At 39.9% G+C, this 144,179-nt stretch overlaps 3 protein-coding genes across 17 annotated transcripts in view; 2 read left to right on the forward strand and 1 right to left on the reverse strand.

Annotated features, from left to right (window-relative positions):
• Positions 1–1,779, forward strand: part of eomesa (eomesodermin homolog a) — a 5,063-nt gene extending 3,284 nt beyond the window's left edge. For 3 of the 4 annotated variants that reach the window (XM_034704789.1, XM_034704786.1, XM_034704788.1), the window contains 3 exons: positions 88–246; positions 428–489; positions 612–1,779. In XM_034704789.1, coding sequence (XP_034560680.1) covers positions 88–246; positions 428–489; positions 612–1,365 — 975 coding nt within the window. In that variant the 3' untranslated portion in view covers positions 1,366–1,779. The remainder of the gene's footprint in view (positions 1–87; positions 247–427; positions 490–611) is intronic. The other variant, XM_034704787.1, reaches the window with a different exon arrangement.
• A 7,900-nt stretch (positions 1,780–9,679) lies between these two features.
• On the forward strand, positions 9,680–63,124 carry LOC117827716 (sodium bicarbonate cotransporter 3-like). Of its 11 annotated transcripts, none has more exons than XM_034704404.1 (25): positions 9,696–9,867; positions 32,457–32,538; positions 34,734–34,883; positions 36,830–36,968; positions 38,280–38,440; positions 38,629–38,817; positions 45,596–45,675; positions 46,477–46,634; positions 46,977–47,064; positions 47,302–47,448; positions 47,839–47,945; positions 49,095–49,269; positions 50,006–50,139; positions 50,289–50,534; positions 51,621–51,726; positions 52,650–52,811; positions 53,205–53,318; positions 53,449–53,610; positions 55,634–55,885; positions 56,111–56,179; positions 56,442–56,615; positions 56,843–56,986; positions 58,193–58,290; positions 59,132–59,236; positions 60,618–63,124. In XM_034704404.1, exons 1-25 carry the CDS (start codon positions 9,826–9,828, stop codon positions 60,700–60,702), a joined length of 3,369 nt encoding a protein of 1,122 aa, XP_034560295.1. In that variant the 5' UTR covers positions 9,696–9,825; the 3' UTR covers positions 60,703–63,124. The 11 variants fall into 11 exon arrangements, with proteins under 11 accessions (XP_034560306.1, XP_034560304.1, XP_034560295.1 ...); XM_034704405.1 differs by having other exon boundaries at positions 60,621–63,124; XM_034704407.1 differs by having other exon boundaries at positions 45,596–45,669.
• A 3,549-nt stretch (positions 63,125–66,673) lies between these two features.
• LOC117827994 (homocysteine-responsive endoplasmic reticulum-resident ubiquitin-like domain member 2 protein) lies at positions 66,674–77,331 on the reverse strand. Of its 2 annotated transcripts, none has more exons than XM_034704927.1 (9): positions 77,209–77,331; positions 76,447–76,770; positions 72,722–72,799; positions 70,161–70,271; positions 69,840–69,970; positions 69,292–69,405; positions 68,910–69,200; positions 68,694–68,802; positions 66,674–67,196 (listed from the first exon to the last, which is right to left on the reverse strand). In XM_034704927.1, exons 2-9 carry the CDS (start codon positions 76,591–76,593, stop codon positions 67,029–67,031), a joined length of 1,149 nt encoding a protein of 382 aa, XP_034560818.1. In that variant the 5' UTR covers positions 76,594–76,770; positions 77,209–77,331; the 3' UTR covers positions 66,674–67,028. The 2 variants fall into 2 exon arrangements, with proteins under 2 accessions (XP_034560818.1, XP_034560816.1); XM_034704925.1 differs by having other exon boundaries at positions 70,161–70,274.
• Between the last annotated feature and the right edge of the window lie 66,848 nt (positions 77,332–144,179).

The raw sequence follows: 144,179 nt of genomic DNA on the forward strand, positions 1-144,179 counted from the left end.
ATGTTTTTTTTAACTTGAACAATAAAACATTTCTGCGGTCTGTTTGTGAATCAGTGTTGCACATCTCACACATTTTCTCCTCTGCAGATGATCGTCCTGCAGTCGCTGCACAAATATCAACCACGACTGCACATTGTGGAGGTGACAGAAGACGGCGTGGAGGACATGAGCAACGAGGCCAGAACCCAGACCTTCACCTTCCCTGAGAACCAGTTTATAGCCGTCACTGCTTACCAGAACACAGATGTAAGCATTTCATAATTTTTTTTAGTTTGATTGAAGAATTTGTTGAGCAGCAGCAAAATGAAATGAGCCAGTTTTAAACTGCATGCAGTCGGACTGTCTGGTTTTCTAATAGCTCTTTGGTCACGCAGTGTTTGCCTCCAGATGATTGTCATTTATGCAGCATTTCCTTTTTTCATTTCAGATCACGCAGCTGAAGATAGATCACAACCCTTTTGCAAAAGGCTTCCGGGACAACTATGACTCGTAAGTGTCTTGCACTCAAAGCACTGTGGTTGATCTGTTGTTCCTGTGGTGCTATATTTGATGCATATCTCCAACACTGAATGTTTTCTCATATGTATGTCCCTCTGTTATTTGTTGTACAGGATGTACACAGCCCCAGAAAGCGACAGGCTGACTCCGTCCCCGACAGACTCGCCTCGATCCACCCAAATCGTCCCTGGGGCCCGCTACGCCATGCAGCCATTCTTTCAGGACCAGTTCGTCAACAACCTGCCTCAGAACCGCTTCTACACCAGCGAGCGTGCCGTCCCCCAAACCAACAGCCTTCTCTCCCCACAGAGTGAGGAAGCCAGCGCAGCCGCCGCCTCAGCCCAGCGCTGGTTCGTCCCCCCAGTCCAGCAGGGATCCAACAAGCTGGACTTGTCATACGACAACGACTACTCCACCAGCAGCCTGCTCTCCTACGGCATCAAACCACTCTCCCTGCAGACATCTCATGCCCTCAGCTACTACCCAGACTCTGCTTTTGCCTCCATGGCTGCAGGATGGGGCACCAGAAGCTCCTATCAGCGCAAGATGACCACCGGTCTGCCGTGGTCCCCTCGTCCAAGCCCCCCAGCCTTCCCTGAGGATCAGCTGGGGGTTACAAAAGACAAGCTGCCCGAGGAGAGCGCTCCACCTGCCTCCACCTGGATCGAGACATCCCACTCCTTGAAATCGGTGGACTCTTCCGATTCTGGTGTGTACTCGGTGGTGTGCAAGAGACGCAGGATGTCCCCTGGGGGCTCAAGCACAGAAAACTCCCCGACTATCAAGTGTGAGGACTTGACCACAGAAGAGTACAACAAGGACAACCCAAAAGGCATGGGTTATTATGCATTCTACACAAGCCCCTAAGACTGTATTTATTAAAAAGTCAAATCTAATTCTTTGGTTTTGTTGAGTGCTCTCCATTCCTTGTTAATGTCTTTTTTCTCTTTTCTCTAAAGGTGCCAAAGCTTAGTGTCCCCCCCCCAAGCAAGCTGCACAAGGTTATTTTCCCAGGCCAGCCCCTCTCACATACCTGAGCAGAAACATGCATAGTGATTGTTGTTTTTCAAAAAGCATGTCCCCCTTTTTTATCAATTTATTTTAACAAGTTTTTATTTTATTTTACAAATGTGATATTTTTTATTTGCCCCCTCCTTCCCCCTGCGTATTTAAGTCAATTTCGTTGTACAGTATTCGTGCACTTTAGAATGTGATGTATCTTGTACAAATTGTCTTCATGGAGGTGTTATTAAATGGATAATAAAAACAGCTTTTCACAAAGCAGTCTCCTCGTGTCTTTCTCTGTATGCCCCTCAGTTAAAATCAGACCAAGACTGATGAATGGAATAAAATATGATACGTTCACTGAAGAATCTAAAGTCCTGTTTTATGGGGTGAATAAGCATGCATCACAGGGATGTGAGGCCCTATTGTGTTACATGGCTTTTAAAGGTGACATGAATTTGAGCCTTTTAAACACCGGCCCTGATTAGTCGCTGTCAACAAGATGTCAATGCAACAAGTAGCAGAAAAATAACATTTACCCTGCATCATAGCTGAACCAAATTTGACAGTGAGCAACAAAATTTTCTCTTCTTTTTAAACACAAATATTTTTAAGCGTTATAGATCAACATTTCGCTGATAAGTGTGAGAATAACTGAAATAATAGACGGAAAAATGTAGTTGTTTTCAAGCTGTTGGTCTATAAATCTCTCACAATAAGTCATATTTTGTGACAGTTTGTGACATTCACCAACAATGTGTGTCAAAGTGTCTGTTATATTATTAATCATAACACAATAAAAGGCAAGCATAAAGCCATGAGATCACATATAGAGAAAGCCTGTTTCTGTTTCAAGGCCGCAATCAATCCTAAGACGGTTTTACCCTTTTGATCCTTTAAGTGCTGTATAAAATAGAAGTTTTGTATGAAATTGTACTGTGTCAAAAAAAGCTATACGTTCATGCTCCCTTATACCAAAATAAAATCATTTGAGTCAATCATTTATGAATTAACTGAGATTATGCTTGTGTTTATGAGTCCGTGTGTGTTGTTTTGTTTCGTTTCATTGTCCTATGATGTAAATTTTATTGGGAAGTCCTAATAAAATCATTAAAAATAGAGACACATCTCTTTTTTGTTTTACTCCTCTGTAAATATAAACTTCTTAGAACCTGTAGATGCACAGAAAAGCTGAGCAATCCTCTTTAAGCCACGAAGAAGTGTAACAAGGTAACACCACAGCTCACAATCGAAGCGCGCAAAGTGTGATTTAAATAAGAGATTTACATGTCTTACATGACACGACTCACAACACAGACCCAATTAGGTGAAAAGCACACGAAAGCACAAAGTCCTACTATCCCTTCTGTTGTTGCCATGGCGTTTTCACACATTTTATCATTTACCCAAGTAATGCAATTGCATACACGGCCTGTCTACTTTGAAAATATATTTTTTTAAACTAAATGAAAATTGGTCCATCAACCATCCAACTCAGGGCAATGTACAGTTTAACACCTCTATTTATACTGTATATCTATGGCCTATCCAAAAGTGGATTAGAGGAGATAAAATCCATGAAAAGAGAAGTCATAATATTCACACACACATATACTTGGCTCCTGTTCTCAGCACCTGTTTTTTTCCTCACTGAAAATACTTGAAACCCCCCCCCCCCCCCCCCCCCATAAGAACCCCAATTTGAATTGATTTGCATACTTGAATTCTAATTAATTCTGTTGTCAGACTCCTTGACAAAGTGAGGAGTCTGACTAACTCCAATTAACACCTCCTAACAAGGTAGAGAGCTTGATTGCCCCGGCCTCTCAGGAAAGCTGTAAGAAAAAGGCTCTTGGGGGGGTTTCGAGTCTGGAGAATAAAAATGTTTGCACTTGCGCGTGTCAGCAAATTATATTTCTGAGCATCTGATGATGTTTTTCCTTCTCCTTTTCATGTTGTCTTGACCTCGGCTCATCAGTGGTTGAGGTGGGGAACGGCTGTCAAGATTATGGGCTGGAGAACTGTAGCAAGAAAGGGAAGAGGAAAACACAACTGCAGAGATGTGTTAGCAATTCATACACTAAAAATATAAGAAAGAAACTTTCACATGCTTACAAAATGTTACTCATAACTTCCCAGTAAATTAGAGTAGATAGAAGCCCTGAGTGTTGTAAGAAAATATGCAATGTGCGATTACATTGTTCAGTATAGTGATTACAACATGAAGTGCGATAAATAACCAATTTTGCAGAGTGCACAGTTGCTTTAACTCAGTTTTTATCTGCTTTTATATTTTACACAGCCCCTGAGTGTGCAACATTTTTCTCCTGAATCCAAAACTAATCCAAATATCTGTTTTTTTTCATCACTAAATTGGCACAGATGAATCTGAGGGTAGCTTACATCAAGGTTGAGCTTCATCTGACTGCATCAAAATGTTGTAAAAGCATGACTGTTATACTCAGGCCTCCATCCAAATGTTAGAATGTACACATACTGTGTGCAAAAACATTGCAATAAAAAGCATTTTCTTGTTTGTTGTGATGGATTCAGTCCTTTGCATTGTGTTAATTGAGAATTCTCACATTGCATTAACAATTAAATGTATTTATTATGCAGCCCTTGTTGCAACCACTTTCAGTCAAAGAACCGAAAATGATTTTTGGGGGTTACTTTAGGTAAAAAACATCTTGTTTTTTCTGGGTGCATTTGTTTCACACTTATGGAAAATACCTCAGTTTAACTTTAATTACTTACAATCCCTTGTGCAACACTATCCATGTAGAATTTCAGCACACACACAAACAAACTCAGGCACATACGCAAGCTGCAAGCATCCAACCACATTCACCAGTCAGTGGTACATCATCATGTCTTACATGCCTTACCAAAGGCATGTTGGCATTACTAACAGGCACTGAAAATACAATCTCTGCCATCCTCCCACTGCAATAAATCTCCTGTCAATAAAGAACACGGATGTCTATCTTGTGTATAAATGACAAAAATCCTCCTCAGTCTCCTCTTGCAGCTCTGCAAAACATCCCCTCATCTCTTCTTTGATGGATATTACACAATGAAATGTGATTTATGGGAGCTCCTGACTGCTCGAAAAACCCAGCAACAAGTCGATAGATTCTTTCTCAACCATTCATGCAAGAGGTGGAGTAATCAATAGACACCTCTGCAACATGCTTCCACAAATTCAGACCGTGTTGACTTAAAAGAGATATGCGCATTGGGATGAGACCTGAAGAATTGACTGTTGGGTTGTTAACATTGCCTGGTACAATCTCAGTTGTAGACTGAGTTTTCTCATGTTTTATATCCGAGTCCTAGCGGGACAAAGTTGTGGTTTTGGTTTAGATTTAGTCAAACTTTTGTTATTTTTCTATGTATGTTAGAGCAGCTGCATGCCTGTGCCCTTCCCTCGGGCTGCCCATTGGTCACCTGGTTGTGAGTTCATGTAAGAAAAGGCCATGCAGGCTGCTGAGACGTTGTAGCCGAGGAGGGCTGACATGTAAACCCAGATGAAGGCCTGAGGCTGTTTCCTCACCTTCAGTCACACACTATTACTGCTCTCACTGACTAAATGCAGCCACAGGCATGCGTGTGTGTCTGGGTCAATATTTTTTAAGACGTCCCCTTTTTTTAAAAGTAACCTATAGACTAGCTAGACTGATTGTTTCCTCTTCACACTACATTCCCCGTTTTGATGTGTTGATAAATGTCACCTCTGTTACATGATTAAGAAGCCAGTTAGAATTACAGAAGATTTTTTCCTCAGGGCTGCTTGGACTCTTGTTTTGTAACTCGTGTTTTCAGTGGTGATTTAATTAATGGCCTTTATTGTGCACTGGTTTCTGATGCGGCTTGAGTTTAATGTCATTTGCCAATATAAGTTAGATCTATTTTAAATAATTACAGTGGAAATGTTGGACACAGTTCTTATCAGGCCTGCGCTAAAGCCAGATCCAGGGTAATGTATTATGGTTCACCACCCTGGGGAGTGACTATATTATAAGCATATGTTCTTTGTTTCATTCAGTGGAGGTCATTGGCATGAACACTCCTAATCATGCTGACAAATGCTCTCCTTTTAGCTCTCACCAGGTGTCAATGTATACAACACAAAGCTTTATTTAGCCTTCTTTTGGACATGGTTAATCAGCGGTAAAAGGAGGGGTGGGCTGACTACAGTAATGCTCACAGGTTTGTTAGAGTGAGACCCTGGTGTGAGATGAGTCTCAAGTTAGCAGGGCCACAACTGTTTGGGGAAGGGCGTTGAGTGTTGGCAGAGAGTGTGGAGGTGAGAGGAACCAGCAGCCTCATGTCGGTGCCCTCAGACGGTGTGTGTATGGTGCAGGAAAAGGCCCTGACTCACTGGTGCATGGATAACATCGGGGAGAGTATCCCGCAGCTAAGCTGCACTTAACAGGACATTGATTTCAAACCCCCGTGTTCCCTCTAGAGGGCAGGGGGGTGCACCTCAACAGGCCCGACCCCCCCTCCTTTTTTCCCCACCTCCTCAGTCTACCCCTACAATCCCTGAGTCGATTGGTTACACCATGCCGGTCACTGGCCTCTAACCCCCCCTTCCCTTCACAGACTGTCTCAACAGATTTGAAAAGGATTCGGGGGGCACTATGTCTCCCACAAGACCCTGTTGATGTTGTGGGGTAGCGCATGCAGAGGCAGCCATGTGGAACAGATCTGTTGTCAAAATCAATGCATTGGCACTTTGATGGAGCGCTCCAACAGTTGTGGGAATTTCATATCACTCCTCTTTCCCTCCTGGCACCGTCAGAAGGCCTCACCACTGGAGGAAAACAACAGACCCCAAATCTTTGGGGAGAGAGGGACTCTTAATTTCTGGAGCTGGTACAAACATGACAGTCGATAATCATTTGGTGGCTACAACCTTTTATGAACAGTTTGTTGGTTTTTATCAAACTATAATTGAAGGGGTGTCAGCTGATACTTAAGTCTGGGTATCGGAAACAGTATCTGAGAGAACACTGCCTTTTAACGTCTTTTATTTTTCATTTAGCTTTAGGTAGCAAGAGGCAACATATTGGAGAGTGAAGACTGATATCAGAGGTGTCATTATCGGTATGATCATCTAACAATAGTATCTGTCTAATTTTGCAACATTCTGCTGCTAATAACCATCAAAACTGGATGTTACATTTACATTACTGGACAAGGGTTGCAAGATCTACCACTGCAAGAAGTTGCGCACAACTTTTTCCCTTTCTCGTTGTTTTCTTCTCCTCTTTGGAAACTCAAAACTTTCTTTCTCATCATCACCACACCTCTGCGTGTCTTTACTTGAGTCTCAGCACAGGTGGATGCCAGTGTGGTGCTTCTTCCACTTCTTGTCTAACTTCTGACTCATCTCCCAGCTGCATTATGCGGATGCATGTTTCAGGAACAGTACACAGCACTCTTCTTTGTGCGCTAATGGGCTCTCAGCATCTTTAAGACTCAGGGTACAATTAAGAGGTGATAGTTTGATCTCCCACCTCGCAGTTCTATTTCTGAGCTGCCGCGTGATTCTGCCGGAGGTTGATGGGTGGGTGAGGAGCAGGCTCTATTTAAAGGAAGACACCCATGAACTCCTCTGAAGGAACCGACTACTTTCGGTGTTAGCAGCTGTCTAACTGTTATTTTTTTTTACTGTATTGCAATTCACTTGGTTCAAGTTTATCTCAGGATTTTCTCATAATGCAGGTGAGCAAAGGTTGCAGTGGCAGAAAGTAACTTTACATTTTTGTGGTAAATCTCACAGATCTGACAATAAGTCTCATGGGATTATCCATCATGTATCCAAAAACATGTCTTGCCATATTTCAAAACAAGGCCCAAAATGACTCCATCTGTCTAAAACTTTATCTCTGATCCTTCAAGCATCTGTAACTGTCAAACAAAAAAGTGTCCAGATAACTACAATTGTTTCCCTTTCAATATTTGTGTGGTATAGATGGTCAGCGATGAAAGAGAACAAAAAGTATTACATTAAAAAAATGAAGTCAATATTTTTATCTGGGCTATGGCACCAAACTACTTCCTCACATTACTAGAGAAAATGGTTGATACAGCATTGCCATCTGCTGGTGAAACATATTCATTACAACGACGCTGTAATAGCTGTACAAGATAAACAAATGTGGTTTATTTGATAATAAATAGGCTAAATGTCCAGAGGCTGTAAGGTGATGAGAGGATTTACCACTAACCTAATGCAACACCTTGTTTTTAATACAGACCCGAGCTTCTGAACAAATATAACACAAACTAATAAAAAGCAATGCGGTGGTTGTTGATCTGCAACTTTAATATAAATATTTAGCTCTCAGTCAACTTGAGGACATCTGTTATAACCAAAACTTATACTAATATACTGCAAAATAAAAATTAAAGCCAGTATAGGATTCATCTTAATTTTATCATTGCAATAAGACTGTATAAATAATCTTTCCATTCAATGGTTGAAATAAATACATCTCTAATAAATCCCAAATGTTTCAGTAGGCCGATTTTTGTTTTAAAATTGTAGTCTATAAATGCCAAGTCATTCTACGTCTATTTCAACATTATGAGCTCCTCAATATCATGACAAAATTTGATTCAACTGTGTTAGAAATTAATTTTAGCCCTAAATTTAAGAATCGATTTGGAAACCTAGCGATATCAACCTAAGATTTTGTGTTTTTCTTTCATTTTTTTGTACCTCAGGAAGATACCTCAAGGCCTCAGAAATTGGATCACATATCTTCTGAAGATTTTCATGGCTGCAAGTAAGAAAGCAATAACAAGAGGCTGGCTTCAGAAGAACCCTCCCACCCTTAAACTACTTAAAAACATTATTAACTCTGTTCGCGGTATGGAAAAAATGACTTTGGTCTTCAGAAGGAGAAGGGGGATACACTCTGGGAAAAATGGGATTGCTACAACCACAAAGACTCTTAACTTTTTCTGTTTGTCTGAATGCCTTTGTTGTGTACTGTACCTAGAACAGAATAGAATAGAATAGAATATATTTGTATAGTCATTGTACCTTGTACAACGAAATTAAGGTGCAACCCCTTTCAGTACAAAAGATGCATAAAAGAACAGTAATAAAAGAAAATAAAAAATCATAAAAACCATGAACAGTGGACAAACATAAATAAATAAAAATAAATAAAAACACGAGACACATCCAGTATTCAACAGGCAGGCATTCAGTGAACAGGAAGATTGCACAGTCCCATTTTATATTGCATTACTTGGCATTTAGTGCACTTATTGCTCTGGGATAAAAACTGTTTTTCAGCCTGTTTGTCCTTGTCTTAAATGTCCTGTATCTCCTACCCGAGGGCAGAAGTGAAGGTGATCATTATATAAAAAAAAATATTTAATTATTTGTATTATTATTTTAACCATTATAATTTGAATCATTGCTTTAACATATATTTATCTTATTTAATTATTTATTTATCTATGTATTTCTTGTATTCACCTGATCTTGTTAATGCTACCTTATTTTTAACTTTTCTATCCACTATTACTTATTTTATTAATTTTACTGTATTGATTTTATTTTATTTTTAAGTATTTTATTTATAAGCCTGCCTTTTATAATTTTACCATTGCTGTTGTTTTCTGTCTCTCTGTTATTCTGCGAAGCTCTTTGTGCTGCATGTTTTTATGTATGAAAGGTGCTATATGAATAAAGTTGAGCTGAGTTGAGTTGAGTTGAGGTTATGACCAGGTTGTGTTTGGTCTCTGGGGATGTTTCTCGCTTTCTTGAGGCACCGTGCGCTAAAAAAGTTCATCCAGGGATGGGACCTGTCTATAATACTAAAGTTTCAATTTGATTTTACTGATTGTATTGTAATGTCCTAGTCCTCACTTGTTCAATGTTATATGTTCATATAAAACAAAAATATAAATGAAAGTTTAAAAAAAAAAAAGATGTGTTTTTTCTGAGTTTACATGTCAAACTTACAGTTTGAATAATCGGATGCTTCAGTCGGCCCAGCAGGGTTAAAAAAACAACAACAAAAAAAAAGCCCGCTTGGGACTTTGAGCCGACACGAAAACAGAGCCCGCCCCCTTAATGCGTTCTACAATTTTATTGGCTGAGAACGCAGGGGATTCAACACCAATTGGCCATCAATCACTGTCAATCATTCTAAGGGGCGTGTCCTCGGAGCGTCGTATACCACGAGCACAACCAGCTACCAGTTCACAGAAGTGTCACCCGGCTCATTCGCCTCATCATATTAACCGGCGAAAAAATACTGAACCTTTGTATTAAGGCTTCCGGGAGTAAATATGGACGAACCATTGGAACAAATGAACCCTCTCTTGAGAACAGTGAGTAACCGCCCATGACAGTTTAACCGTTGGGCCACCATTATGTTTAGGGCTCTTTGTCCGTGTTTGCCCCTTGTTTGCCAAGCAGCCGGGGAAGTACGAGGGATGCTTGGGAGTCAGCTTCACTGAGGCACCTAACGGCTGCTATTGTTAGCCGGCTTTCTACTTTCTGACACGTGGCATGGATACAAGTTGTGTTCGGGTCTCTTTCTATAGTTAGCGAACGAGTTGGTCGAAATATAAACTTTGAGGAAATTGTGTTTCCTGAACATTTTTGGGGGGGGCGAGTTTAGTCCCCCAAGGATTGTTTTCAAGTAGTATCTTCCTGCGTAAATGAATAAGCAGGGCGCGAGCCGAGTCAGGCCGGTTCAGTGACGTTATTAATAAGAGTAATCACATTAAAAGATCTCCGTTAGCTTGCAAGTCTTGACATGAAAGGTTTCTTTGAATGCTTGAATTACCTAAAGCACGCGGATAACTACATTTGAAACATTACGTTTGACTGGAGTAGGTCAAGGATCTGTTTAATACGGTGGCCCTGAAGGACCAATTAAATTTACAAAAGATGAAACACTTTTACAAAGTTGGAGACAAATTTACATTTTGGAAAACATTTTTACATTTTAAAAAACAATATTACATCAGAAAAACACTTTTAACCAAGGACAAATTTACATTTAAGAAAACAAATTTACAAAAGATGAAACACTTTTACAAAGTTGGAGACAATTTTACAAACGATGGAACACTTTTATCATTTCTGAACCAAATTAACATTTCATTTTTACAGAAAGGGAATGTACCAACAACCGGAAGTAGGGCTGAAGGATTTTGGAAAATAATCTAAATGCGATTATTTTCCTTCATATTGCGATTGCGATTTAATATGCGATTTTTTTTTCAAGGTCCTCTTCTCATGTATTTTTCAACAAACACAAGCAATAAATCAATCTGTATTATAATAAACAATATCACATTTATTATACACAAACTGTTCTTTCTCATAGGCTGGACTTATGTTAAGATAAAGGCAAATGAAGCATGAATTAATATGAAACATGTTTTATTTATCAACTTCAATTACAGTTGTAAACTTACTAAATACTTTGACTTGCAGTCTTGTAAGCGTTCACCACAACTACTTAACAAAATTCTGCCAAACAAGTGTTTTCAGTTTGAAGCATGTTTAAATATGAATCAGCTGACTGCACACAGCGGAGATGCTCAGCTGGGGGCTGCGGCTGAGTGACAGGTCTCTTTTTTTTCTCCACTGCTGGACTGATTATGACCAGGTTGCGCTCCTGGCTGACACCTGACCACGGAAACATGCTATTTTTTCTCAATAAGAACCAGTAGACAGAAAACTGGACACTGTGAGTCTAAAATATGATTCTGTTCAGTTGTCCTGTTGCAGTAAATCCACAAGCTGTCTGGGTCTTCACTGACTCTGCGTCTGCGGAGATTATTTATAAGCCTGCTCCACATGTTGATATTCAGCATGTTGATTATTTTGTACACCGCAATATGATCGGTTCTTCTGCTGAGGCCATTTTTAAAGATGTCAACAACAAAACAACAAATCAAAACTTAGGGTGGCCGAAGTTGTTTTCTTCTTCCCCCTCTGTCTCGTTCTTCGGAGATTTTTGTCCGTTGGCAAACCAACTGAAAGGTGCATTAGCGAGGGGTCAATTAGTTTGTTTTGATGGAGAGAAACCAAACAGAGATGGACTTGGTTTACATATTAGGACATCCTCAGGTCTTAGAGAGAGGTGTCAGACCTCAGATGAAAAAGTATCATATTCTCCGGAAAAGCTCCGTCATATCTCCGCAAAACCTTCATCATGTGTCAGAATCCAGATGAAACGGCCTCAGACCACATCGCCTCAGGCTAAACCGAGTCAGACTAAAAGGAGTCAGACTTAATGGTAAAAGTGTTCCATCGTTTATAAAATTGTCTCCAACTTTGTAAAAGTGTTTCATCTTTTGTAAATCTGTTTCCTTAAATGTAAATTTGTTTTGGCCTTGATAAAAGTGTTTTGCTGATGTAATTTTGTTTTATAAAATGTACAAATGGTTTCCAAAATGTAATTATACATTTAAATGTAAAGTGTTTAATCTTTTTGTAAATTTGTTTTGTCCTTCAGGCCCACCGTAGTTTAGTGCCTGTAATTAATAAACGTCATAGCTATGTCAGTGTGGCTTTCCCCTCGCGTGCAACAGGTCCACTCGTCCCTTTCTCTTGAATGTGTTGTGTTGATAAGATCTGGCGGTGCACTTACAGAAATGAAGGGACTCATTTGCATATCAAATGCGCTCAAAATAGACCGTCTTTCGTGTGTGACATTTCCAAGTCAGGAAGTGCTTCTAATTTTACTGTGAAAGCTTGTGCAGCTGGAGAGGGAGGAGGGTGGGAGGGGGATAGACGTGGAACTGGAGGAGAAATCATTTGCACTAAAGGCAGGCTACATCTTCCTAACTCCTCTATGTGATGTTTTAATAGAGTTAAACAGAGCTGTGGCTGATGGTTTAAAGACCCACATCCTGTCTGCTGGGTGTAACTTTAGTGTCACAGATGAGCATCAAACACACAGGAGCATGCACAGGTCCAAAAAAGAAACTGGTTGCAGTGCTAAGTTTAAAATGCATGCTGACTGTCAGACGCCAATGATGGTGTAGGGTTGTTCACTACTGTGTTTGTGCGTGGGAGCCCAGTTGTGTGTGCATGCAAGGACATGTGCATGCAACTAAAGACACTTGACCCCTTGCTGCCCAGTGAAAAGCTGAAGTACTTCTCCCTTAAGCATAGTGCATTCATTGTGACACAGGACAGTTTCTACTGAAGTTCAACAGCTTGTTGCCTAATAATGTGCAAATTATCCATTAACCCATGAAAATGCACATCGAGACGAACAAGCTGTTGTGAACTTTGAGTTGGACATGCAGCTTGTGTGCATGTTCAAAAAAACATGAACCCAGTTTCAACAAGATGGTCTTTGTTTTTTTTCAGGCTTCCTTGTTGACTAGTGCTGTTGTTGGGGGTCTTTCAAGAGTCACTTTGAAAGTGAAATATTACTGTTATTGACCTGAAAATGTGTGTTAGAGTCATTACAGGATGGAACAATAGAATCTGAAATAATGGACGTAATATCTGTGACGTCACCCATAGGGGTGGAAATTGAAAAGATTTTGTCAATGTCAATGCCATTGTCGATTCTGCTTATCAATCCAATTTCTTATCAATTCTCTTAACGATTCCTGAGTATTTTTTTGAGGGGAAAAAAGTAGTTCTATACAGTGTTCCGCACCAAAAGGAACCATTTTATATTTTCCAAAATTATGTCTGCACAAGACTGAACATTAACATATTCAACTTGAACATACTGAACAACAGGTTGACCTCATTCTCAGCCATGTGAGTCCGGACGTGGACCCTCGAGCCTGGAGGAAAATACTTTGAATTTGGAGAGGAAAAACGCTTTTCCTCTGGGGGTCATCGCAGAGGTATTTTACCCGCTCTTGTAGCCTCATTTCGGCCGTGTGAGTCCGGACGTGGACCCTCGAGCCTGGAGGAAAAACACTTTTCCTCTCCATGTTTCTTCGTAGTTAAAGGAGTTCTGCATCGCAGGTTGTGTGACGTAATGCAACGTACCACGACGCAACGTGACGTGACATCATGCTGGGAAATTAATCAATAACATATGAGGTGTACAATTTCCATGGAATTGATCAATTGGAACCGGTTCTAAGTCGGATCCGGTTTTCGATTCCCACCCCTAGTCACTCACTTGTTTCTGAAGCTCTGTTTTGAAGCCCCATGTTGGCGGGAGCCATATTGGAAATGCTGAACTCAACCTAACTTCTGTCGAGCTAGTGTAAGGTAAAGAGGCGGGCTTTGAGCCTCCTCACCAACAGCTGCAGTGTTCCCGCCTGTCAATCAAGTCAGTCATATCCTAAATGGGCAAAACACGTAATCCTATTATCTTCCGAACTGTCGAGTTGTAAAAAAAATTCGACCTCGTACAGTTTGCTGATAGAGAAATTAGCTCTTCAGACTGAAGCCTTTTTGTCAACAAGGCTGTAAACATGTTTATTAATGCTGCAAAGATCGTCTTTTTTGAATTGGTGTGAATGTGGTTTGGTGTTTCTGCAGCCAGCCTAAAGTGGATGCTTGATGAACTGCAGTTTATAACACTTCCGCATGGGCTTCATGTTTTGAGACCGGAGTTTTGGCGTTCGGATAGAACACACATCATGCAATATCCTCAGGTTGTAGTTATGCTGCTTTCATGCCAACTTCTGATGCATGATGAAATTCCGCTACGAATGTCTGGTGGCCACATCATTTGCTCCACAGTGCAACTCTGACTTATGCTCTACTTTCAAACACAATACTGGTCAGTACTGATTGGTACAAAACCTCCCACAGGACAATTGCTTTTCACCCAGAAACACAAAACACAAGGTTAGCATCATGCCAAGTAAAATCAGCACTTTGTTAGTGTTTTATTGATCCATTCGGTCAGCTTTAACGCAGAGAGTTTAAAAAGAAACATTAGTACCACAAGGTGTTGAGTTCGCCTCCCTTTCTATGTGACAATAAACACACACATCTGTCACTGACACTCAGAAAACAGTTTCTGTACTGTACTCACATTGCACCACAGTGTGTGCTTTGATTGATTTTACCTCAGGTGTTTGCCTACTTGCCAGGAGATCAGGGATTTGTGCGTCCCGCTGTTTCATTAGTTAGAGGAGGTTTAAGTCTAGCCAATGTAGGTTCTATGACCTGGACTATTATTGACTCAGCACTTACTGCCTGAGCTAGTGAGATTTTTTATGAAGCTTGCTCGCTGTAGGGCCCTGCTTTGAATAGGTAATTACACTGAATGAGCCTCTTTGCCTGTCAGGTAGAGCTCTCTGCTTTACAGCTGTAATGTTATGATTATACAATATAAGATAATTAATTCTTCCAGTGCTCAGCAATAGCCTCATTTGTGCACACAACAGAGCGCCTGTTTGTAAGTATTATACCTAATCTACTTTCAGTAGTAATTAAATGTACTTTTATAAAGCAGAGATTACACTGTTTTCAGGCCACATTATTTAAGATACCTTTGGGAAGAAGTCTGCCAGAAGTACCATAATTTAACCGTAATGTACCATGTTTGTCATTTTAACTCTAAAAGGTTTTGTTGAATTTAAAATTACTTTATCTTTTGGCTTCATATTCACAAATGATCAATTAAGGATGTCCTGATCAGCTTTTTTTTTTGTAAACTTATATTTTATTTGCTTGTGTTGATGAGGTTACATCAAAATAAACACATTATAAAAACTTTGGTGTCGGTTAACAAACGTCAGTTTAGCATCTAAAATAGTCCATTCTCTTCAGACTTTTTGATGGGTTATAAAGTCAGTCCACTTTTTCCATTTTCCTTGGCAGGCAGATTGTTGAAGTCTTAAATTGTGTGTAAAGTTCTCCATATCGTATAGGTTTTCTACAATGTCCAGCCAGTTTCTCTGACTGAGTGGGGGGATCCTCCTTACACCACTTTCTTGTTATAGCTTTCTTTGATGCCAGCAATAGTATTCCAACCAGGTACATGTCTGTGCTTTGTATATTTTCCTGTGTTAAATTTCCCAGATACAGCACTTCACACGTCTTAGGACGTTCATAACCTAAAATCTGATCCGCTTTTTTGATATTGAATATTTGCCGATACAGAGTCCCGATCGGATACTTGTGTTTGCCTGGATAATAGCTGATGCACAAGAGGTCAGAGAGATGACCTGCACACTGTTTTGTTTTTCCTTTAACAAACAATAAGTTATTAAAAAAATAACTAAAATATGTCTTATGTTTATTGCATTCAACTTAATCCAGCTAGCATTGTTGTAAAACTTCTAATCTGTTTTACAAGCTCTGCTGTATGAGAGTCACGAAACTGGTGTGCATGCATTACAGCATGCTTAAATCAGAGGCTGCTCTGAATGCAACAAGACGGTGTGTGATTCACTATGTTAGCATCCTGCTGCAAGATGGAGAACGTAAATATTGGGAGTGACAGCGATATCGAAACATGCCCGGTTGCATGCCACTAGCTACGGAGCGACATGCCAGTATAATGAATGAAAAGAATCGGATGAGATTATCGGCTCAAATGCCGATCACCTATCAATAAAAACAATGTCCAGATTGGCTCCGATCCGATAGTTGAGATCGAGACCCTATTATCAATGTATTTAGTCTTTGAAGCTTTCGTGTAAGGATACACCCTCCATTGGATTTATTTTGTCACTCATCGACTGTGAATGTAGGCAAAGTATTATTCCATTTCTGAAGCCACCCACATTTTCTTAACTAGTCTGGACATTCAAAGCAGCAACATTCAATCATATGCCTGCTTTTCTAGTCTCAAGATCACTGCTTGAAGATCTTTGAGCTGACTATAACATGTCTTGATATTTGAATGTGTCCAGAGCAATGGCCTAAAGGGTATTGTTATTTTGTAAAGACAGAGAAAATCAAAGGACATGCAAATTGGATTATGCCCTTGTTGCTATATGTACAGAGAGGACTTTAAAGGTCATCCAATAATAAGAAAACTTATAAAACTCACCAACCCCACTTTGCTGCTTAGTGTGGTCTGAGTCCTAATAGTTGCATGTAATTGAAGCTTGCTTTCCTGTTAAGTGCTGCTGGTATAAACTAAGATGGATAATGGATACGAGACTTTGTTCCCTAAGCTTCTCTCTTTACAGACGTCTATGTTCATAATGATGCCAGCCTGGTTATCATCAGGTTTGGGAATGATGGGGATTTTTGTTTACTAGTCAAGTTCCTTCCAAACTTGATATAAAATCATCTGTAAACTAATGGACACAGAGGAGCCCTTTGAGATTTGTTTATCACATGTTTGTGCTGCAGTGACAAAGACAAGTCCATTTACTGTGTAGCACTTATACAGACCCCCCTTGGGCAAGCTGGAAAACATGAAGCTGATAATATTGTCACGCAGCCAATCTATCTATTCCTCTTTTTTTCCTATTCAGTCCAGAAGGTGCCGTTAATGTACCTTTCATTTAAAAATGATAGTCCTGCTGCATAGCACAAGTAGGACAACATTTCTGGACACTTTTGAGTATGGCCGGGTGATAATTTGATAACGATAATTATCGTGATATAATTTTTCTCAATGTAAATATAACAAAAGTTCGATACAAATTTGATGAATTTAAACCCGCAAATCTGCCTTAAACACTAATTGCCACCCAACATTAGACAGAAGAAGAGGACGGCATTGAACAGCCAATCATGTCGCAGGGTGTGAGGTAGGCGGGGCTTAAAGACGTTCAGAGCGGAATGTAAACACAGCTGAAACGAGCGACAGTGACACTGAAGAAAACTCAAAACATACCAGCTCAAAGCGGAATCATTAGTTTTACACTGCTGACTCTGCGTTAACTATTAACTTCATACTCTTCATTAAATGTACTTTCAGGATGTGGGTAAAGGAAAAGCACAAAGACGACTTCTACTGTACATTAGTGCTGGGCGATAATTGATAGCGATAATTATCGTGGTTAGGGCTGAACGATTTTGCAAAATAATCTAATTGCGATTATTTTCCTTAATATTGCGATTGCGATTTAATATGCAATTGTTTTTTCAAGGTCCTCTTCTCATGTATTTTACAACAAACACAAGCAATAAATCAATCTTTATTATAATAAACAATATTATAATATATAATATATAGCGGGGGGCGCTAATGAGCCTTAAATGCTCAGTTACCATCCAACATTTGACAGAAGAAGAGGACAGCATTGAACAGCCAATGATGGCGCAGGCTGAGAGGTAGGCAGGGCTTAAAGACGTTCGGAGTGGAATGTAGGTTTACACAGGTGAAACGAGCGACAGTGACAATGAGAAAAACTCAAAACCTACCAGCTCAAAGCAGAGTTGTTAGTCTGACACTGTGCTGACTCTGCGTCAAATATTAACTTAATACACTATTAAATGCAATTCCATGATGTGGGTAAAGGAAGAGCATGAAGACAACTTCTACTGTACATTTCTAACATGTTTATTTCCACCTCGATGGTAGGACAACTTAACACTGAATCAGCGTGATGCATTCACTGCACTGTGTGAAACAATATCACTCTGCCTGTAACCCTTAGTAATCTTAAAGGGGAGAGCACAACTCAAAACAAAACTCTACTAAACTGATACACAGTATACACTTTGATCTAGGGGTGAGTATTGCCATATTCTACACAGTAAACTAAGACAAAATCGGGATGGTGTTTATGTAAATCACACAATATTACTCAAAATTTAAAGGACAAATTAAGTCAAACTATTTGATTGAAACCAACTTTTCCACTTGATTGTTTTTGAAATACTGAAGTTGTATTTTAGTTCCAACTCAGCTAAAATGTGAATTTTTAATATTACAAAAATATTGATATTAAGAGTTGAAATATCAATATCATATTGGAGGTCAAAGTATCGAGATATATTGCTGTATTGATATTTTTTTCACCCCTCTAATTTGATCTTTGTTGTAAATTTAAATCAAATCATGCAAATTATCTTGACCTGAGAAAAACAAGAATCTACAAACAAAAAAATTATAGATTTTAACTTCCTGTTAGCACCGTCAAAAATGAGGGATCAAAAGTTTATCAGAAAATTTAATTTCAGACACAAGCTAACAGACTGTCTGGTTTCTTCAACTTTTACTTAGGTCCAAAAAATGAAATTACGATTTGATATTTATCATGATTGTTATCATTATTGACTGATATGAAAAATATTATCTTGATTACATCGTTTTCAGTATCACCCAGCTCTAGTCTTGACTTTGCCCTAACTCAAAGCTACAGAACTCTAGTTAGGTTTTCCTGTTGCATAGGCTCTGCCTTTAGATGTCACTCTTTCTATTTAAAATCATTCACTCCCTTTGCATCAAGTGTCTCAATTTTAAATTTGGTTTCACCTTCACCTTTATGGTTTTATGGTCAGCCTGCTCGGAGCTGACTTGTTATGAGTATGATGTCAACAGAGTATATCTGGACTGTACCAAGATATCCAGCGTTCCCTTGTATTCATTTTATTTACTGCTTCGGTCGTAGGGACATGTTCTTTTTGCCCTCCTCATGTAACAGTTCTTTTTATGGACAGGAAACAAACGACCCACAGTTCCCAGTAAAATTACAGGTTGTTGAAAGACATGTCTGACCTTGATTCAGTGATCAGGACAGTGAATGTCAAAGTCAAAGGCACACAGTGTGCATTGGGGTCTCGTAATGAACACAGCTATCTGTGCTTTTTCAATTCATTGCACCCTCTGAGGAATGCCAAGCCTACACGTGTGCTTGTTTCTATTTATCTGTGTTGGGGGGTGGGTCTTCATTTGTGACCTGAATACCTCAGCGGGTGAGCTTTTGAATGTCCTCCAAATGCATGTGTATTTCCTTCACTGGGTAGTGTGTGTATGTGTGCGTGTGTGTGTGTTTTTAGGCACTTGGCTGGTCGGATGAAATATTCATGGTGGCATGGTGGGATTGGCTGCCGAGCAAAGAGCGGGCTGACAGGGTAAAGCAGAGCAGTGTGCGTTTTGAAGCAGCTCTCTCTCTCTCTCTCTCTCTCTCTCTCTCTCTCTCTCTCTCCTTTTCTCAGTATAAAGAGATGAGCAGAGGATGAGGGAACATACAAGTGCGACAGTGTCTCTGTTATTGCTTAGCTCACACACCATCTACAGCAGCAACGACAAGAAGGAACTGGCTTACGTCGCTGCTGCTTTGCTTTGATGTTTTAGTCTAAATGGAGGAACACAGCGAAGGGGAGCATGTGCTTACGGTACGTCTGGTCCTGCCTGTGTGTGGTTTTATGTTTGTCGGACTGTCGTGTCTGCACCCCGTCAGGATCAAGTGTCTCTGTTTGTGCAGTGTTGTTTCTGTGTGTCAGATTAATAGTGGTCTGTCCCCCTTTGTTCTCCTATGGTACAGTGGAGTGATGATCTGTGCTAATGAATGGGGCAGGTGGTCAGTACATTTGACCAGAAGGAAAAAGGCTTGGATGTGTGGCGCGGGAGGTAATGTGAGAGACGGGGGGTGAGAAGCTGTTACCTCATCCCAACATGCCTCTTGAAATGGAAACGTTTCCTTTCCACTCTTTGATCGCCTCAAGGAGCGGGAAAGGAGAGGAAAGAGGCAGACAGTTATGGCTGATTGTAGGAGCGGGACAAGGGGAACAGGAAGGAAGAAGAGAGGCAAGGAGTGTCGGGGATAGGAGGGGGGTTATTGGTCTGTCAAGGTAGCTGAATCCAAACAAGGTGCATGCTGTCAACAGTGATGATAATCACTGACTGATGGGGAAGATGAAATAAAATGTGTTTTCAATCAGTGAAGCTTAAAGCACACCGTACAAAATAACCATACCCAATTGGGAACACTGGTAATGTTAAAACCTGGTGCTCAGACAATTGGGACAATATTTGCAGGGCAGAGGGGGTGATGGCTTCCATGTTTGTGTTTGTCTGCAAAGTTTTTGCTGTTTAGGAGTAGGGCTGGGTGATAATTCGATAATGATATTTATCGATATCGACTGATATGACATATTTTACTGTGAAAACATCCTTTTCAATATCGCCCAGCTATATTTAGGAGTATCTGTGATTGTTTTTTAACATTCTTAGCATACGTGTATACTATAAGATTAGATGACGCAAGCTTCTCACAGCCGTCCAAGTTAAACCCTGTTCTGATGTGCCAGACAAGTAAATATTTGAATGATATATTGCTTTCCAATCATATATATTTATAAATATGTTTTGAGGTAGGGATGCACGATATTGGATTTTTTGCCGATATCCGATATGCCGATATTTTACAACTCATTTAGCCGATTACCGATACTTTTTTCCGCACACCTCATAGCAGAGATCATCAATTCTCTTCTGTATTGGAATTAGCGTACAGTATTATGGTGATACTCTTATCACATTTGTTATGAAATATCCATTTCTTGTGCAAAATAAGAAAAATACTTCATACTTAAAACTGCATATTTATTTATGACAATTGCTTTCAAACAAAATTCATTCAAAAAGATACATCCTACTTAAAACTTGAATGATGCTCTCCCTGAGACAATCATAACAATACCCACAACTAGGGATGGGTACCGAATTCGGTACTTTGATAGGTACTGACCGAATTCCGTCGGTACTACCGAGTACCGACTCACGTAAAATCAAACGGTACCATGTTTCGGTACCTGAACGCATCCTTGTGTCTGTGAGGGAGTGGAAAAGGAGGTGATTTTCCATACTTTCGCCCTGTAATAAAGTCAGAGACTGACCGGGTGGACGTCTCTGCTCTCTGCTCTCTGCTCTCTGCATCTGCGCGGGAGCGCGCCAAACGGAGCATGCAGCTGACGGGCGCGCACACTCACCGCGAGTCAAAACTTCATGAGGATTAAGTTTATTTTCTACAGTCTATGGTTTAGACTGACCCTCTCGCTCCGACTACCAAACCCCGTTTATAACCGTTCCTGTGTGCGTGAATGCCCAACAAGTAAGTTGTATGTCCTGTTATTATAAAGAGACGGATAACTGACTTTTTCCCATCCGCAGGCATTCATATGCGTTACTTGATAAACTCCTGAAAGAGCAATTAGACGCCACGAGCACGATCACCTATATAATCCTGTTTCTGTTCATTTCATATTAAATTGAATAAATATGTTAAATTAAACAAATTTGAGATTTTTTTTTTTTTTAAATAATATTTATTACTACATAAAAACACAAAAGTACCGAAAATTGGTACCGTTGAGTACCGGTACCGATTCCCAGGTACCGGGTATTGGTACCGTATCGGTTCAAATGTGAAAGGTACCCATCCCTACCCACAACCAGGTCAAATTTGACCAATTTCACATTTGACATAGTAAGTAAACCTAACCTCTGTTCACGGGGAACATGTGAAAAGTGCAACTGTACAGCAATTAAACCCAAATTAAATAAAATGGTTTACTCTTTGACAGTAAATGTGCCTAAATTAGTCAGCTACATATACCTTACAGACTGCTGCTTAAATTCAAATTTAACTTAAAACATGAGCCCAACATGTGTGCAGCAGCCCATTATTTTATCGGTTAATTACATCGGCGGATATCGGATAGTTCATTTTTAAGCCAATATCGTCCGAAACCGTCAATGTGCCGATTATATCGTGCATCCTTATTTTGAGGTTTAAATTGCAGCTTCTGGTAAGCATCATTGGATGTTTTCGCCTTCCCGAAAAGCGCAATATACATAGAAATGTAAACACTTTTTCATGCAATGATCATTATTTGGTTAGCAGCCCCCTGTAATCTCTCAGATGTCCATCTCTATCATTCTGTTTTCAGACAAAATAAATTGGTAACATAATTTAACAGTAATTGGCAGTAAATAGATGTCAATATTCTCATCCTTAGTATTTAATTGTGCATTGGCAGTGAGAAATATTCAGTAATCTCAAGGGACAGGTCTCTCTCACCATGTAACACATTTCTTACGTCAGTCTTTATTGATTGGACCAGGTCCCAGTAAAGCAAGGCTGGCAAAGGACCGGGATTAGAGGGAACCAGGCCTGTTGGCTAGTCGGATCGCCCGTTGTTTCATTCACTGTCTTTTTGGCTGAAGAGGTGTTTGGCTGCTGTTGGGTTAAATCATCCCACACAAACAGAACAGAAGTGAGGTAAACGTGACTGTTATTGTGGTAAAGGGCTCGTTGTCTTGTTGAGTAATAACTGAGCATTAGTCACGATGATGGTTATATCGAGCAGTGGGATTAGAAAAAATCCTAGTAGCAATAAGTACTTACTTTTTTGTATATTGGAACAATTACAGAGCTTGACACTGAAAATAGTCCAGTTACCTGGGGCCACTTTGACTCTCTGCGCCCCTATATTCCCATATATATGGCCCTTTTTGGCTTCCAATAAATCATTTGAATGCATCAAGCGGCAACCTCCAGTCTCAAAATATGAAGCCCATGTGGAAGTGTTATAAACTGCAGTTCATCGAGCATCCGCTTGAGGCTTGCTGAAGAAACACCATAAACCACATTCACACCAATTCAAAAAAGACTATTTTTACAGCATAAATAAACATGTTTACAGCCTGGTTCAAAAAAACGGCTTCAGGTTGAAGTAGCTCATTTCTTTATCTGCACACACTGTACGGGGGTGAATTTTTTTATAACACAACTTTCAGATATAAGATTATGAATTTTGCCTATTTAAGAACATGACTGACTTGCCTGATAAGTGGGAACCAAGCGGCCTCAAAGCAAAAGTGCTCCTATAGCGTCCATTGTAAGTGTATTAGGGGTGTAACGATTCATCTACTACATCAATGTATCGTTTAATATTGCTATGATCCCACTACATTGATCTGTGCTCGGCAATTTGTTTTTTTTTGCACTCTTAATGATAAAGATGTTAAACGTTACTCAATTCAGGTCGTGTGACGTCATCGCCACGCGCCAGCAGACAACAAAACATAGCATGGCGGATGGCAGAGGAGAAGCCGGCGAGCGAGAAATTATCAAGCCACCATTGCGGTCCAGTGTGTGGAAACACTTTGGCTTTTGCGAAGACAGAGATGATCTAAATAAGTCGCTCCTTGTTTGTAGGTTATGTAAAGGTCAAGTAAAGTAACGCAGCAACACAACAAATCTATCCAACCACCTACTAAGGCGCCATGGGATTTCACACAACGTTTATATCCATGATTAATTTATACCGGATTCCCTTACAAGAAACAACAGGAATCTAGGACTGTCCAGTATCAAGGTATTTTTTTCACAGTCACACTGGTTGAATTTTTGGCTGAAAAGTTACTGAATCGATTTCAAGCCACTGAATCGTTTTGGATTGTATCGTTCTAAATGAACCAATATCATCCTTTAATCGTAACCACGAATCATGATACGAATCAAATCGTTACACCCCTACAGTGTATGTTCTCCAACAGCCATAACGGCTGTAAAACCTAGTAATGCACACCCCCACTGCCCTTGTTATTTGTTGTCTCTCTCTGAACCAGTGAAGTTTGTACGATGGAAGGCAACACCATTGCGCTGTTGCTTTTTGGATCATGGTCATACCTCCTCGGCTATCCTGCTACCAGACATTGATATCGCTGGTTTATGGCGCCACAGATGTGAAGCCATAGTGGAAGTGTTTCCATTTGAGTAGGCGACAAAGCAATGTTTGCAGACAGTCATTTTTTTTGTTTACCATTCACCACACCACACATTTGAAAGACTGTGGTGCTTCCTCGTATTCCTACCTCTCCTACATCTTGCCACGTTAAAGTAGTGCGGGAAATCTGACACCACCGTCAGCTCTCCCAACTTTAGCGCATGGTGATCTCATATTTTCTCATGGGGGGGGGAAAGTTTCCTCATCCCTGAATGTGGACTCACAGGCACACACCAGCCAGTGTGGGTATATAATGCATGAAAGCAAACTAGATACAAAACCAAAAATACTGCTAATCACAAGCGCGTATTAGACCAATATTATGTTGACACATGATGCATCCCTACTGTAATCATGAACAGAGAATCCAAACAAGACTATCTTGAACCTGAACATGACTTTTTTTATATGGATCATAGCCCAACCTGTATGTTATACTTCGGAAATCCTTGTGCACACATGGTAAGCCTCATGTTTACTCTTAATGGTTCATGTGAACCATAAATCCCCACTCCTGCATTCAACCCCTCACTTTGTGCTTAACAATCTAAGCTGTTATGAAGGGAGGGGGAAATCCTTGTATGTAGACACACACCGACAGTACTTGTTTACCAGCCTGTTATTCCTAAAGGATACAGCTTTAGAAAGTGTAGTAGATGGAAGAACACTTTGATTTTTTAAATTTGGGTGTCCATAATGTGTTCCTTTTCATATAAAGTTTGCCTTCAATAGCAGCTTTATAAATTATCCTGAAAGCCTTTTCCCCAATGAACACCCTTAAAAGCCTTTTTTAACAGTACAAGCCAGATGCATGAAACATAATGCATCTACTCTCCTTCAGACTCTGCCTCACCTCAATAACAAAAATGAACAAATAAGACATGGTTTGTTTTCATCACCTAACCACCACAGTTTTCACATTTTGGAATGAATGTTTGCTTTAGAACAAATGCATTAAAAGTAGGGATGTCCCGATCCCGATCTCAACTATCGGATAAAAGCCGATCTGGACTTTTTTTAATTGATCAGTGATCGGCATTTGAGCCGATCATCTCATCCGATAATTCTCTGTCACTGAACACAAATTGCAGCTGAAGGCATGTGAGTGTGATTGAGCGTTCTGAGTTTGCTTAACTGTGTGTCATACATAATGAGGAAATAATAAATGTGACATTAATGTAGAACTCAAGCCATGATTTAAATTGTATTGTAGAACTCACATGTGCACCGCCAGACATGGCACAATAAAAAGCATTTGCTCTACGCACCCTACGGTAACTCTCAAGGGACATATGGTTAAAAAAGGCGAAAACATAAACCAAACACACAACAGCCTGTCACATTAGTGTTAGTATTCGCAACCTCTTGGCTAGTGGCATCTACCGTTCTCTATACCGGCATGCCACTCCGTAGCTGGTGGCATACAGCCAGGCGTGTTTCAATCTCACTCCCAATACTTGTTTTCTCCACCTCGCAGCCGGATGCTTAAAATTTGAATCCTGCACCGTCTTGTGAGAGTTGCGTTCAGAGCAGCCTCAGATTTAAGCACGCTGTAATGAAGCACACCAGATTCGTGGGTCTCATACAGCAGAGCTTGTAAAACTGATTTTGAGTTTAACACATAGACTGTATAAAATATGGACGTAGTATCTGTGACGTCACCCATCTGTTTCTGAAGCGCTTTTTTGAGGTCAATCGGCGGCAGCCATATTGCTGCTGTTGAGCGATTGTGACGTAAAGAGGCGGGCTTTGAGTCTCCTAGCCAACAACTACAGTGTTCCCGTCTGTCAATCAAGTCAGCTGTGCCTCTCATTGGAAGACTTGTAATCTTAATATCTTCGAAATTGACGCGTTAGAAAAAAATTCACCCCCCCTACAGTGTGTTGATCGAGAAATGAGCTATCCAGACTACACTCGTCTTTTGTACCAGGCTGTAAACATGTTCATTTCTGCTGTAAAAATCGGCTTTTTTGAATTGGTGTGTATGTGGGTTCTGGTACTTCTGGAGCCAACCTCAAGTGGATCCTTGATGAACTGCAGTTTTTAGCACTTCCACATTGGACACATATTTTCAGACTGGAGGTTGTCGCTTGGTTTTACAACAATGCTAGCTGTATTAAGTTGAATGGAATAAACATAAGATATATTTTAGTTATTTTTTTAATTACTTATTTATGTTAAAGGGAAAGAAATAGTGTGCAGCTCAACCCTCTGACCTCTTGTGCAGCTATTATCAAGGCAAACACAGGTATCGGATTGGGACTCGGTATCGGCAAATATTCAATATTGAAAAAGCTGATGGGGATTGGGGCCAAAAAAGCTGATCGGCATCCTTAATTAAAAGTGTATATGTTGGCAGTAATGGGAAAGGGGAACTTAATGCAGGAGTGAAATTTGACCACAGCTCTGACTTTATGTGCAGAAGGAAATCATTAGCTTACACAGCAATTTATAAGTCCAGGTGGTAGGTATTTCATACTTACTCTTTAGCCACATCTAGAGGCAACCAGGGTCATATATGGTCCACTAAATGCTATTAATCTTTTCAAAAACAATAGACCTGTCTGTTAACTGACCTGTTAGGGAGCAATCAGTGTAATTTTAGTAAACGGTTAAAAATTAACAGAGAAAAAAGCAGTTTAGACAAGTTAATCTGTCATCTGGGAACAGCATTTCCACAAGACAACCACATGAGAAGAAGAGGATTAGGGTTCAGCTTAGAGAACATAAAAATGAGGAATGGTTAGGACAAGAGTGACACTTTTTATGGTGTGATTCTGCTTGCACTTTGCATGGTTCCTTCCTCCCTTTGATTGTTATTTGGAGCCCACTCTCTGCTTTTGTCCTCCACGAAGTGTACTAAGAAAAGCCCAGCAGGGCTTATCCTGTAACGTATTCCACGCATGCTTTCAGCTCTTCTCACAAGAGGTGGTGTTATGTTCCCATGTGACATCAAGGGGGTTCTGATGTCAGTTCCCCACCATGATGGACATAGGTTTTCTCAGTAGCAGGGGAAGCCACATGTTTTGAATCCCATTAGTAATGTTTCTGTCATGTGGCTGCACACACGTTTCAGTGGGCACTGACTGGGTGTTGACTTACACGACTGATGTATGTTTAGTGTAGAATTAAATCAGATAGAATTAGGGCTGGCCGATAATTTGATAATGATAATTATTGTAATATGATTTTTCTCATTATAGATATAATGAATGTTCCATAAAAATGTGATATAAATAAACCTGTAATTACTCCCCCAACCACTGGACATAGAGGGGGCACTGATGAGCCTTAAATGCTAGTTGTCACCCAACATTAGACAGAAGAAGAAGACGGCATTGAACAGCCACACCGAAAAAAACTGAAAACCTTCCAGCTCAAAGCAGAGTTGTTAGTCTGGCAATGTGTCGACTCTGCGGTAATTTTGAACTTCATACACTTCATTGAATATACTTTCAGGATGTGGGTAAAGGAAGAGCAAGGAGACAACTTCTACTGTGCATTTGTAACAGGTTAAATGTCCACTGCGACCGTATTACAACTGAACACTGAATGACCCCGATGCATTCACTGCACTGTGAGAAGCAACATTACTTTGCCTGTAACCCTTAGTAATATTAAAGGGGGCACAACTCAAAACAATACTCTACTAAACTGATACACAGTACACAATTTGGTATATCTTTGTTGTAAATTTAAATCAAGTCATGCAAATACCTCAATCTGAGAAAATGAGAATCTACAAACTAAAACTTCACAAAAATCTCAACTTACACAAAAGACCTGCTTCCTGTTAGCACTGTCAGAAATGATGGATTCAAGAAGCTTACAAACTGTCTGGTTTCTTCAACTTTCACTCAGGACCAAAAAATCTGACTTTAAATTCAAATGAAGTAATGATTTGATATTTATCATGACAATTATCGATATCGACTGATATGAAATATTTCATCCTGATAACATCATTTTAAATATCGCCCAGCTCTAGTTAGAAAAGAATCATCATTGTGTCCATAACATGAAAATCTTCCTGGATCCACATAGAAAAGAGAACACTGCAAGACCCATATACTGTATGCCATCCTGGCTCTCTTTACTGTGTAAATGCAGCAAGCCAGAGACACATCTGCCTTCTATCAACAGTCATCTATTGGTGTCACTAACTGTTAGCTTTTCAGATGACATTTTGCTCCTTCTGAGCCCTTCTGCTCCTGCAGCCCAACCACAGCTGTGCTTTGTGGGCATAATGGCCCAGTTACCTCCCCGGGCCTGTGGACTGCTGGTGTGATAGTGTACTGGTTTATTTTGGACTAAGCTATGTGACAAATTGCATCATGTGTTCTTAATTTGACCCAGGCAATTTGAGGTTGAGGGCACAGCAGGCTTCAACACGTGTGTGTGTGTGTGCTTCACCGTGCAGGAATGATGACGGAATGCACGGAATACATGTTAATTGATGTTTGCACACAAACAAGGGTTTATATTGTATATATATCAGATTTGTAGATGTGGTATTTTAAGATGATTAGGAATAAGTCGATACCCATTTAAAGCTAGCTTTGTGTGCTGTGCTTGTAAGCATAGGTTCATGTATTTCCTGCAGAATGGGGAATTAGAACCAGAGCTCTTGTTCAAAACTTCCTGTTTCAGTTTGATTATTTTCTGTTCCAGTCCTGTTGCATTACAAGGAAATTCTTACCCATTTGAAGGTATCATTTAAAATCCATGTGAATTAAAAGTAATCAAACTAAACTGCAATTAAAGATATATTTATATGTAAATGCTCTGTCTTAGGTTGATTGCAGCTGAACATGTTTTAGATCTGAAACTCCTCAGTGAACAACAACAAGAAAACAGTCCAGTTTTGGTCACCCTTGGTGTGCTGTAACTCCAGTTACTAGACAGATTAATCTCTCTCTGCTTTTTTCCCTCACTGCAGCTGAATTATTACTGCTCCTCATCAAGGAGCTGTCAGCGAGCAACATGGCTCATTATCATGCAAATCCACAGGCAACTGAGACTCATACAAACACACACCGGCTAACAACTGCACACACAAACACAAGCATCTTTCATTGTAGGTGGGGCTCTCATAAGAGACTGGTTATGGTAATATCTGTATGGAAATCTGAAAGTAGTAAAGCATTGATGAACAGGAAGCGCAGGGAATGGATGTGGAGTGTGTGCTTTACATCAGAATGAAACGCCAATGAGGTCAGGTGAGAAGACTGACTGGTATGTTACAAGGCTCCTGATATCATCAATGTAGAATGTAATATTTTAGCATGTACTCTCCTCCCCTCTCAATGATTGGTCCAGGCACATGAATGCGCTCACCAATTGGGGATGTTGTTGCATCAAAGTGTTTGCATACAAGGCAGTAACAGCATAGTGGTAGGTGTTGCAAGGAAGGGTTTTGATAACAGTGAGTGTACCGTCTATATAAGAGACTATATAATACTACTACTACTACTACTACTAATAATAATAATAAAGTTTATTTATAAAGCGGTGCAGAGCAGACAGACTTTCTACACAACAATCTAACTATCTTTAAATAATTCATATAGTCGATCAGATATCAACATTTCACTCTTTTAACACTTTTGCTTTTGTAATATCCTAAGTTAAATAATCTAGCATGCAAAAAAGTCAAAAGAAAACTTTCTTCATGTGACCACTATATCTGATTCTCTTGATTCAAATAAAAATGCCATGAACGCAAAATACAGGTCTGCATTGCACTTTTACGACGGTCCCTGAATGCACCTGCAGTAACAGTCAGCTCAAGGCACTCTTTAATGCCAAGGAGTTGATCCAAACTTACTAAATGTGTCTGATGTTTCACCAAACTGGATGAAATCAAGCTCTAGAGGCGGAGCTTTTTACGGTGAGAGCGGCAAAAACGGCAAACATCAAATATTAAACAAACGTCCCCCTGTTGTGTCTTTGTCCCTAACGCAGACTGGGGGTAAAAATCCTCAATGAAGAGGAGACTGGTTCACTCAGCACACCTGCTGCAGGTAGAGACCAAGCTAACACTGCGCCCCTTAGATAATAACTCAGCCTGACCTTGTTGGTGCTCGGGCCCTAAAAATGAGTGAATAAAAGAAAACCATGAATAAAAGTAGATAATAAAATAAAGATAATTGTAATATCGTGGATAAAACAATATTACAGGAAAGCCTTTTGATAAAAATGTGTTTTCAGCTGTGATTTAAGGAAAGATACTGATGCAGCTTGCCTGAGATCCTCAGGCAGGTCGTTCGCTCAATCACCCTTAGATTTCAACTTTGTGACGGGAACTTTAAGATTCCTGCCCGAGGATCTGAGGCTGTGCCCGGGCGCGTAGGGTGACAGCAAATCGCAGATATATTCAGGGGCCAGGCTATGAAGTGCTATAAAAGTGATAAGTAAAACCTTAAAATCTATTCTAAAAGCAATTGGCAGCCAGTGTAGGGTCATTAAAACAGGATCAATGTGCTCTCTCTCCTTGGTTAAAAGTCTGGACATATGTTGGACAAGTTCCATGAAGTGTATATCTTTGATATATTGAGACCCCCGACCTATTATGATGACCTGTCAAAGAAATCAGACTGCAATACACATTGGGATTGTATCCAGTCTATCATCTATAACTTTAAGGAAATTGCATCTATGTATTTTTAGTTCTGCCATCAGTTATGTAGTTAGAGGCAGCATTAGCTTGCTGCCAGCTTGTGATATTTATACACCCATATATCACTGTGTGTCTAAATTAAGCTCCTTCCGTTTCAATATGCCTAATATTAACACAAATATTGGCCAGCAGTGTATCAAGGGTGAATTGGTGGAAGTGATTTAACATGCAAACTTATTTTATTGTATGTTTGTTGTTGAGGGGGCTGGTTGTATTGTATTGTATTGTATTTAATTTAGGGGGGGTGTAATGACAGAAAAAGAAGCCAAGCCATTCTGGTTCTATCATTATCTTTCTGCTATCTGCCAGGCACAGCATCAGTGTCAGTTGCAGTTTCCTTGTTGTAGACCCGCAGTGACTTCCCTCAGCACATTTAGTTCTGTTTTTGGCCACCATGCTGCTGTAATTGGAGACGCCGTCTCTGTGGCTGCCTTAAAAGTTGTGGCACATAAAGGCAGGAGTCAGGGGACCGCTAATAACATGGTTGGTAATTGAACGAAGAAAGATGTTGGTTAAAGAGGTTCATGGTTTTGGTTTGGGTTCGTAACTTGTGTGTTTAATCTCCTCTGTTGTCTTTTCAAGATTCAAACTAAAAATTTTTGATTGTTGGAAAATAAATTAGTAAAAATGAGATCCACAAGTATTTTTTTTCCACTTTGAAGATGGAAAAATACAAATAATTTTACAAATTTTGGTAAAATATAACAACCCTTTACTGCTGATGGTTCAGGCTAAGGCTTGGAGTTGTGGAATGGATGTCCTCACAAGAATAGCTATAGTATCTGACTGTGTTTGAGATCTTTGATTACTTCTTAAAGGCATTAATTTGACAAAGAATTTTATTAATTAGATGAGTGTATCCTGACAGCTTTATATCTCCTCTACTTCCATCCTTCGCTCTTTCCATGACAATGATATCAGGTTCAGGTCATACTATCTTTGTAATGAGAGCAGCTAGCCACCATGGATAGTTGTAGTTGTAGCCGCTGGAGTCTGGCACGTCCACAGAAGCAGGCTGTCTACGGCAGCGGCTTAAAGGAACCTACGAGACAAGGGAGCTTAGGGACTTCAGAAAAGCCAATGGTTAGTAACTTTAATGGGTCAGGGAGAGTTAAAGTGTGTGACAGGCAGACTAAGGAGAGAGAGGAGAGAGAGGGGAAAGACATACAAGTCAGCAACCAATTTTAAGTGTAAGTGGAAATGTTTGAGTCTCAGAGCTGTCTTCCCACCAGTGATTATGTCGTACTAATCACAACCCTAACAAGCTTTATACGACTTTGTGGTTACATTACTGGAAAGCTTTAGTTTGAAAGATTCAGCACCTTTTCTCTGCCCTGTTAGTTCCTCACATTCTTCCTTCACATACAGCCCCAAGTTATTTCAAATCCCCCCAAACAGCAGTTTTTAGTGCAGAGTCAGCTGTTTAGAGAAGTCTCCTAAAAATATCCCCAGTCTAGGTAGGACATGGTTTTTTAGTACAGCAAATCCAATACTGGTTTTGTAACACCTGGAATATGGCAGCGACAAGCCAGTCAAAGTCTGATACTCGCTGGAATAACATGCTGTGTACGATCCTCATGCATATTTGTGTTTCTTCTTCCCACCTGCTTTCTCTCTTTCTACTCCTCTCTACTGTCATTTTAGGGTCTAGATGAGGAGGCATTAGTTGACCATGGACAAACTCGCTTCACCACTCACACAAACTACGAAACGGAAGATTTGGAAAGTAAGCGTTAAACAACTCATACTGAATTATTTGTCTTGAGACTATTTCCTTGTTCAGGCTCACATGAACTGGGAGCACTTGCATGATAACAAGATCTGTTTTCCTTTTCTATTTCTTGTCTAAATACTATATTTCAAGCAAAGTCTGTGACAGAAGGCGAGGTAAACTTGAGACGCTTGAGCCCAAATTATAAGATTTTGTGTTTTTTAAGCGGTTTTGTCAGAGGGCTTGAGAATAACGGCCAAATTCCACCAGATCTGTGTCCAATCCGTCTATGCTCCGTCACAGCACCGGTTCTTCTGATAGGTTTCTTTTCTAGTCAATGTGTTAACTTCCACTGGCTCCACTCCATTGCATTCCGGCTGCGTCTCTGATCCGGCATGCCTGATACGTGACTTCCAACAGATCCGTGTCCGGTCCGTCTCCGATGCACGGAGGTCCGGCTCCGTGCTCTCTCGTCTGTCAACACCCGCCGGTTGCGTTTTCGGAATGCAGCACAGAACCGGACCGCCGGACAGCTGGAGTCATTTGACTGAGGTTTCCCCCACGGCAATCACTGAATCAAGGATTGTTCTCCTCCTCTCCTAATCCACGTTGTTTATCAATCTCTGAAAACCTCTGACTTGATGACTCCAGGCCTGCCTCCACCCTAAATGACATTTTGTTGTCATAGTTAAGTTAAAAACGATCTAACGATAACACAGTGTTTTATTCTGAAAATTAACTTGATGTTTTAATATTGTTTTGGTGCTTGACTTCCTGTCCTGCTCCATCTGCTCTGTGCTGAATTGATGCGTCATGCTCCGGGATCTGGCAAAAATAGAAGTCTTGCGTATCTGATCCGTTGCGTTCCGACCTGCCGGATCAGCGACGCAGCCAGAACGCAACGAAGCGGATCCAGTGGGGGTTAACACATTGACTAGAATAGAAACCTATCAGATCCGGTGCCGTGATGGAGCAGAGACGGACTGGAGACAGATCTGGTGGAATTTGGCCTTGATACGCAAAACTTTTGCCGGATGCTGGAAACACAATGCATCAATCTCAACAGAGCAGATCGAGCAGGACAGGAAGTCAGGCACCAAAACAAAATTAAAACATCCGGTTAATTTTCAGAATAAAACACTCTGTGCTATAGCTAGATCTATTTTACTTAACTACACCAACAAACCTTCATGATGAGTGGAGCCAGGACTAGAGTCATTAGGTCCGAGGTTTTTAGAGGCCAATAAAGACAACGTTGATGAGGAGAGGAGGAGGATAATCTTTGATCATTGAGAAAACCTCAGTCTTGTGAGTCCAGCTGTCCGGCAGAGCACGGAGCCAGATCGGACACGTATCTGGAAGAAGTCGGGTGTAATTCAATGTTATTGTCCACTGAGTTTACAGACACGCAGTAGATGAAGCTGATGAAACAAATCACAGTAATTGATAAGAGATGTCAAGTAATAAGCAGCATCAACAACATTATCACCCAACATTAACTCACTGAAGTGTTAGCTATTTGTCCCTCCATCCTCCCCCTCCAGCTCAATTCTCATCCTTTATGTGGACCCACTTCTCTTCATATCCTCCAAGAAAATCTCATTCTCCCCTCCTATCACACCCCTTTAGCCTGCTGCTTTCTGACGGTCTAAGCTGTCTGTTTTTTTTTTCTTCCTCTTCCATGCTCTTTCATCTCGTCTGTTTTCTCTCTCTCTTCCTCTTCCTCCATCTCAGTTTCTCTCCATCTGTTTGGCTCATGCGGATGTCGCGTATGCCTTCCTCTGAGTGCTGCATCTCGGTTTCACTCCTGGGTTCCCTCCCAAATCAAAGAGCGATGACTCATCTGTGAAAAATGACTAATGTAGGGCGAAAGTGGGGCGTTTACATCTCAGAACACAGTTCCTGTGTGGCAGTAACAATAATGAGAGAAAGTAGATAAAACATTGAAGGGGTAATGGAAGTGTGAGAACAGTTCAATGTTTTCCTGTAGTTTTCTTCAAGTAGGGTATCTGGAGCACCCAAATGAAATGGAAAGAGATCCTTTGTCTTCTATCTCGGATGTAATCTGGTTCAGCTTCTAAATGAGCCGGGCTATGATACCTTTAACTTCTTAGAAAAATAGCACTCATGTTAATCTTTTATTTTTCCAAATAAAAAGAAGCTGTACAGGAAAGGTGTCTGATTTGATGCTGTTCTCTTTGTTTCCCCAGGCCACAGAGCAGTGTATGTAGGTGTCCATGTTCCTCTTGGAAGGGAGAGCAGACACAGGCATCGTCACCGAGGACACAAACACCACAGAAAGAAGAAAGAAAAAGACTGCGAGGAAGGGAAGGACGATGGAACCGAGTCCTCTTATGATTGTAAATTATTTTTTAAAATGCCTTGGTTTACTGCCAAAGCAACGTTTTTTTACTTTGTTTCCTCCTTTAAATCCACATATCTACCGATTTTCCTTCTCCCAGTTTATATGTACCTTCAAAAAGTCTTCCACTGTGTTTATTCACACTTCCACAGCACTCACCACGGACGATAAACAGACACCGTTTGCAATCCACTCGAGACAGATCTGGCTTAAATTTGGTCTGCCTTTCAGTGTCTTCTTATTTGGTGGGATTTGTGTCTGCATGTGCATTTAAACTGAAACATTCTTTCCTCATGTATTTTGGAATACATAAAAAGCTAGAGTCCATAAATATTGATTGTCACTTTAAGTCTTGTTGACAAAGCAGTACCAGGAAAGTAGAGTGAGACAAGTGTACATGTGGAATTACATCCCCCTGTAACAATGCACAAATTGCCAGGTAAGAGCACCACCCCGCTGAAGCCCTTTGGTTGTGTTGGTTCTGAATAAAACATTCAGCTCTAAAAGTCATTAAAGGCCACTGGGTACCTGCTTCTGACACTGATTGAAGGCTATGACATTTCACACAATGCGAGCGCATTCACATTTGTGTGTAAAGTTGCTGAATCACAACAGCTGCAAGACTCACATACAGCCAGACAATGCTGTAAGAGCATTGAGCTTTTAAGACAACACTATTGAGCAATGTTTCCAATTGATTAAGGTTTCAGAGTGTCGCAGTTTATAGGACACATACTCTGAAGCAGCACTTTTCTAGTCCACACAGTTAGGCTTGGTAACTTTATTTCATATCTCATGGAGAAACGCCCACATTTTCCATTCTGTCTGTGGATTTTGGTGTGAAAAAAGACAGCTGAGACTTGTACAGAAATGTTTCTCTTTGTACTTCCCTGTTGTGTGTTTACTGTATGATCAGTGTGAAGAAAGTAGATGAGTTTACACAACGATGAAAAGCAGTGAGTGTGATTACTCGTCCAACTAGCTGACATGCAAAAAGTATAAGCTTACTTTGAAAGCTAACTTATAGATGTCAGCGTTTTTCATTCAGCCCTAATGTGACCAAAGTGACTTACAGTTGCATTATCTCCAAGCGCACTCCAAAACTGCAATGACATCAAAGCTAGCTGTAATGATTTTAAATTTTTCAGTTGATGAAAAGCAATTTTTATGTATTTGTAGTTTGACTTTTTTCATATCAAAGCTGTACTTTCTATCAGCCTTTATTTCCTTAATACTTTTTACTTGAGGTGAATAAAGGCAGGTAGAAAAATACATGCTGAGCTCACATTTGCATATACACACCTAACCTCCACAAAGTGTACCCATTTGTTAATAGAAAATAACACTCTCTCGCCCACCTGTTGCATTCAGTCTTCTAATCTGCCATATCTTTCTCCAGTCGCTCCCTGATTTCAGATACTGTCAAACCTGCACTTAAAAGAAAATGGCAGGGAAGCACTCAAGTTTTCTAATTCCTTCCTGCACGTTTCTGCTCAAAATTTGCCAGCATCAAGCATGCAGGGCGCAATCAAATCAGTACATCACAATATTCTTTTGAGTTTCAGAAGGCATTAGTGAAGTTATACCAGCCAGACACACTCACTTTCTCATACAGAGCCCAAATGATTATGTTTCATCCCTCTAAAGTCTCTTCTTATCATGCTCAGATTTAATCTCTGCCTCTGTGAAACAGTTTCATCCTTCATAACTGAATTCACAAAGAAGTCTCTCAGAAAAAGATGTGTGAGATCATTTGGAATATCCTTTGCCTGCAAATTTCTGTTCCTCAGCCTTTTTCTCCCCCTGATGGACCATTACTATTAAACTGTTGGCCGGACTGCATATAGTGTCACCTTTGATCCTGTTTGACACTCAAGAGCATACCGTGGTTAGTAATAAAACATTGCAAAAAAATGACCTTTGGCTTTTGCCCACTTTGTGCAGACACACCATCCCAGCGGGTCCAGTTCATCCTGGGTACAGTTGACGATGACCTGGAGCACGTCCCTCATGATCTCTTTACTGAGCTGGATGAGCTTTCCTTCAGAGACGGCAGCACCACTGAATGGAGGGAGACTGCCAGGTCAGAACTTGAGGATCAACTTTGTATTGATATGCTTTGTATTGAGATTTGTTTCTTTTTGCACTAATATTTACCTTTTTAGGAGTTTTAATTTAAGTGAATGATAGCTCTGTAGCAAAAGTGAACTGAAAACCCTGATTAGGTCAAGCCAAACTTGCACTTTTCTAAATAATTCAGTGGAATTCCCAAATTCCCAAAGTAGAGCTATTTGTGCCTTGAATTTCTGCAACTGTGACCTTTTTAAAAAATGAAATCCTTCCCTTTTTTACGGAAGCTTGTTGCATTCACATGAGAAAAAAAACTGGTCTGTTTTTCTTAATTAACTAAATACTGCTACTGTAAAATCCCAACAGCACCTTAAGGCAACACAAGGATGTAAACATGCCCTGTTTGTTCAGTTTAATCCAGTTTTATTTTGGTTTGGGTTTAAGACATTGGGAGTTACTAGTGTCTTTAAGTAACATGGATGGTATTGTTATTAGTCTGTCAACTTTGCGCAGGCACCTGAGGACATTGTAGTTGCAGGATGTAAGGCTCGTGCTGATCTGCTGGACATTACAGCATCTCTCCAGGATCAACTGAGAAAATATGGCATGATGCATTGATATACAAAGATGCATCTGAAATGCATTCAATTTGGCTACTTGGTGACTCAAGAGACAATCAGACAATTGCTGAAAATATTGGTCACCACGGAGTGCAACTGAGGCACCAGGTTTTTTTTTAATTCAGAAAACAGAATAATTTTATTTTTATTCAGACAAACTTTTTTTAGTAATTCCAAGATAATTATCTTGTTAATTCAGAAAACAAAGCAGATTTATTTTTACACACGTGAATGCAATTTGCTTCCATATTTTTTAGTTGAATTCTTAGTGGGGAATAATTATCTAAATCACAGTGAGGTTCAGTTTTGTAGATCTGTTTACTCTGGCCCCCAAAAAGTGTCATATCATTCTTCCTATCTCTCAAATCAGCCTTCCATTCTGATCTGGAAACCCACAGGCACGTGCTCAGCCTCAAGTCATGAAACTTCAACAGGGTTATTTTACTTAGAATTGGGAGTTCAAAGTTGTTACTTTGACCAAAATTGGCATGTGTTTCAGAGCTTATGGTCAGTGAACGAACAAGATTTAAAGAGATACTGCTTTCAGTTTGCTTTCTGAGAACTGGTTCATGAAAATTTCAAAGAAGTCTTGGCCTAGATTCAGAAACTTCTCCTTGAACTGTAATGCAACTTGCAAGCTGATTAGTGGATTCAAGTAAACCATATGGGTCTGAGTGTGTGTGTGTGTTGATGTTTGTGTGCAGGTGGTTGAAGTTTGAAGAGGATGTAGAAGATGGAGGGGAGAGGTGGAGTAAACCCTACGTTGCTACGCTGTCACTACACAGCTTATTTGAGCTGCGGAGCTTCATACTCAATGGCACAGTCATGCTGGATATGAGGGCCAACAGTATTGAGGAAATTGCAGGTAAAATGAGCTGTAATTACATTGTGTTTTCATACTGTATATTTGCATTTCTTATGCAGCCCTTGTGGTGAACAGCATGGGAAAAAACAAGGAAAAACATATTCACTAACTCAGGATTCTAGTTGTCAGCTCTCAATACATAACTTGTTTTTCCTTCCTGTGCTCACCTCTCTGCTCCTCCCGCTCAGACATGGTGATAGACAGCATGGTGGCATCAGGCCAGCTGAAGGAGGAGTTGCGCTACAAGGTACGGGAAGCCATGCTGAAGAAACACCACCACCAGAACGAGAGAAAGCTCAGCAATCGCATCCCTCTGGTGCGCTCCATCGCTGACATAGGCAAGAAACACTCTGACCCACTCTTGCTTGAAAGAAACGGTGAGATCCTACAACGCGCTCGAATTTCTTTTTCCTCCATATTTTCCACCACTGGGGAGCTGTTCCTAAAAAAAAAACACTGTTCAAATCCCTCAATGCCAGCGTAGAAGGTGGATGGTAAAAGTGAGTAAAATCTAGAGAATGATCTACATTGAAGCAGTCGTCCCCTTAGTGAAAGAGAAATCTGGGTGCTAATGACTGCTAACCTGTATGGCTGGCCTGGCTTGGGGTTTGAAATAATGATTGTTTTTACTCCATAGGGTGACACTCAAGAAATATTGCTTTACCTGCAACCAGAGTCAGCATTGTTTGCTCTTTTGACTGGGCATGCCCGCAGTGGTGTTAACGTATGGTGTGCATTTATGATCCTAGAGTCATAAGAATGAAAACAATGTCAAATTCTCTACTCCTCTGCTTGTATTTCTGCCAGGCTTGCATTTTCATATCATTAAACGTGAAACACAGGTGTGAACGGTCACACATATATATATATTGTGTTGATGGTGGGTGATGGTAATAGTTGCAGAGTGAAAGATGTATGTCTGTACAGGATTTATGACTGGTCTGTTGTTGTAGAGCACATGTTTGCACTGACATCGTGCTAACTCATCCTCTCCTGCATGCAGGCCTCTCTGATCTCTTGAGATTTGCTTTAACTCAGTCTTGTTGTGCGATTGGTTTGTTTGGAGTTGAATGAGACAAGTTATCTGGCTCTTTGTGGACCCTCCTACATGCCTCACTGAATCATTCTCTGTGTCTTCTGCACACAGCCATGCTTTCGCTCACGTTTATGCAAGCACGAATCTCTCTAACTACACCTCCGCCACGCTCTTGCTGCCCACCCCTTCCGGCTGTGTCCCCCTCCAGATACCATCTCTGTGATGTACTCCTACTTCATGTGTTTTTCTTCTCTGCTCCATCCCTTATTCCTTTCCCCTCCTTTTATCTCTCCCTTTTCTTCTCCTCTTTGTGCATTTGTTTCCCCTGTTAGGAGAGGGCCTGTCCTCTTCACGTCTCTCTCTCCACAAGTCTGGGGTGGCCTCCTCTGTCTCCAACCTCTACCAGAGACAAGAGTCCAAGGTCTCCGTTCTGCTCAACCATCTCCTGCCCTCTTCTTCCTCCAACACTGGGCCTTCCCTAGGCTCATCCACCCCCACCACCCCTCAAAGTACCCCCACTCCCTCCCGTTCCCACGGCGCAGGCCCTGGCCCTCAAGGTATTCCTGAGGTGGTGGTATCTCCCCCTGAGGATGACGACCCTCCAAACACGGCAGAGGACGATGCAGCGTCACCACAGCCCGTTCGGAGAGCATCCTCGGCATCCCAGGGTCTCGAGCTGCTGCCCTTAGAAGGCAAATATCAGTGTAGCCTGCCAGTGTGAGTCACGGCTTGAACAGAGAACACTAGCACTAGCATGAAAGCTATTCCTCCTGTTAACTTCCAACCCTCCCCACCTGCAGCCATTTCATTAATAACTCACAGCAAGGCTTTCAAGCTAAGACGCTCCTCCTTCTGTTTTTTATCCACAAGTTTTTAAAACTTATCCTTCTCCATCTCATGATTCCTGCTTTTCTTCTTACTCAACTCGTTCTGCTCGCCCCTTTCTTTCCTACTAACATCTTCCTGCATTTTAAACTCTATACTTCTTTCTACCATTTGACCTTTCTAATTCTTACACGTTTTCAAGACAATTCTTAGCGTCTGTGCCTTGCTTGGCACTGTCTTCTTCACACCTAATTCACTGTTGTTGCATGGCTGACTTCCTAGAGGTTTTGGTTTCCCACAGAATGCATTGTGTGTCCTACAGTGTTTTATTTCCACTTACAAACCCATCTTACTTGTCTTAGTTTATGGATTACAGACCTGTTGGAAAGGATGTCCCGATTGTGATTATTTCAGTCATCGCCTGGTGTGAAAGTCTGAGCCGATTAGTCTTGGATGTCTGCTCATGTTATTGAATATATGCGTTAGCCGAAAATATGCAGTTACACAGTATAAGGGTCCTTGAGCAAAATGTGTAAAGCCGATACAGATTTAAAGCATCTCTAAAAAGATATTGCATACGTCACGTCTTAGTTTTGTAGAACTATTTGATATCGATTTTTATTGTTTTTATACAGTGTTGGGGGATAAATGTTAGTAGGTATTTATTTTGACAAGACTGTCGATAGAATTTACATGACATTAGCTTGATATAAATTATGAACACAATATGAACATTACAGAGAAGCATCTATCATTTCCAGTGCTGAAGCCTCACCAACTCATGTGGGCACAGAGAAGCCTGCTTCAATTTACATTAATGCTGTTTTGGCTACCCTTGATTCTGTTCCTCCAGTCAAAATTAAGCCCATAGCCTAACCATGTTTAATAACAGTGATATCAGATAATTTAGGAGACATTACAGAAAGGCAGAGCGGAGGTGGAAGCAGGATAAATTGCAGATATTTTCATTTCTGAAGGATCTTCTGAATAAGTATCAGCTGGCAGTGAAAAATTCTAAGGCTCAATACTATTCCAATCGTATTGCTAAAAATGGTCATAATACCAGGGTACTTTTTTCCTGACTTGGGTAACTGATCCATTATTTTACTCCTAAATCAAACTGCAGCCTTTGATACGGTAGATCATTGTTTTATAATAATAATAATAATAATAATAATAATAATAATAATAATAATATTATTATTATTATTATTATTATTATTATTATTATTATTATTATTATTATTATTATTATTATTATTATTATTATTATTATTATTACTTATTAACAGGTTACAACAACGAGCAGGGTCTGTGGTTCTGCTTTGAACAAGTTTTCTTCCTATCTTTCTAAACAAATCCTTCCGTGACTTTATTAGCAACTCAACTTGTTCTCTCTGCACCTGTTCCCTATGGTGTCCCACAAGGTTCCATACTCGTTCCTCCCCTCTTCTCCATTATTTGCTTCCGCTGGGCCACATAACTCAAAAACACAACATTTCTTTTCACTTTTACTGAGAAGATATGCAAGTCTACTTCCCTTTAGAACATTACAACTACTTATGATTGCAACTCTTTGTACTTTGGTATCACCCAGTCTTGTTTACATCATCTTTAGATTGTCCAAAATACAGCAGCTACAATTCTGTCAAGGTCAAACAAAGAGGGATTGCAACACTCCAATTTTTGCTCCCCACACCTGCTGCCTGTCAGCTACAGAATCAATTTTAAAATATTGTTATTTGTCCGCAAGGCACTACATGGTTTGGCCCCCTCACAGAGCTCCTGTCCCCATGTTACATTGTCAGAGAAGATCATCTCACCGAAACTCTCTGTCTGTCCAGAGATCAAGGTCAAAGAGTTATGAAGACGGGGCCTTTTCCATCTGGGCCCCAAAACTATGGAATTCCCTTCCCCCCACCATCTGTTGAGATTTTTAAAAATCATCTCCTTAGCCCTTGTATGATCATGATGGTGGTAATGGCAACAATGGTGATTGCAATTAATGATAGAGGTAGTGGTAGTAATGATGGCGATAGTGGTGATGGTAATGAGGTTGATAATGCTTATCGGGATGATGATAGTAATGGTGAGAATGATAATGATAGTAAAAATGATGTAGTAATAGTTGTTGTTGTTGTTGTTTATATTCATAAATAGTTGGAGTACTTCGATCTTGGTCAGTGCAGTGTCGCTTGTCATTGTTGCTATGAATTTTATCCATTGCTTTTTTACCACTCTGATTATTTTTTCCCCTTCTCTTCCTTTATTTGTGTTTTTTTCTTTCATTTGCTTTTTGTTTTCCTCCATTTGTTTGCTTTAGAGCACTTTGGATCAACTATGTTGTATGTGAAGTGCTATATACATAAAGTTGATTTGATTTGAAGTGATTCAAGTTCACTTTGAGGTACAACACAGAGCTTCTGTATGAATCGGTCATGTTTTACTCTCTTTCCTCTCTTTTTGCCCTCAAAGCTGCTTTTGTATTACTGAACATGCACTGCTTTGGTGTGGATCTTGTTAGTTGCATCATACTCATTAGTTTTCGTGGCCCTCTGCTGCTCACTCTTCACAGAGATAGGTTTCTTCTCTTTCTTTTGCCATTGAGAGCATAACCAATGCTAATATAAGGGACTGAAAGTTTTGGAACTCTTAACCTCTGAATTCTACCAAGGTTTTAAAAAATCTCAGACACTGTCGCAGATACTGTAGATGACATCCCTAACTTTGATTTCCTTATGTTTTTGCATTGCATTACGATGTAAAAACTCTGCTGCTTAACTGTTGTATCCCCATGTGACCTCCCTACTTTAAGTATAAATTGACAACTTGTGATTCCCATCCCATCATTTGGCACCCATGCTCTTCCTCCTCATCAATTACTAAGTATAAACATTCTTTTACCCAATTGAGTGAGGTAGTACGGGCAGCTTGTGCCAGCAGTGTGGCTAAATATAAGCCAGCATACATGGTGGCTGTATCATTCTGGCAACTACAGTGACTTTTCCTCCATCTCAAACCAACCCCTGTCAGCTTATTATTAGACCTTGTGTGCGTGTGAATGTGTGATTATGTGTTTGTTTCACTGTAGGGATTGTTCTGTTTCTGGTATGGACCTTTTAGTACCAGCAATCACTTGGTGGGAGCTGAAACTGAAATGTTGGGGTGGTCTGATTATAGCTGTCAAGCTTCTGTAATTGTACTCCTGTCAAGGAAAATACACAAAATTTCCCAGGATGCATGTGCCCTGCCATCAGAGTGTGGGTTATTACTCAGAGAGGGGTTTAAGCATTGATTATTACAATTTAATAACAGTGCAGGTTGTGACATCTGCACTCTGAGTGGTTGTCAGGATGCCAGTGATAGACTTGCTTTCAGGTTTGATTAAGTTAATCAATGCTTTATATATGTACCTGCAGTGTTTTAGACATGCACTCTATAGTGATTGATGAAACACCTGTGCTCAAGGCATGCAGGGAATCCCTGGTACATTCACTTCCTGTTAATCCCCCAGTTTAAGAGCTTCACATCATTAATATTTCTTTCCCATTTAACTTGAACTTGATCCTCTGTTTGTAATTTTTTAGTGCACTATATGATAGGAAAACTGTTGCATCAAACTCATGGTAACATTATGTCATAATATAATCCCTGCATCTATAAAACTGCTACTTTTTATAAAACAAAATTTTAGTACATCATTTTCTTTGTAGCAGAAATAACCCAAAGCCTTCAACCCCACACAAGACTCAGATGAACTGTGTAAATTCAGTTATTTATGTTAGCATTTGCATATGAATACGTCAGCCCTGTGATTCCACTGTTTAAATGGCGAGTACAGGGGAGCATTCCAGGGCTTAGCCTTCCTGAATGAAGTGTGTTGGCGGACGCAACCTAAGCTAATCCCCCCTTATTCCAAGAGGCTTTATCAGGTATGTGAGCAATCATGCTCCTGTTCAGCAGTCACAGCTATCCAGCATTCACTGGGGTTACTTCAGAGTACAGTTCAAGGGTACGGATCACTGGCTCAAACTTTTGCAAGTATAAATTGCGTGCTTTCATTTTGATTTGATTAAACATGAACTGGTGGTGTATTTGTGAAATCCCTTTTTTTCCACTGTGGAGGTTGGCTTGATTATTTCCTGGTGGTGAGATGAGAAATGTGTCAATGTGAAAAATAAGAGAGGGAAAACCTGGTAAAAGAAGTGTTACTCTGAATTTCAGAGGATAGTATGCAATATGCTATCCTTGGATTCAAATGCACCACTCCCTCATTTCATCTCCCACTCTCATGTCACCTCAAGTGCTAGCGTTTCCTGGATCTGGTATGGCTCAAATCAAATAAGCAAATGTTGAAGTGTGCAGCCAATTACGCACAGAAATAAGGTGCTGAAGTGCTGAAATCTAAGGAAGGTGAACTGTCAAGCATATCAAATGCATCCCCTCACCTTAAACTCAAAGCTGACAATGTTCAGGCTTGGCAGAGCTGACTAAAAGTGCCAAAATAATGAGCTCAACAGACGAGGAGCAAACCAGCATTTGTCAAATGTCTCCTGCTCCCTGTGGAGAGACGACAGTGTTCTAGCAGCTCTGTACCAAATCAACAAATCTAACAAGAATTGGTATGCTGGTAGAAATCTTTTCACGTTCAGCCAGTTTGTGAAAAAACTAGCAACAATTCTTGTGTTGACATTTTGAAGCTACTGCTTGTTTAATACGTTTCTTGGCTCATCTGTTGAAAGGCAGACATACTTTGATCATTGTAGAACAATGCATCAAAGCAGCTGTGTCTGTTACCTAAAAGCACTACGCTTTTTTCCCCACACATTAACATTAAATAAAATGTATTAATTGGATTCAGAATCAACTACTGAACAAAGGAGGGTAAGTCATGGCAAACTTTGAAGCATTAGTTTAGTTTTCTGTTGAAAGAACCAAATTAAAAACAAAGAAAAGTCATACGCCAACCTGTGTGGGCAGAGGCATGACTCAGGGATTCTCATGCAAGGTTTGTTTGCCAAGAGCTTGATCGAAAACATAGAACATCAGAGAATTTGGTTGTTGTTTGATGAGCCCGCTCCACACAGAACAGATGTAAAATTACTGTCTTTTCCGTTCTCCAAAATGAAAACCAAACTATAGAGAAGGATGAAAGATAGAGCATTTAATCATAACAAACGGCTTATCATAGTGAACCACTGCTTTTCTAGATCAGTCTTTGCTTCCTGAGTACTTACACAGTGTCCATCACTGCTTTGTCTCCTCTGCCTTTCCTCTCTTCGTGCACCTCTCAGGACAAATGGCGTCGCCGAACTCTGTCCCCAACAACCTGGGCGGCAACAAGCCAGTGGAGAGGAGGCCGTCCAAAGTAGGGGTCAGTAGAGAAAGCAGCAGTGTCGACTTCAGCAAGGTAACCTGAGCACAGTACTGAGCACAGAAACCAGTCCCTCATGGTTGAGGGGCCCATGAGTTCATCAGCGTCTTCCGCAGACACTTCAGTGGTCTGTGTTGAAAACTGCCCGTATGACAGTAACCATGACATACCCATCAGCCCCTTTTTTCTTTTGGGCTCAGTGAAAGGCATCTTCAGACATCGCTCCACCTGTGATGGAAAAATAATTGATCATCAAAGTAAAAGTCTCCCAGTTATGTAACTGTGTTTGGATTTAGAAGATTCCACCCTCGCATGGCCCCCCCATTCATCCTACCATTTTAAAGCTCTTCATCCATTAAAGAAATGGCCGGCTGCCATAAGTAGTTACCATTATAAAACCATTACGACTGCCAAAAAACAAGGTTCAGTGTTTATATGAGTCAGAGGATCTGAAGGAGGGATGAACGCACAGTCTTTCTACACAAGGATAAAGAAGTTGTCATGCTCAGATCTGTTTTTAGAAGAGAACATAACAGATATTTATTCAGGAATGTAAGACATGCTGCATGGCAGTGGACAATCTTTGCTCAGTACTTTGTTATTTACATAGAGTTCAACTCTCAAAGCATCCAAGCGACCTGCTGCCATCCTATACATACATTGAATTATCATCCATGTTTACATTTGCTTCTTTGAACACTTTGTTTCCAGTCTTTTCTCTCTCTTTCTAACAATTCAGTACATTTGCATATATATATGATTCTTAAATTACATTGGTGTTATTCTGTTCCTTGGTTTTAGGTGGACATGAATTTCATGAAAAAGATCCCTCCTGGGGCTGAAGCTTCCAATGTGCTGGTGGGAGAAGTGGACTTCCTGAAGAAGCCCATAATTGCCTTTGTAAGGCTGTCCCCTGCAGTCCTTATCACAGGCCTCACAGAGGTCCCTGTGCCCACGAGGTACAATAATAAGAAAATGAATTATGTTAAGATAAGCCTTCTATTAAAAAAAGATGTGGTGCTTCATTAAAGACTCAAACTCTGGCAAGTTATCACACCCTGGTAGCAATTTCAAGCATACTGACGTAGTCATTTGCAAAAGCCTGGTTCAGACGGGAATAATTAAGTGCAAGGATTTACTGTAACTCCTGAAGCTGTGGGTCTGTGTCCAGCGAACATACGGAGTCTTCAAAAATGGAGAGAATTCCTTAGTTAGAAGAAATTGTCCCAGGATACGTTTAATGTAAGGCTGTAGGATCAGTCTTCTACTTGATATTACATGAAAATTTGTCTCCTCCATAGGTTTCTTTTCCTGCTTTTGGGTCCTCATGGCAAACGGTCACAGTACCATGAGATTGGGAGATCGATTGCAACATTATTGACAGATGAGGTGAGAGAATGGCAAATAGATCCTTTTGATGACCGGTTATTTCAGCTGTACATGTCCTGAAACACGAAAAGATAAAGACGTCTTCGTTTGGATTTATTTCATGAATGAGGCTGACTCAGTTTGCTCATCTTTACTTTAATTTGCTGCCCTCTCTTTGAACATACTGTGCTTCTTTTTGTGCCTCACTGGAACTAATTAAGAGTGTTTTAAGAACTGCTTCTAAATGTCATTATGCAGATTTTCCAGGATGTGGCGTACAAAGCCAAAGATCGAACAGATCTCCTCTCGGGGATCGATGAATTCCTCGATCAAGTGACTGTCCTTCCTCCTGGAGAATGGGACCCCACAATCCGCATTGAGCCTCCAAAGAATGTCCCGTCTCAGGTTAGTGAGTCCCTCTGTCACTCAATCTTACGTCTTCTACTCCAGAAAGAACACATACATGCCATTGTTTTATAAACCAGTATTGTGTTTACAGTCATATGGAAACCTGATGAATTCCAACACATGCATAGATTTGCCTGGATGGTATTGTTGCAGAGATTAACTCCTAGTTGCATACTAGCAGTACGCTCTAGCTAGACCTCTTCCATAAGTCTTGTGTCAGATACCCAAGAGGCTTTTGTTGACTTCCGTGAGACTACCCTGTAAGCACTTCACCTAAAACCACCATTATCATACTGAGAGTGCCCCCTTATGGACTCAAAACAACATGACTGCAAAGGAATTTAGATGGATGTAAATCCATTATATTTACTTTCCTTTGACCTGCAGCTAAAGAGGAAGAGACCGTCCCAGCCCAATGGCACTGCGTCTCCAGCAGGGGAGCTGGAACAAGAGGAGGACCATAATGCAGGGCCTGAGCTGCAGAGGACCGGGAGGTGTGTTTGAGTAATCATCGAGACTTAATATATGTCACTGATTATTATTTATAGCACTTCTGTAAGTCATGATGTTGACCAGCTGACTAACTGAGCTGCTGTAGGAAAGAAATACTGTACAGAGGATTTCTTTCTGCTTGGGATCTAAAATGAGGTCACGATGAATGACATCATCGGAAAAACATTGTCAAAGTAACTGGTTCTATCGAATGCATTTGTTAGATGGTGATTAGTTAGTTTTACACACATATTAGACTTGTGGTGGCACATTTTATAAGCTGAACACTGCTGTGTGTTTCAGTAGACACCTGCATACTGTACTCTATGAACCTCAGCTGCTGACATTTATGATAACTCCTGCTGAATCTCTGGAGCCCAGGCCACACAGCAAGGAAAATGTGTTCATTTGAAACCTCAGCCAGACACAAACACACACACGCTCACGCTCACACTCACACTCACACTCACACTCACACTCACACACACACTCACACTGACACACACACACACACACACACACACACACACACACACACACACTCACACTCACACTCACACTCACACTCACACTCACACACACACATACACATACACATACACATTCTCTGGATGAATACACATCAGTTGGGAGGCACTGTATTATTTACACATTCACTCTCCTTTCAAAATGCTACTATAAAAGGTTCATGCTACAAGAGAGCGACTGAGGGACAGAGAGGTGCAAGGAAGTGCAAGAGCTACATATAGATACAGGGGCTGTAAAGAAAAGACAGCAGGCTGGCTATAGAGGTTATTCCTGAGGCAATATATAATGGAGTAAAGACTTACAGCAGAGCAGTTTGACAGGTGTCAGAGAGAGATGAGGAATTACTAGGTGAGAAATTGAATCCCTCAAAGGCAGAGTACAAAAAAGCAGAAATAGAAAGGAGTGTGTGGGCAGAGAGTTCTTCTGTACAGTACATGCAAAAAAGACTAAGTCTGCCTTTGTTAGAGGATGTTTTTCCCTCAACTTGACATCCACATTTTTGGGGTTTGATTTTCTAAACATTCATCAATAAAAGAACAACAGGAATAGTTGCCTCGCAACACTTAAATAAAGGCACTGACTTGAAAATTCAAACATTTAAATAAGCCTCCCGTCTCTCCCAGCATATTTGGAGGTCTGATCCTGGACATCAAGCGGAAGCTGCCGTTCTACTGGAGCGACATCAGGGACTCGTTCAGCCTGCAGTGTCTCGCCTCCGTTCTGTTCCTCTACTGCGCCTGCATGTCCCCCGTCATCACATTTGGAGGTCTGCTCGGAGAAGCAACAAAGAACAACATAGTGAGTCCGATCATTGGATTTATGGAATGAAACCCCCAACTCTGTTTGTCTGAGTGCTGTGCAAATGTTTTGTGTTGCAGCAAGAACGCTCTCTTAATCCCCGATGTCAAACATACAGCCTTGTTTACATACATGCCTAAAGTACGCATAAATATGCATGAAGTATTTTGAAGTGAAACACTGTGTGTAAACAAAAGTCCCTAATCTTTCACCATCTTATCTGTGCTATTAAACACACATTTGGGTGACTGTCTTTCCATGTGAGGTCTCTGTTTACTGTCCTCAATGGGATATGATTTCCCAGCCTCCGGTACACTAATCTGTTATCACCCTGAAAGCTATTCTATAAAGTGTCTCTGTCTTCTTATCACCTAACTCTCACTCTCTCTCTGGCTTCATCTCTTCTGATGTCTTTACCAGGACAGGGACTGTTGGCATAGGCACAATCTGTGTGCTGGTGTGTGTGTGTGTGATGCGTCTTAGTAAACTTAGCAGACGTGGGCTGATCAGAGATATGACTTTGGACAAGTCGGCAGGGTGGAAACAATCAACCATCTTGCCTCTCAGACACAGCCGAGGATGTTGATTTAATCAAACCTGGTCGGGGTCGGGTCTCCTCTTCACCTGTCTCTTTTCTCCTTCAGACTTTCCCTCTCTCTCCTCCTTGGTGTGTTTTGACCTCCTCAAACAGTCCTCCCTCATTCCCTCACTCCTTCCCTTTTCTCTGTGTCTGCAGAGTGCAATAGAGTCTCTGTTTGGGGCCTCAATGACAGGAGTGGCGTACTCCGTCTTTGCAGGCCAGCCTCTCACAATTCTTGGCAGCACAGGTCCTGTGTTAGTGTTCGAGAAGATCCTTTTCAAGTTCTGCAGGTATGTTCATGCAAGTCAATATTAGTCACATAATTGATCAAACTAAATCATCAACATTTTATCTCAGGTTTAAAATATTTTTCTTTTGATTTTAAAAACCAAATGATTGTTTGTGCGTAATGATCCTCATCCTTGTCTGTCTTCTCCAGTGACTACGGCCTGGCTTACCTGCCGCTGCGTACCAGCATCGGTCTGTGGACGGCCTTTCTATGTGTGATCTTGGTGGCCACAGATGCCAGCTCCCTGGTCTGCTACATCACCCGGTTCACAGAGGAGGCCTTCGCTGCACTCATCTGCATCATCTTCATCTACGAGGCTCTGGAGAAGCTCTTTCACCTCGGGGAACACTTCCCTGTCAACATGCACAACGACTTGGACAACCTTACGCTATATTCGTGAGTTTTCGAATGTATCTTTTAGATAAGCATGGTCACATTTTTGTTCCTACAATTTTAAAGATATCTAGTGTCACTTGTATTAAAGTGTGCAGTCTCTTTTTCACATATGTACTCCTGAAAAAATGGTTGTGAGACTCAGGAGGCAGAACATGACATCAAAAGCATGCTGTGGCAACCACAGTGTAATGTTAAAGCTAGGGTTGATAGTCACTGACAACTAGCATGGATTTGAATTTAGCATTTCCTCGGGGCTGCTGTTCTTGTATTGGAATTGCTCCTCCTTCTTCAAACTTGTGTGTTTACATTCATCATGTTACATGTCGCTCTTACTGGCTTGCAGTCACATGATACAAACATCACCCTCCCCTCTTGCTAGCTGTGCATTTTTCTGAATGCTCACATGAATTTTACTAGGAGTCCAAAAGGGAAAATCCTTGGGAAAGTTGTGGTGAAAATTATGTCTGATTGCGTCCCCACGTGCTGCCTACAAAAGTTTCAGGAAGGTTTTAGCAGATCATGCATGTGTGAATACACTTATGTGATCTCTTATTTCCAGTGAGTGGAAGCTCTTATTTTGAAAGGTAAAAACACTTTGCTGCTGTTGCACATGAAGATTACACCCACCATTAAGTCCTGCTCTGATGTTACGATATGTTATAAGAGCATAGATATCCCAAAATGTTGAATCCATGCACACACCGTTCAACTAGATTGATGCTTTAAATGCATCCAAACACGTTCCCTCTTCTACACTCTCTCCAGGTTAGGGTGTCATTCTGAGTGCCAAAGCATTCCATGAAATAGTATATTATGCACTTTATATAATATCCCATTAAAACACACTGCTCATATTGCTGAAAACTGTTGTTGTGAAGCTTTGAGTAGTCCCAGTACGTCCTCCTCAGAGCTGGAAAGAAAATAGCCTTTGGAAAATAACAAATTTAGAAACAAGTGATGCGAGGAGAATTACTTCAGCCTGTGTTTTCCATTAACCTTACAATGAACCCACCTTGTTTGCTTACTTTCTTCTTCTTTTTTAAGTATTCATGCTTTATTTATTATTATTTGTTCCCCTGTCCACAGGTGTCATTGCTCTCCACCAGTCAATGCCTCAGAAGAGCTGGTACAGGTGTGGAACAAGACAGGATATACCCCTGACTCAGTTCCATGGAGCAGCCTCAATGTTTCAGTAAGACTAACACATAATGATACAGGAAAACAAACATCAGACATTCTTACACTCACATGTAATTAGGGATGGGTACCGAATTCGGTACTTTTATAGGTACCGACCGAATTCCGTCGGTACTACCGAGGACCGATTCACGTAAAATCAAACGGTACCATGTTTCGGTACCTGAACGCATCATTGTGACTGTGAGGGAGTTGAAGAATAGGTGATTTTTCCAGACTTTCACCCTGTAATAAAGTCAGAGACTGATCGGGTGGACGACTCTGCTCTCTGCTCTCTGCATCTGTGTGAGAGCGCGCCAAACGGAGCATGCAGCTGACGGGCGCGCGCACACAGCGCGAGGCAGAGCTGAGGGAAGATTACGTTTATTTTATACAGTCTATGGTTGAGACGGACCCTCTGGCTCCGACTACCAGCCCTGTTTATAACCGTTCCTGTGTGCGTGAATGCCCAACAAGTAAGTTGTGTGTCCTGTTATTATAAAGAGACGGAGAACTGACTTTTCCCCGTCCGCGGGCATTCACGTGTGTTAATTGATAAACTCCCGAAAGAGCAATTAGACGCCACGAGCACGTGTCAGCTTATATATCTAATCACCTATATAATCCTGTTTCTGTTCATTTCATGTTAAATTAAATAAATAGGTTAAATTAAACAAATTTGAGATGTTATTTTCTTAAAATTAAGATTTATTACCACATAAACACACACAAAAGTACCGAAAATTAGTACCGTTGAGTACCGGTACCGATTCCCAGGTACCGGGTATCGGTTCAAATGTGAAAGGTACCCATCCGTACATGTAATCCCTTTGTCATGCAAGGTTTAACACAGGCTGCAAAATACACACTAGTATTATAACATAAACTACTATAAAATCCTATCACAATCTGAATGACCGTATACGTCTTTGCCTCTAGATGTGCAATATGCTGAAAGGCGACTTTATGGGTGAGGCATGCGGCCATCATGGGCCCTACATCCCGGATGTCCTCTTCTGGTCCATCATCCTCTTCTTCACCACCTTCTTCCTGTCCTCTTTCCTTAAGCAGTTCAAGACGGAGAGATATTTCCCCACCAAGGTGAGATGCTACAAACAGAAATGCTTTACATCAGCATTTATATCTCATTGCACTATGCAAATGTTTACATTGTGTCCGTCATTAGTATGCAGCAGCAGTCTCATGTACAGAAGAACAAATCTTCTTTCAACCTCCCACACAGTACCAGCTTGTCTGTTTTCACTTGGTGTTCTGTGTAGGCAGGTGCTGGTATTGCCTGTATTATTATCATTGTGTTACTGTTGACTCAAATGTAATAATTTCTGCTGTGTATCTCAACAGGGACCTGAAATAAAATGACTGTGTACTTGAGTGAATCTAGAAATAGCAACGATGCTAATCTACAGTTCTTGAATAAACCGATACATATAACAGTAATGCTTTTGTGTGTGCGTGTGCGTGTGTGTTTTGTAGGTGAGATCCACCATCAGTGACTTTGCTGTGTTCATAACCATCATGATTATGGTGGGAGTGGATTATCTAATGGGGATCCCCTCTCCTAAACTTGATGTCCCCGACCGCTTTGAGGTAGGTGTCCATTCAGCTGCTTGTGCCTTTCAGTTCAGATGTCAAAGATGATCATCTGTTTGTCCACACCTTCTTCGCTGATTTGATGCCATACATTGTAAACGTAGCCCATCTCTGCCTTTTCCTTCAGCCAACCTCAAAGAACCGCGGCTGGCTGATAGGTCCATTAGGAAGCAACCCCTGGTGGACGCTGCTGGTGGCAGCACTTCCTGCTCTGCTATGCACCATCCTCATCTTTATGGACCAGCAGATCACTGCAGTCATCATCAACCGCAAGGAGCACAAGCTGAAGGTCAGCACAGACTTTTGGTGATGCAGTATGGAGCTACTCTTTATTTTCCAAGGTTTTCAAAGTGAAATAACTTGGATGCCATCTCTAGTTTCTTTATCTTCTATATTATCCAGCAGTGCAAAGATTTGTGGGTGACAAAGATCCATAAACTCACAACTACTGCTGAGTAAGAATGGAGCTCTTTGAAATTAGTCTTATTAGTTCAGTTCTTGCATTTAAACCTTTGATTTCAAATTTTGTGATTTGACCTGTCTTAACATTTTTATTATAGTTAGACAGTTCTTCTTAATAGACCAGTGTGTGTTTCTTTTTACCTTTACATGTTTCAACAAACTTCATGCAGTCATGTGATGTTGCAGTGATTGGTCTGTAAGCTGATTTATAGAGACTTGGTCGACCGACCTGAAACAGCAGGACGACCACGCCCCCTATTGTCCGACAGATAGGCAAACAACAACAACAAAGGAAAGACAGAAGTTAAGATCAAGGACAACAATAAGGACAGTCAAAAGAAAAAAACACCAAAACCAGAAATCTAGGAATGGTCACTCTTCCATATATCACAGAACGCATCCAAAGAGCCATGAAAAAGCACTGCATAAGCACTCCTGTAAAGCCACACATCAAACTGAGACAGTTAATGGTTCATCCAAAGGACCAGATTGACCCTTAGAGAAAGAGTGACGTCATTTATGATATTCGGTGCCTTTACTTTTGAATTTTTTGTATTTTATTTTATTCAACCAAGAGAAAACCACATTGAGATTAAAAATCTCTCTCTCAAGTGTGTCCTGGCCAAGATCAGCAGCAGCACATTCCAGAAAAGCTACAGACAAACAACACATAATTCTAAATCATTACAACACATCATGGGTTTCAGAACAAAAGTCATCAATCAAAGCATCTACAAACTGAAGCATCTTCCTCAAGAGCCTTCAGTCTGCTTTTAAACAAATTGAAAGAGACAAGCTCACTGAAACCCATGCTCTCCTGCAACATGTTCCAGGCTGCAGGAGCAGCATATCTAAAACTCTTTTTACCCATTTCAAGATGCACTCTGGGGACTGAAAGCAAAAGCAAGTTTTGTGACTGGGTCACAGAGCGGAGACTGTAGCTTCCAGTATTTTTTAAATGAATAAAATCACATAAATATGAGGGAAGGAAGTTAAGAATCGCCTTATAAACAAGGACATGCCAGTGATGTAGCCTACGGGTAGACAATGCAGTCCAGCCAACTCGAGCATACAGGGAGCAGTGATGGGTTAGAGATTTAAAACCTGTAATGAGCCTCAGAGCTCCATGAAAAACAATGCCCAGAGAGTGAAGGCAATGAGTGGATGCATGCATATATAAAACATCACCATAATCAATCAAAGGCATGAAGGTAGCATCAACAAGCTTTTTCTTTGCGGCAAAAGAAAACATGGCTTGTTTCTGAAAAAGAAACCCAACCTCATCTTCAACTTCTTAACAAGCTGTTGATTGTGAAGCTTAAAGGACAGTGAATCATCAATTATGAATCCCAGGTATTTATAAGAATTACTGCAACAAAACATGCATCAGCGAAACTGGCAGGAAAAAGTGAACACAGAGAAGAGTGTGAGAAAAAAACATCTGAAGCGCACAGACGTACAATAAGGAAAAAAGCGGACCAAGACAATTTGAAATTGGCGATCTCAGACCACTGCAAGAGATGAAATCACATCATGGACTGGGAAAAGGCTGAGGTCATCCACTAAGAGCGCGACAGATACCAGTGTTCGAAAAGGGAGACTGTAGAGATCAGGAAGCAAGCCCAGAGGAGAGTAAACGGGACAATACATGCTGCCACACATGGGACACTGTCTTAAGACTGTCGGACAACAGGGGGCTTCTATAAATTAGCTGACAGACAAGTCACAATAACACCACAAGCCTTTTCTGAGGAATACTGCAAGAAGTCTGTAGTCCAAACATGTCAAGGTAAAAAAGAAAAGACGCTAGTCTAGTAACAATAACTCTTGCTTGTCTCATGCATCCACAGAAAGGCTGTGGCTATCACCTGGACCTTCTGGTAGTGGCAATAATGCTGGGTGTGTGCTCCATCATGGGCCTGCCGTGGTTCGTGGCAGCAACCGTCCTCTCCATCTCCCACGTCAACAGCCTGAAAGTGGAGTCCGGCTGCTCCGCTCCCGGAGAACAGCCCAAGTTTCTCGGCATCCGGGAACAGCGGGTCACTGGATTCATGATCTTTGTCCTGATGGGTTGTTCTGTTTTCATGACCTCAGCGCTCAAGGTGAGGCACGAAAAAAACACTTGAGCAACACATCCTCTGTGGCGTCACGTTTTAAGCACCCTCCGTTAATCTAGTTACTAACGTGAACTCAAGTGTTGTTTGAAAATGTTTTTCGGCACTGTTTTCTTGATGTGACCCGGTACAGTAAACACAAACCTTCCTCCCTCTGTGAGTTGAATATTTTATACTGTTGTTTCACTGTCACTCCATTTCTGCACCTTACAGTTCATTCCTATGCCGGTCCTGTACGGAGTCTTTCTCTACATGGGTGTCTCTTCCCTCAAAGGCATTCAAGTAAGACTCTCTCTGCTGCTCTTTGAAGATAATATCCCCTTTATTCTGAACAGAAACCTCCGTCATGAACTGTTACTGAAGATAAATTTGCTTCTTCTAGTTCCAAACCTTTGATCGTAATTCAGAATCCTTAGGGGCTTTTGTTAAATGTATTCCGCCTCCTGAATAATGGATTGATTCCGTCCCCCCACAACCACCCGTCACCCCTCGTCTCTCCAGCCTCACTGAGCTACTTTTTTTCCCCCCTCATTTTCCTCTGCAGTTCTTTGACAGGCTCAAGCTGTTCGGCATGCCCTCCAAGCACCAGCCGGACTTGATCTACCTGCGCTACGTGCCCCTGTGGAAGGTCCACATGTTCACCCTGGTGCAGCTCACCTGTTTGGTTCTGCTTTGGGTCATCAAGGCCTCTGCAGCCGCTGTCGTGTTCCCAATGATGGTAATGACGCAGACCTGAAGGACTGTAGTACATTGTGACACTTACAGGATATGTCCAAGACAAACATTCAGGATCTCTATGTCCTGCTGTTATCAGATAAGAGATGAGTAAAGTTATGTGGGATTAAGCACAAGCATTCAGTTGTCTTGGTGTTACAAACATTTGTCTTTTTATTACAATGTCTTCATGTATTTTGTGATGTTAGTTAATTCTTTGAGTGTCTCCAGGTTCTGGCGCTGGTTTTCATCCGGAAGCTTCTGGACTTTTTCTTCACAAAGAGAGAGCTGAGCTGGCTAGATGATTTGATGCCAGAGAGCAAGAAGAAGAAAGAGGACGACAAGAAAAAGAAGGCACAGGAAAAGCTGGTAAAGGTCATTTGACGGATTTTGTTTTTGTTTTGTTTTGTATTGACTGTTATTGAAGTATACCTTTAAGAAAATATCAGCATTAAAGGCAACATGAGGAGTTTTTCAACAGCTGAGAAACAGACTGCAACCAACACTGATGCCTCTTTATGACCTTCAAAAGCAAACAAAACCATAAACAACAACACTGATATCTTCTCTGCTGTCATTTTATTGCCCAAAACCACTCTGAGGGGGTAGGTGTCAGACCACATGATTGACATTTGGCTTTAGAAACATCGATTTTCAGCTGTTTTCATGGCAAATAATCACATTGAGTGATAAATCTGGCTGTTCAAAGAAAACAATACTTTTGTATGTACAGAAGAAAGATAAGAGGTATCAATTTCTCCACAATGGGGCGCCAAATTTGATATAAATCAAAAGTTCCTCACAGCTGCTTTAAGGATGGATAGGCTGTTCTTTGAGTTTTTGTGCTGTCATGACCAGTGTTTCCAAAATGGTACAAATAATTGAATACATTTAAATAATTAGTTAGATAAATACATGAAATTAATTAATAAATAAAATAGAATTAAATTAAATAAAATGAAATAAGTACATGAATATGGTATAAAATTAAATAAATTAGTAAATTTAAATAATTAATTATTTATTAAATACATAAAATAAACAAATACATGAAATGAATGAATAAATAAATTCAAATTAAATTAAATGAAATAAGTACAAGAAAATGTTATAAAATTAAATAAAATTATTAAAGAAATAAAACACAATAAATAAATGAAAATATTATAAAATAAAATAAATGAATGAACAAATGAATAAATAAGTAAATAAATAAAACTTTGCCCTCAAACTTAAAAACAACACAGGAACTTTTCGATTTTTTGCACAAACTCAGATTTCAGGTCAGCGCTGCAGAAGCCTGCAAGGGCTGAGTGAAGCTGCATGAACAGCTGTGATTAAGCCAGAGATGTTTGTGTTCTGGATAATTAACCGTTATAAGGACCATGTAAGCAGTGCTGTGGGAAAGAGAGAAAGCTCAACTTTTAAAGAATGTTTTCTAAAAATAAATATCACCAAGTCCCCACACGAGACCCATAACTCACAATTTGATCAAATCTAATAAATCACAACATGAGGGAATGACATTTGATCCATACGGCTCTCTTGAGATGAATGCTTGTAATCCTCTTTCTACTGCAGGAACAGCAATCCAGACTAAAGGAGGAAGGGCTGGAACTTGAGGTCAGCTATGAAAGCAGGAACCTGCTCAACATCCCGGTGAAAACACTCTCAGGGAGGTGAGTTTAGCACACTACGATACACACTGACTCTCATATATGTATTAAAAGCCTCTTTTTATTGTAAATAATGTTTGAGGCACCAAGTGTTTTCTGTTTGAAGTTATACAGTGTGTGTTTGAGGGAGCAAAATACACATTCATGATGGTTTAACAGGTTTTATGAACGCTGCTCAGAGTATACCTAAATGACACAGTAGATAACAAACGAGAGTTATGTACAGTGAACTCAGAGTGGATGTCCTGACAGTGGCAGTCAGCTGTGTGTTATTATGTCCGTCTCGAACAGATCATACAGAATAGGACTAGTGACCCAGAGCCTCCCAATGGAAAAAGAGGTAGCAGGGCTGTGTGTCTGATGCAACACATCTGACCCACATGGCTGCGCTCTAACCTCACTGATACTCTGACAGTTAGCGCATGGCTTAAAACTGTCACACCTCAGCCACCTAAAAAACAGAAGCACCGGCTTTACGACACGCTGCTTTGTGTGCTGTTGGGTTTGATTTTGAGGGTCTGTGATAAAACACTCATCCTTTTATCTTCGTCTAACTAACTCATGAAGAATAACTCCCACATCTAACACGCATAGCCCACATTTCTTCTACATTATAACACAGAACAGACTGTATGTGGCCTGTCTGTTTGGCCCCTCTGTGCCGTATGTTTACTTTCATCTCTGCATGTTTGTGTCTGCTTGTTCGGACCGTTCTGCACTCTCTCTGATTTGACGTCTAGTTGCTGTTTTTCTCTTTCTGTGTGTGTGTCTGTGTGTGTATGTGTGTGTGTGTGTGTGTGTGTGTGTGTGTGTGTTTGTGGCGTGTCTTCGCATGGTTTTGTAGTTCTGAGTCTGACCCCTCGGTTGTAAATATCTCTGATGAAATGGCCAAAACCGCAGTGTGGAAAGCGGTGAACTCATGTGCCCAACCCGAGAAACGTAGCAGAAGGTAGCTATGCCATCTCCCTCAGAGCTCTTCTGGAGTCCCTCCCCAAAAATCTGCCTCTATTAAAGGTCACATATTAAGCAAAATCGACTTTGTAATGGTTCTCTACCTGAAATATGTTTCCCTGGCATGTCTACAAACCCCCCGAAAATGAAAAAAATCCATTCTGCCCCTGTTCTGATTTCTCCACCTTTCTGTAAATGTGTGCTGAGACGAGCCGTTTCAGTTTTCAGTGTTTTTCATACCTCACAACGACATCCGGTCTGTAACGGAAGTCAGAGCTCGGAGCTTGTTTAGACCATAGACTGTATAAAATACAACTCAACCCCTCCTCCGTTTTTCATTACCTGCACAAATGTGTGCTAACAAGGAGCTTAGGAGGGAGGCATGCTAGTTGTAGGCTGTCTTAATAAACACAAAGGTCGGTTTTACTCCCCACGTCTGCAGATTTGAAGATCTAGTGGATGATTTCTATTTTTCATGGAAAAGTGCTAGCGCTAGTTAGCATAGCCACATAGCTACAAGTCGTAGCTGTAGCTGTGTACCAAGACACACGTCGACATACTGACAAATAAAGCAACAAGAAACACGAAATCTGTGACCAATCATTCAGAAAGGTCCTGCTGCAGGCGCCTCTTGGTCAGGATCAGATTCTGGATTAAATTCAGAGGGTTGAAGTAACGCGGGTCTGTGAGCAGCCGTGTATATTCAGCCAACATGTAAACATTAGATCAACATGCTGGAGAGCTGAGGCCACATCCACTTCCTGAGGGGGCGAGGTCAGAGAGCTCATTCTCATTTAAAGGCACAGACACAGAAAACAGCCTGTTCTGAGCAGGGCTGAAGAAGAGGGGTTTACAGGCATGCCAAAATCTGATTTCAAAGTGTTTCTTTGAGCATAAACTTTAAAGACATGTTTTGGGGACCTTTTAGACAAATATATTGTCATGAAAAAGAGCATAATATGTCACCTTTAACTCAGGGAATAAATGTTGACTCTTTTTAATCAATGATATTTCTCAGTTTTGGTGCTCTGACTCTTTAGAATATGTGGCCTTGTGGGTTAGATACATCATTTAGCTCCTTACAAAGAATGCCAACAAGGATACTTGAAAACAGTTTGACTTCATGGAGACATATGGGGAAAAAAAAAGGTTAAAAATCTGAGCTAGTATTTTCACAATCAAGGGCTGCATATTCTAACACGGTCCTCTCAACGACAGGGTGCACACAGGTGGAGAAGTGTTGTTCTTATCGAGCACATCACTCCTCCACCTGACAAAATCCCACACCTGCTGCAGTTCCCCTCCACCCCCCCGTGCGTTCTCATAACTTTGCACAAACCCTCACTCTGCTACCTCTCGTCTTTGTCCTCTGCATGAAGCAGCCAGGAGAAGGTGGCGTGCGTTAGAGTGGACATCAGCCCGGACACACCAGGAGGAGGCTCTGCCGCCGAGGCCTTCCTGTGAGCCCCCCCACCCCACCCCACCCCCATCTCCTGACACCTCCTCCCTACACTACACTCTACCCCCGCTGACAGGTCGTCATCTTGGTGGTAAAGTGGGGGTGTTTAACTGCTGCAGCGTGCTCTGCTTCAGGGGCAGCAGGCGAGCCCCCCCCACACACTCCAGGTCGTTGAGTCCTCCTCCACACGAGTCATGAGGTGCGCAGACGGTGTTCTGCAGAGGTCTCAGAGGAATGAAGGAAATCTGCTGTCACTGCCCACCGACACTCACTGTTTAGGAACTCTAGAAAACATGTCACCCATGGAAACAACAGATGCCAAAGGAACAGGCCTCACTGGTGGGGATCTTGGACTGCGTGAATCAAATTTTAACCTACTGTATGTTTTAATTTAATTTCACTGTTAATGTTTTAGCTGATCCCAGTTTTGTTCTTGGTCGCTCACGTTAGATGAAAGCCATACAGGTTCTGTCAGTGCCAGTGGATTATAGTTCATACTTAATCTGGTACTGTTGATGACACAACCAAAACAGAGGTACATACAGATTACACAACACTACACTACTACATGTAGTCCTTCATGAATCATCTCCTGTCTGTAAGAGGGGAAGGGCACTCAGTATTGATATGTTGCTCATACGTTTGTCAGTTCTTTTCACTGTAAATCTCACTGTTCTTATCGTTGTTATAGAGATATGAGTATACATGTATGTAAGTATATAAACTGTGTTATATTCATTTGTAACATTGTAGAAAACCTACGTCAGAGGCCATATAAAGTCTGTACTGTACAGGAAGCACTTTGCCAGTATAGTTTCTTACCTAAAACAGATTGTAGTGTGTTCATGGATAAAAAAACTTCTCACTCCATAGAAGTATAGTTCAAGGGTCAGTTCAACAACTCAGGAATCTGGAATGATTTCTGAGCATTGTCACTTGATATTTTTGTCCAGAGGTGGCAATGAAGAACCGCCCGCTGTATTCCTCTCATCGCTGGTATCACAACTATTTTAATAAACGCTGTAAATCATCAAACATAGTGAGGCGCAGAGGAAAAAAAAACAAGCAGTTGTGATACCAGTTTGTTGCACCTGTTTTTATACGGTCTGTATTATTGTTGGTATTAGTGTGTCTGTGTGTGTGGTGTAGAGATAAATCTGTACGTTTAGCGCTGCAAATCGTTTTATGCAAAATATTTCTACAGTAAATGTAAAAAAAAAAAAACTCTAATATTCTATGAAGTTGTTCTTATTTTGCTATGTGCCGTCGTGTTTTAGCAATAAGTATCCCATACTGTGCAGCGTATGGACTTTGTGAGCGTGGTACATGATCATTTGTGCGATGATTTATGTGTCTGTTTCATCGGCTCTGTCTGTGCGTAGCTGCAGTGACAAATACGGACATTAGCTTACGTGCCTTGTCGAAGCTCTTTATGTGCAAGTCTTGTACTCATGATTGATATTTTCAGAACACGGTTGACGGTGGCACGCAAACGCCAAAGACAGTCATTACTACGAGAGTGAAGCAGAACACGGCTCACTGTTTGGTGTAGTGTTATTCCACGTTTGTGTGAAAGTGGAGGATTCCTTTTTCATTGCGAATGTAACTCTGAAAACAGTGTGTGTGTCCTTTACTGTCATCGCCTCACACAGTTCTGTAATCATTATTGAGGAACTGTTTTTGAATGATCGGTGAATGTCAAATGATTCTACCATCAAAAGAAAAATGGAAGCAGTATGGAGGAGGATAAGGGCTGCTGATGAAAGAAATGAAGGGCAGGCGAGTGAGCAAAATATAAATACATTTAAGGTGTAATATTTATTTTTTAATTCTTAATATAAAGTCCATTAAATTAACTTCATTAATTAGCTTTTATTAGATTAAAGAATTCTGAAAAAAGTCTGAATTCTAAGATTAAAGTCACATTTATGAAAAAAAATTCAAGATTATTTGGAAAAACAATATCAGAATTTTTTCTCCAAATAAAAAATAAAAAAATAGTTTTTTGCTCACCCGTCTTTCAGAAACATTTTTTTTTAGGTGGCCCTAATCCTCTTCCGCTGAAGCAGTGTTTGACTTGTAGAAACATTTTTTCCCTCCACACATGGACCATCTGATTTTTTTTTTTAACTTGAGTTAAAAAAATACTTACTTCACTACAAACTAAATCAACTTCCTTTACTTTCATATTTCTAGAGTTTATTTTGAAAAATGCCTGATTTTATTTTCACATTTCAGCTTAAAAAGTTCAGCTCTTAAAGGTGGATTTCAACAACAAAGAAGGTGAAGACTCTTTACCATCACTTAAGTTATTATTCGTGATGTACAGACACGTAACATCAACGAAGCACACTGGATCCTTGTGAATGATGACTTTTTCTGTCATGGCCGATTTGGTGCAAAGCAATAAAAGTGAATATATGGTGATTTTCTGACGTCTTTATTTGAGTCACACTGAGCTGTGGAGTGGATAAACTGGAGTTGAAGAAGCAATGTGTTGTTCAGAAACTTTGATGTTAAAATCTGTAAAATTCCCAGAAATTTGAAGGAAAAAAAACCTTAAGCAAATATGTTGTCTGATCTTTAAAACTCTCAGATATTGATTAAGATGCTGGTCCCCTAAAACCCAGTGCTGCTGAGCTGCAGTCCAGTCAGTGTGGAGATAATTCCAGGATGTGACTCTGTCCCTTTACACTCCTGTGGTGGGTTTTCTTTATCATTTTAGACAACAGGGGGCAGCAGAGATCCAGCTGACACCACAGGAGAGTGCTGCAGGAGCACATTTCAAACATCACTTCATCTGTAGTATCTGTTCAACAAGCATTGTTAAGAGATTTTTGATGCACTGAATGCTTGGAACAGCTTGAAATGTACTTTGACTAACATGTTTCAGACACCTTTTAAAGATCCTGCAGACGTCATTGTGAACCACTATTATAATTTTAGAAGTTTATCAAGGCCATGTCATCAAACGTTTTTACATTTCTGCATCGAGGCAGCCTGTCTTCTTTTTCCTTTTGAAAAGAATTCTATAAATAAAATACTTATTATGTAACCAACTATAGACTTTACTGAAATAGATGACAATACAGTGATTTCAAGTGCTACTCGAGTATCACAAAACCTTGAGGTCATGTGCGTTTAAAGGATCAGTGCTCAACTGTTCGGTTGAGTGTGTGAATTTAACTCCCACAGTCAGTCCTGCCAGATTGTGTTTGAAAGTCTAATCAAATCTTAAGAGTCGTGCTGCTTACCAAGAAGCTGATCAAAAGGGAAATGCCAACTACCATAAAATAAGAACACGTCTGTTTGTGGGTCATGTGATCTGCTCGCTTGCAAGAGAACTTTCTGGGAACTCTAAATTCCAAAAACCACATGACTACATCTCCGTAACTGGAGATTTAGTCGGCATCATTATTTTTCATTTATGCACAACATATTAAAGGGAATATTTGCAGCCGTTTAGACATACTTTAGTGTGCATGTTTGTCATCTTTAATAAACGCTGGCTGCTTTAACCCTCCTGTTGTGTTCGTTTCTTAGGGACAGCAATAATGTTCCTGGGTCAATTTGACCCGGGGCATGTTTAATTATGTAAAAGTGTCAGAAACCAAAAAATCCACCAAAACATTGTTTATGTCTCATTATTAACTCTATTACTAACCATTTCAATCAATATTTAGTGCAATGGACTTCTTTAATTCTCACATATGGTTCTAAGAGCATAACTCACTCGTTTTCATAAAAATTCATGTTAAAACTTTTTTTAATATACATTGGAAAGACCTAAATATAGATAAAATAGTTTTACATGACATAGATTTTTGTTAATTTTATTTTACATTTTGAATTTTCTTCTTTTAAAGAAGTGAAGCCCAGATAGTTATGCAGTATTCAGCAAGTTTAGAAGGCATATATTGCCTAAATGGGCAGCGACCTCTGAATACCGCTAGCCTTTCATCCACTAGGGCCTAAGTTATAGAGTAGCAGAAGTTGCTTTACCCACAATCCCAAAGAAACAATTAGTATTTGATCCTTCTGACCCCTTATAGTCTCCACTTTGACTGCCGGGTCAAATTGACACGAACAGTATGTATGTAATCTAAACATTCGGGGGGGTTGCAAATACGTGAAATGAACCATTTTCATTTTATATGTTGATAATGCTACTTAAGCCAAGCAGAAGAAATTTCATACTGGAAAAAATACATATCTATTTTTTTTTTAAACTTTAAAATGGGTCAATTTGACCCGCAACATAACAGGAGGGTTAAGTAACAATAACACATTTTAGAAGTCTGTTTAATCTGTTTGGTGTTCGGTTAATGGTGACTTACTTCATTTTTTCAGTCTGGCTGAGAACTAGTGGTGCATGGTTTTACTGAAATCTAAAAAGAAAAATCTCCTGCTGTCAACATCACCACAGCACACCATGTGTTCAGACACATTTTATAAACTGTCATTTGAAGTGTTCACAGGCGCTACATCTTCCATTTACTCGCTGAGGCTCGACTTACAGCCTTTAGTGGCCCTTTTTAAGTTGTTTTTTTAATATAACCATCATAACAAAAATCCCTACAATGAATAAAACATTTCAATCAATATTGCAGCTTCTTAAAGAAAAAAAATAATATCTAGGCAGTTCAACTAAAGTGCTGCATTTGCGTTTTTAATAAATCTGCCTGATGTCCCCATTTTATAGACAGACCCCTTTACAGCCTACGTCGTCAAAAAGATGTGCGCATTATGGCAACGAGAGTGGCGTTTACCTCCATTCATTGACAGAAACAAATTCATGTTCACATTAATACTACTGTATATAACCAGACGAATAACTATGCTGACTGGCAATCCAAAAAAACAGAATCATTATTACCCTTATCTGTATTGGTGCAGATCGCTGTCTGGACTTAGTTTTCTGGCTTGTTTACTATGACCCAGCTCTCAGACTTAGCGGTCTTGTGTGCTCGTCTTTGGTGTGGGAGTATTTATTTCTAGACACAAGTTCACACTGATTTCACAGGACCTGGAAGTCATTTACCATACGTCAAAGTGAGTTTGTCTAGGTAAAAACTGCAGTTTGAATGGCTAACTCCCTTGCGAAGCTTGACTAACTATTGTACTTCAGTTGCATACAAACAAACAGTAAAGGTATCTCTTAACCCTCCTGTTATATTTGTTTCTCTGGAACAGCAATAATGTTCCTGGGTCAATTTGACTCGGGGCATATTCAATTATCAAAAAGTGTCAGAACCCCAAAAAATCCCAAGACACATTTCTTTAAATCTAATTTTTAACTCCATTACTAACCATTTAAATCAAAATGTAGTCCATTGGTGTTCTGTAATTCTCACAGATCATGGTTCAATTAGGATAACTCACTCGTTTTTTATTAAAATTCATGTTAAAACTTTTTTTAAATATACATTGGAAAGCCCTAATATAAATAAGAGTTGAGTTAGGTTTTTGTTTATTTTATTTTACAACTTTTTTTATTTTCTATGAAGTGATATTGATAGATTAACACAACACCTCTTCTGTCACATGATGCCCAGATTTGTATGCTGCATTTAGCTGGTTTGAAAGGCATATATTGCCTAAAATAGACTTTAAAAAGGGTCAATTTGACCCGCAACACAACAGGAAGGTTAAGAAACAGAAAAAGTGTATATTTGTCTGTTTGTACGAGGCATAACAAGCGCCCCTTGCATCTAGCAGTTATCTAAAAAAATCATGTCATGTGTAGACGACATTTTAAATCAATTTGAGGGGTTTCACCTGGTACATTTTGGTCATGGGTGGGGCCAGTAGTCATGTAGGGCATCAGGGAGACACAGGTGTGTGGGAAGTGTTTCTTTGCTTGGGTTAGTTGGAGTGTCATGATGAATGTTTCTTGACGGTGACCTAATTTAAGCCTGTTTTGAGTTGTGTGAAATGTTTCAACTCTGGGAATAAAGAGAGAGTGAACAGTGGACCTTTGAGTAGAAGGATTATTTTTTATGGATGACGGTGGACACGCGTCGGAACAACAGATCAGCTCAAACTATTTGAGTGACATTTTTTAAACTGAACCAAGAACTCTGTCACTACACTGCTACTACTGTTTATGCCTTTCTTCTGACAAACAAATGAATTCTATGAAAGACTACGTCCTTTTCTCAGGTTAAATCAGTCTTTACTGTTTTGGCTCAAAGTCTCTGATATGTAACAAAGTGGACTAAAAGGAAACCAGAACACTGCACTGAAACACAAGAAGTTTCCCCAAGCAGGTAGGATATTCCTCTTCATCTCCAAACATGTGCCTCTGTGGAAGTCTGTGGTGACTCGTGGTTCAGTTAGCAGCGTTTGGTGGCCCCTCTGGGATCAGCGACATGAAGAAGGTGATGATGAAGGACCACGTGGAGGAGAAAAAGCCCGCTTGGGGGCCGCTGTTTGGATCTTCCGCTCCTTCTTCCCCGCTTTCCCCGTCGTCATCTGAGCCGTCATCCATCAGTCCTTCCTGTGCAGGACAGAGACGAGAGCACAAGGTGAGATATAGTAGGTTACACATGCAGACAAATGTGTGTTCGTCTGAGAGGTTTTTCCATATCACATATTTTGGATGTATTCTTTGTTGCAGATGGCAAAATAAACCAAAGGAAATGTTTTAGTGTGGGGCATTTTTCCTTTATTAGATAGGAAAGCTGAAAAAGAGAGTGGGGATGACATGCAGCAAAATGTCTTGGCTGGTAGTCAAACCAGCGATTGCTGCGACGAGGACTGCAGCCTCTGTATCTGGGGCACGCGCTTTAACAGCTGGGCTAAACCTGCCCCCGACAAGAGGCATTTATAAGCTTGTTTTTAACGTAAAGGTTCAGTGTGGAGAGGTTAGCAGCATTTAGCAGAGCAGGTTTGGTGTAAATGAGATATAATAGTTGTAAGAATGTTTAAATGAGTGTTTAATAATGTAGAATAATCTATAGTTTCCTTTTTTTTATTCTCAGAATGGACAAACAGAGCAAAACTTATTTTATTATTCTGTGCCTGGTGGTTGTTGTTGAAAGAGAAGAAGGGAGGGTGGTTGTTGGAGAAAAAGAGAATGTTGCTGTTGCTGAAGGAGAAGAGAGTATGGTTGTTGTTGAAGGAGATGAAGAGAGAGTGGTTGTTGAAGGTGAAGAAGAGAGCGGTTGTTGTTGTAGGAGAAGAAGAGAGAGCGGTTGTTGTTGTAAGAGAAGAAGAGAGCGGTTGTTGTTGTAGGAGAAGAAGAGAGGGTGGTTGTTGTTGAAGGTGAAGAAGAGAGGGCGGTTGTTGTTGAAGGAGAAGAAGAGAGAGCGGTTGTTGTTGTAAGAGAAGAAGAGAGCGGTTGTTGTTGTAGGAGAAGAAGAGAGGGTGGTTGTTGTTGAAGGTGAAGAAGAGAGGGCGGTTGTTGTTGAAGGAGAAGAGAGAGCTGTTGTTGAAGGAAAAGAAGAGAGCGGTTGTTGTAGGAGAAGAAGAGAGTGTGGTTGTTGTAGGAGAAGAAGAGAGTGTGGTTGTTGTTGAAGGAGATGAAGAGAGTGTGGTTGTTGTTGAAGGAGAAGAAGAGAGAGTGGTTGTTGTTGAAGGAGAAGAAGAGAGAGCTGTTGTTGAAGGAGAAGAAGAAAGAGCGGTAACTGGAAGAAGAGATCAGTTGTTGTTGAAGGAGAAGAAGAGAGCAGTTGTTGTTGAAGGAGAAGAACAGAGTGCGTAAAGGACCTCTGTGGTCTGCTCTCCTCTCAGATCATACTATGTTAGCTCAGTGAAATTGACACTGTCTGGTTAAATATGTATATATGTTACAGACATGCCAGACAGGTGTGCAGGCAGTCTCTCTTGATGGTCAGAGAGAAATTGAAAAGGCTGAAGTCTTAAAGCCAACAAGGAGAAATGCTGCACTAATAATATCAGAGAATGCTGCTCTGAAGGATTTGTGCTGCAGATAACAATCCCATCAGCCCTGGGGAATGTTCTCTCTGAAGCTGAGACAGAGAAAGGCAGCTACCATTTCTTGCAAGTTGAGGTCATGCAGCTCCGCCTCCATCACATCCTGATTGGCTCTGTCAGGAAAGAGTTCATTCTCCAGGTTAAAGGGAAACCAGCCGGCCTGATGCCTGCAAGCACACGCAACAAAAAGGAGGTTACAAACTTTTTCAAAGTACACATATGACTTAATCCTTTAGTTTGACAGATCCTTCAACTGTTCTGACTCTGCACTCACAGGTAGAGCACCAACATGGCCATCATCACCGTGATGAAGCGGCTGAACGACGAGTAGAAGTAAACCACGCTGAGTAAGATGGCAGCGCGTGAAAACGTGTAGACCCAGTCCAGCCAATCCCGGTTCAGCTCCTCCTCGTTCAGGATCTCCCCTCCCTGGGCATTCATCTGGACTTCCGGGTTGCCGCGACGGTTTCCTGGAGGCTGCTGCTCCGGCTGATCGGTTAGCCGGTTCGACTGAGGGGACGCCGGGTCTTGCGACAGGTGCTGAGAGGAAGCAGCCAGTAAGTGACTGCAGAAAGAGGAGAGGAGCAGACTTTTATTTTGATAGTCTCATCAAACATTTTCAGAGAAATGCAGGGACAGAAACATGAAGGACTTACTAGTGCATGTAGTACTGCTGGGCGTACAGCTGCTGCCACCATATTAGTGTCATGGGGTTGTAGTAAGGGGGCATGTTTGTGGGAGGAGCTGTCTGTGGGGGGTACTGATTCCACCTGAGGGAAAAAAGATGTGTTTTTAGATGGTACATAGACATATTCGTATAGTGCTGTAGTGCTTTTAAAAAAATAATAAAATAAAAAATTATATACAGTCTATGATCCCGACCCACACTTTGGGAACCCCTGGTATAAGAGACCAGTGGAACAAGTTTGGTTAACTCTTAAGACAACGATAATTTCAAGCCAATTGAACCATGCGTGCAAGGGGAAGTCTTTTCTTTACTTGCCTGTTGTGAAGTAAAACAAGCTCAATCTTAGTCTATCAAGCTAGGACGCTAGTGTCTTCTGTTCCATTAACACATGAAATCAACATGCTAAAATAGCTACACTTATATAATAAGCTCTATGTCCCAAGGCAAACGTGTACATAGCTCTGAGAGTATCTGCACTGCAATAGTTATCAAACTTTCATCAGTCAAAAAGCTCACCTGTGCATAAATTGTGAATACATATGGGGATCTGGAAAGTGTCCAGTTCTCTGTCTGAGTCCGTCACCACTCTCTGCTGAGGATGTCTGGCTTTGCTGAGCAGTGAAAGAGCTAGTGGAGCTCTGCAGGGGCTGTAACCAGACAGAAAGAAGAAGTTCCTCATATTAGTCATGGTTAATGGTTCATTATCAGTGAAAGCCAAATGACTGCCTCATAAAACCTCAGGAGGCTGCAGGTGGCAGCAGTGCTGTGGATGATGAAAGGGAATGTGCGGATGATGAAATGAACGGAAAGGTGTGATGAAGTGTGCAGCTGACCCACCGTGGGACTGGACGGGCTCTCCTGGGGCTTGTTACTGTGGCTGCGGGGGGGCTTTGGTGAGCTGGGAGGGGTTCTTGAGGCGCACACCAGATGGAGCATATGGTACTCATCCTGCTGTGGAAGCAGATCCAGCTCATTATCAAGAAGAACCCAGGTATTGCATGTTCAAAGAATGTATCAACTTCTGAACTTTGTGGCTGAACTGTGCGTCATTTTATCAAAAGAGAAAACTTGAACACTGCGCTAAATTAACTTTTTGGATCATTTGCCAACTGATTTTCTGAATTATAGATGTTGCAATTAGAGGAAAATCAGAGATTCCTTTCAAAAAACAAATGATTTGATATCTAACATTACTGAGGTTCTGCTGCACCAACACATGCAGCAAATTCAGGAATAGAACAAGGGAGTTGAGTAGAACCAAAAAAGGAAAACACAAGCTTTAAGTAGAAAAATTATTTCATTTTGTCAACAACACACTGGTACATTTACTGTGTCTTATTTGGAACTATAACCTCACTTGACACACTCGACAGTAGCTGAGGTGGACAGAATATTTGCATCTCTGTGTCTGACTGTTCATTAAATAAAATCTCATTACACCGGCTGCCTTCTTAGTCCCAGTATCTGTCAGGTGTGTGATCCAGATTTAACTTTAGGACACTTTGAATTCAAGTTAAACACAAGGTACTTGTGCTGCAAGAACCCAACCCATGCAGTATCGCCACATTCGAAGCACCCAGGCTCCGTACATGCAAGCTCCAGGAAGTGACAACACTGATACTACCTACTCTACTACCTGGCACAGAGCAGCCTCCAACACCCAACACACAGCAAGACGAGCCTGAAGCTAGATGTTAGAAGACAGGGGAGGCAGAGCCAAGATTAGAAGCCTGTCTAGGCTAGAACTCATCCCCGCCGAGCTAGGCTGTGTGCTCTACCTGTCCCCTACTGAATATTTCCTTATTTCTGTTTTGGCCCCCAACTTATATTATTTCTCCCCATCCAGATCCACCGACTAGTTTTAACTGCTTCGTCTGACATTTCCTTTACCTTCTTTCTTTGAAGCAAAAAAAAGAATTACAATCTCTATCAGGGATGTAACAATAAACTCAACCCACGATTCGATTTGAATTCCAATTTTTGGTTCACAATACGATTCGAAACCCGATTCTGCAACGATTTACAAGAAAACTGGATTGAACTCAAAATTTAAATAACTATTTCATTTCAATTCTCAGATATGGACAGTCACAATATATATATATATTTTCTCTTTTTTTTAATTTGTAAACAAAGTAATCCTTCTTCATTTTTAAGGTGTGTTGTAACTCAAATGAAACCACTGCACACTAAAATAACATGCAAAAATACCTTGTTGGAAAATTTCCGAACAATTATTGAGAAATGGAAAGTGAACGATTCCCAAATTAAAGTATTTAATATTAAAACAAATAAGGTAAATCTCTTTATATTAGGGATGTAAATTTCAAGTATTTTCCGTGATCGATCTTTGGAAATGTTAACGATCAATTATTGTTTAATCATTAAAAAAACTTGAACGTTTTCCATGTCAAAAATAATGTCAAATGCGTTTTTTTCCCCTCAAATCAAATTTTCCTTCATGACACAGTGTATATTACGGACAGTATTAAACAGATACGGATCGTATTGAGGTGTTCAAAACACGCCGAATATCAACGTGAGGAGTAGGCTCATAATCTCTGCAGACGCATGGACATATGTGAAGACTCAGACTTCAACATGTGGACTTACTGCAACAGGACAACGGAACAGGATCATATTTCAGACTCAGTGTCCAGTTTTCTGTCTACTCGTTCTTATTGAGAAAAATAAGCATTTAAATGCGGTAAGGTGTCAGCCGGGAGCGAAACTGGGTCAGAATCAGTCCGGCGGTGGAGGAACAAAAGCGCTTGTTGAGACCTGTCACTCAGCTGCAGCCCCTAGCTGAGCGTCTCTGCTGTGTGCAGTCAGCTGATTCTGAAACATGCTTTAAACTTAAAACACCTCCACTCAGCGAGTGACGAGAGAGCAGCGCAAGAGACTTAATGATGTTGAACAAGCGGTGTATAATGCAGATAGCGCCATCTATGGTTTACAAATAATATCCAGATACAAATTTTGCTGAATTAATTTTAATCCACCCTTATTTGTATCGATTTTTTACCGTCTTGCGATATATTGTTACATCCCTAATCTCTATGCATCATGTTCAAAAACGTGAGTGACACCCTAAGACTGTGGAGACTGAATTTTACATGCATGGCTACAAGTGACATCCTGCAACAGCTTCCACTTTGCAGCCCGGCTGCAGGGATTTTCTCCCATCTTGAAAAGTCTTATTAAGGTCAGCCGAGGAAGTTGACTCATAATCTACGGATCAGTGCAGCTCAAAGATGCTGAATAGGGTTGAGGTCAACATAACATTATACTTACAGATTTATAGTCACACTGGATTATTTGTGCTTCTTGTAAGATTAGTTATTGTTGAATCAGATTCAATCTAATTAAGATTAAATCTGCAGTAAGAGAGAACCAACCTTTCTGAGCACATCCTTTAATGTGAAATGATCCAATAGCAGCTTCCCAGAATACACCAGCCTCTGGTCTTTGGAGCTCTACAATGACAAAATTACACTTTTAATTAGGTCATGGAGGGAGTTTGATGTCCACAAACTTATTTAGCTTCATCTTCTTCAGCATGTCGAGTTAGTTAATATTTGTACCTATTGATATAAACCACAGCCTTAAAAGATAGAGATTGTGTGAGGTTGAGTAATAAGGGTGAGATCATAGTGACCTTAATTAGGATAAATAGGTCTTAGCGGGGGATTACAATTGCTGTAAGTCGAGGTCAGAGCGTCTCCTCTTTAAGCTCACATTCACTCTTCATCCATTCAGGAATCTGAGCAGTGAACATTTTCATTCTGGATTCAAGCTGCCTCAACGTGTCTGTGTTAATGGATGACAGATAACTCCTCACAGAAGTTTACAATGAAGCTTAAAAAGGTAGTATTTATCTCTCTGTGATTACAAGGATTACATAAGAAAAGGGCAGCAAAGTCAGATTTACAACAACAGGAATGTAAACACTTTCCTTTCACTGTGAGGGAAAGATTACAGACTGAGGCTCTTTTTGTGACGACTGCAAGCCAACTTTCTGAATTAAGAATACATAGAGGTTGATGGTATGGTTGCTTGTTTAACAACTTAAAGGTGCAGTGTGCAGACATGGGAATAAAAAGTGGTCAGATTATTTCTCTCTTCTTCTCCTTCAACAAAAAACAATCTCTGTTCTTCTTCTTCTTCTTCTTCTTCTTCTTCAACAACAACAGCCCTCTCTTCTTCTCCTTGAACAACCGCCCTCTCTTCTTCTCCTTCAACAACCAACCTCGCTTCTTCTCCTTGAACAACCGCCCTCTCTTCTTCTCCTTGAACAACAACCGCCCTCTCTTCTTCTCCATCAACAACAACAGCCCTCTCTTATTCTCCTTGAACAACCGCCCTCTCTTCTTCTCCTTCAACAACAACCAACCTCGCTTCTTCTCCTTGAACAACCGCCCTCTCTTCTTCTCCTTGAACGACAACCGCCCTCTCTTCTTCTCCATCAACAACCGCCCTCTCTTCTTCTCCTTGAACTACCGCCCTCTCTTCTTCTCCTTCAACAACAACCAACCTCGCTTCTTCTTCTACTTCAACAACAACCGCCCTCTCTTCTTCTCCTTCAACAACAACGCCCTCTCTTCTTCTCCATCAACAACAACCACACTCTCTTCTTCTCCTTCACCAAAAACAGTACCCTCTTCTCCTTCAACAACAACCACTCTCTCTTCTTCTCCTTCAACAACCGCCCTCTCTTCTTCTACTTCAACAACAACCGCCCTCTCTTCTTCTCCTTCAACAACAACCACCCTCTCTTCTTCTACTTAAACAACAACCACACTCTCCTCCTTCACCAAAAACAGCACCCTCTTCTCCTTCAACAACAACCACTCTCTCTTCTTCTCCTTCAACAACCGCCCTCTCTTCTTCTACTTCAACAACAACCGCCCTCTCTTCTTCTCCTTCAACAACAACCGCCCTCTCTTCTTCTACTTCAACAACAACCACACTCTCTTCTTCTCCTTCACCAAAAACAGCACCCTCTTCTCCTTAAACAACAACCACTCTCTCTTCTTCTCCTTCAACAACCGCCCTCTCTTCTTCTCCTTCAACAACCGCCCTCTCTTCTTCTACTTCAACAACCGCCCTCTCTTCTTCTACTTCAACAACAACCGCCCTCTCTTCTTCTACTTCATCAACAACAACCACCCTCTCTTCCTCTACTTCAACAACAACTGATCTCTTCTTCTCCTTCAACAACCGCTCTCTCTTCTTCTCCTTCAACAACTGTTCTCTCTTCTTCTCCTTCAACAACCACCCTCTCTTCAACAACAACCGCTCTCCCTTCTTCTTCTTCACCAATCGCTCTTCCTTCTTCTTCCTCTCCTTCAACAACTGCCCTCACTTCTTCTGCTTCAACAACACCCACTCTCTCTTCTTCTCCTTCAAAAACAACCGCTTTATCTACCTCTCCTTCAACGACAACTGCTCTATCCTCCTCTCCTTCAACAACAATCGCTCTCTCTTCTTCTACCCGCTCCTTGTGTAAATATACATACTTATTCTAAGTTTTAAAAAAGAACACTATAGTTTTATAGAATTGATTATACACTAATTTTAACATACTTATAAATATTATATCCCACTTCCACCACATCTATTGTGCTAAACGCTGCTAACTTCTCCACACTGCACCTTCAACTGTAGTCTCATTTCATAGTGTTTTATTGATTCTGGAAACACAGCTGAAGTAACCCCTGGTTTGTGCCAGGCAGGGAACATTTGTCACGTGTTCCTGTACTCAGTTCGTCTCTGACCGCGTTCTGTCACACTAAGCAGTCAAACTACAGAACACAGGATGTAAATCTCTCTTGTGATTTAACAAAGGAGATTAGCTGCCTTGTATGACAGGGTAAAGTAGTTCAGACAATTTAAGTGTTGTACTGGGGCCTGCAGTTACTTATTTAATCATGTTTTCATTAGAGATAGACTGATATGTTTTTTTCAGGGCCGATGCCGATTATTAGTAGTCAAGGAGGCCTATAACCGATATTTGGAGCTGTAACTGCTGCAGGCAGAAGAGCATGTCTGTGTTGCGGCCGTAAACAGTGCAAAAACGAACTGACTTTCTGGCGGCACAGTGCTGAAAAAAAATACAAGAGCGTACACCTAAAACAGAAGTGAGTGCTCGCTATGGCACCTTAAAAAAATTGCTAAATCACGAGGCAGAAATGACAACGTCTGAAGAAACTGTAGCCTAGCTTGCGTTCCATTTCTCCCTGCAGTTTCTCATTGGCTGATTGGCTGTTGCCCGTGCCTTGGCTCTGCGTGTAACCAATCACATGGTGTAGTGACAGCAGACAGAGAGGCGCGGCTGAATCAGAGCCAAAATAACCCGGTTTTAAATTGATCTTTTACACAGGACTTCCACCAGATCCGTATCCAGTCCATCTCCGATCCACTGCAGTCCGGCTCCGTGCTCTCTCCTCCTTCCACACCCACCGGTTGCATTTTCGGAACACAGCACAGAGCAGGGCAGCTGGACAGCTGGAGTCATGTGACCGAGGTTTTCCCACGGCAATCACTGAATCGAGGATTCTCCTCCTCCTCTCCTCATCCATGTTGTCTTTATCAGCCTGACTCCAGGTCTGGCTCCGCTCTAAATGACATTTTTTGGTCATAGTTAAGTTTAAAACGATCTAACGATAACACAGAGTGTTTTATTCTGAAAATTAACCTGTTTTTTATTTTGTTTTGTTTTGTTTTGGTGCCTGACTTCCTGTCCCGCTTCATCTGCTCTGTGCTGAATTGATGCGTCATGCTCTGGCATCCAGTAAAAATAGAATTCTTGTGTCTCTGATCCGTTGCGTTCTGACCTGCCGGATCAGAGACGCAGCCGGAACACAATGGAGCGGATCCAGTGGAGATAACAGATTGACTGGAATACAAACCTATCAGATCCGGTGCCCTGACGGATCGGAGACGGACTGGAGACGGACCTGGTGGAATTTGGCCTTTATTGGCCGTCTGATTTTTAAAAAAGGTGGATGCCGATATGCGTCAAAATGCAAAATATCGGTGCCGATAATCTACCCGGTCGATAATCGGTCTATCCCTAGTTCTCATGGCAGCAGCTTTAAATGGACCGCAGCCAAATACTCACTGGTTTGCTCGGGTACACATCAGACAAGTGAGCTTTCAGCTTCTCCACAGTCCAGTTCTGGCAGCAGTTGATGGTCTGGTCAGTGTACTTCTGGTTGGGTGCCCTGATAACAAGGGTAACAAGACTGTCCACAACACTTTGATCCATGGCAAGAAAACCATTTGTCTCAAGTGAAAAGAAAAGATACTGGACTCCCGTCTAGGAGTGTTCTAGTTGACTCCTCCTGGCCACCATCAGAGCAACAGTGTTATGTAAAGTCAGGTGATGCTAATCTGCAGCAGCGAGGTGCTCCGGCAGTCTGCTCTAACGGGACACGGCTGGAGCCTGGGAGAGTGACAGGGAACAAGAGGTTACCACATCAGACACTTGGATTTCAGTACCAACAACTCAGTACTAATATCGATCTGCCTGTGACGCCTCAATACATCTGATAAGGAATCCACCGCTGCTACATGAACTACGATGTTTCACGCCTTGACACATTAAACCAGACGACAACTGGTGTTACTTTGTGTCAACGTGATGACAGCGTCGTTAGTCGAGGCAGGCGTAAGACAATTGACATTTTTAACAAGATCTATCAAGGGAGTAATATGTCACTTGCTAAGCTAGCGTTAGCTCCAGAAGGTTTTCTTATACCAACGCCCGTCAAGTCACACCGATAGAGTTGTAAGCTAGCAGACTAAGGAAGTCGAATTGAAGCTATCTCATTTATAACGACGTGTGTCTTCAACAAAAGGGTGGTAATTTCCGTTAACCTACCTACTTCACCCCTTGTAACTGCAGAGTACAGCCTACTTGACAAGCCAAGCCTTGATTGAACCTGCTGGTAGGGTTGCCAGGTCTGGGTGACAAATCAGCCTAGCGGCCAATCAAAAACCACCCCAGTGCCACAATAGTTGTTTTAAATGTACAGTGGGGGACAAAGTACACAACCTCAGTACTTAAGTCAAAGTATAGATCCTGCAGGTCAAATATTACTCCAATACAAGTGAAAGTTGCTCTGTCAAATTATTACTTGAGTTAAAGTACTGGAGTACATTTTTTTTTAAATCTAAAAAATCTGTATCTTCACAATACATAAGTGCAGTAAAGATCACATAGGAGTACATTCTGTTGCATTCTGTTTATCTAGAAAACATTACTCGAAATCTCTTAAAACTATACCATGTAATAAAAACAGCAACTAAGTTACTCAAAGCACAGACAACTTGGTTTGAAATGTTGAACTGGAATGGAACAAATGTTACGTAGCTCAACACACTTTCTCAGGTTGGACAGTGAATGTTTGTATGTTTGGGCAGAGTGGGAAACAAGGAGAACATTTCAAACAGTAGGTATCATTCTACATTTCAAAGACTTGTGACATTTGCTCAGTGTTTGCTCCACGTTCAACTGAAAGATCAGATTTCAGGAAAAAGAAGGAAATTCATGAGCTGACTTCAAAGCAAAAGTAGTGAGTAACTAGAGCACTGATAGAAATGTATAGGAGTCAAAAGTACAATAATTGTCTACTGAATGTAGTGGAGTAAAAATAATACTCAATTAAAATTAAAAAAAATGCACTTAAATACTGTACTAAAGTAAATTGACTTTGTTACTGTCCACCACTGATAAATGTTCACTATACCAGCAATGAAAGCAGTTTTCCAAATACAGTTGTTTAATCTACATCATAAATTACCTAACTTAATAAAAGGGCTGTGTAGCATCATAATCCCTTTGATTTTTTTTTTGTCCTTTGTTTTTCCTCTTTCCTCATGGACATTATAAATTAAATGTATCATTACAAGTGCATGTAATTCCCATAATTTAAACCAAAACACTGTATAATGTAAGAGCTTTGTATTTATTGACTAATATATGAAATTAATATAGGTTTGAATGAGTAAGTTATTTTGCAGTAACTGATGCATGTATATGTGTGTGCGCATGTGTTTGATTGTGTGTGACATATTCAATGTGTAGCCTACCTGATCATCTGTTTGTCGATTTGTTTTGATTTTAGCACAAGAAAAGTAGTTCATTTATGATATCTATTTTTCATAATTATTTAATAATGATAATATAATATAATTTGATAATTTATTTCACATAAAAAAAAAAAATCTTCTCAATTCCATTTCCGCAGGAAAACCGCGGACCTGGCAACCTTGCCTGCTGGGTGTTTTTTCTTCTTCTTCGTGGGTTTGTAGGACAACAAATGTTTCTAGCTCATTATCGCCATCTAGTGGTAAAAGTGTGAGACACAAAAGAAAAATAATGAACCCTGTTTGGGGCTAGACAATGATTCAAATACACGTTTTTTTTTATTTCAATGTCTAAGGCCATTACTTTTCAGAAATTGTTTGAATAAAATGTTGATTTCTTTTAAAGCTCGGTTGATAAAAAACGTTACAGCCTTTTTTAATATTACATTACATCTAAAGACTCAAAAAGGCCCTAAAGTTGATTCTGCACTTATATATATACATATAAATAAGAATTTTGATGAAGATTTGCACAAGACAAGCTGTATCAGTTTAAGATTTTATACAGTTTAAGTAACAAGTTGTGTTGTATATGTTTTAACATGTTTTTTTAAATAAATATATTCATGTTATTATGGTGTATTCTTGCTTATATATTTAAATTAGAAAAAAGAAAAGGGGCAATAAAAAAATTACATAAGATCCTATCCCTAATTGAAATGATGTAATTATTATTATTATTATTATTATTATTATTATTATTATTATTATTATTATTATTATTATTATTATTATTATTATTATTTTCGCACATGTAAAGTAAAATGTTTCACTGCTTGCTAATGGAACTGATTGATTTTGTTTCTTTTGAATAACTATTTCTTTTTTTTTTCTTGTATGTTTGTATAACTATTTCTTCTTTCTACTTGTATGTTTTGTTTTTTTTCTATTTTACTTTTACATGTTCGAAATAAAGACATCAAATCAAATAAAAAATTACTGGGCCCAGTATTGTCAGAGTTATTCGATTTGACTGCCATCTAGTGATGGCTTAATGGAACAACACTCCCTCAATCCAGTCCCCTTCTCTGATGTTTTTAAATCACACCAACATTTGATGTCACAGAGCACATATCTGTGCGTTTCCCTCTTGAACTTGATTTTTAAACCTTGTTTTTTCAACAAGTAGGTGACCGTGATCTGATGATAATATACCAGTGTGATGAGTTATTGCAGTTAAGTCAAGTGGTCCTGACAAATCAATGACCGTTACTTGTAAGCCACATCAATAGATGATTATCTAATGGCATGCACAAAAATGTCTATTTGATTTATTATAATGCACATGAAAAAAAGGCTTCCCTGTTTGGACAAATGCACAAAATCATGAACCCCTGTAGTTCATTACCTAAATCAGGTTTTATATAACACATACCTTTACAGTGAAAGCCACAGAACACATTTAATTCACAAGCCTTGGGTTCTGAATATGAAAGTAATAGCCTTAGAATCATCATAACCCCCAATAAAAAACTAAGACAAAAATGTGCTCAATTTGAGCTGAAAATAGTTAGCCTACTTCAGATGGTTCATACAACTCATGAGACCTTGCGGATGCTTGAGTACACAAAAAGTTCCAGGCTGCAATTTCCTGAGTATGACATTATTTATCCTGTTTCGAAGACCTTGTGCCACTGCTGCATGCTTGTGTGTTTGTTGTGTGTGTGTTTCTATCTTACATCAAATTGTGTTTTTTTTTTATTGAAAATCAATCACAAATGTACCAACCAACAGAAAAGGGAACCAATGAATCCCATATATGTGAACCCCCCATGCTGATCTGGGGTCCATATGATCTAACTTCTTGGATAAATAACCCACTTCTTGACCTACATTTCCAGCAGGTGCTCCAGTTTCCTCACTCAGTCAAACTACAAGCAGGTGAGGTGAATCTGAAAACTGGAAAATAAACCTCCGCTTTGTAAAATGTGCACTGTGGTTGGATCCAGCCTCACATAACCTTGAGAATAGGAACACGCAGTTTATGATAAATGACTTGATGTCTTAACTAGAGCAATGAGACATGGGCCGATTAATGTTGCTACTTATTATAAAATATAGTATTTCAAATGTCCTTGGACACACTGTTCAAAAGATTGATGAGTTTTGTTGCTTCCTGAGTGACACAACCATATATGGACTTCCTGCAGTAAAACACACATCACATCAGGTGTTTAAAGCTCTCTCTTTGTGACCTCCATTGTGTTTTTTTTCACATATTAAAACCTCAGATGAGGCAATCTCTCACAGAGGACAATTCATGTTGACAATGTAATGTGCAGTAAAGCAGAAAACACATGTCTGCTTTTACCATACTGCATTAGAGATGTCCAATTTCCTTCATTTTCCTCTCTCGATGTGTTCATACTGCATTATGAAGAACAATTTTCATACCGTCTGCATCAGTTTCACAGCGGTTGATAATGTATCATAGAGCACTTAATACCTGCTGCCTCTGTTTATCATACTCTCAAAGTAGAAGGGTTGAAACGAGGTCAGCATTCACCTGAATCCTGAGGTAATCTGGCAGTCCATTAGAACATGATGTTTCTGAATATCTGATTGGTTTACATGTAAAACCTGATAGTTTGCTATCAGGAGTTTTGGTTTTCCCCTTATTAATTAGTCACTGTTGCTGCAGATGTCACGTGTTCACACTAGGTCTCTTTATTAACCTCTATCTGTAATCACAGTGTCCTTACTGGATTCTGATAAAACATCATAGTGACTGTTTATGATATTATTTTTAGAAATAGTGACCCACTTATTTATGTCATGCTTGGTAAAACTTTTGGTCAAACAAAGTTTTTTAATGTTTTTCTTTTTAATGTTGTTATTTATTTTTATTTTTATATTATTCTGGTTACAGCTCCTGTAAGGAACTTTCGATTTGTGGCAATTATGGCGCCCCCTGTGGACAAACAGATACCCTTGAGATATTCCTTGCTGCAGAACATGGATTTGAGCAAAGACAGATAAAAAGCGGGGTCAGATGTCTTCATCTCTCTCTCTATCCCTCTTTCTAACCCCAACTCAGTGTCAGCAGAAAGCTTTCTAACATGAGTCTGGTCCTGTTCAAGGTTTCTGCCTGTTAAAGGGAGTTTGCCTTTGCCACTGTAAATTGCTAAATGCTGCAAAGGGCTCTGCTCATGGTGGATTAATATTAGATCAGATTAAGTCCTTTCTGTAAAATGGGACTGGATCTTATCCTGTCTTGATTTTGGGTCTATGTTTATAATATAACATAGAGTACGGTCTAGAACTGCTCTGTATGTAGTGTCTTCAGACATTTGTTGTGATTTGGCGCTATATAAATAAAGATTAATTGATTGGTTGATTGACTCTGTCCTGTTACTGTTTTGTGTCTGTGACCACGTGATGTTTTGTGGTAGGATGTGACCAAAACATTTTTAATTTAGTGCTGGTTTTGAGGAGCATGGTTGCATTTTGATGGTTAAGTATATGAAAGTGTTTGATAAGTAATCAGTATATGTTTAAGTTTTACTATATAAAATTAGAATAGAGGTTACTACTCCAAAGACTCATAACAAAGCCTGAAAACACACATAACACTATGTAAGTGACCAAGCAACTACCCCAAAACATATCAACCATCCACACCACTTAAAAAACATCACAGCATATCTGATTGAGCGAATACACCACAACACAGTTATCAGAAGGACACATTCAACCCTGAAAAAAGAGACTGAGAAGGGCGAGGACCGGCTGAGAACAAACTGGCAAAACATCAGTGCATCCCTATATACTAGACATATATACTACTGCAAATAATTGAAGAGAAAAGTAAATGATATCTGAGATATGCTTGTAAAAAACAAGTTCCCCATCTCTTGTTTCTGAAGTCTCTTTACTTTCTACTGATTTTCTAAAATCCACCTGCTACGCTGCCTGACTCTGTGATGACAGAGCAGACTGCTCCATTCATAAAAGTTTAAACGAGTGAGGTCTGCTTACGCAGGAGCTTGGGTTCACTTTTCAACATGCAGTGGCTGTCTTCTTAAAAAAAAACCTCAGTTTTCTGTTGGCAGATGATGCACTTTCTGACAGAGATACATTTACAGTGTCGTAAGTGATACGCTCTGGGAGACTTTGTCTTACGTCACTTACATACAAGTTCAGCTGATGTCAGGTTTTGACTGTTCAAGGCTTTCTGCAACACAGCTCAACTCTGGCGTAGGTAGTACACAGAGGGGTGCTTTCACTTTCCATTATGATGTTGTAGTGTTAGTCATGGAGGCATAAATATATTGGATAGTCTAGTGAATGGATGCTGATGTAAATGATTAAGATACACCACTGGGGAGCCAAGAGGAAAGTTAATTGAATTTCATGGGGTGGAGCTGTCCATCTCCCCTGACCTCGCATGACACAGTTTCCTCTCTGAAATGTTGTAACTCGTTTTCTTGACATTTGCCCTTTGAAGTTGGATTAGTCAAACATATGAAAGAAAGCAGCTATCTGTTTGTTAGAACTGTCAGGTTGTGATTCATGTTGCATTGTGCTGGAGAGATTGTCAAGCTCTTGTTTGCTCCTCGCTGTAATTCAGAAAGAGTGCCTACAATTACTGACTCATGGTTGTGGAAAAAGTCAAAAGCTCGGGGGGGAAAAGGCTTTAACCACATGTTTGAACTCTTGTTTCGCTTTGATAAAGATTATGCGTGGTTTGTTTACCTCTGTTATTACCATACTATTACTGTATGAGTGTCCTGCAGCCTTGCTCCTGACTCACTACATCATTTACTGCCATCTTTACACATAAACGGGGAAGCTATTTCCCTATCTTTTTAAATACTGTAACCGCCATTACTGTAATTGAAAACGCACACATGTATCATCAAAATTACACAACAGTATGAACATCACCCTCACCCTTTGAAAAAACCTGTTGCTTACACTGGGTGGCAGTATGCATCCATTTTTACACTATATCCAAGATACTAATTAGCCTGCAATGCTGAGCATTTCTACATGCACTGCACCTAAACCTTCAATTATGTCCAAACACATAATGCTCATGCTGACAACATGTTAAAAATGCCAAAGCCTGAAGTGCATATTCTTGTGCATTGTGCAAAGTGAAATCTGACCCCTGAAGAAAACTAGTGCAACTCTTTGCAGCAAAGACCTCCTCATTGCCTTTGAAAGATATGCAACAGGGCCTATCTGCGTCCTTATTTGCAATGCATAGTGTAGCATTGCTTTCATATGTATGCATGAGACAGCATGCATGCTTTATCATGTGTCACACATGCACAAACACTTACTAACATGAGTGACTCAAGTGAATGATTTAATGCACTTTTATTTAAGCTAAGATGCGTGTCTGTTTGAATTGGATTCCTGCAACTTGTGCTGTGTTAACTGTGTCTCAGATGTAACAGCTGGCTGAAACTTACACTCGTTTATTCATTTTGCAGCAATCATACCTGCATCTGAAACACTCACTTGATGTTATACTACTGTAATAGAGCATTTATTAATTGGAGTGATATTTGAAGACTCATTTTGCGTCAATAGTTGAAGTATATCGAAGGGAAAACTTTATTTTTTTTAACTACATGAGTGTCTTACGCACACATGTCTAGCCAGACTAAAAGACAGCCGTCCCCATGGAAACAGGTTTCCTGAGCTCCATAAACAGATTTCCTGATAGAGGGGGGAGATGCGGAGAGGACATAAGTCAAAATTTGAGCTCTATATCATATACCATGCTGTTCATGTGCAGTAATTCTATTGTATGCACATGTATGCAAAGGATTTTTCAGATGCTGTGTGCTGAAGTTTCATCTGACTGTGTGTTGCCAAGCACTTATGACTCACCTGACTCAACTTAACACAGCCAAGGTATATTCTGTTGGTGCCAGCCGCATTAGTCTCCCTCGTGCATGAACACTAGCTGAGAGGGAGGATAAATGAAAGCAGCCATCACACAAATACAATGACTCAACCTTTTCTCTATATGTACCTGTTCTCTGCTGCAGGAAGGAAATGTGTACAAATTAGGCACTGTCAATTACATGCTGTTCGGCTGAAAGGAATCCCTTCCACAGGTGCTGATAATGGATGTGACGATGTGAGTGTCCCTAAAGTTTCAATCATAAAAAGGTTTTCATCCCCTCTTTCATCTTGAATTGGGTCACCGACTTCATCTTAGACATGATGACCCCTTGCTTCATCTCCACAAAGGGCCCGTCATTGATGCATGTGCCACCTGTGGTTCAGCGTAACACCACCTTGTGTTAGTTTTATTTCAGGCGCACTCATGATGGTTCAGAACAACCCATAAACGGAGAACTCAGAAGATACTGGGCGTGCACCCATCAGGCAGAAACGTCTCAGCAGAGGCTTTGTGATCTGAAATGGTTCTCCCACGTTGGGAAATTATTAGTTCCACTGACTAAAAATACTCCCTTGAATCCACCCCCAAGAATTACACATTATTGCTGGTGGTGCTCATCCAAGGCCTCATTTTCAGCACATGTATTTTTAGGAGACTGTGATCTAAAAGTGGGACCGCTATGGTCGGAAAATGTACTTTTAGAAACCAGATTTAAAAAAGAAGGACTTGCATCAGAAGATGTTGCATTATTAAAGTGAACACAGGTTTCTTTTTGAATGTAGCAAGCAGAAAAAAAAACATGTAATTACTGTCTGACTAAGAGAGGGTTCTTTAGTTAACAACAAAAAGTTAACAAAATGTACCAAATGAAACAAGATGACTAGTTCAAGTTTTTTTTTTATCAGCCTTATAATTATAATAATAATACATTTTATTTATAGGCACCTTTCAAAGCAATCCAGGTCACCTTACAAGGCAGAGTTTAAAAAGAAGAACAGTGATATAAAAACATGTTAGATAAAATCAACAAGACATGATACAGTATACGTAATAGATAACATGAACAGGATAAGATACAGTATGGTGCAACGAAGAGGTGTAATCAGTTTCAAATGATGTGTTTTGTGAGGGGAAAGAGAGTGGAAAGAGAGTCAATGTTACAGGAGGGAGTTCCAGAGGCACGGAGCAGACTGGCTTAACGTGCTAGACCCATTGGAGGTCAAGCGGGCAGGTGATTTAGTGAGGTGAATGGGAGAAGAAGACCTGAGAGTGCAGGTGGGAGTGTGTAGAATCTCTCCTTACATTTATGCAATTCGACCGATATTTCAGGGCCGATAGTGATAACGATTATTTGTAGTTCATGTGACAGTTCACCAATATTTAGGATGAAAATCCTCAAAATGTAGAATTAAGACCTGTCATTCATACAACTAGGCCACTGCAACACTAATTAATACATGAATATGTGTAACAGCAGTAAAGGTGAGTTTGTATCACTACAAAGTGTACACATTTTACAGTTCTTGCATGTATTAACCAGTACAAGGGCACACATAATTCAGTTAAGTCAAAGTAGCAGAGGTTGTTGGCAGAACACTAGATTACACAGACTCATGATGAGTGAAAAAAGACCTAGAGGGAAAGACACACGACGGTGTAGCCAAAGCAGCCCACTTTTTAAAGTTATATTTTGGGGCATTTTCACCTTTTAATGGACAGGACATCTAAAGAGAGACAAGAAATGTGGGTAATAGAGAGTTGGGGACATGCGGCCTAAGGTTGAGGCTGGAATCAAACCTGCAATCTCTGCAACGAGGGCTGTAGCCTCTGTATATGGGGCAGACGCTTAGACCGCTAGGCCAGTGGCGCCCCAAGTAGCCCACTTTTTAATTAATCCATTTTATCAGCATTTCGGTAAAATAAAAGCTGATACAGCTAATAGGCCAAATGTCAAAAATCAGCCTTCGATAATCAGCAAGGCCAATAAACGGTCAACCCATCCATTCATCAATCCATTTTCTTCTGTTTATCCAGGGTTGGGTTGTGCAGGCAGCAGTCCAAGCAGATCGCCCCAGACATCCCTCTGACCAGCAACACTTTCCAGCTCCTCCTTGAGAATCCCGAGACGTTCCCTGACCAGGTGAATATATAATCCCCTCAACAAGTTCTGGGTCCATCTGGGGGCCTTCTACCAATTGGACATGCCCTGAACACTTCTAAAGGGAGGCGTCCTTATCAAATGTCCGAACGACCTTAACTGACTCCTTTAGATGTGAAGGAGCAACATTGTTAAGCGCCCTTTAGAGGAAACTCATTTCAGCCGCTTGTGTCCATGATCTCATTCTTTCAGTCAGGACCCACAGCTCATGACCGTAGGTGAGGGCTGGAAAGTAGACCGACAGGTAAATTGAAAGCTTCCAGCTCAGCTCCCTCTTTACCAAAATGGCCCGTATGACTCCTGATACAGCACCAAACCGCCTGTCAATCTCACGGCCCATTTTACCTAAACTCATGAACAAGACTCCGAGATACTTAAACTCCTTTACTTGAGGTAAAGACTCCCTCCCCACCCAGAGAGAGCAATCCACCGTATTTCCCACGGAGAACCAAGGCCCCAGACGTGGAAGTGCTGAGTCATCCCGGCTGCTTTGCATTCAGCTGCAAACTGCCCCAATGCCTGCTGGAGAACCCAGCCTAATCGTTCAACCCCTAATAGCTATTTCAGAAGTCAGCTGCACTATTTCTAACCAGGACTGACTTGTGATGAAAATTTGAATTCATTTTTGTGTAATTAATTAACTTGCCTGTACAGGTCCACTAGGTCTCCAGGTAAGGAAATGTTGAACTTCTGTTGAATATATTTATCTTACCTTTTTGTTAAACATAAGCAAAAAAAGTTTTACTTCTTCGACAAATAACTTTTAATGACATATAAACAGAGTCATCAGTAAAGAGAAGGCGTACACCACTTAAAAGAGTATTGACAAGAGAAACATTTGACAGCTGCAGCCCACCAAGAAGCTTTTGTTTTAACACCCACTTTTAAACACTAGTGAAACTATGCCTTAGGAAAACTTCAGTTGTATACTTCTTTGACAAATTTTGAAAGCTATTTATAAGAAGTTACAAACTTAAACACTTTAAGTAAAGTGCTAATATGCAGAATATAATAAGTGAAACTAGTTTCACCAGTTATGACTAGAGAGTTATTTGCATGGAAAGCTTTTATTTTGCAAATGAGTGTTTCAGTTTAATTGAACAAAATCTCTCTAAGTATCTGCTGAAAGAATCTGTGGCCGAGGGTAGTGACTTTATCATCGAAAGATTTCTGCTTTCCACTTTCAGATGATTTGTAATCTGCTTTGTATAAACTAATCATGTTTATAAGCATTTGGTTGTGTGCAGGAAAAAAGTCCTTACAGGGAGCAAAAGAAGTAGGTGTAGAAGCTACCAGCATTCACTAAACAATGGTTAGCTTTGTTCTTATCTCTTTAAAAATATATGTGAATACAGAACACAGGTGGGAGAATCCAGGTGTGGACATTGTCTCCCAACTGCAACACTATTTTTGCATCTTCTCCTCTGAACACAAACAAAAGCTGGTGCAGAAGAGAGGAAGCCTTGGTTGGCAACTATCTGTATATTCAATGGCTTTGTTGCCATCTCCCCCAGAGGCTCAGTCCTTGTTAAACAATAACTGATGTGTCGTGATTCACATGACTGTTTGACTCTCATGCTTTCTGTAACATGTCCTATTTTACAAACTGAAGGGTAATATGTAAGACATATGGCTTTTATCTCAGTAATATGTGTCTAGGCAAATAAGGGTCTCTGACTGTAATCATGGCCTTTCAAACGGCCTATGTTTAATGGTTTTACCTTTTCCAACCTCATTAGTTCTCAGCAGGGGGCCACCAGCAAAGCCACAACGGCTTTGAGCCACCTGAGGTTTGCATGATAGCTTGCATTGCAACATAATGTGAAACCTTAGAAATACCATTTTGCATTTTCATCAATATTTTGTCCCTTTTTTATCCTTCATTTTTAATTCAAAATGCAATCACACCCTTATAAGAAATACGTTTACCTAAGCCATACCTTGCCTTTCTTGTATAACAAATTATTTGTTAATTCCCATCCCATAACCTTACTCCTACAGTTTGGTGTGATTAATTTAGCCTAACAAAGATGTTTACTGGCGGCCCACTGAGAGGCAAAAATAAAAAGTTAAATAAAGCAGGAAGTGGGTTGCTTGTGTGAAGCATGACAACTTGTAAGCCCCCCTCCTCTTAGTTCTTCACCAGCCAAGAAACAAAGCATGAATGGAGGTGCAGCAGGCGGACTGTCAGTCCTGTCAATGGGCTCCACTACTCATTCAAGAAAAAAAAAAGCCCTGCTGCAGTAAACAAGCTACTGAAAACGGCCTCTGCATCTGTTGGTATCCGAATAATGGATGTAAAGCCTGCGCGATAGGCACGTCAAGCGGGAAACTGCACTTAAGTCAAAGTGCTGTGCAATGCTCAGTGTCTCATAATGAGCAAGTTTGCACTTCAGGGCAAGTTACTATGGCAACAAGTCCATCAGAATGCAGGACACGTGTCGTCCATCTCCACATGAGATGTGAACAAGGGGACAACCGGGTTGAATTGATGCACTCTGCAGAGTCACAAATGGTACCATTAAGTTCAATTAGCAGACACCCATTCGATAATCAAGCACTGTTGTCTGGGTAGTTAGTCCTAATGGTCTTCTATACCGCAGGAGATTACTGTAGGACATCTGCATATCTGGAGGCTAACCACGTGCTTTATAGCTGACTAACCTGTGGCTCAGTACTCAGGAGAGCTCCCAGGCTTCAGATGCCTGAATAACTAAAGACATCTCTGGTTGTTTCAAGAGCAGAAAAGACTATTCAGTCAAAAATTCCTAGCTACTCAGAGGTGGAAGGCATAAGAGAAAAAAGGGGCAGCTAGCCGATGAAATGCATTCAAAGAAAAGTGATGGCATCTCTGCTGTAAAATAGATTGTTTCTTCAAGGTTAATAGAGCCACCACTTTACAGATGTGGACACATACAGCTCACCGTACTTAATTGGAATGTAGGCAAGTGGTGTGGGGAAGAACCAGGGAAGTGATTTGAAACATCCACATTCTATTATATGTAACAAAACACAACTCCCAGTAGTTTGCATTATGTACAGATAGCACTCAATCATGTCTCTCCAAATGTTATGTATTATGTTGAGCTAGAAACCATAAGTATTACATTTTAGAATATATTACCTAGTTGTGCAGCCAACAGCTATGTAACATTATTTTTGCTCCTGGTGTTCAGCATTGCTTTAGTTCAGACCACTGGGACATTGAAAATTAAATTAGCGGGTACAGTAATTCAATTTCGCTAAATAAGGCTGAATAAACAGCACTTGACCTAGCTTATGGATGGTGTTAGCTAGCAGCTCTTTTAAATCTCTCCATGCAACAAAACAACATCCACATATTCAAAGACAAACCCAATCTTTAGGTGACTCTAGGGCACTAGACCTGCCCTGGATGACCCCTTTCATCCTGTGCTTCAACGGTAAAGCAATTAATTATATTCAAATGTCAGTCATGCAGGGTGAGTCTGGTTAAACTGGCATATAACCACTTGACTAGAGCAATGTGTAACCCACACAAGCATGTGGGTGTTTACCTGCAAGGAGGACTAAAGGCTAGTGGTGCTAGCTCTGCTAAATTTAGCCACACTCTGCAAACAATTTCACAGCATTTACCTGCAGCTGGGCGATGTTAAAAAATACTTTTTCACAGTCATTTTTTTCATATCAGTCAATATTTATCTGGATAATAATCAAATCATAATTTCATTTGAATTTAAAGGGAGATTTTTGCTCCTGAGTGACAGTTGAAGAAACCAGAGGGTTTGTTAGCTTGTATCTGTATTCAGTTCTGTGAAAAGCTTCTTGAATCCCTCATTTTTGACAGTGCTAACAGAAAGCAGATCTTTTGTGTAAGATTTTTTAGTTTTAGTTCGTAGATTCTTATTTTCTCGGGTTGAGATAATTTGCATAACCAGATTTATTTACCCACATCTTGAAAGTGTATTCAATTAAGTGTATTAAGTTAATAGTTAACGCAGACTCAGCACTGCGTTAGGCTAATGACTGCTTTGAGCTGGTATTTTGCATTTTCTTCAGTCTCGCTGTCGCTTGTTTCAGCTGTGTTTACATTCCGCTCCAAACGTCTTGAAGCCCAACTAAATCTTATCCGCATGATTGGCTGTTCAATGTTGTCTTCTTCTTCTGTCTAATGTTGGGTGGCAACTAGCATTTAAGACACATTAGCTCCCCTCCCTTTCCAGTGGTTGGGGTGTGTAATTACAGGTTTAAATATATCACATTTTTATCAAACATTTGCTATATTTATATTGAGAACAGTTATATCATGATATATAAGATAAGATAAGACAAGATACTTCTTTATTCGTCCCACAACGGGGAAATTCATGGAGTTACAGCAGCAAACAAAAAGGTCTACAGTACAAGAATTTCAACAAGAATATATATATAGAAAACAAATCAGAGACGACAGCTTGGCCATAATTCTCCTGTCAGCCACCACCTCCACAGGGTCCAGGGCTGAGCTGGCCTTCTTCACAAGTTAGTTCAGTCTTGCTCTCCTGTATCCTGTCCGCCCACAGCAGGTGAAATCCTTCCAATGTGGCGTTCATGTCCGGTGTTAGCTCTGTTAGCATGATGATACTCTGGTGCTGGGTTAGCTTGTCGAACCCCATCGTAGACAGATCCCACAGTCCCCATAACGGTGGGTGGAAGGACAGGTCGACGCCGTCCCTTCTAGCTTGCACCTCAGTACCAGCACGTCGTCCTTGCCTCCTTCTCCTCAGCTCGCAGGGAACATCGGGCCTAGCAGTGTTTAGCATCGTCTAGCATCAACATATATTATCATTATCAAATTATCGCCTAGCCCTACTCAAGTTAAACTTTTTAAATTAAAGTTAGTTAAATTGTTTTCTTACCTTGACACCCGTTAGTTGGTATTAATTAGGGCCCGAGCACTGACAAGGTATAGGCGAAGGCCCTGTTATGTCCCTAAGGATTTTTGTTAGGGCCTGAGCACAGACAAGGTCGGCGAAGGCCCTATTGGAACCTGTTGGTTTCTCTCTGTTTCTTTGTTTCTACCTCCAAAGTAAATTGTCTTTTTGGAGCCTTCAACATGCCCCAAAAACTCCCCAAAAGATCCACATGCATCAGGCCTGGCGAAAATTTTGACATTTTGGTGGTCCTGTGAAAAAAATCCCGAAAATGGCTAAATAGCGCCTCCTTAATTTTTCCAATTTCAAAGGGCCAGCCCTTCAAGGCGGCTCAACATACATGCATGAAATTTTGATTTTATTATCCATTTCATATTGGCATGATCGGTCCTTTTTTCATTGACTTTGGCTTTGTATGTTATCTTTGTTGCAGGCTGGTTCATGCAGATACACATGTTCATTGGTGCAGACTGAAACTGCTTCATACCACCTGTGACACTCATTAAAGTGTCACCTCAAGCTAAAATGTATAATGTAGAAACTGCAGGAACGTAACTCATCACATCTTTTTCACAGCAGTATTTTGTAAGGCTGTAGGCTGCCGGAAACATCTGCAAAAAACCTAGTTATGGTTGATTGCCGCCCCCAACATAGAATGACAGCCCCCAATGCTCCTGCAGCATGGTGCTCTAACTTTCGTTTCCATGTGAATTGTAAGTTTGGGAAAGGTCAGAGTTATGTATAATTTAAAGGCAAGTATCTCTGCCTGAAAGCAGTAGTTATATAAATCAATAGCTGTTACCACTTGGGTTGCTAGGTAGTGAAACAGTTGCTGCTTACCCAATCTGAAAAGAAGACAAGTTCAGAACTTTCCCTTTTCTAACATTTCACATTCTGAACGCAGAGGCAGGGTCAGACTCTGCCAGGACAGCAGTACACCAGAAGTGGGGACATTCACAGGTGGCTTTTTCTCTCTATTGTCAAAGGGATGACCTGTGATAAAACACTTGACCTTGACCTGCTTGCTGAAGCTCCCACTAACTGCATGTCGGTCAGTGCAGCCCCCAGTAGTGCCCTACTGTTCCTTCTCTACCTCTCAGGTCTTTGCACAGAGTATCGGCCACCTGACGGCAGCCACTAGAGCCTGTCAGTATCAGAGTGATGTATTCAGCTCCATTCGCTCCTTTCCCCTCAAGGGCAGCTGACTTCCTGTTGCTGGGTTACACTAATTGCAGCATTAGTATTCTGCATCAAGCTGCTGCCGGAAGCTGAGACGCTGCCAGACACCGATGGCCAGTGCAAGCCGTTGTAATTACAACACAGCAGAAACCCTCTTTATGCTTTGTCTGGGTTTTTTAAACTCATGCAGCTTCCGTTTGGACTGTGTCTGTCCCTCTTTTTCCTGTTTATTATCTTAACTTTGAGTTAAAGGAGGTACAGGGGTCTCATTTTCCTGTCTCCTCTTGCAGACCTCCAGAATTGGGTGATGTGCCTTGTGATGCAGGACCTCCCATGGATTAGTCAGAGAAAATGACTGCAAATATTATGTTTGCAAAGTGCTGTCAACCAAGGAAGTGGTCAGTTAGACTGAGAGCAAGTCCAGTTTTCAAACTGACATGGGGTGCAGAAGGTCACTATTGTACCTTCTGTTCCAATTAGATATGGGTTCACTCAGTCAGTGTATGTTAATTAAAATGTGTATAATCCATGCAGGGCTCTGCACTCCTGCAGAGTGTTTTTTATGACCTGCATTAACTTCTTATTTTATTATCATACACTATCATGAACTTTTACTCGACCTCTTCCTGTCAACATATTCAGTAAAGGAGACATCACCACAGCAATGTGGTTATCACACACAATAGGTCCCTCCATATGTAAAACACAGAGAAGCTCCCTGCACCATCATTGATGTCACTCATACTGAAGTGTGAATAATTAAATGCATTCTAAATGTTGGTGTTTTCTTCTGCTGTGTCACACTGTTTGTAGGAGCTGCTGCAGGGTGCTGGTTTTTGTGGACATGCATGTGCCTGTCAGTGAATGCAGTGTGCAGAAACGTGGGCGGTCAAATCAGAGGTATCGGTGCTCACTGAGTGACGCAGGATCTTTTGCCTGTACTCATCCAACCTGGCCGAGGGCAGATGGAGGATTTGTATCATTCCGAGTGTGAGGAATTCAACAGACGTAAACAAACCTTATTTATTTATCTTTTGGAGCTCTCTCTTGCTTGATGATTTAGTCATCCGTGATGTGCACAGACTCCAAAAAGTATCCGATTCAGCTGCAGTAGAAACTCAGAAATGATCCCTTTTAAAAAAAAGCTTTGCATGCAGACCATGAACCTGTCTTCCTGAAAAAAGCTTCTGTGCTGCTTCATAGCATGGATATTACGTCCCTGCTGTTCACCTGCTTCACTGCACCCCCAAGCCTAGTTTTTTTTTCAGTTAGATGTGCGTCAGAACCTGGTGAGGCTAATCTCTCTGCAGAAACATCTCTGCCTCAATCAGGAGGAGTCACCAGGTCCGTATTACTTAAAGTCAATGCTACTGCTTCCCAGTGTGAATTAAGAACACAGTGGCAGATGGAGAATTAACATTTACTGTGAACAAATTGTATTTCTTTTTGTAAAAAAAAAAAGAGGGTTATGTCATGGAATATGAGGAGAAAATGGCAAAAAACAAACAAAGAGGAGAATCGTTGCATATTGAATGCAGGATCTTTTATGTTGAGATTAGCAGTTTTGTAACATATTAGGGTTGTGCAATGACTCAAAGAGCCAAATCCCTTGAGAGCAACAAACTCTACAACCGACTGTTTGAGCCTTTCAGTGCTAGAGGAGGTCTCTTACAGCATAAATATGCTTGGATTAGCAAAGCAGTAGAAGTACTTTAGCATCACAGGTACAAAAACCACACTGCACCACACCATGCCACACCAGGGTTATTTAGAAATGTCTTTACAGAAGACTTAGAAGGAATCTGGAGCAGCTGCCTTTTTATAGATAAAGTGCAAGGTTTGGATAACTACACAGAGGGTGTGCATGTTTAATCATGGTTACACGTTGTCACCCTCAGAATTGCTTAGCAATATCCCCAGTTCTATCAGCTCCAGCAATGCCTGTGCTGCAGAACTTCTAAAGTTTTCAGTTTGTAATCTAATTTGTGCATTTCTGATGTCTCTATACTTCTCCTCTCAGTCCTGTCATGTCTGTGCACATCACACTGCAGTCTCTTCCCCTTATATGTGGAGTAAAGGGGCGTAAACCTTTGCTAATTGGGAACTTCAAGTGCAAGCTTCATACTTATGGCAGTGGACGTGCCAGACTCTAGCTGCTACAACTACTACAATCCATCTCACTACTATCATCTCTCTCTCTTTATATCCCTCTATCCCTCTGTCCAACCCCAAAGACGGTCTCAGCAGATGTCTGCCAAACATGAGTCTGGTTCTGCTGGAGGTTTCTGCCTGTTAATAGAAGTTTCTCCTTGCCTCTGTAACTTTGTAAATACTGTCATCTCCTGACTTGATATTGGGTCTTTGTTAGGGATGTCTCAATCAGCTTTTGTGGCCCCCGATCCCAATCTGATTTTTCAATATTGAATATTTGCCGATACCAAGTCCCGATCCGATACTTGTTTTTGCCTAGATAATAGTTGCACAAGAGATAAGATAAGAGAGTTGAGCTGCACACTGTTTTTTATTTCATTTAACAAAAATAAGTAATTAAAAAAATAACTAAGCTATATCTTATGTTTGCTCCATTCTAGCATTGTTGTAAAACTCATAATAAGTTTTACAAGCTCTGCTGTATGAGACCCACGAACCTAGTGTGCATGCATTACAGCACACTAAAATAAGAGGCTGCTCTGAACGCAACTCTCACAAGACGGTGTGTGATTCACAGTGTTAGCATCCGGCTGCGTGACGGAGAACGTAAATATTTGGAGGTATAGAGAATGGCAGCTGCTGCTAGTTTAAGAGCAACATGCCGGTATAGAAAACGGTAGATACTGCTAACACTAATGTGACAGGCTGTTGTGTGTTTGGTTTATGTTTTCACCCTTTTGAACCATATGTCCCTGGAGAGTTACCGTAGGGTGCGTAGAGCATATGCTTTTTTTCTGCGCCATGTCTGGCGGTGCACATGTGAGTTCTATAATACAATTTAAATCATGGCTTGAGTTCTACATCAATGTCCCACTTATTATTTCCTCATTATGTAAACACAGTTAAGCAAACTCCGAATGCTCAATTACACTCACGTGTTAGCCTTCAGCTGCAAATTTTGTTCAGTGACCTAGGATGTAAATGATCGGATGAGATGATCGGCTCAAATGCAGGTCACTGATCAATTAAAAAAACACCCAGATCTGCTCAGATCCAATAGATGAGACCAGGATTGCGACATCCCTAGTCGTTTTTAATGATATGACATAGAGTATGATCTTGACCTACTCTGTTTGTAGACAGTCTTTGGATAAAATTTGTTGTGATTTGGTGCTATATAAATATTGATTGATTGATTGATTGATTGATTGATTGATTGATTGATTGATTGATTGATTGATTGATTGATTGATTGATTGATTGATTGACCAGTTTAACAACACAGGTGCAAACTAGGGATGCTCCGATCGATCGGCCACTGATCATTATCGGACGATTTCTGTGAAAAAGTATGTAATTCGGCGTATGCCGATCAATGCCTTTCATTGCCGATCCCAAAAAACGATCACTTGTAGCTCATACTTTGCAGCCTGCAGCCTGAAGAGGACCTGTGTGTAGTTTGCCCCCTTCCCCTTTCCTTCACACTGCGCAGGCCCGCAGCGGCAAACCACAACAAACATGTCTGCCGTGTGGAACTTTTATACAGTCGGTGAGAGGGATGTAAAGTTTGCATCCTGCAACACATGCAACGAAAAAATACCTTGCAGGGAAAGCACGTTAAAAAAGCTTCAACACAACCAATTTAATAAGTCATTTAAAGAACAAACACTTGGCGGAGTATGGTGAGTTTTTGAGGCTCAAGGCAGTGAATGAAAAGAAGACAGCCGGAGCAGCATCAGTCAGACGGCAGCTAACACAGTCTACGGTGGCAACGCTCGCCCGTATGAGCGTGACAGTCAGAAGGCTAAGCAAATAACCTTAAAAAATAATTGAATTTCTCAGTGGAGGAAGACACCAGGTTCCGCCGACTGCTCTCTCACTTGGAGCCCCGCTACGTGCTAACGAAACGTAAATATTTCATAGACATAGCGCTGCCAGAGCTCCACCAGACTGTGTATTCTCGTCTCCCTAAAGAAGGAGTCTAATTCTCTGTAAGTTTCACGAGTTTCAAACAAGGCATATTCCGAAAGACAAACTTTTGAGATATATTGTCTTTTATTTATTTTACTTTCTGCACTATTTAGCCTGTTGAGAGCCTTAATGTTTCCAATCTGTTAAAGATTGGGTTACTGATAGCAGGTACATTTAAGTTTTTTTCAGTTGTCCTTTTGACTGAATAGTTGCTGCATTGTGCCTGCAACGTTGTTTGTATTTTTTCTCTTGAAGAAGTTAGTAAAAACATGTTTTTTTTCTAAATAAAGGTGATTTTATGGTTCCTTTTTTCCCAGATCATGTAGCACTTACCATAACTAAATTGAAAAAATTACAGAAAATCCATGTGATCGGCAGTGATCGGCACTCATGGCTGATCGGTATCGGAATTGGCAGCATAAAACCTGATCGGAGCATCCATAGTGCAAACAATTATGTGGTCTAAAACAGGCTTATGAATCTGCCAGATCAAGTGTCGACATGTAAGGTGAAAATGTTGCACTCAAACTAACTTTTCAGATCCCATCGTCTCTGCATCATATTTTAGTACCTTTAAGCTCATTGTTTTAGTTTCCCCTGATGCATTGTAACTGTTTTCATTCCAGTGTAATTTGCCCTGTTTTCAGCTACAACACACAGCTGTTTGCTGCAAAAACATGATAAAACCCACTCACCACCTGTTAATAGTACCAACGAAATGTGTTTTTTTTAAAGAGGAATGACACATTTCTTCTAGCTTTTCTGACAGATTGGTAAAATCTAGTTTGTTTTTTTTGTGCACACAAAACATGTCTTACTGTGTTAGAAGAGTCTATTAAAGCTTATTTAAAAGGGTAAAGTTAGTTTAAAAACAACAGCGCATAAGGGTGACACCTCAGGAGGACTCTTATTTTGCAGCTGTGCGTTGGGAAAAAAATGATAACGGTTGTAAAACAAGAGAGGAGAACTTATTACAATTTCATAATACACCTGAATAATGTAACAACTGCTGGGAGGTGAGGTCAGTAGCAGTGACAACAATGATTTGACAGAAAGAATGAAGTTCTTTGAGTCTAAATCATTGGTTGTTCACTGCCATTAACTGAAAATCCATGTGTTACCTCAAGCCGGTGATCATTACAAAGTCTGAGGCAACAAGTGCACAAACACAACCTTGCCCTCTAGAGACTCTCTCCATCATTTGGACAGACTCTCTGTGTAAACAACATTTTCTCTGCCTGTTTCTCAGATTTTTGAGCTGCAATGCAACTAATCCAAAGTTCCATTCACAGATGAGGCGGTGCTTAATGAAGGCATTCACATATCAGAGGTGTTTCAAGTAAAACAAATGCAATTAATCTTTTTTGTGAGGAAATGGTGTTTCAAAAAACAAAAAAAACAAAAACATAATTTGCCTTTTGCCAATTTTTCAGGCAGCAGTTATGGCACTGATTGAAATGGTACAATGTACAAATAGAATATAATTTCATTACTTTGAGTGCAATAAAGGAACATTGCAACATTCTCTATCTTTCACTTCTCAGTGCTCTTTAGCTCTGTTACACTCGGTGTCAGTGAGGCCGGTGTTTCACACAGCTGTTAAAGATGAAACCTCACCAGACACAGGGCGAGCCTTTTCTTTAGCCTGCCAGCAGGTTAATGAGGGCAAGTTTGATTGATCTCTCGGTGTACATTTCATAATGTCATATTTGAATTCCCCTGCCTCTGAGAATTAATTAAATCTTGTTCATTTCCGTTTGTTTCACCGTCTCTGTCTTTTTTTTTCTGTCTCTTTTCACCATCGGTGTTCAATGACGTCTGTTCCAGCTCAGGCTGTTGAAGTGCTGTCATTCATATTGTCACAGCATTCAATAACTGCAATCTGCCCACTCTCTTTGCCCTCGTCTCTCTCTCTCTGTGCTGTTCATATGTTCAATTGTGCATGTGTGCACAGTTAATGTGTGTCCACCCAGGGATGAAAAGAGTCTAAGAGAAACTGGTGAGGCTAGCCCTTCTTCTTCTTTTTTTTTACTCCAGTGACGTCAATGACATTTTAAAGATGGAAATTAACATCTACAGAAATCGCTGTCTTTGAAGTGTCGGCTCACCAAAGCAATTGGAAGGAAGACTTAAGTGATTGTTCTATGCCTCTAAAAAGCTGTTCTTACATTTTGTATAATAGTTTCCAGGGGGCAACACCATTCTCTCTGTGAAAAGATTTCCTGTCTGCACGCTGCAGTAGTACTCTGCTGACGTTCTGTCAGTCAGCTTTTTTTCAGAAACAGAGCAGTGACTGCTTCAAACCTAAGTATTTGTTTCCAGAGTGAGAACCTAACTAGTTGCACACAATTTAAGAACAAAATGATGTGAGGTAAGCGTTTTTATAGACAAGTGTATTTTGCATTTATTGCAATTAGTCGTCTGACCTGTTTTAGCTTTGCAACATTTGCATGAGACACACTCTTCTCCGTGCAAACACACACAGTTAAATCCGCTGAATAATGTATGCATAACATACCCTATGCAAAGAGTTGGCCTGTTTATAGGCTCGGTATCAAACCAGTTCCAAGTTGGAACCAGTTCTTGATTTCTGAAACTAGTTGATTTGATAAGGCACCAAGCGGCAACCTCCTCTCTTAAAATATGAAGCCAACACTGAGGTGTTATAAAATGGAGCGCCGCCTGCAAGCTAGTTCAGGCAGACAACTCGAGCTGCGCTCATTCATACTGACACGTCATCACCTCTCTATCAGCTGATCTCAAGATCCTCATTTGGCGGTCTATTTAAGCTGCAAGTCTCCCTGTCTCTGCCTCTGCTTTGCCAATGCTCCTGCTGTCCTGCTCAGTGCTGTGTGAAAATTTCGTACCCACCTCCTCCCTGGCATCCACCTGTGGGCTCCGAGGGGGTTAGTCCTATCTCATTACTCCTAAATGTCTGCATTTAAATAATCCACGAGGAGTAATGAAGTTCGGAGCCTACACGCCAAACACAATACTGTATGCTGCAATAAACTTTATCTAAGTAAACGTGAGTTGTCTGACTGAACTCTAGTTCCTCGAGCGTCCACTTTGTTCTGGTTGCAGAAACACTGGAAACCACATACACACTCACTCAAAAATGCAGCTCTTTACAGCAGAAATAAACACTTTTAAAGCTTGGTTCAAAAAACAATTTAGGTTGGAAAAGCTCATTTCTCTCGGCACACACTTCTTTTATAACTTGTTATTTTGAACTTACGAGTTTTGCCTAAATAAGGGCATGGCTAGCTTAATTGACAGGCGGGCACACTGTTGCTGTTAGTGAAGAGGCTAAAGAGCCCACTTTAACTCCATGTCTTTGCATCATACTTGGTAGACTGAAGGTAGGTTGAGTCAGCATTTCAATATGGTAACCTCAGACGATAGTTGTTGGGGCCAATATTGTGATTTTGTGTTTTCACTGGGAGGCTCTGTGGGCAGCACTGTTCTGATCTTGTCAGAGTCTGATGGTGTTTTCATGGAGAACTCGGTTTTTAAAGGACAGTGCAAATTAGTGTAGAGTGTCTACAGATGAGGGTGTCCCGACTGACTTTTGTTTCTGAAAATGAAACTGTGATTCAGTGATCTCCTAATGCACATTAAACCTGCATGGGGATCATTGAAATCCCTTCCGCATATAAAAGCGTTTTTCGCCACTAGAAATGAAAAATTAAATACTGAGAGGTTGTTAGTTACTAAATCTAAACAAAGACTCAGGGATTCAAATTAAGCAAGCATAAGATGACAATGTGCTTTTCCTTTTTTCTTTCTACAAGCTAAAATAGCTCAGTTTGAAAGAGCCTGCTCATTGTATTAGTTCCCCTCTGGAGGGGTTTCTTTACTTCAGTGATGAATTCACAAGAGAACAAAGCGAAGCAATTACAAAATCAAACAGTGAGGAGGGCAGAATCTCTGCAGGAAAATAACCTTTCTGGGAAATAATTCATACTGATGTTTTTGCACTTGATCATTGTCTAAAAGTTGTATCAGCATCATTATTTTCTGTTTGGAGTCATAACATGTCATGCAGCTGTGGAACATTGTGGCCCTGGAGCTTCATGTGAAATAAAAGAGGTAGAGGTGTATTGATTTCTTCTGTATGTCACCACAGGTTACTAAGCCAAGGCAAACACAGATCCATCACCTTGAACTTTGATTAACACCCTGTACTCTCGTATTTTTAAAGGCACTGATGAAATGAACAGATTGGAGATGGCAGAGGAATTCTCTGGGGTATGTGTAGTGCTCCTTTTTTAGATTGAAAGCAACAAATAGGTGCTCAAAGAGATGCTTCGTAACATTTTTTTTAATGCACAGCATCAGCTGCTTTCTGTCTGTTACATAAACAGGTGAGGAGAGATCAAGGCAGAGATTTGTTGGATCTTGAACTCTCTGAGCTCCAGGCATTAACCTGTCAGCTTTTTTGTAGACAGTTTAGCCTTTAGCATTGAGCCCATGGCGCAGATTAAATATTCATCTCTTCTGACGTGGAATATTTGAATTTACATCTCCTTGAGGGGAATATTAGTTTCTCTGAAATTTTAGCTCTCTATCTGATCTTGCTCCCAGCACTTGTATTATCTCTAATGTCATTTACAAGTTGCATTACATTTATTCCTGCAACACAGTAGTTGGGTGCTTAAGCTAAATCAGTAACTAAATCAATAGCTAAATAAAGCATGTCCTTTAATCTCCTGACCACTAAAAGCACTTTTGCATTAGAAGCCATCTGTCATCTGTGCTTGTTTATATCTGGGTAGTATAGCATTGTAGTATTGTTAGCAGCCATTGACCAGAGCTACACCCCTGACTAGTACAGCTTAGACACTACATATGACTGTCATTTCATGCATACATCCATAAAAACATTAACAATTTGTTAACCAATAAGTAACTCTGGTCCTGACTAGCAAGGGTGACAATGTTTTATGATTTAGTTGACTAAATGTGCATATCCCAAAAGCACATTGTTGGAAAGAGGAGCATAAATATTTACACCAAGTTTAATGAAAATCCTGAAACTACTCGTCAGCAGCTTTAACTGAAAATCAGGAATGTAAGCCCCATGGTGAACTGGTTCAGCTACTGGGAACCATGAATGTTGCAAAAAGTGCATTGACCTACATGATACTGGCACTGCATACACACAGTTTTGGGCAAGTTACTGAAATTCCCAATTAGCTCTCTGAAAGCAGCAGACTCAACAGCTGATTGGGGAAGAATGTCTTTCACAGCATACCTTACAAACAGTCTGTTTAGCCCATGCTGGTTTACAGATTGTGGAGCTGGTGGTGACTTCAAATCAAGCCTTTGCTGCTTTCATGTCTCTTCCTTGGTCTGCCAAGCTAACGTGAGCTGGACCTGGGTCACTGCTGGGATCTCTGGCGGCTAGCTCAGTAGAGTGATGTTGATTAGGTGCTTCATGAGATTAGAATTACTAGTCTTGGCGGTGGACACATTTCTCCTTCCTGCACACACTGTATTCTTATCCTTAACCTCCAGGAGGGAAAAGTAATGCAGGTGCTTCTAAGATAGACAGCTCACACCTGAATGATAATCAGCCATTGTGTGTTAACTGCGCAAGATTTCTCCCAGGATGCGACTTTGCTGACGTAAGCATAACCTCGCCTCCAAGTCAGATGGTTAATCCTGAGTAAAATCAAATTATTACAAGCTCAATTCATAATTGAACTCGTATTCTCTAAACCAATTAGGTCCAACTAGTGATTTTGGATTTGGGTTTACAGAATAATATCTCAGAAATCAGCCTAAAGAAAATCAAGAAATCAAACAGCAACATAATAAGACTCCTTACAGCCCTATATTATGACTAAGGACAACTCACAACTAAATGAGGCTCATTGTGGTTAAACTTTATTACAGATTCTTATACTACTGTACCGGCACTGGCGGGTCATAAGTATCCTCTCTGAAAACAGTGTCATCCAAAGATTGCTTGTTGTGAGGGCACTGTCTGGCTGATTCTCTTCACTTAGTTCGGCACATTTAAACCCATAGCCCCATAAATCACTGTCAGAGTGGCAGCCTGAAGGCGGTCATTAGAGTGACAAACCATGCAGAGCTTAACAGAGATACCATGTCGGGTGTTTTTTTTTTTTACGACAAATCCACTGATTCGATCAAAAAGTGCCTTCTGATCCCGGACATTGACGTCAGCACCTTTATTGGATTTCTGTTGAGTTTTATTGTACGGTTCTCTCTGCTCTCCTGTCTGCACTTAGAGATAGAAACAACTACACAGACAACTTAAACAAGAACAGCAAAGAACAGAGAGCACTGATTTTGATATGCACACAATTTTTAAAGCAACACTTGACTTATGTGCTGCATTAAAGTGTATTAACTTTGAGATGTCTTTAAGGATAAAGGTAAGAAGCAAGAATATACTGTAGTTTAGGAACAAGTGGAACAAAAGTCTGTCTTCAGGCAGGGCAGGACTTCATTTGATAATTCCTTTATTTAGTATTTGGAACAAGCTCATAAACATCAATCCAATAACACCAACAGTTCTTGCTTGAATTTCTCTGGGGAGCCGGAAATGCAGTTTAATATTCTGCCTGACTTCCTTGTATTATCCAGTTAATAAGAATCTCAACACCCCCTTGCATGAGCCAATTACAAGCTTAATTATGCACCTCCAGATCTCTTAATGAATATGGACGAGACGGTGTTGGGGAAGGCCTGTGCGTCATCGTCCTCATCATTCTGTTTGGTTTACATGGAGGACTTGTGAGGTTTGTAATCACTTTACTGTGTGGTGTACAGTCTGGATCGCTGACACAAGCGCCCACCTGATGGCTCAACAATAGCTGTGGCAACACACATTCACGCACACACATCAGACATTACTGAATCATTGAAAAGCGTAAGAGGATGAATGTACTCATAAAAACAGGCAATTATATCACTGGTAGTTTTTACAAGCCGGAAAAAAAACCAGAATGAGTAAGTGTATTGTCGTTGTGGGACATGACACACATCTGATTTGGGATTTAAATCATTGCTCATTTTGTTCAATTCATAAACTCTAACTTCAAAAGATACTCTTGTGCAAAGTAAAACTAACATTTCTGAATCATCCAAGTATTGTTTTCCCTCTTTCTTAAATTCAGTTGGGGCTTATGAGGAAGTTTTTTGCCTGCTGTGCTTGATATTACCCAGCAGAGAGAGGAAAGAGTAAGGCAGGGCTGTTCAATCACATTTCCAACAATGCCGGATTTGAAGACCAGGACAATTAAGATGGACGGATATTTTCTGCAGCATTCAAAAATCATTTTTTTCTGCTTTTGTTAAAAGTAGATGAGTAGTAAAAAAAAACAAAAAAAACCCCACTGATTATTGTTTCACATTTGAGACGCTCTTTGTCACATATCAGGCAGAGGCACATTGAAGTGCATGAACATTAATAAACCAGCAATCTGTGCATAGACTTATTTTATCCACAATCGACAGCATGCATTCTCTCACTACTTCACAGTCAGTGAATGGCCGCTTCTTCCTTGCCAAGATCCATGATGCACACGAGGAAGCCTCTTTGGCTCGCTGTCTGGCTGAACAGGACCATATGAGTGTAGTACATTTCATGTCTGCAGACAAACTCTGTACTTTGGGATCCTTCTGGAAAGCTGGTCCAGGAAGTCAGGTGTTTTTTAAAGTGATGCCTCCCAATGTTGTATTCTTTAATTACTGCAACCCACTAGTTGCATAAGAGGCACGTTGGTTTGGCATTTAGGGTTGGCAGTAAAAGTACTTTGCAGTCCAAGCAGGGTTTTCCTTTCATTATTTTGCTTCTGTGTGGACAACATTTCAAGAGGGTAAGATGCTAAGCATGGTCTGAATGTTTTGAACACGACTACTTCTGTGAACCTCCGCCCTGATCAGTTTTGTGCATGTTCAACTCTTGATTGGGGATTATTTCAATACCCCCCCCCCCCCCACACACACACAGACAGACCTGTCCCATTAAAGGCCCGTTTGTGTGGCAGTCGCTTTAACCAGTACCAGGACAAGGAGCTGCTAGTAGCGGGCCCTGCCAGTGTCTGTCTCGACCTTTATGTCGGTGTTTCTGTGACGCGGCGTGGCTTGTATGTTTACATTTTAACAGCCATGCTCAGTCTCTGGAAATACATGTGAGAAAATCGCTGCAACTGTCACCAATGTTTCCTTCTTCTTTAGCTATTTAATGCAGTAACTATTCTTCTTCTTCTGTTACTTGATGCGGTTTGCAAACAGCTTTAAGATGCTCTACAGCCACCGTCTGGCTGGAATACTGTATTACAACCTGGCACCGGTAAAAACGATGAAACATTTATTTTTAAAATGAGAAAATATTAGCAGTAATTCTTCGAATATTCGAAAATCATGTCCCATCCCCACTCCTGATAAAGATGGGAATGAATTAAGATTGCTCACTCTCAAGTTACTTTCATGCAAGCTTTGTGTGCTGCTGAATGATCTTTTCATTTTCTTTGTGTACGCTGGTCAGGTTGGGGTAACTCGGAGGTTGCCTGCAGGCCAGATTTGTAATCTTTGCAGACCAGTACTATCTTTGCATGAGAGTTAATAAAATGCTTGATGAGGTCAAGAAATGGAGCATGGAGTGATTCCTGGACTCAAAAAGAGAGTAAGTTTAAGGTGCTCTTTTGAAAGAGATACATGCAGTGTTAGAAAACCAAGAAAAAATACCAACGGTTAAAATGCCTTTTATTTTCATAGCATGGTCATGTCGATCTAAAAAACACACTTCTACGTGTTACGGCATCAAGCCTTCATGTTCAAAAGAATGTGCTGAGCATTCATTGTTTTGAAGCAAGACCTGCTACCCCAACCCCTGTGCCAACAGTGCCCGTCAGTGTAATTCAACAAACCACTGTGGACACTCAGTAGTCAAAGAAGCCTTCCCACTTGAGAGGAAGGTCTGTTTGGGTTTTGGTCAGGGAGTTTGTGGAGTCAGTGGAGCAAAAGCACTGCCTCTTCTGTGGTCACAAAGTGTGCTGCCTTAAAGTAAAGGAGTTCAAGTGTCTACCAGTCTTGTTCATGAGTAAGTGCATACAGATACAGGAAAGAAAAAACAACTGAGTCTGAACAAACAGCACATTTTCATGAAAATATAATGCTGTTGGTACACCTGTAGCATCATTTCTGAGCTTTCACCTCTAGTCTACCATTTTGATATGGCCATAAAGTCACAGTCTGTCCACTAACAGTGAATTTTGCGCTTGCAGTGACGAGAACATAATTTCTGAGGGCATCACACTAGTGTTTGCTATTGCTAGGTTTAAAATTTGTCTCATAACACTTAGTCCCCTAAAGCTGTGATGATCAAGTCTGTTTTCTATTTATCTTGATGTTTGCTTTTGTTGAAAGGGATTTTTGAAGAACATGTTCAAACATGTACAAACAATTGATAGAAATCATTTCCCCACACAAGCAACAGCTCTAGAAGTCATACCCATGAAAAAACAGCAGGATTGGTTCCTCCAGCCCCATTGTTATTGGCAGAGTTGATATCAGATGTCCCGCCCCTTCTTGATTTTGATTGGTTTGTGGGCATGCTGGGAGTGCTGTGACAAAAACAGGTGACGCTGTGGACATATTAGCGATTGAGATGGTGAACACTAGTGCTGAACTGCATTGTCTGTGGTAGGAATGCAAATTTTAAGTATCGATCTTTGGAAACTTTAACGGTCAATTATTGATTAATAATAACAAAAACGTAACTGTTTCCTATGACAAAAACTAAATGTTTTTTTTCTCCCTAAATCATATTTCGCACAGCAACACAATGCATATTACTGACCGTATTGAATAGATACAGATCATATAAATGCATACAAATTGAGAACATGCTGAATATCGATAAGTGGAGCAGGCTAATAAAAAAAATCTCTGCTGACATTCAGTCATATAAAGTGAAGGCTTATGGCCAAATGTGTTAACTCCCACTGGATCTGCTCCATTGCGTTCCGGCTGCGTCTCTGATCTGGCATGCCTGAGCCCTGATCAGATACACAAGACTTCTATTTTTGCCATATGCCGGAGCACAACACATCAATCTCAACAGAGAAGATCAAGCGTGACAGGAAGTCAGGCACCAAAACAATCATTTTAAGAATAAAGCATGTTGAACAAAACCAGGGTTCCCATGCGTCCTGGAAAAACCTGGAAAACCGTTGTCCAGTTTTCCAGGGTTAGGTTAGGATTAGGGTTAGGGTTAAGATTACGATTAGGGTTAGGATTAAGATTAGGGTTATGATTAGGGTTAAGGTTGTGATTAGGGTTAGGGTTAGGGTTAGGATTAGGGCTAGGGTTAGGATAAGGGTTAGGGTTAGGGTTAAGATTAGGGTTTGGGTTAAGATTATGATTAGGGTTAGGGTAAGGGTTGTGATTAGGGTTAGGATTAAGGTTAGGATTAGGGTTAGGGTTAGGGTTAAGAGAAGGGTTAGGATTAGGGTTAGGGTTAAGATTAGGGTTAGGATTAGAATTAGGGTTAGATTTAGGGTTAGGGTTAGGATTAGGGTTAGGGTTAGGGTTAGGATTAGGGTTAGGATAAGGGTCAGTGTTAAAGTTAAGATTAGGGTTAGGGTTAGATTTAGGGTTAGGGTTAGGGTTAGGATTAGGGTTAGGGTTAGGGTTGCGGTTAGGGTTAGGGTTGCGGTTAGGATTAGGGTTAGGGTTAGGATTAGGGTTAGGGTTAGGGTTAGGGTTAGGATTAGGGTTAGGATAAGGGTTAGGGTTAAGGTTAAGATTAGGGTTAGGGTTAGGGTTAGGATTAGGATTAGGGTTAGGGTTAGGATTAGGATTAGGATAAGGGTTAGGGTTAGGGTTAGGGTTAGGATTAGGGTTAGGGTTAGGGTTAGGATAAGATTAGGGTTAGGGTTAGGGTTAGGATTAGGATTAGGGTTAGGATTAGGGTTAGGGTTAGGATTAGGATTAGGGTTAGGATTAGGGTTGGGGTTATGATTAGGGTTAGAACCAGAACCAAACTCAAGCAAACATGACCAGAACCAAACTCATGCAAAATGAACCAGAACCAAACACAAGCAAAACGAATCAGAACCCAACCAGACCCGAACCCAAACCCAACCAGAACCAAACCGGAACCGAACCAGAACCGAACCAGAACCGAACCACAACCGAACCACAACCGAACCAGTACTGAACCAGAACCGAACCAGAACCGAACCAGAACCGAACCGAACCAGAACCGAACTCAAGCAAACAGAACCAGAACCAAACTCAAGCAAACAGAACCAGTACCAACTTAAGCAAACAGAACCAGAACCAAACTCAAGCAAACCGAACCAGAACCGAACCAGAACCAAACCGGAACCGAACCAGAACCGAACCAGAACCGAACCAGAACCGAAACAGTACTGAACCAGAACCGAACCAGAACCGAACCAGAACCGTACCAGAACCGAACCAGTATTGAACCAGAACCGAACCAGAACGGAACCAGTACTGAACCAGAACCGAACCAGAACCGTACCAGAACCGTACTAGAACCGAACTAGAACCGAACTCAAGCAAACAGAACCAGAACCAAACTCAAGCAAACAGAACCAGTACCAACTCAAGTAAACAGAACCTGAACCAAACCCGAGCAAACAGAACCAGAACCAGAACCAAACAGAACCAGAACCAAACTCAAGCAAACATTATTAATGTCCTCAGTTCAGTGAGGGGCTAAATCATTTAACTTCAGATATTACACAAAAGTGTTTTATTTATTGTTCTCTGAGTAATATCACTTGATCAAGCCTTTTATAAGATTTCATACGACAAAATAGGTAATAAAAGTATGTATGATTCGTGCTGATATTGTATTGGATCGATATTGGTATCGGCCAAAACTCAAGGCTGCAATATCGGTAACGTATCGGAAGTGAAAAAGTTGTATCGGGACACCCCTAGAAATTATGTTGCAGTACAACACAATCACCTGCTTATTGTCTGGGTGCGTAATTGTGTAATTGGATATGATTAAAGGTTATGATTACCTGCTGTCTTGCTAACAACTCCGCTGCTGACTTCAGAAACTGGGTTATTTAACTTACATAATGGTTATCAGAATTTAATAGAGAGGCAAACACTCAACAGTGCCTCCCAAACACAAGAAGTACCAGTGGAATTCTCTTAATGAACTTATCTCTGTTAGTAATTTACGCTCAAGTAGAACCAGGGTGCAGAGTTGTCAGACACCCACTTTACACAGAAGTTGTCAGGTAATCCAGGTTAATAGAATTCCATTTGTACACAAAGTAATTTTGGGCTTTACTATTTTAACCTCTCTACTTTATACAGTGTGTATAAAGTACATTAGATAACGTAATTGTTCTATGAGAAGAGGTTTTATGGACATATTACTGAAAAAAGTCAGAACGGAGCCTTTAGGTATAATATGCTGGCATTAATGACCTCAGTGGTTACAGGAGTGCTTTTAAACTTGTTGAATACAGGGGGGACTGGAGAATCCTTTTATTAATTGCTCATTAAAATGGATGGACCCTCAATGGGACATTTAATCAACCCGACTAATCTGCTGTGTAATTACACGTATTCACAACAGCTTCAGGCTGAGATAATGGATACAAAACATATCAAGTGCAGAGTTTGGAATAAATCAGTGAAAAGGGTAGTGGTGGAATAGTTATTCAGATATTTGTTATAAAGGTGAATAAATTAAAATTGATATTCAGTTGCTCTCTACTTCTCAAGGCAGTTGTATCACTGGTTCACTAAATCTACAAGAAGAGGCTGCATTAATGAAATAAATGCTTTGTAATACATAGAATGTATAGATAGTAGATAATAGGTAATGAAAATAATAACAAAAGAAAAAATATTTCTCTTGTTGTGGATGTTGACATGAATTTCTACTACTTTATCTTCCCTTTAGGAAGAAAAGTTTCCCACGGACTATGTTTGTGGTTTTTACGCTACAGGCAAGAGTGTCCCTACCCCTAGATGTGCCCAAAAAGTTCAAATGTAGAACAGTTCAGTGCAGACCCAAAGGTAATGTAAATCCAAGGTCCCCACACTGACTGAAAACAGGAATGCACCACACACACAGCGTGCATGCCGTCATCAGTTTTGTGCTGTGAACTCCAACAGTGGTTACCTGTGATCATCAGTGTGATCATCAGTGAGGAGGGGTGTGTGTGTGGGTTGGCTGTGTGGAGCAGAGAGTGCACTCAGTGCAACGTAGATTGCGTCATCTTCCAGAAATAATTACATATCAAACCTGTTACAGGTTCGCAGAAAACAGAACTGAAATGAGCCTTCAGCTAGTTGCTCCGTCATAAAGTGTTCATACAAAAAACACGGTTTCAGCGGAGTAGCTTGACAGTCAGAGTGGTAAACAGTGGGGTGTAATATTTGTGTGTTTGTGTGCATATGTTCATGTGTGAGCCCAACCTCATGTAGCACCTGCAGACAGGCTGTATCTGTACTACAAACACTGTAAAAATTCTGCATCGTTTTTATTAATAACGTGACTACTTCGGTATTAATATTTACCCGTTACATGCCGAAACCTCTGAAATGTACTCGCCAAACTGAAGGAGGGGCTCTGCATGATTCTACTTTTCATTCTTTTTTTATTCTTTGATAATACTTTTAAAAATGATATTTCATTTAAAATGTAAAAAGATAAAGAAATGTTTAAACATGTGTGAGAACTTGTTTTCTTTGCAAAATGTTTGATCTGAAAAAGATTTCTTATTTTGACCATTTGTTATTTTCTGCAAACAAATACTCTAAATAACAATATTTTTATTTGGAATTTGGGAGAAATGTTATCAGTAGTTTATGGTTTAAAACAAAAATGTTAATTTTACTCAAGCATATACCTTTAAATACTAAATTCAGAGAAACTGATAATTTTGCAGTGGTCTCCTCATATTTTCCAGAGCTGTACTTTACAGTGCATGTCATGACTGAATGGGCATTTTTTCAGTTTTTAGAGTAGTCTAGTCTGTTCAGGAAATGATTCACCTGGTGCTCAAGTAAGGGGTGACTCACGTCCTCTCTCCTGTGGTTCCCTCATTCATCTCACCTTAAGGTCCATTTGTAAGAAGAGAAGCTGGTGGGTTTGCTAAATGCAACTGTCTTAAATAGAAGTTCTGGACATTTTTTTTACATTTTTGCTGGATGATTTATTTTGTTCGCCTGTGTCCTCTTATGCACCATTTCAATGGAACCAAAGAGTATCCTTGATTAATGAATTACATATTATTTCAAACTTCTATTATCTGTCTGTTTTTTTTATTTTTCTACAGCACACAGTACTACAAAGAGACACTAACGGATAACACTACAGACACATGTACAGGACAAAATCAACAGATGTGTAAGAGGTTAGTCTTTGTCTAGAGGGGGCACCAAAACCAATGCAAACAGAAAGTTACACACAGAATCTTTAAACACCGCATTTTTTCTTGCCATTTGGTGGCACCTTTGGAGATAAATTTAGCCCCTCTCTCTGCTATCATGTGACAAAACCAAGCTCAGGCATGAAGTTTTTGCCCAAGTCACATAGTGTAAGACTGTACTAAGTGAAAGTAGTGGTTCTAGTGCTGGCTGATATTGAAAAAGATGTTGTTATCACGATACGTTTGTTTTATATCGGTCGATATCGATAGTTTTCACAATAAATACCAAATAATTTTTTCATGTCATTTTAAAGGCAGATATTTTACCTGAGAGATGTTGAAGAAACCAGACGGTTTGTTAGCTTGTATCTGTGATTTAGTAGTCTAGTAATTAGCCAAAATATCTTAACTAAAGAAGTTTTGTTGCCTTGCTTGTCGAGCATGTTTTCACTCTGCTTTGAGCTGGTAGGTTTTGTGTTTGCTTCAGTGTTTCTGTCGCTCGTTGCACCTCTGTTCACCTGCCTTTAAACCATAGACTGTATAATATGGACGTAGTATCAGTGACGTCACCCATCTGTTTGTGTTGTGTCTGAAGAGCTGTTTGAGGCCAATCGGCAGCGGCAGCCATATTGCTTCTGTCGAGCCAGTGTGACGTAAAGAGGCAGAGTTTGAGCCTCCTAGCCAACAGCTGCAGCGTTCCCGCAGTCAGCTGAGCCTCTCATTGGAAGACTAGTAATCTCAATATCTTCGAAATCGCCGCATAAGAAAAAAATTCACCTCCCTCACAGTGAGAGGATATCGAGAAATGAGCTATCCAGACTACACTCGTCTTTTGTACCAGGCTGTAAACATGTTTATTTCTGCTGTAAAGATCGGCTTTTTCCCATTCATGTGTATGTGACTTCCGGTACTTCCGGAGCCAGCCCTAAGCGGATCCTTAATGAACTGCAGTTTTTAGCACTTTAGCATTGGACTCATATTTTTAGACCGGAGGTTGCCGCTTGCTTTAAACATGCCGACTTCTTCTTCTGTTTAATGTTGGGGGGGAACTAATTTTTAAGAAACACTAGTGCCCCCTTCCTTTCCAGTGGTTGGGGGATGTAATTACAGGTTTAAATATATCAACATTTTATCGTACATTTGTCATATTTATACCAAGAAAAATGATATCGCAATAACTATCGTTATCGTTTTATTGCCCAGCCCTAAGTGGTAGTATCTAAATTTTCATTTTATCATTATTGATTTATAATTACTACATACATCATGTTTTGATACTTAAGTTAATAATAATTTCATGTTTCTATCAGCAGTCTAGATAAATTAAATGCAAACTAACATAAAACAACTTCTTATTAGACTGTTATTACAATATGTTGATTCACGTGAAACATCAAAATGTTTTCAAAAGTAGAACCTGAGCAGTGAACCATGCTGACATTTGCATCTCCCTAAAAACATATGTATATTATCGAATATTGTTAAATATAATTAATGTTCCTGAAGCAAAACAAGTAATAAAGAAGTGGAAATATAGAAAGAAGGACTTGAAGTGGAGCTCCAAAAGATCATGAGATATTGCATTATGTTTATGTTTGTTTTTATGTGTGTATGTGAGTAAGATTGAGACAGAAGATATTCAAATTCAGCCAATGTTGTTGTTGCCAAAGAGTCTTCTCATTATTATGAATAATTTTCTGCCAGGAAGCTCACGTGGAACTTTTTATTATTGTGACAGAGGAGTACTTCTTGATATGTGTTGTCTAGACTTGGATTTAGTGTCTCTCTTCATACTGCTCTAACCTTGTTGTTGTACTAGACAGATGATTGATACGAAGGGTTAGAGTTTGTAACAGAAAGCAAAGTCTGGTCTTATCTGCTTAATTACCATCGAGGGGAAGTTGCTTTGCACCAAGAGCATAAAAACATACGAATAAAAGACATCAACAACCATAAAGGACATTCAATAATAAATATGTAACTAAGATATTAAGAAGACATCATTAAAGCATTGCATTGATAACTGGCACAGTTCCGACTGTGTTATCAGAGCCTTGGGCAGCTAAATACTGCATGGGACGAAGCATGTGATGTCTCTAATAGTCAGCATCCTAGTAGGCACTCAGAAAAAGGGACCAAAGCCAAACTGTCTCAAACATTAGCAAAAAAGGTGCCCACCACCAACCTGGCCCAAAAATTACTAAAAGGAGGGACCAAAGCCAAACTGCCTCAAAGATGAGCCAATAAAATGACCACCATGGACCAAAAGTCCCCCAAAGTTAGAAGTGCATATTCAGACTAAAGGGGTGCAGTGTGTCTGTTTTGATCTTCTGAGCTAAGGCATTTAAGTGTACTGGTCTGTCATCTAAGAAATGACGCACATTTGTTTCCCAGTAACATGACGCACACTTGTTTCCCCCCGAAGACTAAAGGTCAGTTCTCTCTCCATAAAGCTCTTATTTTTTCCCACGAGCTGCAGAAAGATCACGGCCAAAGACACAGAAATATGATACATTGCAGTCTGTAAAGGCTTTGTATCAGCTTAATTATATCAAAAGCATGAAAAATAAATCCTGAGAGCGGTTTAAGAATGCTTTACAAAGCGAAAGACTGATCGGTTTCTTCTGTGGAGAGACTCACCTTGTTATCACCCAATGCTTTTATTTTTGAAATGTGTGTAGTACCTTGCATAGCACTGTATTTGAGCCTGTGTTGGATAGAGCTACAAAAAATGTCATGAAATACGTCAGCTGCAAGTAAATTATGTAAATTATTTATCAGGTTACAGTATTTTTTTTTCGTCTTGTGCAATCTCCCTTACCTGTGTGCCCCTCTCTCTGCTCAGCTGGTGTTATAGTTTTATTTTGTTATATTTTTGGGGCTTTTACACCTTTATTTAGAGAGGATAGGACAGTGTTCCACCAATTGGGGTCAGATAAGTACTCTTGGTACACCAAAAGGTTTGGTTATTTTGGTACCTTTCAAAACTTTTAATAGTGGGAATGCTAACAACTGCATACCAAACTGTAACAAACTGAACTGGACCACTTGGTGGTTTCGAAACGCAGCTTTAATTTGCATAGCCACCTGTTCACTACACACTATTCCTACTACTACATGATCCATGTACCTGTTTACTATATTCTGAGTGTTTTTATGGTATAATGTCATCAACATCAGAACATTCCAAGAACTAAATTCTCAAAGTTTGACTGTGGAAATTGCACCTTTAATAGCAACATTAAAGACACCTGCATACAGAACTATTTTCTAAACATAACCACGGGCGGCATCGAAAACTGTGTCAATCAAGCATATTGTACGGACAACAAGCAGTACCAAATTCATCACAAGCTGCTATCTTTCTTCTAATGATGATTAAAAGGACTAAAATGTAATACTCGGCATGTTGATTAAAACGACACATGCAGAGTGTGATTAGGCACTATACAGAGAAACTCCACATCTGCCTGAACAGACCTACTGAGCTAATGACTAAGTCTCCCTCACCCCCCTGTCCTATTATTAGGAGGTATTTAAGTCTGCTATGCAGGGTATTTTGTGTTCCTGAGTTTTCTTTACCAACCATGGCGGCTTCTGGGATGGTTTGATCTCAGCAACCACCATGAAGGTTGATCTTACGAGTCATCATTTAGGGTTGGAGAGATTAAAACTTGGTAGTTAAATGTCAGGGTCACTGTGACCTTTTCGAAAAAGTTTATAGTTCTAACTCTGGAATTCATTATCCAATTTTTCATGCAGTTTTTCAAAGAAGACTTGCAGGATAAAATAACATAGTGATTTTTAACTTAAAAGGTAATAGGTCGGCTTCACTTTGGCATCACAGCATCTTTTAAAAACACTTTTTCCTATATCTTAGACACATGAGGTCTCAGGAACAGCTGAACATAACTTCAAATTTCGACTTAGTCTTAAGCATAATTTTAAGGTCAAGGGTCAAGGCACTGGGGCCTAATCAAGGTAAACAGCTGTCAACAAATGAGTGTAGTTCTGCTCAAGGTTTCAACTGTGTAACAGAAGGTTTTTCCACTTCTGCTACTTTTACTAAGTGCTTTCCCAGCGATTGATATTAGAAAGAGTACGGTCTAAACCGTAATAGTAATAATAATAATTTATATTTATATAGCACCTTTAAAAACAAATTTTACAAATTGCTTTGACAAACAAAGCATGGCAGAATTCAGGAGGATAACAATGAACCTTTAAAAGACAGCGAGAAGTGCAGAAAATTCGAACAATGCAAAAAACAAAAGATTAACAAGAATAAATGCTAATGAAACAGAATAAATTGATAAAACAGTAGACCAATCAATCATAGCTATAGAGGTAAAAAATGATTAAAGGACAATAAAAAGGTTTCAAGAAGAAGATGAAATTGTGTCAGAGAAAAACATAGTTGACAATCATTAAAATGATAGAAATTAAATAATAAAACAATAGATTATAAAAAAAAATGAATTAGTTAAATAAAATAAAGATAAATACAATTATAAAGCAATGAAAAAGGTGAAGTCACATCAATGCAAGTCTGTAAAAGTGAGTCTTAAGAAGAGACTCAAAAGATGTCACTGACTCTGCAAGCCTTACGACCTCAGGGAGGTCGTTCCAAAGCCGAGGGGCCCTGATGGAGCATGCACGATACCTTTTCGGTTTGAGCCTTGACTTTGGAACTGCGAGATGTCTCGTACGTTGTCAGCATTTCTACAATGTAGCTTGGGGCAAGACCCAGAAGAACTCTAAAAGAGGTCAGTAAAATCATAAAATCTATTCTAGTCAAGTCAAGCCAAGCTTTATTTATAAAGCACATTTAAAACAACCTCAGTTGTCCAAATTCTAAAACACACAGGAAGATAAATAATGTGACGTGAAAATCTTTTGATGTGATTTAATGCTATATTAGTAGAAAGAGAGACATTTTTAATGCCTTCTGTTAATCCGTCTGAGGGAAAACAAAGCCATCTGCAAAGTGTGTCAATCTGTTGGATTTTCTCATTAGTTTACTGGTTTGTTCTGCTGAGAAGGGTCCACTGACAATTACATTACAATTTGAAAGCACAAGTACCTTGTGTTGGACTTAAATGCAAGCTAAAGTGTCGTTTCAAATGTAGTTTAGATCAAAATACATTGTTCTCCCAGCCGCAGTAAAAATTCTGCGAGAAACACTAGTGAATGTTAACTCTAGTGGTTGGCAGATGTGAAGTTCTACTAGGTGGTTATTCTAGGTCTGACATCATTAAATGAGTGAAAACCCACCAAAGGAGCTATGTTTGATCATGCTGTATGGCGTATTTCATCATTTCAAGTGAATCACAGTGCAGGCATTTGAACTCAGTGTAACCATATTTTTCCAACACCTCTCAGTAGCTGAGAGATATAAAGCAATATCCCACTTCCTCTCTGCTTTAAAGAAACAAAGCCAGTAGTGGTGAGGAACAGGGAAAGTAGTGATTCAGTCACCCCTGACCCCCTTCATTCTCCAGCAGGGAAGAGCTCCTCAGCTGGTGGCCTCCAGTTAAATAGAGAAGGGAATACGTCACACACTGAGAAGCTCAACCCTGCAGCACAGATGTGAGGCCATGCTGTCGTAGGCTGGAGAAAATGTTTCTGTGTGTGTACGTATATCACCCTCTGTGTAGATGTCGATGCACAGTTGATAAAATGGTGTTTTTATGTTGGCAGGAGGAGGGGGGGTTCTCTTTCTGTGGCTCCTAGCCTGTTTGTCATCTGTATTTCTGTGTGGGTGTGTGGCACATGACTCAATTACGTGTACTATAGTTTAAATTCCTATATAGAAGCTTTTGCATCATAGTCTACGTAATAGCAAACACATGCCAAGTGTACTAAATGGCTCACTCCCCATAGTCAACATCCTGCTACATCTAAAATGATTCCAATGCTAGGATCTCTTGAACTACGTTTCTGCTCTTGTTATGCATTCTCTCAATGTGATTAACAAGATTTACATTGCAAAGGTTTTCTTTATTTCCTGCCTCTGCCAGCCCAGATGGCTCCTCCACCTACATAGGCTGTTTTGCACATTCTGAAATGGTAAACAAATGCAGTACAAAAGCCTGAATATATTTGATATACAATCTAGGGTCAACTTCTTCTTCGACAGCAGTGTGAATTTTTGCTCCGTTCTGTTGAGAGCTCTGTAGATTTACCGTTCATACAAAATGACTTTCAAAGATGTGTATTTTCAGTCTTTGATGAATACACTTATTTCATTCTTAATGACAGTAAGATGAGAGTATTAATACCACTAATTTGTGCTCTACAAACATGAGGCAAAAGCCTGGAAGTGATGAGGGTAGCTTAGGAATGACTGGAGGAAGATTGTGAGGGGAAATAGCTAGCCTGGTTCAGTCCAGATTTTATAAATTCACCTGCCAGTTCTTCTGCTTGAATAATCCTTCCTCAAGCAGTCTCAAAATGTGCAAGGGGTGCATGGACAGGTCACAAAATACTGGACGGTCAATTTAGAGACCAGAAAAAGAGTCACTTATGGAATGTTATATACATTTTCAGCAACCATGTAAATGCAAATCCTGACGTGTTACTTAGACCCAACTACACTGTTTGCATTTTGCTAAGGAAACAGCAGATTACTTTAACTCACCTCAAATTAAATCTTCATAGTACGCTATATAGTCTTCACCCTGGCAGGATGAAAGCGAACCAAGAGACTGGTTTTCTTTCTGGTTTACGTACAACGAACAGGTCCTCAGTTAACCAAAGTCAAACACCATGACTCAGATTTTTTAAAAATGTTAAAACACTAGTTCTGTCGAGTATGTCCTTTTGAGGAGGAGGGAACAACCATGTTGGGTTTTAACAAAGGCTGGATTCATCAGTTCTGATGCACTCGAGGTTGATGGGAAATCCAAAATGCATGCACTTAAGCAGAAATCTGTGTTCAGAGATAAACACATCAACAGATTACCATCAACGGGAGTGGGGATGTCATTATGGTGGATGCATCTCGCCAGCTTTTGCCTTCTGCATGGACTGTAATTCCCGCATACACCAAAGAATGCTGATACATAAGTGGTCAGTACTACTGGTGCGGCAAATGGTCTGCAAAACAAAACCAGACTGCTTCCCATGCTGAAAATGTAGACGCCTGAGTACAGATTCTACAATTGTAGAACAAGTCAAAAGAGGCTAGCTTAATTTAGACACTGGGAGGTATATTGTGTCTGCGTATGACATTCGACTTCCTAAGATGACAAGATATAGAGATCTCTGTGTCGGTCAACCAATCCAGAAACAATAGGAATTTATCAACCTATTAGATGGATTCAATTTAACACAGACACTTACTCCTGATCTAAAGTGAAGACGTGTTGGTCTCCTAGAGAATAAGTGACAGATTTCACATTAAAATATTTGCAAGGATTGACAGGATATCTTTTTATGCCATTTAATTTCAGGATTAAAAACTTTAAAATCCCTCATGTTTCTTTTCTGAATGTATTTTCTCTTTTTTAAATCAGTCAATCAGTCTTTATTTATAAAGAGCCAGATCACAACAAATGTTATCCCAAGACGCTTCACAAACAGAGCAGGTCTAGACTGTACTCTTATTTTATCAACAAAGAACCAACGTCAAGACAGGATAAGACCCAGTCCCATCTTACAGACAGGACTCAGTCTGATCTCATCTTAATCCACCATGAGCAGAACACTTTGCAGCATTTAGCAAGTTACAGCAGCAAGGACGAACTTCCTTTAACAGACAGAAACCTCCGGCAGAACCAGACTCGTGTCATGTCATGGACTTTTATTCATTGGTAAATGAGAAGGGAAGCAAAGTTAACTTGCCAAAGAACAACCAAATAGAGCTTGGATTTCAGTGCAGCAATTCCCTTAGAAACACGTTTTGATTGTAATTGATGCACTCTATTTCTGCTTTGCTTTTAGACAGACACTTTTAATTTGTTGCAAAGTAACAAAGAAACCACATAAAAACATGGAAGTCAAGAGAACTACACGGGGCATTCTACATTAGGCATTTATCTTAAAAGCAATGACACAAACCCTCACAGGGATAATTACACAAAAGAAATGCAGCAAACTGAAATCTCTCTTTTGCACTAACAAAGTCTTGCAGACATGAAAGCTAGGTTTGGATGAGGAGCACGGATGAAATGAATACTGGTTCAACCACAAAGCAGCTGAGGTTATGAAGGATTCTGCGGGGGAGTGTTAAGGTCATTTGATGTGTCACTTCCTGTACTAGATGAATTCAGGGTGAATAAGAGTGATTATAGAGCACTGACACCAACCTCGTATCTGGCTCACAAGACATATCATTAGAGGAAGAAATTCAAAGGAGAAGAAATTTTGACGCACGTTTGTTGCAAACAAGAAACATTTGTTATGCTTCAACATCAATGTTATGATTCACAAAAGATTGTAACGACTTTTCTGAGTCTTAAAATGTCAACAAAGACTTGAAAACATCTCTGGCTTATTGACAGTAAATGTCAGAAGAAGAGGATGAAAAGTTAACACAGTTTTCACTTTTTCTTTTTTCAGAGGATCAGTAGAGTTTTACATATAAAAGAAGATGATTACACTACAAAGAAACGCCTTGCACAAGTACTTAAATTTGACCCACCTGAGATTTTTAATTTCTAAACATTGATTTATGTGAATAGAATGAGACTTCCCAGAGACTCCCTGACGAGCTTAACACAAAGGATGGTTCTGAATGTTGTACAAGCGAGACAAAATGTTCTTCAGTATCTGAACCTTATGCCTCCGGTCCATTAATTGCACATTAGAAAGACAGCCCATTCTCTGGTTATTCTCAGAATGCAATTAAAGGAGAAGCAGAGTATTTCAAGGAGGGATACACACTGAGAGGTGTAATAACGTATCATGGCTCTGTTCTGAAACGGTTACACTAATGAAGAGATGAATGAATGAATGTAGATGGGCGTATATGTGCCTCATAATTAGTGACACAGGCAGTTTAAAGCTTAAAATTCAACCGGTAATTTTTGTCACTCTCTGGATCTGATAAACGTTCACTTACCTCGTATCAGGTGTGCAGAGGTCATAATTTAAAGGTGACATATTACGCTCTTTTTCATCAAAATATATTGGTCTAAGAGGTCCCCAAAACATGTCTTTAAAGTTTATTGCTCAAAAAAACACTTTGAAATAAGATTTTGGCATGCCTGTAAACCCTTCTTTTTCAGCCATGCTCAGAACAGGCAGTTTTCTGTGTCTGTGCCTTTAAATGAGAATGAGCTCTCTGACCACGCCCCCTCAGGAAGTGGATGTGGCCTCGGCTCTACAGCATGTTGATCTAATGTTTACATGTTGGCTGAATATACACGGCTGCTACCAGACCCGCGTTACTTCAACCCTCTGAATTTGATCCAGAATCTGATCCTGATGGAGAGGCGCCTGCAGCAGGACCTTTCTGAACGATTGGTCACAGATTTAGTGTTTCTTGTTGTTTTATTTTTCAGTATGTCGACGTGTGTCTTGGTACACAGCGACAGATATGTAGCTATGTGGCTATGCTAACTAGTGCTAGCACTTTTCCATGAAAAATCAAATCTGCAGACATGGGGAGTAAATCGACCTTTGTGTTTTTTAAGACAGCCTACAATAGTATGCCTCCCTCCTAAGCTCCTTGTTAGCACACATGTGTGCTGGTAATGAAAAACGGAGGAGGGGTTGAGTTGTATTTTATACAGTCTCTGGGCTGAACAAGCTCCGAGCTCTGACTTCTGTTACAGACCGGATGTCATTATGACATATGAAAAACACTGAAAACTGAAATCATTTTCGGGGGAAAATTTAGACATGCCAGGGAAACATATTTCAGGTAGAGAACCATTAAAAAGTCGATTTTGCATGATATGTCACCTTTAACTTGACTCTTTACGTGTTAACAGTCAAGTACCACTATACAAATGTCTTCCAGGAGAGAAAACAGAGCACAGTTGCTCTCAATTAAACAACTGTCATGTCTCACCCCTCTTTACAATTAAATCTGAAGTCATTTCTTGAACAATGTCTGAGCTCTCTTTGCTCTCTTTGTAACAATAGATCCACAATTGTATTCAGCAGAGGCTGCAAGAAGAAGGCAGACTTGTTGTTACCAGCTTGTGGGTTTGCATGGAGCTGTCTTCTAACAGTCACTCAAACATATTCTGAATGAAGCATCATTCAGAATGCAGCAGAGGATAAAGTGGCAGCACATTGATCAGTCTGTGTCTATGAATCCAGTGTAGTGCTTTTTTTAAATTCCATTCACAGTTTTGTATCAACAAGAAATAGTTTTTGTGTGTGTTTGTCAAATGTTAATGGGATTTTTCCGGGCTTGAATGAGGCTGAGGCAGTTCCTCTTTACCATGTGCATGCTCCAGCATACAAGTTCAACCAAACACTTTTTGGTTTGTTAATGCACCATAGACTGATGCTCTTTTCAACATCATCCTGCCTGGAATACAGGTACTGATATGTCAAGCTGTTCACATGACCTGGCTGTAGCCTATTATGTCGGACATCCACCTGTCCGGTCCGTCTCCGACCAGCCCCTTTCCTTTTCTACCCCAGCATGCACTGAGTATATGCACAGAGAAGCAACAAAGAGGGGCATTTCATCCTCCACAATCTTTGAATATCCACTCTGTGAATCATGATCCGCTCTGTGAAGCCATGATAAATTGTGTCACTGTATCTGTGCCTGGCAGAGTGAAGGCAGGAAACATGAAGATGACACATATGAGAGCATAGCGTGGTGGAATATTACTGAATGGAATATCTTCATTAAGTTTTGTCATGCATGGATGTGTAAAAACAAACAACAAAGAAGACTGGAAGGCATCATTTTTCAGTTTCTTTCTATATTTAAGTATTTATAATGTGTTACTTTAAGTACTGAATACTCTGCATGGTGTAGACAAGTTCAATAAGAGAATTGTGATGTAGGATTGTTATGAGGAGGGCCTAGAGTGGATTGCGCAATTAAAACAAGCAGATGAAAAAAACTGTGTTGAACATCTGGTGATGGTCTGGTGATAGTAACAGTGTTGCAACAAAATTAAATAAGGTTAACACGTAGAGACTTGAGGTTTTGTTAACTCAACAGCCGTCTGTGTGAACTGAACAGAGTGCCGTTGCCATGGAGTTCACAATTAAAGCAATACACAAGTGGCTGCTGACCTGCTATCCATTTAACTGAACAAGTGTAAATAACAAAAACAACACGTACCAGTGAAATGGCACCTTTCAACACATGAAATGTACCCTTTTATGACAACAAATTAAACAACATGTTAAATAGGCTTTACACAAAATACCAAATATTACATTGTAGAGTAATGAACATAAAGCCTTATTGATCATGTGATTTTTTTGTTCATCTTTTATGATTTGTTTTCTTAATACCTCAGCACAATCTGTGATAGAATTGTCCTTTCTCTGGCAAAGCAAAGCAGTTTTTTTTCTAAAAAAGGAGTGCTCTGCTGAGCTCCATTAATTATTATGAGAATCGCTTTGCTCATGGTCCCAAGTGGGACAGAGAATGACCCTTCCCTGAGGTAGAAGTGGAAGTCAGACACAGTCACTCTCAGTGCTCTGTTTTTTAGTACTGCCCATCCAGAACCAGAGACGGACTCACTAACTTTGTTTTCAAGATGATTCTTGTACGCTAATTTCTGTAGTGAAGAAATGTGTGTTGTGCCAACAACATGATGCTAAAAACCCTCTTTGATCAGAAGAATGCTCAAGCTTTAAAGAATATTTAAACCAACGCACTTCTCAATTTATTTGTGTTAGTTTTAGGGATGCACCGATCCAATCCTGGTATCATATAACGGCTAGATCGGACTCAAAAAGCTAGATCAGATATCGATGTCAAAGGGCCGATATATAGTGCCGATCCATATGGCAGTTCTATTCATATCGGTTAAATGCTTTATGTGTTTACAACAGCCATGTGCGTCTCCTACATCATCAGCGCCGGCCGGTCTGTGCATTTTTGCCCGGTGGAGCATGATGGAGGATAACTACACTGCAAAAACTCAAAATCTTACCAAGTGAAGTTGTCAAATTTTTAGTCAAAATGTCTTCTCCCTCTTGATTTAAGATAAATTTACTTAACAAGTAACATTTGAACAAGAAAGAGGGACTCGTTTTAAGACAATGCATCTTAGATATCTTGTTAAGTCAAATAATCTTGAAATGATCTTGTTTTGAGTTGTAATTTAGAAGAAACAAGGTTTATTTTACATTTTATACATTTTTCAAGCTGAGATCTTATTTGTAGAAGACGGATAATCTTGATTTAAGACTTTGCTTGATTTAAGTAAATGCATTTTATTGGAGAATCTATCAGAAAACAGCTCCATTGATAAAAGAAAGAAAGAAAAGTTGTTGTTTTTAAGGGTGGGTTACAGTTTTCAGGCACTCTTTCTTCTAAATCAGATAAAAATATACATCCACAAACTACATGCACACAATGAAACACCTACTTTTGAGCATAGCTGACTTATCCTAAAAACAACATGACTGAATATTAGTATATCCAGCTTACTATGAGAAGGCATTATATCTCAAAATGCTCAAATTAAACTTTGTAATCTTATTTCAAGTACAAGATGGTCTTAAACCTAGAGAAGTGCCACTGTATTACAACTCAAATTACGGTGAATATATCTCAAATGAAGAAGTTGACATTAAATTTAAAAGTGCAGAAATCTTTTTTTGAGTGAAAGATACTAATTGTTATCATTCCTGTCTTATTCTGAGACACTAAGCTTTAAAATACTGGTAAAATATTGCTTAAAATAAGTTTTCCCTGCTAATTTTAAGATCATAGTTTTCTAAATATTAGTTCTTATTTTAAGAAATCTTACCAAGCAAGATTTCACTTGTTTTATTGGCAGATTTTTTTTGCTTGTTTCAAGATAAAAGTACCTTGAAATACTTTTTTTTTTCCTGTTTCTGGAGGGGCCTTTAGTGTACAGAGGCTCTTCAGTTTAGGTGCATGTCGCGCTTCTTTTGCTAACAACTCCGCCGGAGACTTGCAACATGTGCAGTGGTTAGGTTTTGACGGATGGCAGTCGCGCTTAAAAATATAATGGGAGCCCAAAGGAAGAAGTTTACGTCAGCTGTTGCCTATTGCAAAGAAGGAAGAAACCTTAATGGATTCAAAGTGTGAAAAAACAGACAGGTTATTGGATTTAATTGTTCCGGATCCTTGAAATAAAGGGATTCCAGCCTCTGGTTTAGCACTTGGAACCCAGGTACAGTTCACCATCAAGTCAGAAAAGCCTGAAGTTGCAAAAACATGTTTCTATCCTCACATTAAGGAATAGAGATTGTTAAATCAATACCAGGATCAGATCTGCTAGTATTGGTATCGGCAGAAACCAAAGCCTAGTTATCGATATCGGTATCAGGACATAAAAAGTAGGATCGGTGTATCCCTAGTTAGTTTATAAATGTATACGTTAATTGTTCTTGGCTGTAGTCTGCTCACCTTCCTTCTCTTCAGGCCCTATTTTGACAATCTAAAAAGCACAGTCTGAAGCGCATGGCACAAAGGGAATTAGTGCATGCCTGACTGCATGTTGCTAGTTAAGCGGCGCATAATCTGAGTGCTCAGTGAGGCGCAGGGTACAAATAGAGTCCCTTGATTATCAGAAGGAGTGTTTTTAGACAGCATTGTGACTGCTCCTATTCCCTTTCAGAGACAGGTACGCCTGCAGTCAAGCGTGTTGATATTTACACGGTAGATTTCAGGCTCTCTTCTTAATTACAGTCGGTTAAGGTTAGCATATTTAACTTCCCTCTTTCCATTGTACCCCTACAAACACAGAAAACACACACATCACCGTATGAGGTATGTTGATGCATGAATTGATTTTATATCCACTGAAACATACCTCTGCACAACAGAAATTATCAGTGACTTTCCTAATTAACAGACAAGTGTACTGACACACAAGACACATCAGCACAACTTTACTTCTACTGTACAACTTTACTAACCTGACTTTAATTTGACTTCAGTTACAAGGCTGTTAACTCTCATGCCCATCTACTTGTTCCGAGCGATGCACCCTCTAAAAATTAGGAAAGATAGCAACACGCCAACTTTGCACCTGACCACACCTCATTTTCTAACCAACACACCCCTGAACGCTAACGTGGGTGCAAGTTCACTCGCTATTTACACAATGTGGGTGCATGCCGTTAAAATGAAGGGTGCCTTTTTGAACTGGGTGTACAATAGGGCCTTTCAGTTTTTATCCACATGTTCTATTTCTCTCTGTCAGTATGTACACTGCGTGCACAATTATTAGGCACGTGAGTATTTTCGTGAATATGTTAAAAACTATGCTAACAGTCATTTTCAAATTTGTCAAGAAGTCAGATAGTGAATATATTTCCCTAACTGTGTGGTTAAAATGATACTTTTCAAATTACGTTGGCTGTATTTTTAAATAAATGCAGAATCTGCAGAAATGAGTGTGCCAAATTATTATGCAAGTTGGTGATAAGAGCATATAACTTGTAAAAATTAAGAACTAGGCACCATTTTAAACGTTCTGTTGATTGAAAATAATAATATTTACTACAACTGTATTCAAACTTAAACAAAAACAACAGGTTTTTTTTAACATTTGTATACAAAATAAAACTGTTAATGTCTTTGAAACATTTCAAATCTAAAGTGTTTCTCAAATGTCCAATATAACCTCTTTTTCTTTCAGTGAGGGTCAGAGGTCACTGGTAAACTGATTTAGTGAGGTTTCTGATGACTTCTCTGCTGACACTGTGAGCTGTACCTTGTATGGCTTTCCAAAGAGGCTCTTTTGAGCTGTATTTCTTGCCATTACTGTAAATTATCTCCTTTATTATTGACCACAATTTCTTAGTCGGTTTGAGATCGGGTGAGCAGGCAGGCCAGTTCATGCTACTCAAATAACACAACTCCCCTGTTAAAAAGTTCCACTCATAAATTAGTTCTCACTACAGTTGAACTAAAAACTGTGGAGGCTTGCTGCTAATGACGTGCACATTGAAATGATCCATGACTGAGATGATGCAAAGGAACATCACCAGCAAACCAGCTGTACAAAAACTACTGAAACAACAGAGCGAGAATGTCTATATTTAACAGAAGACGTCAGTACACAATCATTGCAACCAAAGGAGGGAGGTATGAGAAGATGTCTCTTTATTTTCATATAACCTGCTGAGCATGTGTCAGATGCTCCTTACTTTGCCCATGGGAGAGGTAAAGATCAAGGGAGGTCAGCCACTAGCTGATACCTGTAATATACTTGGTGACTCACCAAGGAATAGTACACGTCAGAAACATTTCACTCTCAAGAGATGTACAGTTGGAAGAAACCACTTTCCATGATTTAAACTCAGCTGGTTTACAGTTTATCTCAGTTGCTTTGGTACATTTCTCGAATCATCCTCGACATTTGCAAAACAGTAAGTGCATTTCTCAAAACAATTAGTACAAATAGCAAAACACCATGGATTACCTGCAAAAGCCAGAATCTTGCTCAAAATCCTTAGTTCATCTCTCAAAAGTAAATATCTGTGTCAGTGAACATGTCAGTGCCATCAGAATGACAAGTCCTTGTGTCATTGTGTATGGATACCAATTCAGGACAGATTTAGAAAAAACAGTCTAATGGAAATGTACAGAAATATGCCTGACATAATCTGACAACACGTTCAACCATTTTGCATGTGAAGACTTATGCAATGACCTAATGCCTAAATGTTGTGGAGGGTGAGACTATTCAACAGAGACCCATTATAATACATTTTGATCAACATGACATAAGCACTTGATAATGTAGGAAACAGTAGAGAATTGTACATAATCATTTGCATGTATGTACCAAAGCATTTGCAACTTGTTCAAATAAATGAGAAACTGCTTTTTTGATGTGTACAAGTGATGCAATGATGTGAAAATTGAACAAGTAGTTTTGAGAATCTCAATTCTGATCTGAGAAATGTACCAAAGTGACTGAGAAAAACTGTAAACTCCAGCCAAGCTGGTTTAACACTGATGGGCTATTAGCTTCAGTGAGTACAACACCAGTGGCAGTCTTCTTGGGTTGGAGTTAAATGGTTGTAATTGGTCTTTCAGCTCAGCTTTGGCCATCTAAAACACTAATACATGTTTTGTATAACATTATTTTGCACAGCAAGTTCCCATTGAGGTACAAGATCTCTTCTTGTGGGGACTCTTGCTCAGAAAGACAGCACTAGCAGTTTAAGGAGGGAAATAACAGGCAGGGAATAATTGAAGGAGGTTGAAAGGCAAAGCATTGATATCCATAACACATCCCACCTCAAGTCAAGGTTTATGTAAGGCAGCAACATTTTTCCTTTAGGGCAGCTTGTTAAGATCTTTAAAAGTATTTGAAAGCAATGATTTAAGGTGATGATATACTGCAGCTCATTTCATGCTGAGGGTGGATAAAAGAGGAAGACGTTTTTAAGGATGTAGGTCTTTAGCAATATGAAGCAATGCAGCCTGAGGGGGAACAAGAGTAAAATGTCATGCTGTCTTAGTGTATGTAGTGATTATTAATGAAGCCAGTTAAACTTGAGAACTTATTCACAGCTTTTAACAGCCAGTGTTAAACAATAAGAAGAGGAATTAGAGTAATATCTTTTATTAAGGCTCATGACGTACAAAGCTCCTTTGTGTGATATTTTAAGACATGCAGACGGCACACAGGGTGTAGTTTGAGAAGGAGGTCCTCTATCCCCTAAGAATTTATTTTGTGAAGCTACTTGAATGAGCAGTTGTTTAATGGCTGAAATCAAGGCGATAGACCTCTCAGCTGAAGTAGTCTTCATCCATGCTTCCAGTGGAGCTGGTTTTGATCCTTGAACCATTAAAACCACGTCTACAGAAATCTATCCTTTGGAACAAGCATTTGGATCTAATAAAATATAATTGACGAAAGCATTTGTTGCACATTTAAAAAAAACTGCAGCCTGTCATTTATTCCCACAGGCCACAGATTTGTTTGCTAGCCAGAGGGCGGATACATGACAGCAATGAGTACAAAGAGCTGCAATTTCAAACCTTGTGGTGACATGAGGGTTTAAATCTTGTAGTTTTGACAAACAGCTTACCAAACAAGCAACGTGTTAGACATTTTGGTATAAACACAAAGCATCTAAATTCTAGAAGAGGGAATTATACAGAAACTGCTTCTGTTTACTTTTACATATGGTTGATATCTAAATATAAAGTCACAAGAAAGAATTACATAAACAAAAGATAAAAGCCCATTCAAAGGGGTTTTAAGGACTTTATGTTAGCCCATGTTTACTGGCTTTTGCCTGGTTGCACGTGTGGTTGTTCGGTAGATAAAGATATAATTTGCCAAAGTGTCCAGTAGGAAAAAATGCTGAATACAAATGAACACATTAGTCCAATCATCAGATTTTTCCCCCAGCTTAAAATACATGGGAAAAAGTGTGATTGTCTTGTAATCAGGGTCTAAACTTTGCATGGATTAATTTCTCATAGCATCCTCCATAAGCCTCTAATGGAATCATGTGCACTGGTTCATTCACTCAGTTTATCCAACTCAATCCTAGCCATTTCCAGGCACTACCGGTGTCCCCCAGGGTTCTGCCCTGGGGTCCCCATTGCTTATAATCCATCTACTTCCTCTCGGCCATATCTAACGTCCATTGCTTTGCTATGCAGATGATACCCAGCTCTACTTCTTCACCAAACGGACCCCAAACCTACTGCCCACTTCCTTTTCTGATTGCCTACATGAAATTCAATCTTGGTTCTCCTGCAACCTTTAACAATCGTCATCAGCTGCATAGCAGAACTAAGAGAGTGCAAAATAAACTTGACAGCAACAAACAAGTCTGAAGTGAACCTGTCACACTGCAAGCAGTGCATTTAACGAGACAGCAGATGTCTATCTCTCTCTCTCTCTCTCTCTCTCTCTCTCTCTCTCTCTCTCTCTCTCTCTCTCTCTCTCTCTCTCTCTGATCATATACAGACGCTTCTTGCAAACTTGAGGATTGCAGATCGATTGCACACTAGTTCTCTGTAAACAGGTTTAAAAAGAGTGTATAATTGGTCAAAAAATATACTTGGGTGAGCTGCCCAAGTCCCATCTATGTGTGGGAAGCTCTGGAGGAATCATTAATGGATAATGCAGTCTGTTATTTGTATCCAGAGTTAACATTGAATACAAACAGCTTCATTCAGCCCTTTTTCCCACTGATAAATAAATCTTACTTAAAGGAGCTATTTGTTAATTGAGGTGACATTTGCTTTGCATTTCAATTGTCAGTGTGGGCCCAAATTAAGATTTTCAGCCCTCTCTTGGGCTGAACGGATTAGTTCCAATTTGACTTATTCATTGTTGATTAATTACAAGCGTTTAATGCTCCCACAAGAAGGATTTCTTGCACAAGGGGGGTTTTCTTGAGAAATACAACTATTTCCTTTTCCAAAGGAGTTCTAATCTCTCATGTAAAACTGTGAAATAATCATTTAGAAATGTAAGGCTCCTATGAGGAGTTGTTAGCTGGTTATTAAACAGACTGGAATTAATACTGATGATACTGATACTGAATGTTTCAAGTTTTCCCACAGCAAATATTCACAGTGACTGATATGACTGATTTAATGACAGCAAGATGATATTTTTTGACAGAAAACATTACATACACAGCAGAGATAAAAGGCCTTACTTTGTCCACAGGGGGCACCAAAATCGACACAAACTGAAAGTTCCCCACAGGAAAATTAAAGCCTTTTATTAGGTTGACAATTACAAGTAGAGAGAGAAAGAAATGCGTGGAAGAGATGTGAAATAGCCTGTAAATCAAGTCCCTGGCAGAACATGAAGTTGTGTTTTTTATTTTTTTCAATCTTGATGTCAATATGGTGTCCCAGCAGAAGAATGATTGTAGGAACTCTTAAAGCAGCACCTAGTACTTCAGCTTATTTGAAAGGTACAGAGCCAATGTGTAGAAGTGTAGATATAAAATGCTACCATGTTCAAAATCTGTGCCCCATGTGTTAGCATGCTAGTTATTAGCATACTTGAGGCATTAAAGCTGGGGTTGGTAGTCTCGGAAAACTAGCATGAATTTGAATGTAGCATTTCCTCATGACTCCGTCTAACCCCTCCCCTCCTCCCCTCTGAGCTCCTCCAAAACGCCGCTGATTTGCGACCATATGATCGTGACTGATTCAAAACCGGTCCTCACCATAACATTATCATAGTGAAAGTTAAAAACACAAACAAACATGGCTGCTGTTAGTACTCACAACTGTCATGCTAGCATTATCCAGTTGTACTGGTGACACGATATCAGGAGAAAAGTTATAATACATATAATACTGTGACAGCTCTACTGTTTGTTAAACGTATTCAGTGTAGAAGTTCTTAATTCCTACAGTGTTGACAGTTAGTGAAGGCATCAGGAGACGGAGGTGTAGAGAGTGCAAGTGAGAGAGAGGAGAGACAAGAGGAGAAGTTTTTCATTCATTCAAACATTGATTGTTGCTTTGTTGGTTGGCGTGATCTCGGCCGACAGTGACCGGTTATTAAAGATCAATGTGTTCCTGAATCGGCTCGTCATCCCTGCATTTTCTGTAGGACTTGCTAGATGTCATTAATTCTTTTGCTTGTCAGTGCCCCCGTGGTGAGAGCATTTCAGACTCTGGTCCGGACTACAGTCCTGAGCAAAGCACCTCATCGGGTCAGAGGGGACAGGCCCGAGGTCGAGCGAGAGGGGCAGTCAATAGAGTCAGGGGAAGCAGAGGCAGGGGAAATGTACGCGCAGGAGGTGGGCAGAACGGCAGGACGGGATTTGATTGGTTTAAAATTTTGGGACCCAAAAACGGTGATTGGTTGATGTTTTCCCAGGTTTACTCCGGCTGTAGATAGCAGCTTTTTTTCACATTTTTTTTTCACTATTTTTTAGGAACACATTATGTATTGATTGCCATCAGGACATAAAGATCATTTTAACCAGTATGACAAAAAGTGTATGTCGATCTGACTACCAACCCCAGCTTTAAGGAAGTGTGGGAGTATACGATTATAAGAAATTAAAATGTTGGTTACACAGTTATCTGCTGGGCAAAGCAATTACAGCATACCCGTACAGAGTACAAATATTTCTACTGAACTTCAGGTCAACCCATTCAATAATTGTCGTGATACTTAATAAAGAACACAAAGGTTTTAGAAGTTATTCTGCTGGTACAAAAAAGGGAGAGGATACTTTTGTCTGTATTAGCACGTTCACACATTCACAAAACAACATTGCCCAGACCATTTCCTACCAACCCCTTAGGTAAGATTTCAACAGGAAGTCAGAATGAGCTGATGTGAGAATGCATCAATTAAGTCAAGAATATTTAAATAAATCAATCTTTATTTGTATAACGCCACATCACAATAAACATTATCTCAAGATGCTTTTACAAACATAGCAGGTCTAGACCGTACTCCATGTTAAATTATTAACAAAGACCCAACATCAAAATGGGGTAAGCGGGTCTTATCCCATCTTAATCCACCATGGGTAGAGCACTTTGCAGTATTTAGAAAGTTACAGCCGTAAGGAAAAACTTCCTTTAACAGGCAGAAACCTTGAGCAGAACCAGACTCATCTTAGACAGCCATCTGCGTCCAGCGAGTTTGGGTTAGAAAGAGGGATAGAGGAGATTATATAGATCATATATATAATATTTAACATAAAGATGTTTATATCATGCTACTTGTGCCGACTGGTTGAATCTTTGTTCAAATATTAAAGCTGCTTCATACTTTTGCTCACCAGCATCAACTTTCTATCTTTGGTTGATGCTGTGAATACGTCCAGTTACATGTAGCACTGATATTAAACTCAAACTCTGTCATCATAGCGTCGGATTTGGATATCTTGTAAATAAGGTATCCTTCATGCCATGTCTGGCCTCTCACGCCACCCCCTTCCCTCTTTCCGCTGTCCAATCAGGTAAATCTTGAGCTCTTGAGGACATGTGTGAAGGGGCTATCCTGGAAGATTTTCAGGGGCAGGCTTTCCTCAAGTTTTCTAGAAATGTTTAGAAATGCATGTGTGAAAAAGGTGTAGGAGTCCTTCTCTGGGGACCATCATGGCAATCCACCAGATAGATGTGGAGAAATATTCTTACACTTCACATCATCATCCCTCAAGTCATGCACCGTCAAAAAGCATTCTAGTAGGTGTTTAATAGAAGCAAAACCTAAGGCCTCAACAAGCTCTTATACGTTGTGGAAATCCTTTGCTGGATCAACTTCAGAACAAGACCTCAGAAATTCTTTTCTGATTGGGCAGTGGGCAGCTGCAGAATGTTTTCTTTGCTGAAGTCATCCCCCGCATGCCCCGACACCTCTAGCTGATCATCTTTCCTCACGTGTTGCCCACATTCCACAGAGAATAGGAATGAGTCATCTCATATCAAAGACACAAGCGATGCATTCTATGAACTTTGCAGACACTCAATCCCCTAAAGACGCAGGGAGTTAAACAGTCTTACAACCGAGCATGGCCCTAAATGATGAGTTGGTACATGTATGCATAATTGCTTTTTAATTAACTTGAAAGAGTATGGATATCAAGAATCATTGTAGTTAATCAGTTTGCTGACACTAAGTGGCATTTTGAACTGAGATCACACAAGCTTATGTAACTGATATTTTATATTGTCCATAATATTCTTAATACCTCTCAATCGTACGTCCTCTTTATTTGTCTGTTTCAATGTCTTTTTTATTGATACCAGCAAATTGCAGAACCCACATCTGCCACCTCTTCTGTACCCCATCCTGAAATGAGATATTAGATTATTCTACTGAAGGCTGCATCAGTGAGGGAGAGGAGGAGGGATGCTGTGAACCTGCAAAGAGCCTTCAACATGTGCTGTGAGCAAACACGTGCAAGCACAACTTTAGTTAGGAGCTGGTTTTTGCGACACAGTAAGACGTCTTTGAGACCAACAACAATTCTCTGTTTAAGGAGGCAGAGGTGATGCAAGAGCTACCAGGACTTTACCTGGGGATGAACATACGTAAGCAGCACAGAAAAAAGGGCAGTGGCATTGTACAGCTGTGAGAAGGATAAAGTTTTCCTTTTGAAATATTTACCCTCAAGTGTCACTTATTTAACAAAATAGCACCACGCTGTCTTTTCGGCTTGACGTGACATTTGTTGTGTTTGCAGAGGTCTGCTTAGAATGCAGCATGAGCATGAGCATGAGACAGGCAGCTGCTTTTTCCCCACAGTAAACCTGGAAACTTCCAGAGCACAGAGGGGAACATGAAGACAAGAGCTGACCCCGTATAAGAAAAAAACACCTGCTAGTCCCTACGCAAACCTGATGCAGCCATCTATCATCATCAGACTCTGCTTTATTTCCCTCAAGGTACAACACGGAGTGATTTAAGTACTCTTTTGTGCTGACGAATAGTGCAACACTTCCTGTAGAGAGTCTCGTTTTTTGTGAGGATCTGCAGAACCTCTGCAGTGCATAAGAGAACAAGGAGGAGTTCGCAATATCATGATGGTCTGTGCATTTTGTAGTATATGTATGACATTTCCTGATCAATAAAGATATATTTACATATCGCAGAGATGTGTCTGATCTTCCTTTTGTCTGATCTTCGTTTTGTCCTTTTTTGTGGGTGAGCTGAAGAAAGAACGTGAAAAAAGACGGAGATGACATGCAGCCATGGCACAATATTGGGTGTCTGCACAAGGCTCATTCATATGTATAAGCTGTCAGTCACAATAATTTACAAGTGCACAAAAGCACATTTTTAAACAATCTTTGAATCTCTTGTGCTTCTCACACTGCTTTAAAGTACTTTTACTCTTTTAGATTAATTTACATAAATATTACATATGGAGTATACAAATAATCTGTTTTTCTAAGCCTGCATGGTTGTTTTGATTTATTTGCCCATATTTAATCCTGCCTTACTGCTCCTGCTTCTGCTGCTGCAGATCATCAACTCACTTCAGATGTGACACTGATGGCATCAGCTGCAGGCTAGGTCAATCTCTATACTTTCTTGGACCTATTCCATTTCTGCCTCGCCCTCTGACAGAACAGTTTTCCAAGGAATTGAGGAAATCATGATTCCTTTGCATGCCTTTGGCTGCAAGACTTTTGCAAAGGCTCTTATGCAAGCATAAGTGCATGCGCAAACTTACAATGTTTGTAATAAAGCTTAGTGCACCATATTTCTCAATGATTAATTCACTCAGGAGTCCCAAAAATTCAAATTTGTGAGCAAAACAGTGATTGCACTTCAACAACTTAACAAGACACAGAATAACTAAGTACCTCTGTTTCCTGTGTGCAGATGTCTCTTCAAGAAAGAGCTACAAGATTGAGAAAAAGGAGGAGGACTGCAACACCACATGAATACAAAAGAGGAGGACAACCGGAAGTGCTGCTTTTCCTGGTTCATCCTGAGAGGGGCAGAAGAGAGCTGGGAATGCCGCCTCTCAGCAGGGTCAGTAAAGCTGTTTGAGGAGAATGCATTCTCTGAGGTAACTAAAGGACATCTGAACTGTGTAGTCATACAGCTGCAGTTCAAGCGTTGATTATACTAGTTTGATCACTAAAGACTCTCCATCAGTGATGACTTCAGACTGTTATTAAGTACTGTAGACATGTGATGCTAAAGATTTGAATATTCATGTGAGAAAACTTTTTTAAACAGTGCCCTGAACATGTTGTGCTGCAAACACATATGTGAACACCTATGTGCATGCACTCAATTTCCGCTAGATGTTCCAAAAAGCACAACCTTGATCTCTTGACACACATTTTTTTCCTACATATTGTGGGTGACATCAGCGCTTTCAAAAAGTCACACTAGCCTGTCAGTGACTCATTGCATCAAGGTCTTCTTAATAATCCAGAAAGAAACATGTGCAATCTAGATCAAAGCACAAACTTTAAACATTGAATGTGTACTTAAAGGTCATGTATCTGGCTTAGGTAATAAATCTGGTGATGAGTGATAATAATATATAATTCCGTGTCTTTTGGCCTGCTGGTGGCTGCAGCTTGCAGCTTCTGAAGTATTTTGGTAATTATCACTGGTAATAGCCATTTAATTAGATAATAACTTCAGAAACATCTCTTTCTTGCATGCTATTAGCGGCCTGCAATCTTGGTACCTTAAGATCAAGTAGTTGACCCAGATAGTCTGTAATTATAAGATATACAAAACTGTTGAGGCTTCTTTCATAGGTCTCTACGGGTAATGGTTCCATTGCAGCAAGCCCTAATATTTCTCGCCTCTTTATATTTCTCTTGAATATACATGCATCATGGATTTCTTTCAGTTACTCTTCAGTGCCTCTTTTCGTAGACACAAATAAAGCTGATTTTAACTTTTGGTGGGAGGAATCATAAGAGGGAGGGAGTGTGGGATGGTGTTGAGTGCGAGGCTGCTCCATCTTCACGTGGGGGTGTGGGACAGTTTTGTTGGTTGAGCAGCAGATGAGAATCATTTTTAGTCCAGGAGCCTCGTGCCTCAGACTTGCCCATTTCACAGCCTACACCCGGGCCGAGGCGGGAGTGGACGGTGTGTCAGCGATTACTCATACTACAACTCACAGTGTTGGATCAATAATCAAATAGAAGAATGACTTCTGGTCGTCTTTTATCTTATTTTGCAGACCATGTACTGATATCCCCCCCGTCCTCCTAATAAGAGGTAGTGATATCATAGAGAAGTAGTGGCTGTGGTAATGTTTGTATCTGTAGTAGAAGTGGAGGAATTAAATGGTCTGGTGCTTTGGCACAATGTTACAGTCGGTCGTGAGTATTATTCAGACAACATCACAGAAACAGACACTGTGGTGTTGAACTATGCATCTGCAGCAGGATTAAAGCCTTGTAAAGAGGAGGAGAACAATGAGCAGGCAAACACTGCTTACTGTGAAGCAGACTGGAAGAAAGTAGTTTGTTCTATTAAGTGATCATTAAAAAGTTCAAGCTTAACCAAACACTGACACAGCCTCTGGAGGAGGCCAGTGACCAAACTGTGTACAGAATCAATAAAAACATTTGTGCGGTGTCCCCGTACAGAGCTTTCCTTTTTGGATTCTCATTTGATTCATTGTCCAAAGGTCAGACGGCATAAATCTCTGTGTGCTAGAAGAATACAGGGTTCAGGACATGTGGCTCCTTGTTGTGTCTGTTAATACCTTTTCGTGAGAGAGGAAAACACTCCTTTTTACAAAATGAGAAGCACACATTATTTAGAGCCTGCGGGAAATGGAAGTATTCTCACGAGACAAATCTCGTGCTCTAGGTCCACTCTTGATTTTAATTCACTTTATTACAACCTCTGAATTCTGAAAAAGTTGGGACGCTGTGTGAAATTATCAGAAAAACCAATGTTGATGGTTTGCAAATCACAAGAACGCTCTATTTAATTGAAACAGTGGAAAGACAACATGTTAAATGCTGGAACTGAAACATTTTTGCTCAGCTTTTTGCACAACTGAAATAAAGATCAACACAGTGCTGATGTCACATTGCCTATACAGTATATAAGTGGGAACAAAAAGTGACTTCCTTGAAAAAACATCTGCACAATTTTTATGGCAGTAAAAAGTTAAGTTAGTCTCAAAGGCTGTGGAACAGATGCATGGTTTACACCGGCTTCAGTGCAAAAGAATACAGCTTTGAACAACATGTAGCAACTCTGATCTCCAGCTAGTTTCTGTTCTGACATAATGGAGTATTTGCTCAAAGCTTTGATTCTGTGTCTCTGTGTGCATTCTGAAAAATCTGTTCAGTGACTGTGCTTTCAAGGGGAACTCTCTGTCAACTGCAGGGATTGAGTCAATGCATCTGATCCTCGCAGTCTTCCCTTAGTTTGTGTGCATGTCTTTTGGTATAACGTGTCAGGACACAGGGGTTCATCAGAGAGAGTGTCCCAGGAGGCTGGCTTCGTATGGGGACAGATGGCTTACAACTCCTCCATGACATCTGTTTACTGTGGGTTGCACTGTTGGTGCCAGATGCCAAGTAAAATGTGTGACGTATGCCCCCCATCACATACATCTCTCTCTCTGTCTCTGCGTGGGGAGAACTTGCTGTTCGTTTAACCTAGTGGCAGTGCTTCATGTCATGTTGTACTGTAATGTTTTTCAGACATGAAGTCACAGCTCTGTAGGTGTCTGATTGCAGGTGTGGCAGCATGTGTTGGAGTAATCAGGCCATATGTTTCTGTAATATTTGAAACTCAGAAGGATTGAAGTGCGTGAAGAGATAGATGTGTTTCAGTTCATAAGCTCAAAAATGTCTGGGAAGGTTCTTAAACATCAAGGTCATGGTAACTCAAAGGTTGATCTGAAAAAGCAAATGGACTTGGTAGAAATTCTTGAAGATGTTTCACCTCTCCTCTGAAAGGCTCCTGCAGTTCTGACCAGACTAGGGAGAGCTAGAAAACTGTGACTACCCTGTAAAAACACCCACGACTGTTAGAGGCTAATAATTTCTAGCTCTCCCTCAGCCTGGTCAGAACTGAAGAAGCCTTTTGGAGGAGAGGTGAAACGCACTGCAAAAACTCAAAATCTTACCAAGTGAAATTGTCTCATATTTAGTCAAAATGTCTTATCCCACTTGATTTAAGATACATTTACTTAACAGGTAACATTTGAGCAAGATAGAGGGACTTCTTTTAAGACAATGCATCTTAAATATCTTGTTAAGTCAAACAATCTTGAAATGATCTTGTAAGAGTTGAGTTGTAATTTAGAAGAAACAAGGTTTATTCTACATTTCATACATTTTTCAAGCTGAGATCTTATTTGTAGAAGACGGATAATCTTGATTTAAGACAAACACTTTCAGGCACTGTTTCTTCTAAATCAGCGAAAAATATACATCCTCAAACTACATGAACACAATGAAACACCTACTTTCGAGCATAGCTGGCTTATCCTAAAAACAACATGACTGAATATTAGTATATCCAGCTCACTATGAGAAGACTTTATATCTCAAAATGCTCAAATTAAACTTAAATCTTATTTCAAGTACAAGATGGTCTTAAACCTAGAGTAGTGCCGCTGTAATACAACTCAAATTAATGTGAATATATTTCGATTGAAGAAGTTGACATGAAATTTAAAAGTGCAAAAGTCTATTTTTGAGTGAAAAAAACACTAATTGTTAGCATTATTCTGAGACACTAAGCTTTAAAATACTGGTCAAATATTGCTTAAAATAAGTTTTCCCTGCTAATCACAGTTTTCTAAATATTACGTTTTATTTTAAGAAATCTTACCAAGCAAGATTTCACTTGTTCTATTGTTAGATTTTTTTTGGTTATTTCAAGGTAAAAGTACCTTGAAATAAGTTTTTTTTTTCTTTTTTTAAGAGGGGGCATTTTTTCCAGTGCGTCTTTAAGAATTTTTAACAAGTCCAGTTGCCTTTTTGGATCAAGCTTTGAATTAGCTCTAAAATATTCTTTCAACAGGTTCAAAACGTACTAATTTGATCCTATTTTGACTTGTCTTTCTTCTCGCTGTTGTTGTTTTTTCTAGGGCAACAGATATCAGAACAGGTGTTTGTTTTTGTACTGTGGAAAAACGTCCTTAAAATTGTACTAAGATTGCAGTTGTGATTGTATATAAACAATTGCTCCAACTGTGTGGAAAGTGAAGGGACTCCCCTTGGTTGGACCAAACACCAGTGTTTTTTTTGCTTATCATGGATCATTAAACCAAAATCCAAACCAAAACACTCTAATAGAGAAAATATATTACATAAAGAAACAATAATAAGACTTCACAACTTGCTGTTAAAAGTCTATTTACTGCAGCTATAAACTGTCCCGTATACTCCCTGTTGACTTGTTTTTCTACTTGTGTGTTCAATTGGCACAGCCAGCAAAAAATAGCTCTCAAATTATGGCCTCCACTTTGTCATTCAATTTCAGAGCACAATCAATTATGTTACATCTATCTTGGCTGAGATTGCTAAATGCTAAATGAAAACAAATACAGTTGTCAGTCAGGCTACTGCTTCTATAAGTGGTCCAATCAAAGTAATACTGTTTTTCAAAGTAACACTGTGGTGATACATACTGTCTATTTTCTTCAAATAAGAGTCTTTTTGATGACTGGTAATTGGTTGCCATGTATTTCAAAACCCTCTCCCATGAAACCTGGTTTAGTAAATTAATTCTATTTTTTGCTATGTTGTAGCTTCGGCAGTACCTGAGCTGAAAGTCAATGACTCACCTCATCAAGCAAGATCCATCTTTCTCATCCAGGAATAGCGTTTTAATGAGACGGTTTTATTCCTGGATGTAAAAAAACATATTCTCATTTATTGTAAAAGCCTGCTTTGGTTCCAATAAAAACTGGTAAGAGCAGCCAAATGTTGTTCTCAGGGGGCTCTGAACAAAGTCCAGTTCATTTCAGTTGAATTTTTCAGATTTTTTTTTTTTTGACGTCTTGGGTGAAATGTCAGACTCAAAGTGTAATTTAGTGGTGGAAACCTGGTGTTTAAATGAGAAGCTGCCGCTGTGAGTCACAGAGATTTGGGTTTTCTGTGTTACTGGAGTGAGCTGATGGGAACTTGTCAAACCAAAAAGGCTCAACTCACTGTAACCACAGGGTGAAGCTGTCTGATGTGCTCAGAGAGGGAGACTCGAATCATGTTTTAATATATAATTAATTAAGGTTTGAAAATCTTCAACTTCCTTATGTCTTAGCCACATTTTAAGTTCAAACATCAGCTCTAAGACAGAGGGGCTAAACTGTAGAGCTAAGGTTAGCATTCAACTAATGCTGTGTTAGCTAGCTTACCAACAGTTTTCCAGTTAACATTACCATTAAAAAACGAACGTAATAGCTGAATAGATATTTATGCTTTACCTCTCATATTATGGAATACTTTGCTCAGAAGAAGATATACGTTAATCATTGATCACGCTACACACACATAAGTTAAGATAAGATAAGATAATCCTTTATTCATCGCCCAAAGAGGAAAATCATGGAGTTACAGCAGCAAACAAGAAGGTAAATATACAATCCAAGAATTTCAACAAGAATATATATATATAAAAAAGAAAAAGTCCATCATGCACAAACAGGATCTTATGCACTAATGGAGAGATGTCAGATAATGCTGCACGATGTGGTAAAATTGTATAGTCAATATACACTGATTTTTGGGCACAGGCTTACACATGAGAGAGAGAGAGAGAGAGAGAGAGAGAGAGAGAGAGAGAGAGAGAGAGAGAGAGAGAGAGAGAGAGAGAGAGAGAACACAGCAGCAGCAGGACTGGAGGAGTGAGATAGAATTCCTCAGCTCTGTCTTGCACTTTGCTCTCAGGTGAACTATTTCTTTGAATTTGCATAAGTGCTTCCTGAATATTCGTCGGTGCTTACTTCAAAGCCGAATTCTTAATCAATCAGAAGCTTTAGAGAGTGTACTTCTCAGAAAACCATCAGCACGGAGGAACTCACAGGAAAATATTTTACATGTCTGTAACTGCATTCTGAGATTGCAGCTCCTCTTCAATCTTCAAAGGTGTCTGGATATCTGTTGCATCACCATCATAAGCAGTCGGGGCCCCTTTTTCTGACATTTTAAGCCTTGAGAGTGGTTGAATGTTACTTGCAATTACATCGACTTGCACTGAATAGGCTAATCACATGGCACTGCTTGAACTTGTAGCTGCACTCTCTTCTGTGTCGTTCTGATGGAGAAAAGTGTAAAGTTTTCATTATTGCAGGAGCCAGACATTTACAGCACCACTGGAGCATTCAAACAGCACTTATTACCCTTTCACATGAATGCAAACTGTAGGCTTCACGTTGTCCATTGTAAGGCAGTGGACCAGGGAAATACAAAAAGGTGGAGAGCTGGACTGTAAAGGTCAATACTCTCTCACAGTAGGTATTGGATTTGCTGTCATGTATTGAACACCAACATTTTCCTTTGCACGCTTTTCAAAAATTGCTGTGCAGGGGGGGAGATCCAGCTTTGGTTCAATATTTCCAGCTTTATTTATAAACTTAACAAACATTAGCTGTGAATAACTGGATTCAGATACCTCATTTCTTCTTTTTCTTTTGGTCTGCATGCTTTCAAAGCTGTTTTCTTTTAAATGAGTCAAAATGCATTGCTCAAACTGCTGTTTTGATTGTTAATTTGCAGTCACGTGGTGATTTGTATGGTATCAAATCATATCACATATGTTGCAATACTGCACATGCATGGCTCATGTAAGATAAAAACAAAGAATACTACTTATTTGCAGTTATAACTATGATTTTGAGGGTCAGGGTTCATTTAATCTCTCTGTCTAAGAAGTGCACAGTAATGTTTTCACTAGAATTTTTTTCATATTGTATAAAAAAGTCAGAAGGAGAGAGCAAAATGTATTACAAAAAACAACATTTTGCAGTTTAGCAGTTTAGTAAGAACAGTAGACACATCAGTAAGTAAAGCAGGTGTTTGCAAAACTAAATTCTAAAACACTAAAACTTAATTTATTTATTCTTACTTTATTTAGTTTTTATTTAGTTTTATTTATATTTATAATGATTATTTATTATTACTATTATTATTATTTTTTAGGACTGTGAGACCCATCAGTAAATAAAACAGATGTTTGCAAATCTTAAGTCTGAAACACCTAAAACTATTTTATTTTAAACTTTTTTAGTTTGTATTTATTTGTATTTCTATTTATAATAATAATAATAATAATAATAATAATAATAATAATAATAATAATAATAATAATAATAATGATTATTATTATTATTATTATTATTATTATTATTATTATTATTATTATTATTATTATTACTGTTTTTGTTTTAATTAATGTATACGGACTGTGAGACCCATCAGTAAATAAAGCAGATGTTTGCAAGACTACATTATAAAACATAAACTTAATTGATTTATTTTTATTTAACTTTTTTTTAAACTTCTTTAAAACGTCTTTATTTATTTATCTAATTCTTATTTCCGGGAATTTCTTTGATAATAGTTTATTGATTTTAATTAATCAGTTTTGTTTTATTTCTAAGTATTTTTTTATTACCATCCTCTCATCTTGTTAAAGTCTTTTATTATTTGACCTGTTGCTGTTATTTTATGTCTCTGTTCTTTATGAAGCTCTTTGGACTGTAGCTCTAATGTATGAAAGATGATGAAAGATAAAGATGAGGGAAGATGCTTAAAAATGCATTTCTGCCTTAATTCATAAGTGGTGAGCTGGTCCCTTAATTAACTTGGAGCAATGGACCAGGGGCAACAGTGCAGGGTTTCTTGAGGTTTAAGCGACTTTGAGTAGAAAGAAAAGCGCTATATAAATTCTATGAATTATTTATTATTATAATAAGCATAAGAAGCAGTGGTGAAATACATATTAATATATGTTATATAAATCAATAAAGTGAGCTGAGTGACACAGATTTCAGCATTTTTTTAACCCTCCTGTTATGTTCGTTTCTCTGAAACAGCAATAATGATCCTGGGTCAATTTGACCCAGGGAATATTAAATTATCCAAAAGTGTCAGAACCCAAAAAATCCCAATAAACATTTTTTAAAATTTTATATTAAAAATATATTTTTTAACTCCATTACTAACCATTTAAATCAAGATTTAGTCCATTGGTGTTCTTTAATTCTCAAAGATCATGGTTCAATGAGGATAACTCACTTGTTTTTCATTATAATTAATGTTAAAACTTTTTTAATGTACATTGGAAAGACCAAAATATAAATACAATAGTTTTACATGACATAGAATTTTTTTTTATTGTATTTTAAATTTTGAATTTTTTTTTATATTTATGAAATGATGTTGATAAATTAACACGACACCTCTTCTGTCACATGCTGCCCATATTTGCATGCTTCATTTAGTTGGTTTGGCGGCATATATTGTCGATTTGACCCGCAACATAACAGGAGGATTAAACATTTTCATTTCTCTCTTTGGATCCTCTCTTTTCTGAGGCCTTATTAACCTGCCGGAAGTGGAAAATCCTCTGATAATGCGAGTCCTTGAGAGCTCACCACTTGGCTGAGTATCTGTCCCCATGGAAACCAAATCAGCTGAGTGAGGGTGAGAGTGACAGACAGATACAGACGGTTACAGAGGAGAGGAGAGAGAGAATAACTGAGGGTGTATCTGGGGTGTGAAAAGAGCACATTTTTAGGTCATTCCTCACACGTTCTTTTCATCTGAGCTCTCTGTGTCAGTAAATGTCTGATCTACGGTCGCCTCAACCGAGGGAAAGTACAGCATCAGTGTTTATGATACTAAGCCACCTTTCAACATTTTGACATTAGAGTTTGGAAATAGAGGGATTAGGGGCTGCTGGTTTGGCCAAGTGGTTGAAGTGGGAGCCCCTTAGACAGAGGCTATAGTCCTTGTTGCAGAGGTTGATGGTTCAGCTTCCAGTCAAGGGAGGAGAGGAGATTAAATGAGAGGACAGGACAGGACAATGTTTTATATGCTTTTATAATGTATTGCACATGACATTGGAAATATGCATTTGAATAACAAAAGTGATTTCAAACTTTTTACTTCACATTTTTATAGTTTGATACATTTAAACTTGATAAAAACTTGGGTGCCTGTTTGGCCTAATGATTAAATTGTGAGCGGCCAGAGTTTGGTTTAACCATCCCCCTGCAGGTCACTCCTCACTCTCTCTCTTCCAGTTTCCTGCTCTCTTACTTTACAAAAGCCCTAAAAACAAACTGAAAAAAGATGATGTATTTTTGAAACAAATTGACAAACAGAAAAACACAAATCATCACATTAAGACGATGTTTTATTTTCACATTAAGCGGTTTAACTCATCATGAATGAACACCTGTATTGATCTTTTTATGTTCGTCAGCTGCTAAACTGTTCTTTGTTTACTCACTTATTGATAACTTCTATGTGGCTGTCAGTTTATCCTGTCATTCTTGATGAAAAGAGCTCCATGCAAATCA

Source organism: Notolabrus celidotus, chromosome 16, assembly GCF_009762535.1.
Source record: "Notolabrus celidotus isolate fNotCel1 chromosome 16, fNotCel1.pri, whole genome shotgun sequence".
NCBI classification, from domain to species: domain Eukaryota; kingdom Metazoa; phylum Chordata; class Actinopteri; order Labriformes; family Labridae; genus Notolabrus; species Notolabrus celidotus.

Bases quoted from the DNA above. Each gene is read 5' to 3' on its own strand.
- LOC117827716 (XM_034704404.1), top strand. From the start codon at position 9,826: ATGGACGAACCATTGGAACAAATGAACCCTCTCTTGAGAACA. The intron at 32,539-34,733 runs GTAAGCGTTAAA...TTGTTTCCCCAG, and splicing joins CGAAACGGAAGATTTGGAAA to GCCACAGAGCAGTGTATGTA. The intron at 47,065-47,301 runs GTGAGAGAATGG...GTCATTATGCAG, and splicing joins CAACATTATTGACAGATGAG to ATTTTCCAGGATGTGGCGTA.
- LOC117827994 (XM_034704925.1), bottom strand. From the start codon at position 76,593: ATGGATCAAAGTGTTGTGGACAGTCTTGTTACCCTTGTTATCAGGGCA. The intron at 70,275-72,721 runs GTTGGTTCTCTC...CTGCTTCCACAG, and splicing joins TAAAGGATGTGCTCAGAAAG to CAGGATGAGTACCATATGCT. The intron at 69,971-70,160 runs GTGGGTCAGCTG...GTCTGGTTACAG, and splicing joins AGAGCCCGTCCAGTCCCACG to CCCCTGCAGAGCTCCACTAG.